General features: G+C 43.0%; 7 protein-coding genes across 9 annotated transcripts; 3 read left to right on the top strand and 4 right to left on the bottom strand.

Annotated features, from left to right (window-relative positions):
- Nucleotides 1–15,876: 15,876 nt before the first annotated feature.
- On the top strand, nt 15,877–17,452 carry LOC133973855 (thyroxine 5-deiodinase-like). The gene has a single exon (XM_062411929.1). The coding sequence runs from the start codon at nt 16,022–16,024 to the stop codon at nt 16,823–16,825; it is 804 nt and encodes a 267-aa protein (XP_062267913.1). The 5' UTR covers nt 15,877–16,021; the 3' UTR covers nt 16,826–17,452.
- Nucleotides 17,453–33,335: 15,883 nt separating this feature from the next.
- On the bottom strand, nt 33,336–60,828 carry ppp2r5cb (protein phosphatase 2, regulatory subunit B', gamma b). 2 transcript variants are annotated; one of them, XM_062411051.1, is made up of 16 exons: nt 60,731–60,828; nt 60,155–60,214; nt 57,919–58,081; nt 43,470–43,669; nt 40,488–40,598; nt 40,267–40,359; nt 40,034–40,164; nt 39,882–39,941; nt 39,628–39,736; nt 39,481–39,534; nt 38,837–39,007; nt 38,604–38,731; nt 38,383–38,484; nt 38,106–38,178; nt 37,642–37,758; nt 33,336–36,911 (listed from the first exon to the last, which is right to left on the bottom strand). In XM_062411051.1, the coding sequence occupies exons 1-16, from the start codon at nt 60,755–60,757 to the stop codon at nt 36,777–36,779; spliced, it is 1,734 nt and encodes a 577-aa protein (XP_062267035.1). In that variant the 5' UTR covers nt 60,758–60,828; the 3' UTR covers nt 33,336–36,776. The 2 variants fall into 2 exon arrangements, with proteins under 2 accessions (XP_062267035.1, XP_062267036.1); XM_062411052.1 differs by lacking the exons at nt 57,919–58,081; nt 60,155–60,214; nt 60,731–60,828 and adding an exon at nt 50,505–50,712.
- Nucleotides 60,829–61,904: 1,076 nt separating this feature from the next.
- hsp90aa1.2 (heat shock protein 90, alpha (cytosolic), class A member 1, tandem duplicate 2) lies at nt 61,905–67,616 on the bottom strand. Its single transcript, XM_062411099.1, has 11 exons — nt 67,512–67,616; nt 65,841–65,990; nt 65,255–65,621; nt 65,000–65,133; nt 64,463–64,804; nt 64,197–64,362; nt 63,850–64,040; nt 63,274–63,421; nt 62,913–63,181; nt 62,480–62,813; nt 61,905–62,369 (listed from the first exon to the last, which is right to left on the bottom strand). The coding sequence occupies exons 2-11, from the start codon at nt 65,988–65,990 to the stop codon at nt 62,257–62,259; spliced, it is 2,214 nt and encodes a 737-aa protein (XP_062267083.1). The 5' UTR covers nt 67,512–67,616; the 3' UTR covers nt 61,905–62,256.
- A 321-nt stretch (nt 67,617–67,937) lies between these two features.
- hsp90aa1.1 (heat shock protein 90, alpha (cytosolic), class A member 1, tandem duplicate 1) lies at nt 67,938–72,390 on the bottom strand. The gene is made up of 11 exons (XM_062411764.1): nt 72,202–72,390; nt 71,199–71,348; nt 70,742–71,108; nt 70,488–70,621; nt 70,069–70,374; nt 69,799–69,964; nt 69,506–69,696; nt 69,243–69,390; nt 68,876–69,144; nt 68,439–68,772; nt 67,938–68,358 (listed from the first exon to the last, which is right to left on the bottom strand). The coding sequence occupies exons 2-11, from the start codon at nt 71,346–71,348 to the stop codon at nt 68,249–68,251; spliced, it is 2,175 nt and encodes a 724-aa protein (XP_062267748.1). The 5' UTR covers nt 72,202–72,390; the 3' UTR covers nt 67,938–68,248.
- Nucleotides 72,391–76,141: 3,751 nt separating this feature from the next.
- Nucleotides 76,142–83,501, top strand: wdr20b (WD repeat domain 20b). The gene is made up of 4 exons (XM_062411401.1): nt 76,142–76,412; nt 79,686–79,868; nt 80,022–81,479; nt 81,762–83,501. The coding sequence occupies exons 1-4, from the start codon at nt 76,164–76,166 to the stop codon at nt 81,816–81,818; spliced, it is 1,947 nt and encodes a 648-aa protein (XP_062267385.1). The 5' UTR covers nt 76,142–76,163; the 3' UTR covers nt 81,819–83,501.
- A 4,560-nt stretch (nt 83,502–88,061) lies between these two features.
- On the bottom strand, nt 88,062–92,682 carry mgat2 (alpha-1,6-mannosyl-glycoprotein 2-beta-N-acetylglucosaminyltransferase). Of its 2 annotated transcripts, XM_062411769.1 has the most exons (3): nt 92,505–92,682; nt 90,952–91,049; nt 88,062–89,876 (listed from the first exon to the last, which is right to left on the bottom strand). In XM_062411769.1, the coding sequence occupies exon 3, from the start codon at nt 89,630–89,632 to the stop codon at nt 88,223–88,225; it is 1,410 nt and encodes a 469-aa protein (XP_062267753.1). In that variant the 5' UTR covers nt 89,633–89,876; nt 90,952–91,049; nt 92,505–92,682; the 3' UTR covers nt 88,062–88,222. The 2 variants fall into 2 exon arrangements, with proteins under 2 accessions (XP_062267753.1, XP_062267752.1); XM_062411768.1 differs by lacking the exon at nt 90,952–91,049.
- A 2,235-nt stretch (nt 92,683–94,917) lies between these two features.
- On the top strand, nt 94,918–96,175 carry rps29 (ribosomal protein S29). The gene is made up of 3 exons (XM_062411962.1): nt 94,918–95,075; nt 95,587–95,686; nt 96,059–96,175. The coding sequence occupies exons 1-3, from the start codon at nt 95,014–95,016 to the stop codon at nt 96,065–96,067; spliced, it is 171 nt and encodes a 56-aa protein (XP_062267946.1). The 5' UTR covers nt 94,918–95,013; the 3' UTR covers nt 96,068–96,175.
- Nucleotides 96,176–144,179: the final 48,004 nt, after the last annotated feature.

The raw sequence follows: 144,179 nt of genomic DNA, 5'->3' as shown, positions 1-144,179 counted from the left end.
TTCTCATCAGTTTCTGATTTTGTTTGCCTTCATTTTTTGTTTTATTTGCACTTTTAGTACAAGTTTCCCCCGAAGAACTTTCCCTTCTGGTGAGACGTGTTCAAAGGTGCTGAAACAAGTCCAAAGATCAATCTGCATTCATGACGTTTGAACCCTGAAACTCGGACAGATGTTATAGTTCAAGCATGTAAACAGTATGTACAGAATATCTGTTGCATGATAAAAAGAAGAGCCCTGCCCTGTAATTATACAGGAAACCACCCTCAGTCAGGTAGAGGCTTGGTCCCAGCAGAGAATCTCCTTGTCCACCACTTCTCTGTGAATATTTACCAGTGGCGGTGTTGTTGCTCCAGGAACGCACAGAAATGTGTTCTAAAAATTTGTATCTGCAGAGCTGTTCTCTCATTGCCATAAGCTACTGTAATACCAGTGTTATGTAAAACCATTCAATAGGCTGAATAAAGTCATCTGTGCTCGGAAATTTTCCTGTGGTTTTATTTGTATCAACGCTCAGTGAGTGTGTGTGTGTGTGTGTGTGTGTGTGTGTGTGTGTTTGTGTGTGTGTGTGTTTGTACTTATACATCTCTGTGAGGCCCATTTTCATTCACTTCACATTACAGTTTTGAATATGTTACACTTTTTCTATCATATTTCTCTTATATGATGTTGGCACAAATTGTGGGGTTCAGTATCTTGCCCAATTACACGTTGGTGTAGTTGGGCCTCATGGTTAATGGACAAGCCACTCAAACTCCTGAGCCACAGCTGCCCAAACCTATTAACGCGTTATGTCATTGTGTGTCCTCACAGTCCTAGATGTGTGTGTGCGTGTGTGTGTGTGTGTGTGTGTGTGTGTGTGTGTGTGTTTGCAGCCCTCGTGCTCCTGAGCTCAACACACACCGGATACGGATGAACTACGTCACAGTAGCTGGCAGCGTGTTTGGAACTTTTTGGATAGTGTGACTCATGTCGTTCCACCTACGCGCCTCCTTTCATTTCATCCTACCCACATCCTCGTCACCTTTTTTTTTTACGTCACCCATCCAATTACCCCCCCCCCCCCCCCCCACCCCGGAGATTTGCCTTGTACCCTGTCATTGTTGCTCTGAGACACCCTGGCCTCATAACACCCTGGTGCTGCTGTGCCTGTCTCCTTGCCCCCTCCCTCTTTCCTGCAGCTTCTCCCGAGCGTAAGAGCCAGTGCCTGCTGCTAGATTAAAAAAAAGGCTCCCTTCCGAGTGACTCCTCCTGTTTAACACATTCTCACCAATGTTTAACAAAGCCCAAACCCAGAGCGATAGTTAAAAGGAAACAACGATGGAGAATAAGGGAGTGGGAATACTTTTTTGGGGTCTTCCATCATTTTGTCAGAGAACACATATCAGTAATTTATTCCTTAAAGCACTGATGAGTAATTCTTTAACCCTTCCCGCTTCTAAATCTTTGAAATGTGATAATTTGTGTTGTATCGTGTGTGAAAACACACAGCCATCTGCTTTCACACAAGCACCCTGAACATATCTGCACATCCCCCCCGGAGGAGCTTATGTGAGAGAACAAATGTCTGAATCATTTGGAACGGACATTCAGCCGACCTCCATTGAAGTCTGATAGTCCGATTGAGCAGAGGTGTAAATAATTGTCCGTGGAAATGGACAATGTGGACCAAGACTGAGACGTTGGTATCCAGCCTCCTTTACACTCTAGCCAGGTTTCACCAAATGCACCAAAACAAGTATTTCCAGTCTGCAAGGATGCGTGAGGCACGGACAATCTTATATTGTCTGCTACAGGTGCGGGAGGGCAACTCTGGACATCGTCAGCTCATACTGATATATATGTATATTTCTCTGTCAATGTGTAAAAGTCCACAACATTATGGAGACATTATCATTTCCAAAAGATCACATATTTTTGTATGAAAGCCTTCATCTTTAATGTCAGCAAGCTTTTTGTGAGGTTTATAACAAAGCAAACTGCTAGAAAATCGTATGAGAATTCAGTGAGTTAACATTTTAATTGTGGATAGACCTCTTGTCTCACCTGTGCATTAGAAGAAGCAGCTGCAGCTTCATACTTTTCCATTTGTCTTGCTGTTAGTTTCCAGAGCAGAGGGTATTAACCATATAAACAAAAACAAATGAATTCATACATCCTCCTCATTGAAAGTGAATCGATAACAGGTGAATGTGTTGCAATAATGAACTGGAGAGCAAGTTTAGATCGTAAACAACCTTGATGGATTAGAGAGCACTTTCTGTAACACTCCCCATCTGAGGGGGTTCGACACTCGATGTTCTTTCATCCTCAGAAAGATGAATTTTAAAACTTTATTACATAACACAGAGCGGAGAGCATATCTCCATAGGAACAGCAGTACAAACAGCCTCCGGCTCGGTGTTCTGCTAAGTGAGGCTGCTCAGCATTCTGCACTCATCCTCTGGTTTCATAAAGGCAGTGAACATCTGAAGACACTGCAGCCTGTCAGGGATGCCCTCTCGAGGCTCAGAAACAGAGTGATCATAAGAAAAGCAGGCGAAAGTTCAGCTAAAGATTTTATGATGAAAAGTATTGTCATAAGCGACGCACCGTTTGCTTTAGCACAATATATGTGTCAACGTAGGTACGATTCCTTGAAGCACAGCCGTTGGAGAAAATACAGCCAAGATAACTATGTGGAGATTTTGGATTCTCTCTCTCTCTCTCTCTCTCTCTCTCTCTCTCTCTCTCTCTCTCTCTCTCTTTATATATATATAATATGTATATACTTTTTGTCTGCACAGAAGAAAGTGAGCCCAGGAATAGGAAAGGAAAAGGTCAGACTATAACAGATTATTACAGTAAATTATGTATTAAAGTATGTGTATGAACTTTGACACATATACTCAATCAGTCCAAAGATTATACATGGTATGAATAGATAGAAGATAAATGCTGTTTAGGAAAACTGTGCTCATATGGTAATTTTGTCACTTTAAGCAGCTGCAACTTAGGGCACTCTCTACCTTGTTTGGTCCACTGACTTTTCAGTTTGATATCAGGTGTGAGTGGTGGCTCGGAAATGTTTATGGATAATCTGAGCCAGGGCATGATTAATCCAAAGGGTGTGCATTTTTCTGGTAGCTAAAAAGTAATGACATTACAGTGGCAGTGGAAACAACAAAGTCAACTAAATGGTTCATTCAAGGGAAAAGTTAGCAAATACAACTGCTGATGTCAGACACACGCCCGACGACATATGTGTGTCATACAAATGTCTACAGGGTGTTTCGCTACGTTAAAATGTAGACCAAAACTAACCAGATCAAATGTAAACAATGTAACAAAGACATGAATCTTGGTTCTCATCATGGCTTGATCTATCAGTTGTGAAAACGCTTTTCATCATCACAGTTTCATATCTCATCATGTCAGTGACATAATGTTACTTTTTTCACCTTACTGGTGTGACTCATGTGCAATTTACATTCTTATACCCTGGGAAAAGTTTCACAGCCTATCTATCCCCCAGGCCAACATATACTCCAGCACAGCAGTGTTCATACAGCATGCAGTGACATTTGCCCTTGACAGTTCATGCATGTGAGGAAATACCTGGAGGCAGGAACTTGTTCTGATAGCTCAGGGGAAAATGTTGTTTGTGAAGCAAGTTAGTCTGACCTGTGGTACTTACCTCAGAGAAAGAGCTGGAGGAGGTTATCTGAGGAGTCGGAGATCTCATGTACTTTAGGAACAGAAGCTGTCTTTTTATTGTTCCAGTTTACGATGACTATAAAAAAAGAGATTTACATTTGCACGAACAAGAAAAGGGCTTTTTAGTAGCATCACACCTGGAATCACCGTGGAGTTCCTTCCAGATGCCTTTGTAAAGACATGAACAAATAGAAAATGGATACTGACCCTTGTAAGTGTTACCTGTTACCAACCACTTCACATCATAAAATTTAGTAAATTCAATTCAGCTTTATCAGTGTAGCTGACTGAGGCGCTGCATGCTTTTCTCACGGTGAATATCAGGTATCAAGTAGGCGAACACGAGACATAGAACTGTGCTCTTTGAAATGTGTAAATTGTGTAAGTCAGTCAGCTATGTCAATGTTTGTTTCGTATTGCTGAGTTTAAGAGAGGGTGCTTTTCAGCCATATCTATTTTCATCAGGACACATTTCCCTAATTTCTTCCATTCGGATTTGTTGCATTTTTTTCCCACAAAGTGTGATTCATTCCAGAGCCACTTTGTTTCAGCCCATCCTCTTGGAGTGTCCACACACGAACTCCCTGAGGCGGAGCGAGAACCAGATCCCGGGCTGGAGGGTGAGGTGGAGCAGTAAACTCATCTCCCTCAAAGCCACTGAGGGATATTTTGCGTCTTCCTGTTGAGGGGAGAGAGGCAGGATATTTGTGGAATTTATAAATAAAAGTGATGGCGACTTGATGGTTTTTTTGACATAACAGTAACGCACAAATCCGACAGCTGTATAATGGTAAATCCAGGTGACAACTTGAAATCAAGGCAAATTGTTTTCTCCAAACTAGAATTCAATCCTCATTTTCAAACCTAAAAAGCTGTTCTCCATCTTTCTCTACTTTACAAAAATGATAGAAGACATACGCTCCTCATTTTCAAATCCACCTTCTGTAATTACATTTTCATTTCAAACCATCTTCATCTTCATCTTCATCCCCTTTGCTTTCCTCTTTCACCCCCCTGCCTCCCAATCAAGTTCTTACCTTGGTAACCTCCCTCCAGGACCTGGGCATCTCGGGCTCTGCTCTCTCTCTGCTCTCATCGTACTTCAACAACCGCACTTACCGGATAACTTGGAGAGAATCTGTGTCTGATCTTGTCATCTAACTACTGGATCCCTTCCTCTTCTCTCTGTACACGAACTCTCTCGGCTCCGTCTTTCACTCACATGGCTTTTCCTGCCACATCTATGCTGATAACACCCAACTAATCCTCTTTTTTTACCAATCTGAAACACAGGTAGTAGCACAAATCTCTGTCTGTCTGACTGACATCTCTAATGGGATGTCTGTAAATCACCTGGTAATTTACCTCGACAAGACTGAACTACTTTTGCTTCCAGGAAAATGCTCTCCCATCCATGACCTGACTATTGACTTTGACAACTCCGTGTTAGCCCCCTGTCAGACTGCTAGGAACCTTGGTGTGACACTCGACAGTCAAGTGTCCTTTACTGCCAACTTTACTGAAACAACATGTTCCTGTAGATTCATGCTGCACAACATCAGGAAAATACGTCCCCTTCTCACTCAGAAGGCGGTGCAGGTTCTGGTCCAGGCTCTGGTCATCTCATGCCTTACTATTGTAACTCCCTCCTGGCAGGTCTACCTGCTAGTGCCATCCAACCTCTGCAAACGGATCCGGCCCATCTTACATCCAGGACATGGTCACACCTCACACTCCAGCCCGTCCTACCCCGCTCTGCATCAGCTTGTTGCTCCCTCATTATCCACTAAACACAACAAAATCAAGACTGTTGGCTGTACTGGCTCCTAAATAGTGGAATGAGCTCCCCAATGAAATAAGGTAGCTCTTTAATAGCAAATATATGGTACTTACATATAGCACTTTTTAGTTTGGCTTTCTTGAAGAAAATTGTTCTTTCTTGATTCTTGTTGTTCTGGGTTTGTACCCTCATGGGTGAATGCACTTATTGTAAGTAAAACAAGGGATTTCTCTTTTTCAACAAGGTGGAACGGTCACTATCTTCTGCCATCATCCCTGGTCGTCAGGTCTTGACCAATATGAACCAATCGGGAAGCAAAGATGGGTGACCACACCATCATCTCACATCATCTCCATTTCCGTCCATCATCCATACCCTAACACAGCTCCAGAGTTTTTGGACTGAAACAGGGCCAGCAGTGTTTTCCAATTCCCCTGCTTTTGGCAAGTCTTATTAGCGTGAACAGCGGCTGTAAACCTAGCATTCTAAAACTAAAGCATACAGGAGAAGTGTGAATGTAAAGGTTTAACCGCAGCAGTTTCAAAACTAGTAGGGACGATGTCAGACCCATGTGATAATGAACAATATATTTGAAGGTTTCAAAAAACTGCCGGGATCTTTGGAAGGTTTAGCTTGTAGTTGGTCAAGGAGGCAGGTATCGGCTTTCAAATCCAACAAGAAGTTTGAGGATGATTCCAGAGGTAAAGTTTCAAAAAAAATTAAAACAGGGAAAATGTGGGAAAGATTCCCTTTTGAGTTGTTCTGCAGAAAAAGCTGAAGATGAGACCACATAAAGAGCAAAGTGTAGGTACTGTGTGGGGACAGGGAAGGTACACATTTTAATTGAAGCCAATCCTTCAGTTAAGCAGATGACTGTGCAGATAAAATGATCCGTCACTCTGCCACTTCACTTCTCCTTCTCACATGGCGGCATATCAAGTTGCATTCCTCAGCTGAGACAAATGGCTCCACGTGCCTGCACTTGCTCGACCGTGTAATAGAAATATAAATTGAAATTCAAGACCTTGATAGATCAGAATAAAAGGGAACATCCTACAATCCTGACACCTTGCAATATGACTTGGGTTATTACAGGTTTATATGTCCTCGTTTAAAAAAAATTGTAAATACACATTTTATTCAATTATTGTATAATTATCTTGTTATCATTATTATCGTTCTGTCTTTTATGAATAGAGCCAATTGCTTTATAACCTACTCAATTTGACTGAAACTTTTTTTTCAAGATTGTTTTTGTAAAACTAATGTGATCGTGCAGCTTGAGCTCAATGTTATTTATCACCTAGAGAAGTATAATTTATTTGATAATTTTTTTACTGATGTTGTGTACATGTCTGACCCGGACAATCTCCTGCTACGTTTACTAATATATGTGCATTCTTCATAAGGCGATGATGTGATCAAACTTCCTGGATTTTTTTCTGGAGTTCACGTCTGATAAGGATTTTGAATGTCCACCCACCCGGAGCCTGTTCGGTTTGAGGATTCTCTCAATTTCCAAGCCTCCATTACTGGGGGATTGTTGGGTCGCTGTAAAAAATATACGATCAAGACCTGCTCTACAACAAAAGTGCCCTGAGATCACTTTGTTAGGATTGAGGGCTGTATAAATACATTTAAAAGAAAGAAAGACAAATGTAAACAAAAGCTGCACTGCTGCTTGTGTTCTCCTTGTACTATTCCGTGTTGCTGTTAACATTTAACAAACCAAGACATGTCGACGTTGAAATTGCTTCCGCTGAAGAAAAAGCTTCCATACTGGAGCGAGTTTAGCAGCTCAGCTCCGGCTCTGTGTGAGACTGTGATCCCTCAGCCACGTAAACTGGAGCTCGGGTCATTTGAGGTGAAAACAGTTCATGAGGGAGCAGAGAAGTGGTCCCTGAATTATGCAAAGCTTTGCTCAACACCGCTCCTGAAGGAAATTCTGCTCTTAAAGTACAAAGCACTGTTTACCATATGTTGCATGTTGTTAATTGACAGTTCAGGGTCAACTCATCATGTCAGGACCAATAGTTAAACTGATTCTAAAAAACATTCAATTGTACAGCTGGAATTTACACATACGACAGGCAGAGGATCAAATTGAAAAATTTTAAATAAAATTGTCATAGATAAAAGAAATCTCTTTAATTTCTTTCCTTCCAAATTCAAAGGAATGTGGAGCCTTGTCAAATACTCACACAATACCAGAAAATGCACAAGATTAAAGGCTGTTTTATCAATGACACATTCGAATATTTCATGTTTCATCCATCATTAAAAGTACAGACTTTATTTTGAGAGGTGAAATGGATTGAAACAGCCAAATAAGCCCAAATAAAACATAGTTCCAGCTGTTTTAACAAGTGCTGGGAAAACAACAAGCAATTCAGCTTTCTCCTTAACTTATCTTTAGCTGTTTATCAAAACACAAATTGGTACATTTAACATTAACTTTAAATTTTAGGAAAAAGAATATACATTTAGTAGCAAAGAAATTAGTTATAAGGCAAATGATATTTCGTAAATCATATTTCAGTAGAGTCAATAAACATTTTTATGTTTGAGTGCCCCACTATATTTCAAGGTAAAATATATTGAATATTTCCCACTTTGTTAATTATATCAAATGTATTTAAATGTTTTTATCAGATAGAAAACTATATAGCGTATATTATATACATATGTATGTAGTATACATATAACTATAGCATATGAAAGGAGTTTTGTTTTAAAGAACACTTTTCAAGCTGAGGAGAACATTCAAATACTCACTATTCATTATAGTGATGTATAACACAGATCTATATTATCCCATTCTAAATATACTGTGTTTAGATAAGTGCATCTCCTACATCACTAAAACATATGGCTGTGATAAAACGTCAGATTTGAATGATGTGGTCTTAACGCTGTCTGCGGCTCTGGAGGAGCGGAGACAGTAAAGACAGGCCTATAAATCGGTTTACATTTCAAGGACACACACACACACACACACACACACACACACACACACACACACACACACACACACACACTCATTAATATGTTAACTTAAAGGAATTCACAGTCTGGGTTGGATGAGAACACTGATATCACTCACATGTACAATAAACATGCAGCAGCTTAGCTTAGTTAAGCTAGCCTGATCCTTCCCCCATAAAACATAACGTCCTTTTCACAATAAACTTATAGTATAAATTAAAAAACAATATGTTACGTGTGCATTAGTAAACTCTATAGGTGCTGCATCATGGCTTGATACCTCATTGACACCACTCTCATGAGTGAAGTATATTTAACAGAAATGTGCTTTTACCGTATCCACTGTGTGTGTGTGTAGAATTTGTAAACACATGTACAAGGCAAATCCGAACAATGTATTTTCTACGATTGGTATTTCACCATTCATTTAATTTAAATAGTGACTGAACATTCATGACACATGGAGGGTTTGCTTTAATCAAAACCTGCTGACCACATGAAAAGAACAACATGTGAATTTGGTTTTGTTCTCATTCATAGTTTTGTTTTCCAGGTGGGTCACGTAAACACTCAATCCGCTTGGTTTTGGTTGTGTTTTTGGTAGAAAGTAAAGTAACACGGTGTAAAACAGGCCTACCTTCCCGGCGCCGACTCTTTATCAATACGACAGATTGGTTATTTTGCAGGGGCTTGATGGCCGAGCCGCCTGGAGCCATGCCTCTTTAAGGACGTGCCGTTTGGTGTATCAGCTCTACTCTTGCGGACAAAGGACGCTGGTGATCCGAGGTGATGTATCAGTGTGCATCGAAGGCTCCAAGCAGCCACAGCAGCCTGCAAGGATTAGCCTGAGAGGGACTACATGTCGGTTGCTTAGTAACTACAAACCTACTAGAATGCTTGACAAGCATAAGAGACAAGGCTGTCTTTTCACCATGAATAGTCAAAAGTGCATTTTGTTGTAACTTCACCTCCTTGTGTAACTCATATCATCGCGTTGGCATCACAGAAAGTTAAAAGTATAGTTGCTATAACAGGTGCGTGTCGTACCTGGGACTGGAGTGTGTACTCAGTGACTCTCCAGCGACCAGTGTAGTGTAACGGTTTCGTCTGGATTCCTGCCACTCTTAGTGCTTAGCTGCAGGCTCTGTCCAGGCTGTTTTTCCTATTCTGGGATGTCCTTGTATGACCCGCGCTCCCATGCCAAGATCCAGGCTGTGTCTAATGAAAGCAGGGTTCCAGCAGTTTTATTTCAGCAAAAAAAAAAAAAAGAAAAAATAAAGAGAAGAAAAATCTCAGAAAACAACAGAATGGAGGATCAGACCACCAGTGTTTCATCGAGCTAGACCTGTGAAGCTGGCGGTTGACAGCGTGAAAAGTAGCAGGAGCTGTGGGACTGTGGTGACAGAGTAGGATATTTAAAAAGAAAGGAGAATTTACACCAATTAAATGCTGCCTAAATTAGTTTTTTAAGCAAACATATTGTGGTAACATTGATCAGAGAAACTCGAATGAACTATGAAACAATCGCTGTTTTATTCCTGTTTCTTTCTAGCATCTTGTATGATTTATTTATTTTACTTTTTAAAACAGGCCGTTTAAACCTGCCTGTTTGGGATGGGCTGTTCTCTTGTCCTGTGTTAAGCTCCGGAGCTACTTCATTATTATTCCTTGTCGTTAGTGAGTTCTTCTCAAACAGATCAAGAGTAAACTGTCACTTTTTACTGTTTGTGTGCTGGACGTTCTGTGCAGAGCTAGTGATAAACAGTCTATGGTGCAGAGGGAAGTTAGAAAAAACTTTGTGTTCATCCTACCTGGTTTATCTGCAGGGAAGATTGCCTTGTCAAAGTTTGCCATTACTGTTCACGTGTGTGGTTTTATATGAGTTTGAAGTATTTACTTCAAACTCAAGAATCAGAGAAGTGATTTTGGCCTGTAGTTTATCCGAGGACGTAGAGGAGGACATGTTCAACTCCCACTGAATAGTACAGAGAGTTGTATTTATTTTATATTATTGTCTAAATGCACAACCACACTATAATGACACAAATTCATTCTAATTTAGAAAAAAAGATTGTGAGACTTGCTGACTAAAGCTGAGTAAGGGTTCCTGGGGGATAATGGTGATTGAGCGTCTGGATTGAAGCACCCAAGGGGGCTTGTGTAATCACTTGTGAATCAGAGTCCCAGTCCTTCTGTTGCTTTCGTAATCATGCGCTTAAAAGGTATTCAGCGGTCAAGTGTGCGCATGTGTGTGCACGTGTGTGCACATGTGCGCACGTGTGTTTGTATGCGTGGACAGGCCCGGTGATTTAAGGGATCCATGACTTCTTGAGTGTCTGTGTGTTGACAATCCTCGCTAGGGTTAATGAGCTTAAGCTTAAACTTTCTGCGACGGCCTCTGGAGCCGTTTTGTTCACACTGGGCTGAACTCACGCTGATCTTAGAAGACCTAGCAGTTCCAAGAAAATCTGATTCGGCCCAGAGAATCCAACGCTGACCAGGAGTTGTCGGCAAGCCAGCACACATGGTCTTTTCTTCGATTTAGCCTGGGTGTAAACAACCAAACGACGCCAGCGGTCCAATCCAGATCACAGCAGCAGTTTAACAGAGCGCTGTGTGGAGAGAACTCCTGATTGCAGAGGACTGGCTGTTAAAATGTTGCTCTATTAAAGACTCAGATCAGACACTTTGGGCTTGGGCGGGTGACTCGCGTTTAAGGTAAACGCTTTGTTTGGCGGCACTTCAATGTCCTGCAGTCCAAATGACATCACTAGTGTTATATTACATGAGAGAAGAAACTCCTCTGGGTTAGTCCATGTTCAGTAGAGCGATTAGATCATCGCCCAGCCTCTGCAACAAGTGTCTAAACTAATCAAGTCCCTTTCTTATTGCTGTCATATGCTAAGCCTCTACACAAACAAATGTACGTCATCATATAAATCCAGATCATGTTAAGACCGGGATGAATTGAACGGAGTGGCCATGTTGGAGTTAGAACGACAGGCTTCGTGAGACAGCACAGTGTCTCATTAGTTCAGTTCATTAGTTTGCTGGATTTTAGCTGCTTGAGGGGTCGACCCATTTGCACATCAGCATCTGACTCGCTTCCATTTCAATGGAAAATGTTCTGTCTCTCCTTTTTTTTGTTTTTTTTCTGAACTTTGATCATCTAAACGAAATATAGGCTCTTGTGCTTTTGACCTAAACAATGTGAAATGCACGTGAGCCGTGCACGGAGACGTTTGTGCAACTCCAGGACCAAAGTTTTTTTTTTCAAATGTCAGAGTTGTTTGTGTTCCACGCTATCCCAGGACAACAGTTAAACCACTTCAGCGGCGACTATCTCATGACATTTAAAGATAATATAATGTATTCCATTCAGGATAGTTCCAATTTTCTGAATGAGATCAATACTTAGAATTATATAATCACTTTCACAGAGGAGGTTATGTTTCCATTGCTTTTTATCTGTCTACCTGCTTTTTTATCCATCTGTCTGTTGGTAATTTTTTATTTAAATATTTGTTCAAAGTTGCTGTGTATTATTGTTAAACTTGTTAAACTAGCTTTTCTGCTTGACATATTTTGTGTTGCTATATAATATTGCGTTAATTCTATTTGTCTTGAGCAGGTATTTGTATTGAGTAAATTTTACATTGTTTTTTTATATCCACTGTTTTTTTACTGCTATGAGAGCTACACATTAATATGAAGACTTTGGACTTCTCTCCACTGAGTCCAATCCTAGTTTTCTCATCGTTTAAGCTTTGAGATACATCCAGTGAGCTGATAGTTGCATAGTTTTGATGACAATTAGGCTTTATTTAATAAAATGTTTATCTCCTAAATGCTACTTATTCTGTTTAGTGTTAGATGTGATGCAGTAATTGTAAACATATTCACACTCCAATCCTCGTGGAATGCGCCTGGGTTCACTTTCCACGACGTTGTTTGCTAAACAAACAAACTTCCTACTTGCAGTTGTGCGTGTGAAAGTAGTTGAGACATGTAGTTGTTGCACATCTGGTTTGTTATTAGTTCTGCGAAACCATCATAGGCCTCCAGTCCCACAGCTGCTGAACAGTCCCAGGTGCCTCCAGTCTGCCTGGACGTCTTGCGCTGTGATTGCAGGTGTAGGCTTTAAAGAAGTCTGTGTGTATGTGTGTGTGTGTTGTAAAAAGTTATTGAATTTTGTTAGGTCTTAAATCCTATTTTCCGAGGGTTGGCCAATGGTCCTGTATCCATGTGTTAATTCCTAAAAAGAAGCAAAACAAGACACAACAGCAGTCGTAGCGATCAGACAGTTTGGAAGTAGCCCTCAGGGCGAGCCACGTGGATCTGGAGGAGAAAACAGAAAAGCAGCTCGTCATGGTTCATAGACAAACTTTCTGGTTTAACTTCAACCCACTTCCACGTAAACACTTTCACTGGGCAGTGAGGATTTCTGCCCGGCATATTTATCATGCATTCACTTTCGGCTTCAAATAACGTTGGAGTAAGCAGTAACGCACAATGTGTCTGATCATCATACTGCCTGTGAGTTCTTGGCCTGTTTGACTCTTAAAGTGTGAGAATAAAAAATTAAGATCCAACACTCAACTCTCATTAATACCATGATTACTGAGTGCCGGATCCTTAAAGTGGTAAATGATGAAAAACCAAGCCAAGGACCGAAACTCCAATTTCATTTTTAAAACTGCCTCATGGTCAACTTGCGCAAATATGAAACATCCATGCAACAATTATGGAGTCAGTTTGGAGTTCTGTACAAGTCTCTCTTTTTCAAGTGTCAAGAGGAGAAACCAGTTGGTTAGCTTAGCTTAGCACAACGATTGGAAACATTGGAGGAAGCAGCGTTAGCCTCGCTTTGCCCCTGTGAAGCTCACTAATAAACATGTTATAATGTATCTTGTTTGTTTTATTCGTACAACAACACATAATGGTTTTATAGGCCCATGCGGTGGATTATCGCTTGGCATGATGCAGTTTCCACTGGTTCCCTGTACTAACAGCACGGTATTGTCATGCATTGTGTCAATTAGTGAACATTAGAGGTGCTGGTGGATGGAATTTGTTACTCTCAAATAAAGCCGTGTTTAGTATTACCACCTGTTAAGCTGTTTCTTTATAGTCAAGGCTCATTTGTGCTGCCTTTATGTACGTCATGAGATACGTCAGTTTCAAACGAGGACACGTGATCAGAGATTTTCTGACAACAAGAATTATGGCAACAGTGGAGGAGGATGTGATAATGTGCCTCTTAAGAAATATGTAAAAGCAACCGGTTTGAAAATAGCAATGACACCTCCATATCTAACGTTGGGAATAAATAGCCTTTAGTGTATGGATATGAGAAATGCATCCATCTCATTTTCTAACTTTCAGCAAGAAGGAACATAAGGATACTTCTCATAATGGCAGTGTTTTATTTTAAGCGGTTTGGATAATCTGGTTAACGTGACGTTCATATGATAACAGAGTTACTATAACAACCACATCAACACCTATGGTTGGTTGGTTAATTGGTTGGTTGGTGGGTTGGTTGGCTGGCTATACGGCTGGTTGGGTGGGTGGCTGGTTGGTGGGTTGGCTGTTCAGTCGACTGGTTGGCTGACTGGTTGGTGGCTTGGTTGCATTTTGTCTAGTTTGTGTTTAAATAATTAAGACAGTTAGAATCTCTGTAACGCGTGATGTCAGGAGCACGGGGGGGTGCTGTCCAGGGTTCCCGATGACATGGAGGCTCACAGATAGTAAATCCTAGTGAACTCAGTCTGAGCTATTTGCTTTTCCGATCATCAGACTGTTTGCTTCTTGCCCCAGACGTCTTCAGTGTTAGTGATAATGCCGCATTCTCAAGTCTCAGCAACCGCTTTGGTGGATGCGACGTTATCGTACCTGAGCGATAGTGTGACCCATGACTTAACGAGCTGCCGTGTGTTTCCTGCTGATTTATGTTGGAGACGTTTCTTTTATCCAGGTGAGAGGGTGAGGAAAATCGCTCCCTGGTGATTCAGCTTGCATCATCACACTTTGGGAGTGATTATACGTCTCAAGTACACATTAATCTGTTTATGGTATCTCCGCACATGGCCCAGACATATCATACATCAGAGGACTGCTTCACCTCCTCGAGTACTCTTATTTTTCTCTGCGACGTGATGAAGGAGCTCTTCACACATCTGCCTCCCCCCTTCTCCCCCCCGTCTGCTGCCTCCAGATGCCACTTTCCTCCCTTATATAAATCTTCTCTCCTCTCTCGGTTGTCCTTACATCTCCCTCCACCTCTGCGTGCTACTTTCTCAGTGCCGCCGTCTGCTTTTAGGGTCAGCATCCCCTCCATTTCTCTGATATAAGTTTCTGCCGATTGGGATAAAAACCTGCTTTAAAAACTAAAATATCCATAGTAACAGGACAGTTTGTGTTGACGATAATAGGCTTTATTATAATAGATAGAGAAAGACAGGAGGGGACAAGAAGAATGTGGTTTAAAACACACACACACACACGCACACAAACACACACACACAGTGGCAAGAAGGGGTTTGGGGGTCAGGCTGGAAAGTCAGGGACACGCCTGCACTGACAGGTCAACCGTTACATGTACAGCATGTATGCCCTCCTGTCCACACCTCTGAAAAAGTGGAAAGTTCCAAGGTGAGGTAATATGGCTGACGTTCACACTGCGGTCACGGTTAAGGCCAAACTGTCATCGCTTTGTATCTCAGCAGATTAGAAGAGATTATTAAACACAAGGCAGTAACTCTCTATTGTGTTTTGTTTGACCTTTACTCCAGCGTTTGAGGCTGAAGACGCCTGTTTGCCAGGTCGTCAAGGCGCAATCGCAACAATAAATGCACGGATGAATTACAAGGATTTGTGTCATGGCTTTGTAAAAGGTGGTCAAAAGAAAAAACTCAACTGTAATTTATTGATAACGTGTTATGTTATGAAACTGGTCGTGGCAGGTTCACGCTGCCTCTCTCCCCCTCTCCGGGTGTTGGGTGAGCTCTGAGGCTGATCACCGAATGACTCATCCAGGTCTTTGCGGTGTGTGTGAAACAGTCGCCGTCTAGTGGCCGCATCGGGTCCTGCAGCCCGTTCCACAGGGATCTGAGTTCACAGGCAGAAATGACGTGAAGTCAAAATGTTTTTCCCCTGTTTTTCCCGACTTTCAGGGGCATCCGTGCGTCCGGCTTCGAGTCACGTCAAACTGCTGCGAGCGTGTCCCCGGCTGAACGAGCGCGACCCCCATGCTATCATGTTGCGTCCTGACATGCGGATGGAACACGGTGATCCAGACTGTGTCCCTGGATGTCTGAAGCCCAGAGTTGACGGGAGGTAATCCCCACCATGTGAGTGGGCGGTGCGTGTACCGGAGGCGTGTTTTTTTTTCTTTTTTTCCCCCATTATTCAAATGCTTGCTGTACCTATAAAAAGAGCGCCTGTGTGCGTCAGATAGTTTCTCCAATGGGGAAAGGTGACTAAACACTAGTTGGTCTCTTTCGCCGGCTCAGTCGCATCCCATCGTCTTGGTAGGAGGGGGGTGGGGAGTGAAAGACAGTGATGCACGACTCCGGCGGTGTCCAAATGGCGAGGGCGCTGAAGCATGCGGCGCTGTGCCTGATGCTGCTGCCCCGGTTCCTCCTGGCCGCCGTCATGCTGTGGCTCCTGGATTTCTTGTGCATCAGGAAAAAACTGCTGCTGAAGATGGGGCAGCGGCAGGACGGCCCGGACGACCCGCCGGTGTGCGTCTCCGACTCCAACAAGATGTTCACCTTGGAGTCCCTCAGGGCCGTGTGGTACGGCCAGAGGCTGGACTTTTTCAAATCCGCGCACCTCGGACGCGCGGCGCCCAACACCGAGGTGGTGCTGGCGCAGGGGGGGCGGCCGGTCCGGATCCTGGACTGCATGAAAGGGAAGAGACCGCTCATCCTGAACTTTGGCAGCTGCTCCTGACCGCCGTTCATGACGCGCCTGGCCGCGTTTCAGCGCGTCGTGAGCCAGTACGCGGACATTGCGGACTTTTCAGTGGTGTACATCGAGGAGGCGCATCCGTCGGACGGCTGGGTGAGCTCGGACGCGCCGTTCCAGATCCCCAAGCACCGCTGCCTGGAGGACCGGCTCCGAGCCGCGCAGCTGCTGCTCAGCGAGGTGCCCGGCAGCAGCGTGGTGGTGGACAACATGGACAACTCGTCCAACGCCGCGTACGGAGCCTACTTTGAGAGACTTTACATCGTGCGGGACGAGCGGGTGGTGTACCAGGGGGGCCGGGGTCCGGAAGGATACCAAATATCGGGGCTCAGGGACTGGCTGCAGCAGTACAGGAGTGACCTGGTGAATTCCCAGACGCCGTTGCTCCATGTGTAGCTGAGGATGCTGAAGCGCCCGCTGCTCTGCCCGTTCGGCCCCAGTGTCCAGCCCACCAGTGCAAACTATCAGATGCTGCTATCAAGTGTTCACACTGCAGGACACGTTGTGTCGGTTTATTTCTCACGCGTAAAGACATAAAGACAGAAACCGGACTCATCGCCTGAAGTCAGGTTGAAGCCTCTCCCCAGGCTGTAGGCTGATCTATTGATACATTGATAAATTGACTCATTGTACTTGTCTCGAACCTAATTGATTAATTGCTCATAGCGGGTTTATTTTCTGTTTTGTTTTGTATGCAAAAGTCTTGGATCAGTTGAAACTGGATTCAATAAGCAATCACTCTATTTTTCTACAGTGTGTGTGTGTGTGCTTGTGTTTGTTCGTGCGTGTGTATGTGTGTGTGCGCTCTCTTGTTAATATCTTGCTCCTCTCCCGGTGTTTCTATGAAGGTCGGTTTTTAAAAGGCGCAGCCAGAGAACCGACACTGATCTTTTCCCTGACACCGGGAGCGGGTCCATATTAACGGGGAAGTTCCTCCTCCATGAGCCAGCCCATGTGTGAAACACGTTGACCACAATGTGTAACTGAAATTTTTGTTTCGAATAAATGTCCAGATCACTCATCCATGGCGTGCTGTTGACTGTGGAACCAACACAAGTTCGAGTTCTTCCTTTGTTTTTGTTTTTTTTATTATTGTGAGTAACAATGACACACAAGGAAAAGTGATGGATTTATGAAAGTCATTTGAGTGAATGCCAGTTTTTTGGTTGTTGCACCATGCAGTTTTCAGTCTGTTCAGTCATAATTGTTTAGAGGATATACTGTGTTTTTTCCCTTCTCAGACTCAGGCCTATTCAGGTCCAAGTGACCGGCCATTATATAGGGGCTGCATACTCATTTATAGCAGCAGATTTGAATGCTCCTTGTGATTCATTAGTGAAGCATTCAAGCTAATTAATCCACTTTCAGCCAAGATACACGCTTTATAAGTGAGGCTAGGGATCACCTTTTGTGTCAGTGTGTAATAGAGAAGAAGAGGGCCTCTTCACGTTACGTTCAGGGGGTTCGTGATTCAGACCAGAGAAGGTCAGATTCTGACAGCTGGTGTTTATTCACTGTCGGGTATGAAACATACACATGTTCTTTTGGCAACTCACTGGATAAAGTGAGACACGTCACATTGTTTTCTTCTGAGCGCCGTGAGGTGCGATGCTGCGTCTTTTATCCATCTATCTTTAACTCTTTCTCACTTTGTCATCATTGCCACACACTCCCCTGCGCCTCCTCCTCTACAAAGCCACTGTATATGTGCACCTACACAAGCAGGAATTCACACACACATGCACCCACACACACACACAGACACTCACACACACACAAGACACCTCTGCCATACACAATTAGGATTAGAGAGCAATGTGATTACTGAAGATCCCACGTGGGCCTCGTCTCCATGTGCTTTTCAAATGTGTTCAGGTCCAATCATGCCTCGTCTAAATGTACAAGCGTCATGCCGGAGTTAGAGCATTGACGACTGACTCGCCCGACCCCGGCCTCCTATTCGTCGTCCTCACGACCCCTTCACTGTTTCAAAGAGAGATATGAGAGAGAGAGAAAAAGAAAAGTCTGTCCCCATGTAAACCTCCCCCCTGTCTAAATCAATTACAGGCCTTCAGGAGCAAACACAGTGTTGAAGTGATGAAAAGAAAAAGGCTCAGTCAATCAGTGATGTCTGACCAAAGACCTTTTGAAAGTTGGCACTGATCGATGACGCGGGGATAAAGTCAGAGAAACTTCAAAGCTGTGATTCCCCGCATTAAATCATCTTCCTCGGGCACAAAGGGTATCTTTAAATCAACATCTCTTTGTATCAAAGCACCTTTAAAAAAATGCATAATTTAGACTTTTCACTGGCCTGGTTGCAGGAATTTAACAGAAATCTGTGTCGTGGTCTTCAAACATGCCACCAACAAGACTGGGGAGGTAAAACTTTAGGAAGAAAACTCTCACAAGTGGACGATTTGTGATGGAAATAGGTGAAACCATCTTAACCCATCTGCTCTGAGACATTTCTGAAGTTTATTTTTGTCCACTGTGGTGCGCACTGTGTGTTGGCGTATGCTCACTACACACTTGAATAGAAGACTGTTGGAGATGTACAGAGAGGCGCCCTTGATTAGGTTCTTTTTCTTCGACAGCAATTCTCACGAGTCACAAAACCAGCCGACATGTGTCTGTTCCCCCTCGTCTGTGGTCTGAGCCCTGTCACATTACAGACACAACATCTTGCCTTCGGCTAAATGATCTGCCAACCTCTCCTCCCTACCACTGTCTTTGCTCACTGACTTTGGCTTTTCCTTTATTTCTGTCACTAATGTAAAAAATAAATAAATCGAATACAAATAACATGTTACTTAAGAACAAATAACAACTTGACTTTGATATGCGATTGGGTATTGTTCGTTTTGTGGCTTCTTGTGCATTATAACTTTTTGCTACCATTACCTGCCTGTAATTTTCTTTCAGTTGTGTCTTCATCGTGTTTAAAGTGCTTTGCATTTTGTGTCCATCTTTCTCAATAAATCAAACAATTGAACACATGTTTGCTTCTCTTCTAATTCAGGTTTTTAATTATTTTTGGTCAGTAACAGTGTTTTTAAGTATAATTTTCAAATACATGCTTCTATTGGGTAAATAATTTTTTTCCGTTATAAAACATAATCCATGTTATTGCACTGGAGGCAGCTTGTTGCAATGAAATGAAATAAAAAAAACATAATGAACAGGACACATTTTCTTATCCCATCTTATTTGTCAAAAGATTGGATAACAGCACAATATCTTTTGTGTAGACTTCTATAAAACTATAGTGAGATATGATTTGTATCCGTTTTGTGCATTAAATTGTGCATTTATCTTCCAGGCAAACAGATGCAAGGAGAGCATCTTTAAAGACCTATCATGTATTATGAAAAGTAACTTCAGTCACTACCTGTTGAATAAGATTCAGCTCATAATCCCTCTCATAGAATGCTGGGTAAGTCCAAAATTGTGCAATCTAGGACTGCTAAATGTCAATTACAACAAAATGCCCCAAATAGGATATTTATAATGGCAATATTATAACATGCATTTTTCCAAAATTAAACTTGTTTTTGTGTGTCACAAATGTACTGTTTTCAATCCTGGCTCCAAAAATCTGAGAGAAAATGCCAGGATTGTGCTCAGGTACAGTATTTGTCTACAAGTACTTTACCTACCTCCATTGTCGTCTAGTCCATCTATTTTTACAATGAATCATATTATGTTTGCAAAGAAATAGGCTAGTGTGACATTTATTATTAGCCTGTACTGCTCGTTATGTCATTACACAAAGGGCAACAATGGTCTGTTGGTCATATCCAGATACCTTACATAACATTGGAAGAAAATTTCTCACAGTTGCGTCATTACAATAGGGTGAAGGGAGAGGGGGGGGGGGGGGTCCCGGGCACCACCCGAGCTAGAAGCGCCACTGCTGGTTCGAATGAAATCGCTTCATCTGGCCAATCCCATGACTTTAAATTTAGCTGGGAGCCCTTGAAGTCATATGATGTAGAAAAACAAGGTTCTCAGGACAGTGTGTCCTCGAGGAGAGGCACGATGACACACACTTACAGTTTACTGTTTACTGGGGGGAGAGAGAGAGAGAGAGAGAGGGAGAGAGAGAGAGAGAGAGAGAGAGAGAGAGAGAGAGAGAGAGAGAGAGAGAGAGAGAGAGAGAGAGAGAGAGAGAGAGAGAGAGAGAGAGAGAGAGAGAGAGAGAGAGAGAGAGAGAGAGAGAGAGAGAGAGCGAGGGCGAGGGAGAGGGAGAGGGGTTGGCCTAGTTGTGAAAGAACAATAAGCTTCATACAGGTGCTGAAAGTTGGACGAGGTGGCTTAGGAGACGCTGCAGCTGAAACACTTCTGTGCTGAACAAGAAAGAGATTTAATGATATTCAAGTCTGCACATTGTGGAGCAAGGATATCTGTCCCTCAGAGAGAAGTCGTATGTGATGTACCATATAGAAACGTACATGCAGCATAACAGCATGCAGTAGATTAATAATAAATAGAGCAGGCAATAGATTAACACTAGGGGGTTGACAGTGAGTTTCATAAGCTGTGCACGCAACATACCCACACAAGCAATATAATGAGACTGGGAGAACCATAGGGGCAGTGAGGAGACATTTCCAACAGGGAGACTCACAAGATAAGACACAATGTTGTCTGATTATGATGAACCGTACATTCCCCAAAAGGGACGTATTGTGCTTTACCTTATTTTCTGCCCTTGTTATGTAATGTTAGATGTTCTTTTGAATAACCAAGTAAACAAATGTGAAAGTAATCACTGTGAAGCCGAAGCTCAGGAGACAAACTGCGCTGGAGCTCTGATGTGATTTTCTGCAACGGGCGGACATGTGGCCCAGGATTTCTTTACAATGTAATCTGCTCCAAGCAAAGCACATTCTCTCTGAAGAGTAAGCTTTAATTGTATTCAAGGCATTTCAGGTAGTACAGGATACAAATAACCAATGTAGAGCTGGTTTACATACAGTGGCATCAGCGGAATCAGATGTCAGAGCATTTTAGCCCATTCACCACATATACAACTATTAACGCAACAATATGTAACAGTCTTACCTTTAAATAACAGCTTCCATACACTTTTTCAATTCGGAAAATGGTTCATCTTTTCCTTTCCATGCCACAATGGCCCTTGTGTTGCACTATGGTGAACGGGTACGATTCAGCGTGTGACAGCGACTTGAACTAAAGGAAGGAGGCCAAGCTGAAATTCAAAACTAACGGTGAAATGTAGATCAAAAGAATTAGAGGACATTAGAAGCCTCGTTTGATTTAAACTTTCAAAATATCATGAGCGGAACCGTGGCCAAATGTTACATTATAGGCATTCTCCAACATACCAGAGGTAACAGTATAACATGCTACAGAACTAAATCCCAGATCTCTCCCATAACACAGAGAAACCTTCATCCTTCAGGTCTGGCAATCCGCCGAGTACAAAATACTGCAGGGGGCTAAACTCCTGGATTTGCTGTTTCTGTACTGAGAGTGTAGCAAAACACTGAGTCTTTAGTTCCCCATGCTGCTTCTTAAATAGGAATTGATCAGCTTGAGCTTGAAGAATGAGAACCCTGCCTGGTATGATGAGGTGAAACAGCAACACTCTGCAGACATCATTAAATGTTGCTGCCACTGAGCTGCTGTGGTCCATAATGAACGTCTTGGTCAGATCCATCAGGGGTTTTGCTAGTTTCGATTTTCGAGCAGGCTCTGAATGCAAAGTGGTCGGGAAGCTCGCCCTGCTGCAGCGGCCCATGAGGCACCGTGCGTCATCCTGCTCTGTTCAGGGTGCCGGGATGAATATAACCTAGAACGGGTTGTGAGCGTCACACAAAGAAGCCATCCTCTGGGAGCGATGCCTTGGAATGATGTCACGGCTGGTGATGAGGACATTCATTCTGAAATGGTAATTTCATCGAATCCTTTATTGGGGAATTCCATTATCTCGGCGGCACTCCCTATCTTTCCGCGAGATTTGGTCCGAGATTTCGATTAATGCACTTGACCTGGTCAAAGTCATTTTGGTCTATATATATATATTCACATGGTTCAGCTGGTATATTTTGGACACATCATGGGTGGTGTCCATGATGTGATGTCACACTGCACCAGCTTGGCAGTTAAAAGAATGATATTGATTGGAACAGGAGGACTCAGAATTCTTTCTAAATGCAATTGGAATAGAGAAAGTTACTGTTGGGCCGTCCAAGAATCTCCATATCTCGTGCAGACGCCAGGTTGCAAGTGCAAGTACGTGTCTCTATAGTTAGCTTTAAGTTCCTTGCTTCCCTCTTTCTGTCACCATACATTCTCCCCGTATCTCTACCATTGTTTATACATGACATACCTTCACTTCGCATGAACCTGACACTATGTCAGCAAGTCGAATGTCTCCTCTGTCTCAAACTCTTTTAATCTTTGCATCACTGTGGAAAGCTGCACCAGCAAGGCCACCCATAGGCCAATTCCTAAGGTAGAGGAGTAACTCAGATAGTGGATGTTCAACTGCATCGGAGGTGGTGGTGCAGTACCTGGACAAACAAGCGTCTGGGCCCCAGTGCACTGCACCGCTGGCACCATCAACATGAAGCCTGATCACATTCAGTCATGATTACGTCATGTCACTGTTTTGGCCCATGCTCGCTCACACTTACCTACAGAGTGTGAGCAGGCACGTGTCATTGATAACAAGGGATGTCTTAATACTACATATAGTACAGTTAATAGATGAGGGACACATTTTGCAGTCTTCAGCAGTCGGAGTAAAGGATTTACCTTTTTCTCCAGTCAGCAGTTTCCATGATCATATAGTTAGCTATATTTTAACCAACTTCCCATAATATGTGCACAGGAAAATGTTATTTTTGGTTTGCACTTCGACCTTCTATAGGTTTAGCCATTTTGCTTTTGAGAGCACAAGGACATCTAGTAATAAAGAGCACCAGTCAAAGTGCAAATTAAAGGAGAATTACGTGGAAAACATGATGGAAATGTGGCATTTATGTTTTGTTTCATGTAGTAATTCAAAGAATGTTCCAGTCTCTGCCATGTTCTCGATTCTTCATAGAAACCCAAAGCTTGATTGGAGTTCAAACCACACGCTTAATGGATGGACGTCCGTTTCCATTGCACTCAGTGGATTTTTCTTTTTATCTATACATACATTTTTCCACCTCAACCAACATGAATTTACATAAGGGTGTTTCTACAGCATGTTTGAACTCGCAACATGCACATAAAAACTCGCCTGGTGTTTTCCTTGCTGAGCTGCTGCAGAGTGATAGTGACTGAAAAAAGTTCTGAAGCTGAGCACACAACAAGGAGAGGATTGCTTTTTCATCCCTTTGTAACCAGCATGGAGCCGAGGAATGTTTACACACACAACTAACTCCTTCCATGTATATATGGGCATGTGTGTTGCTCGAAGACACACAAGAAAAATGTGTCTTTTATGTTTATTGTCCTCATGACAATTTATGCAAAGAAATATATTACTGGGCTAGTTTGCATAATGTTTTATTATTATTATGATTATTATTATTATAGATGGTTTTATTGTTGTTGTTGTTGTAACAGGGAAGTATCCATAATATTAAAATTGATAAAGATCAATACGGACAAGATGAAATCATTAACTGTATACAAAGCTGGACATCATAACAGCTCGTCAGAGCGTCTCGATCGCCCCCTAGTGGCTGGCTGCAGAACAGGTCATAAACCCGGCCTCCTCCATATTAGTGGATGGGACAATCACCAAACTAATGAGTCAAAATATGTACACTTCAAACACATTTTTCAATTTTAATAGTCTATGTTTGAAACGAATAAAAACTACTGATATGCAAAACTCTTTAAACTGGGGATATTACCTGAAGATGAAATACTGTACTGAGAGGAAAATGTTAATTATGTGACAGATCTGTAATTTCTTTTGAAGCTATGGTAACTACCTCAATATTGCTGCAAAGCTCAGCAACTTTCACCATCATCACTGATCCACAGCGAAGAGGAGGCTGCTGGAGAAAATGCTAAAATCTGATTGAAGTACAAAGACCAGGCGGGAGAGGGTGGGAGGAAAGTGATGCGGACAATAATTTAGGGATGGAAACTAGATGAATCATTCAGTTATGTCTCCTGTGTATCCTGGTTGCCATGGGGACGTGGTTGCTATGAGATCAATTTATCTGGCCGATCTGGCCGTTGCAGAGGTCACATGGGGCACTGCTCTCATAAACAGAGCTTTGGTCAAACGGCAGACAGTTAGGACTCGCACTTTTCATCCTGATCCCAAAACGAGAGAAGAGGTTTTTAATGGCTTCATGTAGCGGTGGCATCCTCCCTCCACTGCTCCCCCTGCTCAGAGGTGAAGTATTCAGTCAGATGAATACCATAGGATGATATAGGCGAGATCAAAGAGCAGCCTGACGTTCACCGCCCCCCTCCACCTTCTCTTATCTCCCATCCCCCTCCACCTCAGAGCCTCAGCACTGCGCTGCACACTGCGGGGCCCTACGTGACGCACGCCTCCGCACTTCTGACGTGGGGATCTGCTCGGCGGGGGGAATACCACCTACTTGCTTTGCAGACGCTCATACCGCTGAGCTGCGAATGCAAATCTTTTTACTGCACATCTGTCTTCTGCAGTCAACGCAACGTTGGACGATTACAATCGTCCATGGGGGGGGGGGGCACTCCCATCGAGGGACAAATATTTAGTCTGTATTGAATCCTTACTACATTAATACTTTGTTTAAGGGAAATGAGACCAATCAGCATGCACATGTTTATGAGCTCTCATATGGGGGGTTCCAATCCCCCGAATACGTCTGACACGCATCCTTCCTGAAAATGGTTGGACCAATCCCAGCTGTTTAACCCAATGGTCCAATGGGAGTGCTACTGAAGGTAACAAGCAAGATGGCGTCCACTGGTTAGGATAAGTCTTTTGAGGACAGAATTTAAAATACTGGATGGCATAATTTCTCTAAATGAAGAAAAAAAAAACAACGCAGCATCTGTTGCACTTCTCTTTCCCCTGTTAAAAGGGTTTTCTGGGTAGTTTTTCCTTACTCTTGTTGAGGGTTAAGAACAGATGATGTTGCACCTTGTTAAGCCCTATGAGACAAATTGTTATTTTCACAATAGTCTGTTACCCATTGATCACAAACTCTGGAAACTGAAAATGAACCAAAGGTCTCGGACCTATCTGCAAAATGGATTTGGTCAGGTGATGATAAAACACTGTTTGAGTATGTCCTTCATCCTCAGTCCAACGATCAGTTCGAGCACACCAATCAGGGGCCAGAGTCCAGCTTTACATTGCTTAGTCAGCTCAAAACTTCAGACCTGCAACCAGCAGTTATGCTGGATTATGTATTATTAGTTAGCTGTTCCAGGCCTCCCCCCTCTGCTCCCAACTCAACCACCAGTTGTTCCCAAGAGAGTTTGTTTTTCTAAATGCAGTATCCCTTTAAAAACCGAATCTGAGATTACATCTCCCTGTTGTATTGATCACTCCCCCGTTGAGAAAAAAACATTAAATCATTACTGAAGTTGGGAAAGTCACTTTGCTCATGACCATGCACATCCATCCGACTCTCCACGTGTCACAGATAAAGCCTGTCTCCTCCAGCACTTGTTTTAATGGGAAATATCTGATTTCCACACAACCCTCTGAACCTGAAGAAGCAGAGAAACAACAAGTAATGGATCAGAAATAGTTGAAAAAATACAATGAACGTTCAGAAACTTGCTAACAACAAGCTAAAGGATAGGGCAACTCCTCATCTAATGTCATGATAGCAGCACTGGACCCGAGTGCAGACACACAGGGAGGCAGGTGATGTGAGGGAACTCTAATACGACTGCTACTACTCCCATGTGAATAAGAGACAAGTGAGGAAGAGGATGTGGCAGTGAGGTGCATTGACCGGCGAGGAAGGTCTGATGACCTCTGGTGGGCGGATGGAGGGCAGGAGCCAGAGGCCAAACCATGGATGGATGGATGGATGGATGGATTGGAGAGTAAACTGTGTCCTGTTGCAACCACTTCAGCCTTATTCCACTGTGGGTAAACCCCCCAAACAGAAGCTGCAGCTCTACAACAGACTCATTCACACAGAGCTTTAACTTCACTCCCACATCGTGAGAAACGTGAGAGTCGCAACAGCTGATGAGCATGTGAGTTCAAAGGAACTGGGGAGAACTGTCTGAGCTTCCCTGGCTGTGCATGACTGACAGATGAATCATAAGTACGACAGATAAGTTCAGTTTTATAGGCCGCTTGCCTAATTTCCTCGGGGCTCATGTTCGAACATGATTCTGGTCGGAGGACAACAGGATTTGTTTCTTATTGAGGGAGTTGAACACTTCCTGCTTCCACGATTATGATTGTCACGCTGGTCAGGGAACAACAAACTTCATTCACAACACATTCCTATTTCGAAGTCAATCTAACACCCATCACCACACAGATGGACCTGTGCTGCACAGTGTTTTCTACACACAGGCCTCATCCTCAATTCATAACTCCAGCTAATGTTTCAGCTCATGCAGGTGATCCCACTTTTCTCCGTTGAGATTTTCACCAGAGGGAAATGGGCGTTTCATTTAAAAAGCAAATTGACATTTTACTTAATCATCTCGCCTTGGTGGAGCCAGTGTGTGGAAAGTCCACCCGACCATCAGGAGGGGATTTCCCCGGATCAATGGAACGCACTGTTGTGGTGCCGTGCATGCCCACTGTCAAAGAATCTGATGATCAAATACTGATCCTTTCTCCTCCTTAACTGGTAATCTGGCATTTCAGTCCCCTTCATGGCTTCACAGAAAATCAAGGAAAAATCATACTCCATATTTAGACCCGGACAACACAAGCAGATTTATTCACTGACCCTGTCGAGGCCACTCCTGTTGCACAAAATAAGACGTCAGTGTCAATGTGCTGTCAACAAAAACATGTGATTTCCTCTGTGGAGTTTATAAATCACGTCCTGCTGCTCTACCCAGAAACCACCTCTGTTGCCTCTGCCAAGTGGCTTATCGGGAAGATAATAAAGATTGTTTATGTGTATGTGCTTGTGCGTGTGTGTTCCAGACAGGCACAGTGGAGAAGCGTATGGTTCCATTATACCCAGACTGACAGGCAGCAGGATCACCGCAGGAGAGGTTACCACAGTTCCATATCCCAAATGCATGCACACACACAAAAGCATGAGCGTGCACGTGGAGCACTCACACAAACACATGTTCTTTGGGTAAAGGACCATGTCAACTCTCCACAGGTTTCTCTCATATAATAAACTTGTTATCAGGCAATAGAAGTGACACTTAGGTTTGGAAGAGAACTAAGGTTTTCGTCTTTATCCGACACCACAGCTTGTGGCCTGATTACACCTGAGCCGCCTCCATCCTGATCACAGCGTGACCCATGTGCAAGAAGTCTGTGATGGTGGACTTTCATTAAGCTTCTTACTTATCTAGAAACTGCTCTAAAGGCATATAAATAAAGGTCCAGTGTGTAAGATTTAGGTGAAAGGGATCTATTGGTAGAAAATGAATGTAAATTATCCTGGTGATGTTTTCACTAGTGTGTTTCAACTAACTTGTATGAATTTTTGTTTTCTTTAAACTGGAATGGGCCCTTTATATTCATATACTGTATATTTACATCTGGAGATGGTCTTCTCTTCGGAGGCTGCCGTTTGTTATACAGCACCTGGTTCAACTGGGGTTGGGTTAAATGTTTAAATCCTTATGTACAAACTTGAATTCTGTTTTTATAAAATAAGGAATAATGTTTGTTTCTACCAAAAATCCGTAAAAGCTTTAAACAAAACTTTGTCTCCAGATTGACTCAATGAAATACCCCAAGATCAGATTGTACTTTGATATCTGTTTAAAAGAACCGAGTGAGTCAGGGATGTTTCAGAAATTACTTTGAGCTTATTCTTCAAATTGACTGCAGCAGGAAACTCTGGAAAACCTATTAACGTTTCAATATTAATATAAAATGCTTCCACGGTCATGAAAATCTAAATATTAACCTACGACGTTTCTTGGGTTTCCAGCTGTCCTTTCAAAATAAGAGTATGCAAGCTCCTGCAACCACAGATGTACTGTAGATGCCACAGACCCACTGCACTGTTTCACTCATTACTATCATGTTTCAATCAGCACAAGGTGCAGGAGTCACTACGCTTTTGCTTGGAATCAGAGTCAGCAAGGAAGAACCCAAGGGTTTACGTTGTTTCTTTTTAAGTTTTGACCTAAACTCTGAGAGAGAATGAACGTGAATATCTTTTTGTATAACGATGTGACAGCGAGAAAGGTTTCAGCTGCACATTGTGCCTGCAGTGACACCTTTCCTGTATTTTAACTTCAGAAACTATTTAAAGAGGCAGAAACTTCCCTTCCTTGAATGAATTTGTAGGTATCACAGGTTATATGGACGTGAAGAGGTCGATCTCCAGGTGGACAGAGATGGTTGAGCCAAACACACTGTGCACATGTCTTCAGCATATGGGATACATGCATTCCCTCGCATTTCTAATGAGAAATCATCAGTGAAGCTTCAGGATCAACTTGCGTCGTATAGCACTGAATGAGTGTGTCATTCAATGAGCTTTGTTTTCCTCAAAACCTCATTACTTAAAACACAATGTATTCTCTTAAAAGTCAGAGTTTAGAATTTAGTGGCAACTAACAATGAAGTCGTATATGCTCACATACGGACAGGCTTTTTAAGTGCAGAAGAACATATGGTGGTCTTTGGGTTGCTCTGAAGGAAATGACTGTGGAAAATAACTAAAACACAAAATCATTCAGAGTTACTCGAGCAAAACAAAGTCATACATGAAAAGACATATGATGTAAAATGAATGAAATGCATTTTAAAATTGTTTGGAAACACATACCATTGCATTTACATTAAATCTACTGTCGCGTTTCATATTCTCATTGTTTTATCTGCAGCTTAGTTTTGTTCTTCTTCCCCTCTTGTTATTCCCCTGAGAGAACAACCACTGTCAGCATGTTTTGAGCCTTGGATGTTTGGCATTAAAGAGTAGATGTATTAACTTTGTCTTGTCGAGCTCCCTGTAAGGACGTTGGCTTTGTTAAAGCCAGATGAAGCTCGGGGGGGTGGGCTCCATGCGGCACCTCTCTCTCTCTGTCTCTCGCCCTCTCTTGTGTGCACAGGGCAGGATGCCGAGCTGCTGGGCCCGATCCCAAATTTCCTGCTTTGATGAGAGGGACTTTGAAGCCGAGTGTCAAGCATCAAAAGAAAACCAGGACTTGGGCCGCGCCCCAAATAAACCCTGTATCTCGGAGATGGTGGGGTGGGGGGGTGTCGGGAGGACGCTGAGGGGAGGAAGGGGTGCGAGGGGTGGCTTGACAGTTTCTCTGGGAGGAGCTCAGGTGCCGACTGAGGAGGCAGAAGAGGACAGATGAGGAGGTGGATGCGAGACCAGGGAGCCAGGGCCCAGATCTCAGACCCCTGGGGTGGTGTGATGAGTCACCTTCCTCCCACTTGGCTCCCATCCTCGTAAATACACCCCCTCCCCACACAAACACACACACACACACACACACACACACACACACACACACACACACACACACACACACACACACACACACACACACACACACACACACACACACACACACACACACACACACACACACACACACACACACACACACACACACACACACACACACACACAAGCAGACAAGCAGACAAGCACGCATGCACGCTACACACACACACAGTAAAGTAATGGAGCACTGAAAGCTTTTCTTCTAAAATCTGATTGGCTGCAGTCACAATGGGGGTCGACACTCACAAACTTTTGAGCACTGTTTCCATAGCGATGGATTCTGACTTCTCCTGTCGTGACAAGAGGTGTTTTGGTTGCAAGGGCCGGCGGGGAGAGGAGGAGAGAGGAGGAGAGGAGAGGATGAGGAGAAGAGAGGTGAAGAGAGGTGAGGAGAGGAGAGAGGAGGAGAGGCGAGGATGAGGAGAAGAGAGGTGAAGAGAGGTGAGGAGAGGAGGAGAGGAGAGGAAGAGAGGAGAGGAGAGGAGAGGAGAGGAAGAGACGTGAGGAGAAGAGAAGAAGAGTGGATAGGAAGAGATGAGAGGAGAGGACGAGAGGAGAGGACGAGGAGAAAAGAGGTGAAGAGAGGAGAGAGGAAGAGAGGAGAAGAGAAGAAGAGAAGAAGAGAGGAGGAGAGGAGAGGACGAGGAGAAGAGAGGTGAAGAGAGATGAAGAGAATAGAAGAGAGGTGAAGAGAGGAGAGGAGAGGAGAGGAGAAGAGATGTGAAGAGAGGTGAAGAGAGGAGAGGAAAACAGAGGAGAGGAGGAGAAGAAGAGGAGAGGAAAAGAGAAGAAAAGAGAAGACAGGTGAAGAGAGGAGAGAAGAAGAGAGGCGAATAGAGGAGAAGAGAGGAGAGGTAAAGAGAAGAGAGGAGAGGAAGAGAAGAAGAAGAGGAGATGAGGAGAGGAGAGGAGAGGAGAGGAAAAGAGAAGAAAAGAGAAGAGAAGGGAAAAGAAGAGAGGTGATGAGGAGAAGAGAAGAGAGGGGAAGAGAGGACAGGAAAAGAGAGGAGGAGAAGAAGAGGAGAGAGACAAGAAGAGAGGAGAGGAGGAGGGTGGGTTTGAACAGCAAGATGTTGACAGTCGAAGAAGGCTGTCAGACCAGCCTGATCAAAACACAGGAATAATATTCCAAAAAGCAACAAGACGGTTCAAGACGACAGAGCACAGCACTCCAACTGTCACCGCAGAGACAATGAACCCAAGTGACCTCATCTGAAAGCAGAGGACCCACAAATAAAAAAACACTGACGTATTTTGATATTCAGTGACGCATCCAGCCCAGAGGAATACTTACTCTTATAATTGGGGTACAATGTCCCTATAAGGAAGCAAATCGTGAAGCAATGGAGTTGGTGGGAGACCATTTGCATCCTCATTAGGGCAGTCGCGCAGAGACCGGGGCTTTTAGTCTGGGACATTTTGCTCGTTTACAGTAAATACAGAAATTTAAGTTGGACCCTGAAAAATAGATTCTGCAGAATGTGACCGGGGCGAATCCAGCAAATCGAATAAACAGAGATGAAAGTATTCCTATAATCTAATTGTGTCCAATATCAATTTGTGGAATCAATGATACAATATTGAATTTTCCACTGCGTCAGAAACGGCAGCCCAATAGTTGTGCTGCAGAGGTGCAATAAGTGCGGTTGTGTTTGTTTTCTGAAGCCCTGCAGGTTCATCTGGGTTCAGCTCGGATCCCAGCAGGGGTGCTAGACACAAGGGGGTGGGCGGGTGCCAGACCTCCCCCGTTGTCTTTGCATGAATAGAGGGAACTTAAGTGACCTCAGACCAGCCAATTTAGAGCGTTAGGGCGACTGGTGAATGGCCGACGGCAGCACCTAGCAACATGTCCTCCAGAGAGAGCCGGCAGCGTCCTGCAGATTTGATCAAAGTATGAATGAATGAATCACGGTGTGAAAACGGCTCGTGTGTCCTCGTCCAAGAGCTGTGAGGCAACACATGACCACAGCTGATTATACAAGAAGCAACAGGTTAAATGGAATCAGGTCTGATTGTGTGTGTGTGTGTGTGTGTGTGTGTGTGTGTGTGTGTGTGTGTGTGTGTGTGTGTGTGTGTGTGTGTGTGTGTGTTTGTGTAACATTACATAACAGCTGGGCGACAGACACATTATGTGTTAGTACATTCGGATTAAGACATTAATTACAAGTAAAGAAAATAAGCCTCCAGCTTCATGAGACGATTCTCTCTATTGACATTTATTAGGGCCCGAGCACTGACAGGCACTGACAGACTGTGAGGCCCTATTGAAATTGTAAGGATTTTTTTTCTTCCAGGCAAATGAATTGGCTTTTTTTTATACCTTTTTAATTTTCTAATAAAAAAACATTTACCTCCTGCGCAGAAGTGGACTGCGCATCTCCTCGGCAGAAGTGGACTGCGCAGGATTAATTCAATTTGATTTAATTAAATTTTTATTTTATGATGCTTTTTCTTTTCTTGGGAAGTTTTTTCATTTTATTTTTATAGATCATGTTTTTATTGTTTTCTTCTGTTGCCTGGAAACGTCTCTGATAATATGAGGACAGTAAACTGATAAAAACTAGTATTCAACTCCACACTACAGTTGTAATTCGGATAAATGTTTAATAAATGAGAGGGATCATCTGAGGTGCTCCTCATTTTAAATGTTCTATACTATATTTGTCCAGCAGGTGGCAGCAGACGACCGCATTATCATTTTAGTTTCTCAAATTTAAAGGATTAAAATCTTCACAGGGAAGATTTTACAATCTTGAAATTTAGGAGTTTAAAAAATGTACTATAAACTGAATTCCTAAATAAACCATAAAGTCAAAACCTGCCAATTTAAACCTGCATTTTTCTCTAAAATCTAAACACAAGCTTCAACTATTCACATTTCTGATTATTAAGTTATTTAAATTTGCTGTAAAAAGGTGAAACAGACTTATCATCTGTGGCTATTTTCTCGTTTTACACTTCAGAGTAAACATCACTGGCACAACCTTGACTTGCTGTTCGTTTGACTTTCACAGTGATTGGTTGACTACAAGCTGTAAGAACACATGTATATTAAGTACATTTTTGTTTAAAGTCTAAATGAATGGTTAACATTCTTTCTGCAGCCTCGCGGTTATCCTAACAGGATGTTCCTTCATGATGTCTCTAACAGAGCGTTGGTCCATTTCCTTTAACATAATACAGACTTTTATTATGTTAAAGGAAACGTTGGGCTGATGTCCATCAAGGGAGCTGCAAGGAAAAATGGCAGACATCTTGAATCAAACTAATAACGACTCACACAACAGTTTTTTTTTAGGATGAAAATATAAAACTCACATTTTCTCTTTATTTGCTGTATATAGATAGATGTACACCACTGGAGATTTGGATAAAAGCACACACAAAGAGCTCATGTATGTAGGATCTCAACACATGTCTGAAGGTGGAAAACTAAAAACGGAAAAAGATGTTGATTACAGTAGATAAAAAACTATCCAAATTCTATATGGTTTTCTAAATGTAAATTGTCACATGTGTTGAAGTCTGTGCCACATACCAACCGTCTGCAGTTGCTAACAACCTCTGTATTCTGTACACGTGACATTTTGTACAAAATATGAAATCTACCATTGAATAATAGTTATAACATAAAATGAAAGTACATTATATGTACAATATTAAATGAAGCCATTTAGTATGAGATATATACTAAAGGACACTTGAAATACTCATTCTTCTCTGAGAAAAAGAAAACAAAGCTTATGTAAAATGAAGAGAGCTCCAAAGAAGCCAATATTAAAGCCATTGCAAGAAGAACAACAGTCACCAATGAGACGCTGAAGTTTGAACTTCAGCAGAGAATAGACACATAGTCTTCATCAGTGGTTGACACTGAACATGAGGTCACTATGTGTGTGTACTACAGGCTGTATAAAAGATGGATGACATGACAGCTCCCTAAAAGTGAAGCCAAATCAGCGTGATCGCCCCCTGGTGTCAAAGGACGTGATAAGGATGGTTTCTGTCAATATAGGTAGTCCTTATCACATTGATTCAAGAGCTCATGTGTCTGGTAAGTTTGCTTTGAATTACTTATTTGGTGCTATAAAAATGGCAAAACCGACTTGATTGACAAAAGCAATGGTGGGGCCTAGATACCGCGGCTCCGTAGCACAGTCTACTGCGCAGACACTGGCTCCAAATGGCTTTAAAGCACAAGATGGCCGCACCCGTATCCAGGATATTTTGGCTTCATGTGCGGATCATCTTTATAGACAGTCTATGGTGCACGCTCAAAAAAGATTTACTCAGCTTCTGTCGCCATTTGTTGGACATGGAGGAAATAGATGTTGAACGACAGACGAGAGAAGACTTCTGAGGCAGAAGAAGCGGGAGTTGAGTCTCGCCACTGAGAGACGTGGACGAGTTGGCTCCCGAGTGGACCAATCCCAAGTTGTGTCCATCTGCATCGTTATGATCCAAATAGTTATATTTCTTCCTAGACTATGTCTTAGGCTATGAAGCCACAGTGTACTCATGGAGTTGAGCCAAGGCTGAAGTATAAACTGGCCTTAACACCAACAATCAGAGGACGCAGATTTCCACAGGGATGGAATCCATTTCCTTCCAGCAAATCTACAGTAGTACTCAGGGAACAAGATAATGAAGTTTCTTTCTTTAAGAAAGCCCTTTGGTGAATGTTGTTCTTCAAGACAAACATGGAGAGAACTGAACAACCTGACTGCAGTAATATTTACAATTTGCACATTCAGTTGAAACACTGACAAAGAGGTTCTGCGGGCGAAAAGAGGAATCAAACCCACAACAAAAACAAGAAGTTGCAAGCATCCAGGAGCAGAACAACCAGGTGCCCTACAGGGTAGCACTCAGCTTTTAACAGGGAGGGGAGAGGAAGGGCCGGTGAGGGGGGAGACAGTGTTACGATGGGAGGTGATAGGCTCTCCCGTGGAGGCTAGCTCTTATCCAGAGGCAACCAGGGGAGGCAACCCCTAACACACACCAGCACAGACAGCATCACAGAATTCAGTTCTTTAGGAACTTGTTTGTTTGTTTGTTTTTTTCATCTGCGTTTCTATTTTCTTTTCAAGTTTCATCAGGAAGTGCTTCATTGCTGAAGTGGTTTGGGGGCGACCACTCTGCTTCTCAGCTCGAGCGTTAAACCACAAAAAAGGACTTTGCAGCTTGAACGAGGCATGGGCTGGAGTCCAAGGGCCCCAAGGTGTGCAGAGTGCGGATTTAAACATGCCTCCTTGTTTTTGAATGTCATATTATTTTTGAATGATCTGGCATTTTTTTCCGTCAATGCTACCACTCGATTCTCAGTTGAGCAAAAGTCCCCTTAGACTATAAAAGGCACTGTGAAAAGAAAGGCTCATGTTTGACCTCTTCAAACCAAACACACCTCACCCATGACACGGTCTAATCTCTGAAGTGTTTTATAAATAAAAGGGTCTTGCTTGAGAAGAGTACAAAAAGACAGGGCTATCAGCACATTGTCTGCCCCAGTCGGCCATATCTCGACACACGGCGACTCCGTGTGACTGCCAGGCGAGCGACTCCGTCTCTGACCTCTCGTAAGCCTCAGATGAATGACAGTGACTTGTACTGAATGCTAATGGCCGTGTAACACGCACTCCTGCAATAGCTGAACGTGAACAGCTGAACAAAATAAATCCCCCCCCCCCCTCATGTAACTGTTGCAGGAAAGCGGTGCCCGAGCCGGACTCCTCCCGACGACTGATCGAACACGTAACAACTCCCGGACACGCGCCACACCCCACGCTGACTTATTGCCTACACAATTAAAAGGATTTTTTTTAAATACAGGAGCTGAATTATTGAGAGAAGTTGGCACCGAGTGACGCTTCTGCGCAGGAACATACATGTGGTGGAAGAAAAAAAACCTGGACCTCTGTCACGCACACGCACGGCTCAGCGAACGAAAACCAGCTGCAGTGCTTTTAATTCAGACCAATCCACCGCCGTTCCTGATTAACAGACCAATCAATGAATCCTCACAGCAAACAGGAAAAACAAGAGCCGAGAAAAAAAACTGAAGAGCTGTACAGATGGGAAGTGTGTTTTAATGTGAGACAAGCTCCTAATATACTATGTTGGAAAAAATATATATCAAGAGCGTTATGTTATGGGAGGAATAGCTAATATTTAGTTTATAGAAACAACCGGCATTTTTTCATCAGATGATTCAGTTTTTTTCTTTTAAATAAACCAAAGGGGTACGTTTTAATTTGTACAAGCACCTGACAGCTATAAAGAAGAGGCAAGAAGAGGAGACAGCTCACGCTCACGCGCACACAGAGAACAAAACACCTGAGAGAAATGACCAGAAGGGGGCAGAACAGCACCCCCGAAAAAAAACCACAACAGGTTGAGAGGACAGGAAAAAAAAAAGAGAGAATGACGCAGTGTCTTGGGGGGAAAGTTCACGGTGCGTGTCGTGGTCGTGCGGGAGCTGGACAACAACCACGTGGGGTGGGTGGGGCAGGGATCAGTAAGGACAGGGCGCTGCTTGTCCGAAAGCTGAATCAGGCCCTCGATGTGCAGCTTTACACATTTTCTGTGTCAGTGGGGGAGCAGGGACTGTTTCACTTCGGTGTTGTGCTGGGCTGGACTGAGATACCAGATGTCTTGTCATTGTGCGGGCCCACCTTGGGCCTGGGGTTCCTCTGTGGATGCTGCTGCTGGTTTATGGTGGATCCCAGGGTGGTCTCTTAGTGGCCGTCATGCGTCGTCATGATTTCATCGGCTCTCCGGTGCAGCTCCAAGGCTGTGACCGTGCAGATGTCCCTGGGGAGCTCGGATTTCCTTCGCATCAATGGGCGCTCTCTCCTCTGGTCTTTCTGGATCTGGACACATGGAGACAGAGTGGGTTTAGAAGCTTTCTCTCCAGCCCTGCTTCACACACATCTAACTCCTGCCTGCCATGAGAAACAGAGATGTGCCACATTAATCTCTCCCAAGACAAACAAAAAACCCAACTGCCTTCGCACGGACACTGTTCTCACACTTTCAACACACAAAAAAAGAAAACATGTCTGATCCACGTGTCGCACTGATGCTGACAGACCAAAGTAAAGATCCTTACATAAACAAACCTCACACTGCAAGATAAAGATTGAAAAAGGAAAAGAAAAAAAAAGAGCATGATTACATTCACAGGCAAATATTATTTATCCCAAACAATCTAAAATTCTTGGACACGGTTTGTCCCTGTTTTACTAAGCAGCAGGAAGACGCCTGGTGTGAATCATGCGACCCATGTATCTTAGTCCTCTAGACAAATGAAATTATTCATGGGATAGAGGAGACTGTTTTTCCTCCGGCTATGCAACATAACCTGAAATAGACTCAAATGTGTGAGCGGTGGTCAAACCACATCTGAATATCTGTGAGCATGAGGAGATCGTCTCCTAGATAACCGTTCTTTCGGACTGATAACATCTTTTATTATTATTATCAAATACATTACGATGGACGTTCAAAATGTAGTTAAGGTTCTGAACTCTACTTCAGCAAAAGACACATATGCATATTCACTTATTCATAGTCACTACACACTGACACACCATTCCTCACCTGTGTCGCTTCCTCCACGACTGCTTTCTTTAGCATATTGACATCGTCCAGCAGGGGCCCGTCTGTCTCCATGTCCATTGGACTGCCTGAGCCCACAGAGTCAATGTACGTCACAAACTGAACGGGGAGAAGAGACGGAAAGGAAATGTCAGGGAGCATCTCAACCACTCATGTAACATCTTTTGTGTGTTCAGTCAATGCAGGATTTGATTCCAAGTCTTTGGTCAATCAAGAGAGCTTTCTTCTCATGCTAACATGCACCCAAAAGACGTCCATAGGACTCAGCATATTTTGGTTATCTTGATTTACATGCAGACTCAAGATCTGAAGCGGTTGCTCATTGTAATCACAGAAACATAAAATGTGGCGTGCAAGATTACTGTTAATGAGGGAATTCTTGAATAAATCAGTCAGTCAGTAAGATGTCTGCCGCAGATCTGCTGGGTCACAATCTCTTCACTCACCTGTGGGTTCGACTTTGCGAGATTCTCAATCTTCAGCCACCCTTCTTCTCGCTCCTTCCATTTAGCTTTCTCTCTGAGATGCCAAACAAAACAAACATCGTTAAAGGAAACTTCCGAAAAATTCACCCATCATAGACAGAATCTGCCTTTCAGGAGGTTTTGGTCCATTTCTAATGATGTTTATATGAGGCTTTTAATCGTGTGTAACAGTGTAATAAGACGCAGAGAGCTGAGGTTGCTCTGGGAATCCATACATGATACCTCACTTGTGACTTACTTGCTCTTCTCTGCCCTGAACTGCTGGGTGCAGTCATCAAACAGCTTCTGGTTCATCTCCATGAAGAGTTTCAGAGCGTTGTAGATCAGCCCGTGGATGGTCCTACAGACGGACAAACACAACCACTCGTCTCTGGATTCATGTCCTTAACTATCATCACAACCCATCATCAGACAGACACACACAGGCCCACACAGGGCCAATCCAGTGGAGGGACTCACTTGTTCCAGTGGGTCTTGGAGTTGCGGTAAAGGGCCGGGAACATGATTGGCAGGATCTTGGCGGCATTGTCACTGATCAGACTCATAATGTACTCATTGTTCCAGTAGTAGAGAGCTCGCTCCGCTACCTAATGACACATCAGACCACATCAAGTTGCAGATTTATGTAGACTTTTTTTTTTTTTGTATCTTGCAACAAATACACTAAAAAGTTTCTGGAATAGAGGTCAGACCTGAAAGTGGGGGCTGGACACACACTTGGCCAGCTGTCTGAAGAGGGGCTCCATGACCTTAACAAACTCTGATGGCTCGATGACGTCCAGGATCTCCTCCAGCTCGTTGAGGAACATGACCTCTTTCGGACTGTGGGTCTTTGGCCAGTACTTCAACAAAGCCATCACTGTCTGCACGCACACACACAGACAGACAGACATGCACCCAGTTACAGGCTTATTAACGGCAAATGTTTGGACAGCTGACTACTGTTAAGTAAATAGGACACCACAGATACAATAAGCAACACATTTAGAAAACCAGAGACTGCTATATGTGTGTGTTTGTACATGTATATATAAATACAAATTAGGTACTTGATCTGACTTGAATGGTTTCAAAGTTAGTTAGTTGTTCTGCTTTTGAAGACAACGAAAATACTGCTTGATGTATTTTTCGTGACTAGCTAAATAATAGAGTGAGTAACTGGTAAGTCAAATTACAACTTGAAACACAAATGGAATTATTGAATGCAAACACGGATTGGCTGACGGAATCCTCAGGTCAGTACAGTTCTAAGTGGTTTCTTGAACAGCACGGCCACTGAGGGGTAATTCAATAAACAATATTAACAACGTAACAACTTTAATAAATCAAGTCTCACCGGTTCTGTGAGGGTGCTGTCCTTTTCTAGGAACTGTACTACACAGTAGGCCAGCTGCGGGAGAAAGTATACATGCAGTAAGGGTTCCACTTCTAACAAAACGGCAGTATTATAAAAAGTATGATGCAACATCGACAAGATATGTACCTGTGGGTGATATACACTAAGTGACTTGACTTTGTGTAAAGGCAGCAGCACTTTCAGGAGGAATATCTTGTGCTCTTCTTTCAATGGTAATGCAAATCCATTGATTATGCTGTAAGGAGAGAGATGGTCATAAAGGAAATAAGTCCTGTAGTAGAGCTCCACTCCAATTGACTTGGGAAACATAAGGGTACCTACTGCATGGGCAACATAATGACAGTTACTGGAAATGAAGTATGCAAGGAACTGCTTCTTACCTGCCTAATATTTCCAGTAATTCTGCTATTCCATTATGATGTTCAGTCTCATAAATGAAACTGAAAAACCGCAACCAGAAACAATGAGTTCACCAAGTTCAACAGCAACACACGTAACAATAATATGTCCAAGTCAACTTCTCAGCACTCACCTATAAAATATGTTATTTATCTGTTTCCTAATGTACGCTCGCAGGCCCAGGAATTTGCCATAGATGCGATGTAGAGTGGTCTTTAAAAAATCTCTTTCCCTGGGGTCTTCACTGTCAAACAGGTCCAAGAGCTAAGCACAAGAAAAAGCTGCTTATACACCAATAGAAAATTATACTTAGAACCAAACACACAAAGGTTTACAATGAAAAAACACAAATCATTGTGCACTTACCTGCATTACAAACTTCTGGTCAATATACTTTTTGGCTATGTTTGGTTGAAAGTCAGGTGACTCTAAGAAACGTAGGATGAATTCATAGACGAGCTGTGGAGGAGAAGCAAGACGTTCAAAGATTTGAAAGAAAGCTCAACGGATTTATTCTTGTCAGACATCAGTGAATGAATAAAACATTCTCCTGGAGTCCACATCTGTGTGTCAACGTGTGCGTGTACCTGTAGATGAGGCCATGCGGCCTCTAACGTCGGCTCATCCTCCTCTGGGTCAAACTCAGCACCCGTGGGGTTGGATGACGGTGGCAGCGTTCTGAACATGTTCACAGAAAACTGGGGAACAGACAAAGAGAGATTAGTTAATTCACAATTAAGACAAAGGACTCATGATGCCATGTTTCAACTAAGGACCTAAAATGAAACTATATTAAACTACATCCAAAGGCTTATAAAGCAAAATAAATAAGACCATTAAAAACAAGTTAACATGCAGACCATGACATGTCTTTTAATCCACTGATATCAAATCAAGTAAATGAAAGATATTAAAGGTACATAAATAAAAAAAATATTTGATTATTTGAAATACAATTCAATCCTGTTGATGCCTCGGAAATAACAAATGAATAACAAATGAAGAAGAGAGAAAAACATCTTAAAGTGAAATCAGACAACTGCTGCTCTCTATGAATGTTGGTGGAGGGACAGACAGTGAAGGGAAACATAGGAAGCAAAGGGCATTATCTTGTTTTTCAACAGTTACACATAAACAAGTGACGAAAGCATCATTAGTTTAATTTATTAGCCCCCCCCCCCCCCGTGCACTGACCTATTATCACATGTCATACTGTGTTTAGCCTCCTATTGAGCCATAGTGAAAGGTAACAGCTGCTATTATTAAACCCTAGTAAACATGACCCCCCGCTGCTCAGTTTGGTCTGGTCGAGTCGAGTGTTTGCTTCTAAAACACACCTGACAGCGGAAACAATGATACTATATGAGGAATTCTGAAATCCGTCACTCAGTATTTGACAAGCAAATAAGACAAATAATCGATGGGCTGTGGTACAACAGACAACAAAAACTCCATGCGGCTCTGTCAAGAACCATTTCCATTGACAAAGGACTTAGAGTTTTAGATATCCAGGTTATTTTACTGCACAGAACCAGTAAGAACACAAAGTTTTAGGACATACTTGTAAAATGTTCTATATGTAAACTGGTTTATTTTTATACTCCGCATATTGTATGCATTTTAAGAGGAAGATAAACAAATCTTCTCTCTTGTGCTGGGTAGTGATAAGAGCTTCTTTCCTTTACAATTCCCAAAACTAGGAAGCATCTGTCCATTTTCCCTCTGAGTCCATTATCACTTTCCAGACAGCACGCTTGGACGCTCCCTCCCGAGAGCAGTCATCAAGAGGTCAGAACAGTCACTCACCATTGTGTTTATATTCTAAGCAGAAACCATTTCTTACATCCCCCCTGGGAATAGAACTAATGGAGCAACCAGTGTTGTGTCAACCTAAGGTCGGCCAAAATATTGTTCTAGAGCCTTGACGCAGAAGCATCAAACATGCTCTGACAGGGCAAGGGTTCGTTGGAGAAAATAATGCACACGGCATTAACATAAGAATACACTCTTAATGGCTATAAAAGTGTCTGTCGTGTCAATCTCCATACTTTGATGATGAAAGCGGACAGTTGGCTTCAAAGCGCCCTCGTCTTTAAGGGGACAGTGGAAAGGGGCTGCCGGGAATAAGAGTATATTTTAATGCTGATTTGGCAGCTCTGTTGCATTTTCTGCTGCTCAGATCAAATGAAGCCACAGTGACGACGATGGGGCGAAATTTGCACCCTGATCGTCTGCAGTTTTCCGTGGGGCATTGAGGCCGGTCTTTGATTAACATCAAAGCTCTTTTAATTATTTGGCTTGGGAAAGCAAACCTGGCCCCATTGAACGCAGCTAGGCCACAACCTCAGAGGGGACAGGTCTCTAAAAAATATACAGTGGCAGCTCAGTGACCGCCATACTGACAACAGCTCACATCTACAGACCTCAAATTACATGAGGTCAGGGATGCTCATATGAGTTTCCTATGACTTAGTGAGAGAGGAACTAATAAAGACGTGGGAACCTTTGTGCGTCTAAAACCTGTAGCTCAAGAATATACCCCACAGGAAACAGAATGCAGGAGCTTCTTAACCATTTCTGGATTATTAAGGACATTGGTGCATTATTAAAGCAATAAGTACAGTTTATAGAGTGAGATGACTCGTTAAGGTTAGATGTATTACATGTATAATAAAGCAGAGCTTTAGACACAGTCTTAGACCTTCATTGACAAGAAGAGAAACTCCCTGTCACCTCAGATACACATGTTAACTCTCATCAACATATAACTGAGCAATTAACCTGCTGTAACTAATAATGTAAGATAATATTTTATGGATGCCAATCTAAATTAAGAGGGGCACTCAGTTGTGGGGGATCTGTGGCGATAAAATAAATGCTAAAATTGAATAACAGTTTCATACTACTTGAGATGCAGTGTTAAGATAAATCCTATAGAAATGGTAATCTCTGCTATGAGACATTTCTTGATTAAAGCTGTTTGTAATCTGATTGTAAAGTCACAACATGGGTTCTGAAAATCTGGTGCACTGTAACAATCTGGTGCACCAGTCTTGACCACAAGACATTAATGAGGTAGAACAGGAAAGAATGCAACTCACAGCCGTATCCGCTCAAAAGACTCGCAGAAACAAGTGTGAAGTTATGTTTGTTCCTTTGTCAAGATGCACTACCTATCGTATTTAAGGTTTTGGTAGGATTTTAACATTAGTGAAAGTAGTAACTTTAAATCTATTTTAAAACAGAAGTAGATACAAACGTATTGTTGCTTCTACCCACTAATCTGAATCCACACGAACCTGCAGCAGCAACCGAAACATAACTAACACACAGTCCATTCTGGAGCCTCACAGACAGAAGTCTGAGTTCACATTGTGAAGGAAATTGGCTTAGCTTTGCTCAACACAATTCATTGACTGATGGAGAGCATACAGACGGCTCAGCTGATGTTTCTGTAATGAAACATTTAATAGTTCAAAAACAAAATACCATCATTGATTGTCAACTTTGTTCAACGTGATTGCCAATCACAAATCCAAGTCCCTAATTCACGCTGTTTGGATACTGACCACATGAACCACCTCCGGGTAGATGGGTTCAGTGATTACGTTCCTGTTGTGGGTGATGTACTCCACCATCTCGCTCAGCGCTGCCCGTTTCACCTCCTTCCATTTCAAGTCGCTCAGTGGGTCTGAGACAAAATCGAAGAGGACGCAGCACTGCCGCAACTTCTGGATGAAGAGCTTCTCCTGCTCTGCAGGTGGAACGTCTACGGGAGAGAAAAGGAAAAGGACGGAAATTAAAAGATGTCGGTTTGTGTTCAGATTTCACTTTCAACACAGTGCAGAACGTTTATTTGACTGAAAATTTAACAGAAGTGAAATGAAATTGTAAATTCAAGTTATTTACACTGTCAAAGAAATTATCCCTCACACTATTGGAGCAATGGTTTGCCAATTGATGAGAAGTGTCAGTCAAACTGAATCAAACCATCATGTTTTATCCCACTGTGATAACCATGGATTCAAGTGTATAAACCTGTGTGTCCGTCTTTGTTATGAAACATTTAACTAAAGCTTGACTAAATGCTGGACATTAAATTAGACAGAACAGAATGGATCACACTGCACTCACACGTGTGTTTGTCATAACGACCCACAGCATAGCCAGCTTTTGTGCTAATGTGCCATGCTAGCTATCAGAGGTGTGGACTCGAGTCACATGACTTGGACTCGAGTCAGACTCGAGTCATGAATTTGATGACTTTAGACTCGACTTGACAAAATGTAAAGAGACTTGCAACTCGACTTGGACTTCAAAATCAATGACTCGTGACTTCACTTGGACTTGAGCCGTTTGACTTGATAAGACTTGCTCCTTTCCCCAAAACACAAAGATTAAAAAGTATGTTATTAAGGAGCGCTCTGTATCTGTCATCGTGTTTGTGTGCGTCTGTGTGTGTGTGCAGCGCCGCCGCTCCAAAACGCGCACTACGCGCTGAGCGTCGGGCACCAAGTCCTGAGGGGGCACCAAAAAAAAGCAACTGAAAAATTAGCATTGTTATTATAATTATGTAGCCGAGCGTTTGGTTGTATCATAAGTCCGGCTTCAGCCGACAAAGGACACGAGAGCAGGTCCTGCGCTCGGGACAGCACACCCGTTTATTCTCCGTTCATTTTACAACTTCACTCATCACAGCACCCACTTCCTTTAAAACCCCCTTTCAAAATAAGAGTCACTACCAACAACCCACTTAAAACCGGAAATACAAATCAACCCTCAACCATAACGTCATTAAATAAATTAGCTTACAATTATAATGCCGATATTATTTCAGTATAGAAATATTAGGTACCTTTTAGCCATGTATATCACAAAAAAGGCAGAACAAGAGATATATTAAATTGCTCAAAAAAAGTTAAAGAAGATTGACTATTCTTGTTTGTACTTATTGATGATTATTTAATGTAATCATAGAGGAGTTATGCTTAGGGCACCAAAATGGCTCGCAGCAGCACTGGGTGGAATCATACTACGTCCACATCGTGCACGAATGACTGACAGACTTTTGGCCAATTTGGTCTTTTGCAAATGCAATTCAGCATAGGGCCCTGACATATAAAAAGCACAACCCTGTTCATTGTTATGTTCAAGTATTTGTTATGTTTCTCACATGTACACACACACACAGACAATATGAGGTAAGATAAATGAGATGAGATAAACACAGGACAGGACAGAAATGTTCATGTTCATGTATTTGTTATGTTTCTCACATGTACACACACACACAGACAATATGAGGTGAGGTAAATGAGATGAGATAAACACAGGACAGGACAGAAACTGCTGTGGAACTAGTTAAAATGCAAAATACAATGTTAGCACTTTTGTACAAATAATAACAGTTGCACTTGTTTTTTCAAATGTGTTCATTCTGTAGGAGTGGTTTAAAATGTAGAATATTCTTGCAAAATATGAGTTAAATGTTAAAAATGACTGGTTAATAGTGCAATAGGGAAGTGCAATGTTGGCACAATTTTTTTCTGTAATTTCAATTGCACTTGTTTTAATAAATAAATAAATACTGATTTTAAAAGCATACATGATCTGTGTAAATATATTATTACTCAGTGATCAAAAGGACTCGAAAAGACTCGAAACTCAAACTGCAGGACTTGGACTTGACTTGAGACTTGTCAGTCTTGACTTTGGACTTGACTCGGGACTTGCCTGTCTTGACTTGGGACTTGACTCGGGACTTGAGGGCAAAGACTTGAGACTTACTTGGGACTTGCAAAAAAATGACTTGGTCCCACCTCTGCTAGCTATCAATGCAATGCTACAGATAAGTACACAGGAAATAAAATCCACAACCGGATGAATACACAGCAGGTTAGAAAGCATTCTATATAAAAGGAAACCACTTAAATGATGCCGTTGCTCCTGAACAATCTTTTATAGATGTTGCAGGAAAATGCTGTACTCATAGAAGGTAATGGCTTCTATACTTTGCAGCCTTTTTTGATTGATCATCAATCACTGTACAAAGCTTTTTCTATGATTTTTTTCTTTTCAAGCACTCACAGATAACCAGGGTTTAAGAGTTATTCGTGTTGAGTTCACCCGTGTTCTGCTACTGTGGCGCTCATGTAGTGAGACTTCATTCAAAGACTTTATCAATCAATAATTTAGCCCTTAAAACGACAGTGTCACCACCACGTCAATGAGGAATTAGGCTCAGAGTAACGCCTGGAGCAATACGGGGCCACACCTGTCTGTGTTCAATCACTAACCTGCAATTTAAAAATCATTACAAGTTTTTGTCACTACCACACACACAACCGTCAATGAGACAACCTCCAGTCTAAAGACTGCAGTCTCCGGCCGCTTGCATCATCACCGCACAACAGCTAATAAATCAATGAACAGCGTAAATCCCTCACTCAACACAAATATATAATCAATTGCATTAATTATTAAACAAAAAAATGAGAAAATGATATAAAAAGGCTAAAGAGGTAAGTTTGGAGTGTATGTCAAAATGTATAAAGATGTTCATCAAACATCGCACACTGATGCAGAGCAGGAAGCTCGGCACACAGAAGCTAAATACAGAAGCACAAGGACGTTTTCCTGCACTTTGAAACTGGTACAAGTCTCAGAGGACCCAGAGGGCTTTCCCTACTCCAACACCCAGAAGGTTTCAGACCCACAAGCTGTACAGCTACAGTGTATATACTGCTGTCCCAGCAAGAATATCAAAACAATGCTAAACCCTAACTGGTAACCACTGCAAGGACTGACACAAGCTGCACCCTCCTTCTGGTTCTTGACAGTTTTTTTGGTATTGTTGAGAAAGGGCAGGGTAATTACCGCTGTTAAAACATAAACAGTCTAGAAGCGCATAAGAAGTAGTTGGTGTCCTCTGAAAGGGTGATCACATCTTGAATTACTGCATGCCCTCTCGACCCATCAGTAAACTAAGTCAGTAGTGTTATTGATATTGCTTTGAAGACGGAGGACTCTAGCAGGCAAAGACATCCTGAGAGGACAATCACGAAACGAGAGCATCTGAGAAGCAAAGTATTTTGGGTTTTACATCGGATATGGCAAAATAACGATCAAAGGTGAAGCTGTTTGCAATCTGTGTATCATGGAAGGAAGTTAAGACAGATCTGAGGCGGCACCGGACGAGCAGAGCAACGTGTCCAGCCTCGTCTGAATGTTTGAATATTATTGAACAAACTGTGTGTTAAGGCCAATTTGCTCAAAATGTTAATGTACACAAACAACCCAGGAACTAATCAATTTGCCTCAGATGATCAAACTGCTAATGAACATCGTCATGTGTACTGTGCGTTGCCATGGTGACCACAGACAGAGACAGGACTTTGGACGAGGGGTTGAACACTGCTGCTATACAGTGATGAAAGCAGACTGCTGCTGCTGCACTGGAATCATATGCTGGCGATTTGCTGAGCTGCGACCACGAGACGCGTCTGCCCGACGGACCTTGTTAAACATGGAAGATACCAACAGGGAGTAAAGAGAAGGAACTCCACTCCAAATTAGTCAGTACTTCCTACATCATTATACAAAATGCAGATGTGCTGGGGCTGTGCCGAGAAAGTATTATCAATTACTGTCATTATGAATCATGACTATTAAGTATTATAGAACAAATTCTGGGTTAATCCATCAATCGTTTTTTCTATAAAATATTTAAAAGTGACAGTCTCTTACTGCCCAAGGTGATGCAGTGTGCCCCATTAATTACTAAGACTGTGGTGTTGTCAGGTTGTTGTTGCACCATTAGACTAGAACTGTCCCAAAAGGCACAGAAAAACACAACCTAACGTCTGACCACAAAAGCACAAGAAAATGTAATAGGGCTACTGGCCTTATTAAAATGAAAAAAAAAAAGTCATTGAGGATTTGGAATTCTTACAGAAACCTGTATTAGCAAATATCAGCCTGTCTGCATGAAGGAGAGAGGCTATGGGTCTGTCTGGTTCCAACAACAGGATGTAGAATGATACTGGGACACGGGAAATTGTCTAGTCGATGTTGTTTTAAAGAGTGGGTTGACTATGAATAGAATATGTACTTTTGAAATATAAATAAATAAGCAGGGATCAGCCTGTGCATGCCACAAGTCAAATTATTGTAGCATAACTCCATATATAAAACACAAACAAATCAAATTCAGTCAGTGAACCCTGGTGTCAGATTGTAGAAAACATTTAGCACTTCGGGCAGAGACATTAGGCAAATATGATATTCAGTTTTTCCGACTCTACATGACGGTAAGGCCAAAATAATTGATTATGTTAAATTATGTAACTGCAACTGACGCCATGTTATTCACACAAGTTAACCACAAACAACATAAGAGTTAACAAAACCCCCTATATTAACTCTATAGCCCTAAAAGGCAGCTTCCAGTTTTCTTTAGGTGCTTTCCTATGAACATAAAACAGATACATAATAGATGCATAGATAAATCTCTACATAAACTGACTCATATGACTTGCATGTGCATGCACACTGACTCCTCTATACACAGAACAACCTCATTTTCCCTGGAAACCTCAGTTTATGCAACATTTTGTATTCATCATTTGTATAATCTGCCTTTAGCTCACAAAACATTTAACATATCTGCAAAAACTATACCACATAATTTCAGTTATCAAACCTTATCGATGGCAATAAAGAAACAATGACCACAATTATTATTTTTTTAATTTAATAATTTGTTACTAAAATCAGAGATGAGACCAGTTAAAAATGTATTTACTGTACACTGATGAAATTAATCACTTCTCAGAGGTGCAGAAATGTAGGTTGTGCAAACACCCACACAGACGAGCGCCTGATCCTGGATGAACGGCATCATCAGACAGACTTCCCTACACCTCCACGTTTGTGAGTCACAGCAGCACTGCTGATATTCAACATCCAGCTGCCTGTGTGCTACCTGGAAATGTCAGAGTTTTACCCATTTAATAACGTTTTCTTTATAATTGCACTGAAACCAGGTCACCTCAGCTTTTAAAGCTTCCGTTTCCAGAGGTGATGGATACTACCAGATGGAATTGAGTTCACCGCTGAGTTTTGAAAGTCACATCCACAGAGAACAGTGATGGGGATGTTTTTCATATTTCCGCTTGCCAATATACTAGTAGTCTTAACTTCGAAGAACTTATTACTAAGGAAAAAGCACATAACTTTGTGTCCAGAGGTGTACTGCTCAACTCTAGCACAAACAGGAAGCAGGAAAACATTTCAATGTCAAAAGCTCTTCAAATGTATGCAAATTAAAAACACATGAAGACACACAAAATGAACACAGAATAATTCACTGCTTTTATCCGTAAGGCCCCTAAACCCTCAGTAGGGAAACTTTAGGTCAAGCACAACTGTATATGGAAGTGGTGTGTACCTGTTACTCTGATGCAGAAATATGGGTTAGACCGTGAACACCTCATCTCATCAGCCCCCGAGTGCTGAGAGGTCGGGCCGCTCCTGTTACACAACAGCACTAGGGTTTCTGAGAAGGCCTGAAATATTAAAAGTCATGCTGTGCAACTGCAGACTTCACACAGACCTCTCTGCAGGGATGGGCAAATAACCTTTACACATCTAAGGGCTCCAGCTTGCACACAGGAAACCAGTCACGGAAACAAATTGCTCTGAAGAACAAATATCCAATCTCACGACATCTACTGCTGCATATATTGTCAACTAATGTAACTGTAGCACCAGTGACCAAAAAAAAGCTTAGTGCAAACTCTGGGTGAATGTAGACTCAGTCCAGCCAAAGAAAATTGGGACAGGTAGCTATTTGCAATTTCTTGAATTTAAGTATCCCTTTGCTTTTTAACATTATAAAACCGACATTGCAAGTCACAACATGAAACTCACATCTCATGGGAGTGGTATGTGTGTGCTATCACAGCCTTTATGTTAAATGAACACTGCCAGATTGGTTTCTAGAGGAAGACTGATGTAAATAAAACAAAACACAAATATTAGCTTTTCATTTCTGACAGTGTATCATTCATTCAGAGTCAGTTTCTGTTTTCCACACTCAACCCAGCACACTTGCTGTAGCTCCCAGGTTCAAGCTTTGTCTGATTAGTTAGTAACTAAAAAACTACTGCAATTTCAGCGACAGCAAACTTGCACCGTTACAGACCCACACAAACTGACAACAAGCTTTGACCTCACTTCCTATGACATCTGCAGTCATGATGGGGGATGGGGAGACTCCAAACTAGCCCTCTCCCACCCTTCCTCCCGTCTGAAGCCAAGCTATGCAATGTCTTGGCAGAAACCCTTCCTCACTGACACACAAACACAATCCCCTGCTTCCTCTTCCGAAAACTGTCATGCCACAAACCCCAGATAAATGTGCCCAGACTCTTGCTGTAAGTTTTACAAAAGTCACCTGGCACAGACATGTTCCCCTGTGACATCCAAATTAGCAACTGCAGTTACTAAATGAAAACAACATTCTTGCCCATCACCCCTTGAAAAAAAAAGAAGAAAGAAGCAGGAGCACAGAGCAGCAGAGGAGGCAGATTTCCTATTCTCACCTCTGAAATGCATGAGGGCCACAGGCTGGAAAGGCCCATTAGAGCTTGGTGCATCCAGAACCATCCCGCTGGCAGCTCTAGCACATGCCAGCATCAGTGAGCTGAGGCAGGAGGCAGGGGGGAACAAGGCAGCCCAGGCTAAGGCGAGGAGCCAGCCTCCATTTTAGCACCAACACTCGGAGCAGAAAATGAAGCTCCCCTGCTGCTGGAGGGAACCAGCTAGTTAGTGATGTCATCCTCCACTGCAGCCGCCCGGTTGGCTGGACGCAGTCACATGGGCTGGCTGTCAGAATAAATAAACATGAGGGAAGGGATTGGCTGGTGGGCTGAGTGGGGAGAAGGGGAGGGACAGTGACTGTGATTGGAGCGAGAGTAGCTACATTTGTCAGGAGTTTTAAAAACACAAACCACAGATCCGATTTCCCCACAGCCTCTTATGAAATGTATATAAATAGAGAATATTAAGAATAGGACCAGGAAATACACATTCCCACCCAATACATGAGCAGCTTATAAGAATCAGATCAGAAGAGGGGTAAGGTGATGTCTCATTGGCAGCCTATAACAACAAACTCTAATACCACAAATGATCTTACAGATAAAAACTCTACAATCCCATGAAACAAACTTATATACACAAAGCTCACATTTAACCACAAGCTTCAAGAACATTGGCTAAAGGCAAGTTTAGAGATGTTTTTCTTTAAAATAAAACACCTCAAAATAGGAAAACTATACGCCTAGGTTATGAGACAAGAGAGTGTCCAATGCAGCTAGTCAGATAAAAGCCCTTTGTACCTGTTTGACCGCCTGTATGTGTGAGCTCCCTTTGTGTGAATGTGTGTCTGTTTTTGCATGACAGATGGCTCTCCAGGAGTACAGCCCGGGCCCAGGTGTATGTGACAGAGAAACAGGAAGGCAGGAAGTCCCAATGTGAGCAACACAGGATGTGCATGTGCGGTCAGCAGCACACTGTCTGCCTCAGCAGCGCCGGAGACAAAACACAGCGCTGCTAAGGCTGTGCAAGAAAAGGCCATTATTTGACAGTACAAGAAAAGATATGTCTAAACATAATTTACTAAATGAGTTTGAGCAATACGGTGAGTGTAAGAGTTTGTCAACATTATATAAAAGGTAACATACAAAACTATTTTTTCCCATTTCTTTACTATGCCTGTGTAATATGCCAGGACTGACGAAGTTCAGTTATATAGTGCTGCTTGTACAAAGTCTATAAGGCATATAATGTTTCCTTTGTCCAGCAGATGTAGCTTTCAATAGAGCTTTGGACAAGATAAATAAAAACACTTTTGTATCGCACAGTTGGACGACTTGTACAGTTTTCCAAACAAACCCATATGTTTTTAGGTCAAACATTCACTTTGACTTAGGGCAGTAATTTAATGCTATCTTCTCATTGGGGACATCAGTTGCATCAAAACAATCGCCCTAACTGTCCTATCAACCAATGACAGCGCGATGTTCCACCACGTCGTAGAAACCGGCACTGGGTAAAATAAAGAAGTGGGAGTGGAAGACATCGGCACTGGAGACAAATAGTGGGAGGAGAAATTTGGAAATAAACTCAAAATGTGCAGAGGGAAATCCCACTGATACTGTTGAGAAGATGTATTCATATATTCTGCTATAAATCAAGTTTTACGTTATTGTACCTACCATGACTCTTTTTATCCACAATTGTGCAGCTCATCTACTGTATTGTAGTTGTCTACAGTCACTTCATAGAAAGCGTTTCCAGAAATGCATTATTTGCAGGACGTGTTGAGGTGGTACGAGTCGGGAGGTCACATCTACATTAAACTCTCCTTAGTTTCAGGCTTGCGTTTGTTTGCTTTCGCTACAGTGGCAGGACCCTGTAAACCAGCCATTTATATTTGTCAGCCAGCAACAAAAACATCTTAAACTAGGCTACACTGTACGAATACGAATGAGTACATCCCCAACATAATGATCTAATCCCCAAACACTATTTATCAGCGCAAATGAACTCAAACACCCAGTCTGTCTGGTCCTCTTATATACAATAATGGGGCATTTCAGCAGCAGGGACTAATCTGAGCATATAAAGGGCTCTTTCTTGCATTTCTATTCCAGAGTCATGAGGCAACCTCCCATCTAAAGACCTGTTGTTCTGACCGAGACAAGATAACTCTAAATACAGACGCTTCTTACAAATAGGATCCAAATGCTCCCTTGCCACATGCATTCATCGGGCTTGTGCATTTGACAGTGTCTTTGATATTCTGGCAGCCGGAAAAAGAAAAAACCTGTGAGGCATCATGAGTCTGTACGGGATGTTTGCTCATAGTCAAACTTTCTCTAAATTCATCAGAGATAGGAGTTGGCCAGCGTAAAGTACACAGTGGTGTGGCTCATTTCATTGAGGTCTGCTGATTTTCAATGTCATGGCCTCCAGGAATAAATGCCTGAGGCTTGAATCTTTTTGGAGAAAAAGACCAATCCATGCAGCATGAGGACACACGTGCTTTTAAAAAGGCGCTGAACCTAATTTCCCCATTAAGCAGCTTCCAATGACAGAAACACAGCTCTGACGTTATCCTGAATTAATCTTCATTCATCTGCTGACACTAACAGTAGATGATCAAATCAAATGAGGGACATCATGTTTATTATTAAGGCATTACTGAACTACTTTCACATAAAAAGATTCCTGGCGCCATATCCGCAGTATTATTCTGGGACACAAACCTTCCTCTTCAAGTCAACCAGATGAGGTCATTCACTATTTGTTCTACATATAATTTCTCTTTTGACTCTTTTATTACTTACAAAAAGGGAGCACCTCACACACTGTACACCCTTACAGAGTAGGGCCGGTGTTAGGCTGAGGACTGCCTGTCTGCTGAAGCTGACGACTGCTTGTTGCATGAGCCAGACATAGAGATAGTCCTGCATCAGCTGTATCAAACAAGGGCTCCTAACTTTCCCCTCAACCAATAACAACTGGATGTTAGTGGCATCTGCTGAGTTGATGGCATATTCTGCCGCCTGTCAAGGATTGTAAAATATATTTTATATTTTAATTGTCCATATGCACAGAGGTGATTCCTCCTGCTGCTCCCTTCGGTCAGTCTGATTTTCACACACGGGTTAGTGTGTTTGCGTGTGTTTGACAGAGAGCTACAGCGGATAGGAGAGTTCTCCACATCCCTTTTTAAAAATCCGCATTAAGTCAATACCCACAAATTAAAGAGTTGCTTTACAAGCTAGATTTCACCTCTCACTCTGCTTTTTAGTACAGAGATAATAAAAGGGTTCAATTGTGATGTATTTAGAAATTATTCATAAATCTTATTCCACGGTGGCAATTTTTCTCATTCACTAAACCACCAGATGGCGACAAACCCTTTGAGGCCAAGGGTTCGTGCTGAACAGCTCCTACTGTAAAAGAGAACACATACAGATAACAACTGTCGTCCTGTGCTTTTTGGCAAGTAATATACTAGACTGAGACCAGAAGGAAATAAACAGGCACCTGTAGAAGACTTATCTTCTCTTTACTTTCTACGGGGAGAATATCTCCAGCAAACATTTAACCAGTAAACAAATTCCAGAATTGTGTACTTTTCCTAAGCCTTAGAAAACCCAGAGTTTGAAACAGGCTCTCGCCATATGAAGCGTTCGACAGAAAGCAATTAAACTTCAACCCGAACCGCTGCAAGAGTTTAAATGTACTCTGGAGTCACAACAAGCCCATTTGGTGAACACATGGGAGAAGCCTGCCTTCTGGTCAGGGTTTCTCATCCTCACCTCAACCTTGTGGCTCTGCGGGAGAGGCTCGCAGACATGTGTTTCCATCAGGAGGAGGTGAACATGCCTGGAATGAAAACAGGCCAAGCACGGAGCCTGTTTGGACAGGACTGAGTGATAATATCTACCGGGCCTCTGTGGGATAATGTTTTGCAGAATGTTATCAAAGTTCTCACTTGGGTGTGGGAAGTGAGCAGCCTTTATCAGAAACTAAGTTATGCCTGACGCAGCCCGGTGGTAATGGCTAACCAGGACCAAGGCAAAGGTATAGTTCTTCTTGTGTCCATTATTTACAAACCAAAAGACCAAAAGTAAAAACTAAATGGTTCACGATAAAACCACAGCTGCTACAGTTCCTACATTTTGCTTCATTAGCCATGTCTCCAAAAAAACGATTGAATATTTGAACATTAACAATGCTCCATAAAGAGGGTCGCATCCTTTACTCGCAGAAGGCTCACTGGAAGTAGAGTAAGCACACTTAAAGAGCTGCAAAGAAAACTAAATAAAGAAAAAAGGAGGGCATGTGTGAAGATGGAAAACTGCATTTTGCAGACTTCTGCGTGCCAGCCGAGGACGGTTAAAAGGGAACTTTTGGGTGATGCAACGGGCCACAGATGCAGCAGGATCTGCAGTCAACTTGTGCAGCACCTGTTTTAAACTTGCCTGTTTGGAATGGGCCATTTGCTTGGCCTGTGGTAATGCTGGTTACGGCTTTCTTTTTGGAACTGTAAAAGTGTTCACCTGTTTATTCAAAGTCCAGTGAAGCTCGACTCAGCATGCAGAAACCCCGCGCTGGAGAATCATTTGTCAGTTGTTGCTGCTGCTATTGTTGTGAACGCGCGGTCGTCATGATCGACTACGTCACTCGCATTGATGAGCCCCGGCCCCTGCTGCTACAGAGCGCTGGTTTCCTGTTTACTCAGTTCATTCTCATTATTGCGCCTTATTAGGTTGTGAAGCCAAATCCCACAGAATTCAACACTGCTTCAACAACACACATCAAAGTGTGAAGCCGATGAGATGAACGATTCTCGATATTTGCATTCCACGTATGTGAGACGGAGATTTCCGGAGTTACAAGATAGATAGATGTGTTTGTGAGAGAGTGAGAGAGTCCCCACAGTCAGCTGATCCTGAGGCTTCAGGCTTCAGAAGAGACGAATATTATTACATTAACTATTCAACATGTACCACAGTGCAGTTATCTTACCCCTTCTAGTCTCAACCACGTAAAGCACTTTACCCTATGAGTCATATTCACCTATTCACACACACATTCGCACAGCACCTCTATATATAGTGCCTCTATATATAGCATTTCTCTGTCGCTCATCCATTCACACATCAGGCAGTTTGGGTGTAGACATGCAGTTCCACATGCTGACTGGGGGAGCTGCGGATCGAATTATTGACTTTCCGGTTTGTTCCACAGCCGCCCACAGTGCAATTTGGCTCTAAACAGAAAGGGCACGGTAGTAGATTGTCCAACCACCGTCACTGATCAGAAACTGTACAGACTCGGGGATCAAAGCCTGAACAAAGAGACTGTCCGTTACACACAGACTTGGCTGCCTCCAGGAGATACAGCAGCATGTTAAAACTAAGGTTTCTTATCAATTTCAAATGTTAGGTCTTATAGTTTAACATTAATGAGACTAAAATTCTAAACCTGCTTGGAGAAAATGAGGTCAATGCTATAGCGGCAGCAAATTATGTTACTGCCTGTCACAGCCCAAGGCTACATACACACGTATATGCGATCCTTATAAACCGCTTTTAAAATGAGATCCTTCACTGTCCAGACAAGCATTTTAGCTCCACATCACGAGTCATCTCTATCCATACTAACACACGTGAAAATGCATTTCACATGACAACTTGTGTACAATGGTCATGTGTCTGCTGGTGTAAAGAGAAGGCAGATTTTCTATTTGCAGTTGGTTGCTTGGTTGCAGAAAATACAGCAAACAAGTAACGGCAGTCGTGAAAAGTTAGAGCTCGGATTTCTTTTCTCGGTCTGAGGGTGAGAAGTACAGGACACACGCACAGAGACACACTCACTCACAACACGCTATTTTAAATTTCCTTTTTTCCTTATTAATCGCTTATTTTTCTGTGATATTGTTCACATTCATTTAATTAGAGAGAAGAAGAGCGGGGGGCGAGAGCGGGGGGCGAGAGCGGGGGGCGAGAGAGACTGAGCCGATAAATATATTGTGCAAGGTTCAGCAATAAAGCGACAGTGCTGAACACTATGTGAGAGATCTTTATGTTATTAGGACAAGTATAAAATAAAATGAATTAGTGGGACAAATTAGACTGTGGCAGGCTGCATTGGTCTTACTAGTCAATGGCAAACCGTAGGCTAACACAGACAAGTTTCTCATCTCTTTGTGAGATGGGGGAATATGTGTAACTTGTGCTTTTCAAATTATTCGTCAGTGAGATGAAATTCCCAAGCATCACTGACACTCTGCTTCGCTTACTGAAATGCTAAGGCAGGAGGGGAGTTGAAACTGAAAGATTTTTTATCCTTTGTTCGATTAGAAAAGTGCTGCTGGTTGTTTTTTCTTCATTTCCTTTGAGTTTTCATAATTTATTCTAGACATAGAACTAATATAACTATATATTGCACTGATAAATATATGTTATGCCACAAAGCAGTTGACTCTATCAAGTAGCCACTATCATCTAGAAAAACTGCTTTTGTATTTGTACATTTGGGGCAGGCGGCTGTGGCTGAGTGGGGGTAGAAGAAGGTCGGCGGTTCGATCCCAATCTGTATGCCAAAGTGTCCTCGGGCAAGACACTGAACCTGTAATTGCCCCTGATACAGAAAAAAGTGCTGCACATTTTTTTTCAGTTCACTGCCAAGTTAGCTGGGAAAGGGCAGTGGCCGGCATCGCCGTGTGTATTCATGCATGGATACACAGACACATGCATAGACAATATGGCCAGAGGCAGAACAGCAGTGACCAGTCCCTGCTTTTCCATCTGGGGCTCTGCTGAAACCGAGCTCACAGTAAAGTAAATGATACATTAACAATATGCATTTGCAAAGACCCACCCAATTTTTCTACAAAAGGGAAGGAGAGGGAAGGACAGACACTAGTTGTCTGGTCACTGGTAACATCCTGAAACACAAGGACCATGGAATTAAAGCTTTATCTCATGGATTACAACTAAATATAGACACTTGGGCTAAATCCAGCGCAAAGTCCATCCCATGTACATCCTCTGTTTGTTTCCATGGATTGTGTAATGTCATGCTCAGCTTAGTATTAAAATGAGGGTGATGCAGACAGGGACATTCATAGATGTTGCAGTATTCATTTCAGCTGAGTGTGTTGTTGTATGTGAACATTGCACTTTGTGGAGAGAACAGCATTCTCTTACCTATTCACGCACCCAAGCCATCTATTTTATAAACCTAACTAAAGGAAGCCCTCCAACAGGCTTCTAAACCCAAAAAAGGCATTTCGTCTAAAACCCCTCAACCAAATGCAAAATGCTCCAGCGGCATAATACGTGCAGACGACAGCTCCAAATCCTAGGGCACTGGGTTATTAGTTTATAAGGTGATTAGGTGACGGGACCAAGGAATTGTACAGGTAAATACCTTTGAAAGCTGGCAGTTTCTGCAGCTCTCTGTTGTTGCTCAAGCTGAAGCGAGAGGAGCTCTGCCTTTTGTCCTTTTTGACAGGCGTCTGGGAACCTGGCTGTTTCCCCTTTAGCAGCTGAGTGGTGGGAGGAACGCTATTGCTAGCCTTCCTGTTCGAGCTCTGTTGAAACCGGGGGGAAAAAGGCACATTAGTGACAGTGAGGTAAGAGCAGGCGCATGCTGAACTGTGGCGCACACAGTGTGAAAGAGTATCTCTTTATGGATCTGATGAAACTGTGTGCACGGAGCCACCGGCTAAGCAGTTTGGCTGCTGTTTGCTTTATCGGCATTTTAATTATATACAATGTGTCACCATTTATTCAATAAGACAGTACCATGCATTATGTAACTAGGGTCATAAACTTCCATTTGCCCAATGTACAGACACTATACAGTGTAAATTATCATGATTCCATTGACAGCAGATGAAGCCCGCCTGTTTCCCCTCAGTTTCATACAACACTGTACATGAGACAATAGGAATGGTGGGAGGTGGTGTCAACAGCTCAGTGCCCACTGATTTCCATTTGACACAAGGCTGCTGCATTAGTGGATCTGCGACACGGCTGCTCGGCATAAAAAATGCAGGATTATTGCCATGCATGAACCGGGCAGGGAGCTGATAACAAAGCTTCAGAGATAAAACAAAGGAACAAGGAAACAAGGAAACAAAACCTCATCATTCTTTATAACTTTTATAGCTTTTAGGCAAAGCGTTTAAATAAGATAAATGTTTAGGGAAATAAAGTGATTTGAAGCCTATTATTTCTCTTCTGGCAATACAAATAGCGGTGAGCCACCTGTGAATTTGGCACCAGGTTAACAAGAAAGGGCAGGAGAAGAAAAACAATGGTGCGGGTACAACTCAGTCCCATCAATGAATCCTGTACAGTCCACCAGAGGCCTGATAACAAACAGGATATTACATATGAAATTCGGATTAAGAGGAAACCAACCTTGTACATGTTATAATCCTTCCTCACTACATTGAATTAAAGCTACAAGACATCATGGGCATCTCACCACGGTCAGATCGGACTCATATTCATACGGGGGCAACATTGCCCATTCTCTGCTGGAACCCGCTCCACTAGATGACAGGTGGAACAGTTCATCACTGGCTACCAGGAGCAGGACAACAGAAATGAGGCTCCACCACACTGCACAGGAGCTAAACACTGCCATAAGGGCAAAGACTACAGTCTAAAGAACATGAGTCCTGTTTCAATGAAAATTAATTCATTTTAGCCCTGGCTCCGCACGACAAGGGGGTCTTTGGCCAAGGGGCCTTTTAGCAGGGCGTTTGAATGATCTTCCCTTGTCTTTATGGGTTTTCTCCAGGTACTCCAGCTTCCTCCTAAAGTCCAGAGGTTGATTCGGTTAATTGGAGGCTCTGAATTGACCATCTCTGTAAATGATTAAGTGAACGGTTGTATGTCTCTTTATGTTGCCCCTGCGATACACTTGCAACCAGTCCAGGGTCTCGCCCCAATTTTAGCTACTACTACTGTGGGATATTGCAAGTTCATTTCTATTAAGATAAGATAAGATACATTTATTTATCCCAAACACATGCACAGACATGCACAGGCACACTCATGCAATTGTAGGGAAATTTAACCTCTGCTTTTATCCCATCTGGTGCAGGACACACAGAGCGGTGAGCAGCCATGTACGGTGCCCGGGGAGCAGATATTGGGGGAGTGAGGTGCCTTGCTCAGGGGCACTAGACAGGGTAGGGGGATTTTTGGACAGATCAATCCAGGTTCGTCTTTTTGTTTTTTTCTCCGTGGAGACGAACCAGAGACCTTTTCTGCCCATAGCCCAAGTTTCTGCCACCACCTCTCCTTATAACAATGATATAGAACTCATATTAGCTATGAAATAGAACTGTATAGGGTATTTCTACCATATCACCAAGACGTTAAATCATGGGTAGAATACATTAAGGCTAGGAGGGCTGGGTTTTATCCCATTTGAACATCCCCATGTTTGAACAGAATCACATCAGAGCTCTGCAGTGGTTAGTGATAACGCAGGGATTTGGCGTGTTGATTCTGACAATGCACTCCTTCCTCAAACAGCCACGATGCACTACACACACTGGGCTGTCTATGGTGCAGCAGCGATGGCATTTGAACTTGACCCACTGTTCCAAGTTTAGTGCCTCATGAGGTGTCCTGCATCAGCCTACCTCATGCTCGGAATTCTCCTGTCCTCCACTCTTGCCCACTTTGGTAGATTTAGGGGTCTCCTGAAAGAAAGAGAAAGAGAAAGAGAGGAAGAGTGAAAAAGAAAAGTGTAAGTGCTGAGGTCATCTTGGCATAAGCAGATTGACAACATCAGCCAGCAGAGTGTGCCGCCGCCGCCACTGTGCACAAATCCCCGGCTAAATATAGCGCCTGCCCACCCAGTCGCTCACTCTTCAATGAGCAATTCTCCAGTAAGCTAGCTCACGTTACCCCGGAGTTCAGCTCCGAACCCCCGGCTGACAACACGGGAGACAACCCAAAGCGACACCAACTCACACGGGCTGTCACATTCATTCAAAGTGAACTCACTCCGGCATAACGGTTTTTCAATTGAGCTAGCGCACCAAGTGCTAACATGTTAGTAAGATTGCGGCTAGCTGCTGCTGCTGACCGCTCCTCGGCTAATGTGATGCTGCAGCTAAAATGTCTCCTACTGACACCGGCCCATGGATAAATACGGTGGAATATACCGCACGCAGACTTTCTCCTGCGGCGCTTCAGGCTCCGGGGACGCTCACCTTGTCCTTCTTCGTTTTGTTCGGCATCGTAGAAGCGTCTCCGCCCTCGCTCCTCTCGCGGATCCGCCACAACCAGAAACCTTGACAACTCTCCGGGCACCGAACCGCAGGGCGGCTCAGCCCGTCCTCGCTCCGTGATTGGCTTGCGACCTGTCAGCTGACCCAGCTCGACGTCATACATTTTACACGCTGCGCTGCGGGGGACCCCTGCTGGCGGCAGCTTCTACTACAACACGTGACAGCAGGCCTTCAAGCTGTGTTTTAGGGATTGGGCGATACCCTTGTGAAAAAAGGAAAAGTGAAAGCTCTGGAGATGACACGAGTCTGTGTGGGGGGGGGATCATGCCAAATGAGGGTTTGTAGGTGGGTGCAGCCTTTATATATAAGATCATCTCTACCTCTGTATAGAATACAAGCAGCCCCACCCCCTGCAGGGCACCACCAAAGCACTGGGCAGCTCTTTCAGCCACAGACAGATTCACCATCTCAATCACCCCACTTTAAACATTCGTCAGTATCAGTGCAACTAAAGGGTTGGTTCACCTAAAAATGAAAATTCAACCATTTCACAACTATGCCGATGGATATGGAGGAGTGGGTGATGTGTTTGAGTCCACAAAACACTTTTGCTGTTTCAAGGGTAAACAGCGGGACAGCCAAATCAATTACAATTGAATAAAATGGCAACCACTGTAGCTGTAGACTTAAAGAATATACCCCTCCACTCCATCAGCATAGTGGTGAGAAGATACCAAGTGAATTACAAATTTTCGTAGAACTATCCCTTAAATTTATTTTTGCTGGAAATGCAGGATTATTTTATTTGTACACATTTATGTGCAGTGTATTACCTTCACCAAGGAGGTAACGTCTTCATCAGTGTTTGTTGATTTGTCACGTTACCAAAAAAATTGTTGACAGGGTGTGGTATGAGTCAGGGAAGAACCAATTCATTTGTGTTTTGATCCGGACCAGGGGGAAGGTCTAGGATTTTATTCTCATTTTTTGAACATTGTGATAGGGAATTCTTTTGACATTTTCACCGATAGCAATAATACACAAGTCTAGCTGAAAGAATCAAAGTATATTTAAGGACCTGATTTTCATCAGTGTGTTTATGTTATTGTTAAAAGTACCTTTTATTTATTAGTTCACTAAGTACGACAAAACATGGTTTGTTATCATGATAAACTTTTATTTATGGGTCCCACCATTGCAAAGAACCGTATCAATTTGCATTATTTACAGTTAACGAAAGAACACACAAAGAACATTGGAATTTCAATAAATACAAAAAAGAAAAGAAACGCATCGATAAAACTTAAGATACAAAAACTGACTACTTACAAAATTAAGTTCTTAAGGGAATGACTCTCGACTGCATCTGGTCAATTTGAGGGGAAATGAAGTGAACTTGGTCAAAAAGAGGTTGAAGAGGGGGACTTTCCAAGCTCATTTACAACATTAAACTTGTAATTTATTTTAAGTACACTACTTCTAAACGCTAGCGGGCAATAGAAGCAGACTTAGTCCACCTCCTCCATTCTGGATGTGTCATCATCGTCACCTTCCAGAGGCGGCATGTCCTCGCTGGGAGCAACAGTGGGCTCATCTGATATCAGGTCATCTTCATCAATACCTAGAAGAAAAAGATGATGATGAGTCAGTGGAGCCAGGTAATATTAAATAAGAATGTCAAACACATTGAATGATAGTTTAGCAGCAGTAAATTGTAACACAGACACTAACCGAGTCCCAGCTTGATCATTCTGTAGATGCGATTGGAGTGAGTCTGCGGGTCGTCCAAAGTGAATCCCGAGGAGAGCAGGGCGGTCTCAAAGAGCAGGATGACCAAATCCTTCACTGACTTATCGTTCTTATCAGCCTCTGCCTTCTGCCTCAGGGTCTCCACAATGGGGTGGTCAGGGTTGATCTCAAGGTGCTTTTTGGCAGCCATGTAGCCCATGGTGGAGTTATCTCTCAAGGCCTGGGCCTTCATGATCCTCTCCATGTTGGCTGTCCAGCCATAAGTGCTTGTGACAATGCAGCACGGGGAGGAGACCAGTCGGTTGGAGACTGTGACCTGTGTGAACCATAAAACAAATTAATGCCATCATCTTATTTTACTGCACAACAATATGGGTTGGATGATTTTTTTTTTTTTATGTTTTCATCTGCTCACCTTCTCCACTTTCTTCTCTAAGATGTCCTTCATGATCTTGCACAGGTTCTCGAACTTCGACTTCTTCTCCTCCTGGTTCTTCTTCTCGTCATCATCCTCAGGCAGCTCCAGGCCTTCTTTTGTCACTGACACGAGGTTCTTGCCCTCAAACTCCTTCAGCTGCTGGACACAGTACTCATCTATGGGCTCGATCATGTAGATGACTTCCAGGCCGGCTTTACGCAGCCGCTCCACAAAGGCAGAGTTGGCCACCTGGTCTTTGGTCTCACCTGAAATACAGATATGGATATGCTGTAATATAATGTAATACGACTAGAACTCAGTTCACTTGATTTTAAACTAAATTAGAGTTCATCCTCACCTGTGATGTAATAGATGTGTTTCTGAGAATCTTTCATGCGTGTGACGTAGTCCTTAAGAGAAACCATCTCGTCCCCAGAGACGGAGGTGTAGTAGCGCAGCAGCTCAGACAGCCTCTTTCTGTTCTGTGAATCCTCGTGGATGCCAAGCTAAAAATAAAGAAAACTCTTAACTGTTAGCACCCTTCAGTTAGAAGCAAATAACTATTGTAGGCCTATTAGGTGTAATCATTGACTTCCACAGTGCCTACATTTAAACAGAGGATAGCAGTGAGGGGCTGCATTCAAGTCTTTTGTGACTGTGACAATATAGCTTAAGGATCAGACAGATGGCTAATGAGTAATAGGTCAGAGCGACAAAGGTGACGATTAGCTGAAATTCCAATGGTTCTTTCAAGCTTCGCACTTGAAGCAATAGTACGCACCCTTGGTTTAACTCAAATTATATTTGAATTTGTCTCACATTAACACTATCAAACCATGGAAGTGCAGAGTACACCTTGTTTCTGCTAAATGTTTTAAAGAGAAAAGATTATAAAAAACTTGCAGCTTGCACAGGGCAAGAAGAGGATGCTGACCTTGATGTTCTTGGAGAACTGCTCATAGTACTTTTTGTAGTTGTCCTTGTCCTCGGCCAGTTCAGTGAAAAGTTCCATGCACTTCTTGACGAGGTTCTTGCGGATGACCTTCAGGATCTTGCTCTGCTGCAGCGTCTCTCTTGAGATGTTCAGGGGCAGATCCTCGGAGTCCACCACACCCTTAATGAAATCTGCCGGGATAGATACAAACAACCTCGTCAGCAACACAACAACATTTCTTAGATGATTTATTTATTCATTATAGAAATAAAATCAGCTGATTATTTGATCTATGAACAAAGTGCTCAAGCTATTAGTCATTCCAGCCTTGGGTTAATAATACTCACTGAGGTACTCAGGGATGAGCTCCTCGCAGTTGTCCATGATGAAGACCCTGCGCACGTACAGTTTAATGTTGTTCTTTTTCTTCTTGTTCTCAAAGAGGTCGAAAGGGGCACGGCGAGGCACAAAGAGCAGGGCCCGGAATTCAAGCTGACCCTCTACTGAGAAGTGCTGCATGTGAAATCAGTGGAGATTGCTGTTAGTTTTCACATTTGATAATATTAATATATTAAAACATGAAAAACGTTTGCATTTTCAAGTGATAACCTACCTTGACAGCTAGGTGGTCCTCCCAGTCATTGGTAAGGCTCTTGTAGAACTCTCCATACTCCTCATTAGTGATGTCATCAGGGTTTCGGGTCCAAAGGGGTTTGGTCTTGTTCAGCTCCTCCTGGTCAATATACTTCTCCTTGATCTTCTTCTTCTTCTTTTTCTTGTCGCAAGACTTGTCGTGGTCATGCTCCTCATCTGACCCAACATCCTCAATCTCGGGCTTGTCCTCGTCCTTGTCCTCCTCGTTTTCCTCGTTTTCCTTTTCCTTTTCCTTCTCCTTCTCCTTCTCCTCCTCCTCTGCCTCGTCGTCACTCACCTCCTTGTCTCGCTCTTTCTCCACCTAAAGTAATAATAACACAATCGTAAAAAAAATATTTTTAGCCATCTGTTGTTAAAACAATGTAAAAGAGCAGTTAATTAAGACGTACATTTAAATCCTAAAATCACATATTACTATGTATTTAAAGGCTAATTTCTATTAATGCTCAAGATAGGTAATATCACAATCTGTTTATGAGTTTCGATGAGCACTTACAAAAAGTGTGATGGGGTAGCCAATGAACTGGGAATGCTTCTTCACAATCTCTTTGATTCTTTTCTCCTCAGTGTATTCTAACTGGTCTTCTTTCAGATGCAGGATCACCTTAGTACCACGAGGCATTGGATCAGCTGCACAGGGTACAGACAGGTTAGTGAAAGGTACAGAGATAACCATGGCACCTTTTATTCCTTGGATTGTAAAAACACAACTGTTAATTAACTACAAAACAATGGCAGCTACATTTCTTACCGTTGTCCACCAGCACTGTGAATGAGCCCCCAGCGGATGATTCCCAGACGTACTGCTCGTCATCATTGTGCTTGGTGATGACCGTCACCCTCTCGGCCACCAGGAAGGCCGAGTAAAAACCCACACCGAACTGGCCGATCATGGAGATGTCGGCTCCAGCCTGAAGAGCCTCCATGAAGGCCTTAGTTCCAGATTTTGCGATTGTGCCAAGATTATTAATCAGGTCAGCCTTGGTCATGCCAATGCCTGTGTCAATCAGGGTCAGGGTGCGTTCCTCTTTGTTGGGGATGATTTCGATTTTGAGGTCCTTGCCATTGTCCAGCTTGGTGGGGTCAGTGAGACTCTCATAGCGGATTTTGTCAAGGGCCTGGAGGTTAAAAAAGGAAAAGACATATTGTAACTTAAATGTTAAGTAAGTTTTAAGTTGTTTTTAAGTTTTTATCATCTTTAATTTCTTGTTATCACCATATATCTTTGCTTTACAGTTAGGCCATTTAACTTAACTTTCTTAAAACAAGCTCAATCAATATGTTTTTCACATTAGATTAAGATAGTAGGCTTTGGACTACTACTATGACAAACTCACATCTGAGGAGTTGGAGATGAGCTCCCTAAGGAAGATTTCTTTATTGGAATAGAAAGTGTTGATGATCAGGGACATCAACTGAGCAATCTCAGCCTGGAATGCAAAGGTCTCAGCCTCCTCCTCCATTGTTTGGTCGTGTGATTCGGGCATCTGAGAAAAAGAGACAAATAAATATAGCTTTTTATAATGTGCATAAATCCTAGAACACACATGAAAATGCAAATACCAGCAACACAGTAGTACTTCCTATCAGCTCTCTGCCTGTAGGGCAATTTCATCCTTTCTCAGTTCTTGGACTAAGATTAGACAGCTAACAGCATTGCCATAACCAATACCTCTGCATGCTTTCATGAGACTAAAATGGAACCACCTACTTCTGTCTGGTCTCATCTCATTTTTGCAATTAACCAGACGTTTTAAGGTCCTGTGTGCATGACCGTGTTCATTAGTTGCTGCAGCACAGTGAGTCACCACACTGGCAGACCAATAAAGGAGCCCTGCCAATCCCCCTCAGGTTATGTTCAAGCCCTAAAGAGTTGCACCCCACAATATTATATAATGGACTCAATGTCACCGTGAACCACAGATCTCACTTATCGCCTTAGTGTTAAAACAATGCCTCTTGTCCTTAGTATATGGTTCGGATGTTACAGAACGTGCATCCATTTAACAAGGTCTAATATCTGCATCAGTTACATGAAGTTGCAGTAGGATGTCAGGTTAAGTGTGAGCACGTATTGCTCGTGCAGACAGGTGGTGTGACAGACGGTCCAGGTCACCGCTCCACCTCGCTGTAATCCATCGCTGACTAAATCCGCCTGTGTCTGCCTTCAAGGAAATTATATAACGCGATTTTATTGATTTTTTTCTGACTAGCAGCAAATGCAATAAAAAACAAATAATAATCTTGATGGCAGTGTGTTAAATAGAAGGTCTGAAACACTATTAGGAGTTTGACAGCTGAGACCTCAGTCGTGAATAGAGGTTATTGACACGATTATTTATCGTCTGATCAGGGATCAGCACGGGGCTTGAATTGCATATTGTCATCAGCAGGAAAGGAATTACTCCACCTGTCGGTTTCCGAGGCGAAATGCAAGTTTCTAGAAGGTACCATAACCAAAAACAGCTCTCTAGACGCTTCCACAGGAATCACAAGCTCCTCCTCTTGACCATCCGAGGAGAATTGACTGACCTACACTATACCGGATGGATGGACGGATGGATGAACAGATCTTCAGACATAAATCTGCTCAGGAAATCTGATTAGGATTCATTAGGCTGAGGAGCTCCTGCCTGAAAAGTGCAGCATATGGTCCATGTGGCCGCTGCCGGGGGAGGCTGAGGATGATGAGGGTGAAAACTGTTTCCAGGATGAAGCTGGAAGAAGTTTGTCTAACGTGCCAATAAAGCTGACACGTCAAATAAGAATCTCTGACATTCACATGACATGTCAAAATGTGGAAAAACAAAAAAATGTCAGACCTGAGTTTATGGCATCGTCTTAATCTGAACCTCTTCACTATTTAATTTCATGCACGCCATCGTCATGTTGCAATGTACAAGCTTCGATGAGAACAGCTACAAAACAACTATTCTAGCAAGTATGTCAGAGTAAATCATATTTAGCATCTCTGTTATTGAGCCGGCATTAGAAAATGTATCATTTACCTTGTGCCTGGAGTAGTGATAAAGCTGCGGAGGTCGGTTCTAGTGGCGAGACGGAGGAAGAGGATTAATATACTCTTCTCCCCGAGCTGTCGAGAAATCCTGAGCTTTCCAGAACCATCTGGAATCTTCCGCCGACAGCCCATAGGCCCGCTGAGATGTCGATCACGACTGAGAGAACGCCCTCCCCGTTGCTTATTGGCTTGAGGAGGCGGCATTAAAGGATAGAGAAGCCCGTTTGTTCCGAGTTTGGAAACTGAAACCGGCATGAGCGTGTTCGATGGAAATTCAAGAAACTTCCAGATCAAGAGGACGAGTTGAGATTACATTCACTACTTCTGAATATGTAATAATATTTAAATTATTAGTTTGCAGGAACCGAACAAAACCACGACATCATTCACAACAAACTCAGTCAGATCACAAATCTTGTTTCTGAAATAGATTTTATTACAAATTTGAATGCATTTCATTAGAAAAAATTTGCCTGTAACAAAAAGAGACAAGTCAAATCAGTAGTGACTTTTTATGACTCTTAATGGCTGTCAGTAGTTCCATATGTAAGCAGCTGAAAAAATGACTGAACCACACTGTGGCCTCCATAATTCCACTGATTAACTCCTATTGACTCGTTAATACTCCTCGAGTTGTGTGAGGATGCAATGTCAGTTTGAAGACGCAACATATCTTACAAAAATACAAATTAACAAAGCAGGAAAGAGCAACGAGTGTCATTTTTTTTAGTCGACTTCCTCCATTCTTGATGTGTCCTCGTCGCCTTCCAAGACTGGCATATCTTCATCGGCAGGCTGGATGATGTCCTCCACTGCGGAGTCATCGTCGTCAATGCCTGAGAGGGAAATTCATTCGTTAGCAAACACAAACACTCGGATTATTGTACAATAAGACGAGTAAAAGCAAATATCTTACCAAGACCAAGCTTGATCATTCTGTAGATGCGGTTGGCGTGTGTCTGCGGGTCGTCCAGTGTGAATCCTGAAGATAGCAGGGCTGTCTCGAACAAGAGGATGACCAGGTCCTTAACAGCCTTGTCGTTCTTGTCAACATCTGCCTTCACCCTCAAGGTCTCGACGATCGGGTGCATGGGGTTGATCTCAAGGTGCTTCTTGGCTGTCATGTAGCCCATGGTGGAGTTATCCCTCAGGGCCTGAGACTTCATGATCCTCTCCATGTTGGCCGTCCAACCATAGGTGCTGGTAACGATGCAGCAGGGGGAGGAGACCAGGCGGTTGGAGACTGTGACCTGTCAGTAATGAAATCTGGTATTATTGTCACGATCATACAAAATTAGCCTTAGAATATTTTTTACTGGAATTTATATACAATTAATCTGCAGTGTCCGTTACCTTTTCAATCTTCTTGTCGAGGATGTCCTTCATGGTCTTGCAGAGGTTCTCAAACTTGTTCTTGAGCTCTTCCTGCTTCTTCTTCTCGTCATCATCCTCAGGCAGCTCCAGGCCTTCCTTGGTCACTGAAATCAGGCTCTTGCCGTCATACTCCTTCAGTTGCTGGACACAGTACTCATCAATGGGCTCGATCATGTAGATGACCTCCAGGCCGGCCTTGCGAAGGCGCTCAACGAAAGAGGAGTTGGCCACCTGGTCTTTGGTCTCGCCTGTGAACGGTGATTTGAAATCATTGCATCCATATGTTATTATAATTATAATACCACGTGTGTGAGAAACCTAAAGCAATTGATTTTGAATAGCTAACCTGTGATGTAGTAAATGTGTTTCTGGTTCTCCTTCATGCGAGAAACGTAGTCCTTTAGGGAAACCACCTCATCTCCAGAGGTGGAGGTGTAGTAGCGCAGCATCTCAGACAGCTTCTTCCTGTTCTGTGAATCCTCGTGGATGCCAAGCTAAAAACACAAAATTTTGTTACTTAATTTGCAAATCAACTTAAACGTGACCTTCAAATATTTAATCTGAAGGGTTAAGGTAAAATAAATGAATGAAGAAGATGGATCAAATAACCTTGATGTTCTTGGAGAACTGCTCGTAGTATTTTTTGTAGTTGTCCTTGTCCTCGGAGAGTTCGGTGAAAAGGTCCAGGCACTTCTTGACCAGGTTCTTGCGGATGACCTTCAGGATCTTGCTCTGCTGCAGCATCTCTCTGGAGATGTTCAGGGGCAGATCCTCGGAGTCCACCACACCCTTAATGAAATCTGAATGAAGATAATATCTGTTTAGCCACTGAAAGCCGTGAAGAGGATGCTTTGTTTTCATATCGGGAAGTCAGTCCAATGTAGTGCTAATACATGACTTACTGAGGTACTCTGGAATCAGCTCTTCACAGTTGTCCATGATGAAGACCCTGCGCACATACAGCTTGATGTTGTTCCTCTTTTTCTTGTTCTCAAAGAGGTCAAATGAAGCTCTTCTGGGCACAAAGAGCAAGGCGCGGAACTCGAGCTGACCCTCCACTGAGAAATGCTGCAGAGTGAAGATAAAAAAAGAGGTATGAATTTATTATGAATATATGTGATTATAATAATAAAATACACTTCACTGTTTTGTCGTGAGTAAATTAAGCTCACCTTGACAGCCAGGTGGTCCTCCCAGTCGTTGGTGAGACTCTTGTAGAATTCTCCATACTCTTCATTGGTGATGTCATCAGCGTTTCGGGTCCAGATTGGCTTGGTCTTGTTCAGCTCCTGAGCGTCCATGTACTTTTCCTTGACCTTCTTCTTCCTCTTGTTCTGGCCGTCCTTGGAGTCCTCGTCCTCGTCAGAGCCGACATCCTCGATCTTTGGAGTGTCCTTGTTCTCAGCGGCCTCTTTCTCGACTTCTTCTTCCTTCTCTCCTTCTTCAAGGTCCACTTCTTTTTCCCTAGTCTTCTCCACCTTAAGCACATAAGAAGAACGGGAGTTTTTAGATTTTTTTTCACTATTAACATTTGTAATAGCAGGTCTTAAATTTGATTGTTTTTACATTCAGGGCCGTTAGAAGAACTTACATAAAGTGTGATAGGGTAGCCAATGAACTGCGAGTGCTTCTTCACAACTTCTTTGACGCGCTTCTCCTCACAGTACTCTGTCTGATCCTCCTTGAGGTGAAGGATCACTTTTGTGCCTCTGCCAATGGACTCTCCTAAAATACAAAATATATAAAAATCAATGATGAGAGCAGTGCCAAGAAATTAGTCTAATTAAATTAAATCATGTAAATTGTTAAATGCAGAAATATATCAGTAAGGGAAATAAAACTCACCAGGATCAATTTTGACTGTGAATGAGCCTCCAGCAGAAGACTCCCAAAGGTACTGCTCGTCATCATTGTGCTTGGTGATGACCGTCACCCTCTCGGCCACCAGGTAGGCAGAGTAGAAACCCACGCCGAACTGGCCGATCATGGAGATGTCGGCCCCAGCCTGCAGAGCCTCCATGAAGGCCTTGGTGCCAGACTTAGCGATTGTGCCCAGGTTGTTGATCAAGTCGGCCTTGGTCATGCCGATACCTGTGTCAATGAGGGTGAGGGTGCGATTGAGCAGGTCAGGTCGGATTTCAATCTTCAGGTCCTTGCAGGACTCCATTCTGCTGGGGTCTGTCAAGCTTTCATATCGGATTTTGTCCAAGGCCTAACAAGAAAGGACAAGTGAGTTAAAAATTGGCCGTTCAAACCATATAAACATATTTTTTCCAGTGGTGATAAAATGCTGTGTACTTACATCTGAGGAGTTGGAGATGAGCTCTCTGAGGAAGATCTCTTTGTTTGAGTAGAAAGTGTTGATAATAAGGGACATAAGCTGAGCAATCTCAGCCTGGAAGGCGAAGGTCTCTGCTTCCTCCTCCATCACTTGCCCAGCTTTCTCAGGCATCTAACAGAACACACAAGTTAAATAAAGTCTTAAATATACCTCTCCTCTCATTCTGCTACGTTGCTCTGAAATCAAGTTTTTATTTATTTACTAAGTATCTTGGAAATAATATCCTAGTGCGATATTTGAAAAGTCTTCCCCCTTCTGTCGCAGACAGCCTCATGGCGTTGGGGGGGGGGGTGCTAGATGAACACATGGTTCTTCTGTCAATCAAGGACTTACCATTTGGGAAAATGGGTGGAGCTCCGATGCCCCCCCCCCCCCCCAAAAGGGCTACATGCAACATGTGTCATTTTACACCTCTGTGTGAAAGGAATGAGTATTGGCTTGCAGTTAAAAGTATAAGTCTAATTAAGTTTGGTTTTACATACAGTCCATTCATGATTAAAGGTTGTGATCCATTTGGTTCGACTGTATTCAAATGAATTGTGTGTTTTTTTATAAAAAAAAAATATATGCTCTGAGATGGAAATGTGCTGCATCTACTCTTTGTGCCAACTGGTTGTCTGCCCATTCGCCATTACTCTCACACTCAGGGTCACCCTTCCTGCCATGTGCTCCTTACGCGTCACAGACTCACAAAGACACTGCTGGTAAAGATGCTATACTTCAAAATGAATAACTTGCATTAAACATCTGAATTAAGTTAAATGTAATTAGTTTTTGCACTTTTTAATCATTTCATTGTGGTATTTCCTATGTAACCTAATTGAGTAGAAAATGTGTATGCCTCTCTGCCTCTCTGTGTTCCCACCAATTAAACAACCAATATACCGGATATTACATTGGTGCAATTTTCATTTAAAGCACATGTGTCATGTCAAAGAAAATATCTTCAGTCGATTGCAATTACCTTGAGGGTGATCTTGTCTTCTTTGATTTCTGGCAGTCAAATGGATCCCTGAGCCGTTCTTCTCTTCTTGAAAATCCCCCAATGTGCACGTTGCTGCTCCTTAGGGCAATAAGTTTCTCTTGGTGTGTTATCTAGCGAGTAACTTTTGACTCTGTGAGGAGAACACAACTTGCCGGTGTCTTTTTATACTTCTGGGGGGGGGGGGTTCTCGAAGCTCCCATTCAGAAGCTTCTAGAAGATACATTTGCTACAGTGAGGGGGGGTTTCAGGGAAAGGCCTGGAAGGGGCCGGGGGTGGTTGGTGAGTGAGACAGCAGAGTCCTAAAGTTTATGTGTCCTTTTAGGGACGCAGAGTCACAAGGAGTGCCTGTCAATCACAATGAGAGCTTCCCTGATAGCTTGTCTGGCTGGTAGGCCCCGCACCCCCGCTCGTAAGCGTCACAGCTGTGCATTGCCTTTGCTATCAGCTGCTGTCGTTGTGCCCCACAGGACACACACATATAAAGACCATTAGGCACGCTAGGGTCTTTTTTTGGTGTGCAAAATTGGGTTGAAAATTGTTTTCACATGTTTTGGGGCAGAGAACAGCTAATGTGCCGCAAATCGTAAAGAGGCTGAGATTCACATAGAATGAAACTAAACCCTGAGAAGAGTAAGAAACTTTATTATCCCGGTTTGACAATCTATTGGTACCAGGTGGTTCTGATAATCTCATGGTCTGCATCAGTGACTGGAGATTATACAAAACAAACATAGCCATCACAACATGTTAAACAGTAAATGGGCCACGGTAACCAAAGCATGTTCTCTCTTTAAATGTATGCTTAGTTTATCTGATATTCTGTTTGCAGCCGTCCAATGACAACTGACACCGTGAGATAGGACATTTTAAAAGTTCCAAGAAAGATACCATGTAATTATTAAAATAATGTAAAGATTAATTCTATTGACCATTACAATAAAGCTACACATGTATGGCACATGGTTTTACAGTGATGGGATCTGGGGACAACATGAGGACATGAACCCTGTATCAGTATAACGAAATATAGGATGGATCTTATCTGGATATTTCTTCGTTAAAAGAAACATGACTGAGCTTTCTGCACTTTTGTACGGGACGGCTAAGGGAATCTGGGGAATTCTATCATACAGGGAATAAAAATGGCACGTCTCTAAATTTTGATGAAACTTGCACTTTGCATGTACTCAACAGAACTCACCACGCAGTAAATTCAGCCTTCTGTAAGACACAAGACTAGAACTCTCTGGTCCACTGTGGATGTTGGTGACCTCATCTGACCAGAGGATGGCAGTGTGTGACACTTGCTACAACTATTACGTAATCCAAATAATTCCAGTTCGAGAGCAAACCCTGCTAGAAGCTTGACTGTCCGTGTGAGAAACATGGAGAACTTTCGCAATCACTGCAAGGCGATATACTCTGACACAGAGAGCCACATTCCCCATAGTTTACATAGTTTGCTAGATTAAACTGGGGACTGTGCATGTGTCAGCTGTGTGTTCATAAACAAATGGATATTTCTGGATTTTAGGATGGATGGTGCATTTATTGGTTGTATCTCAGGACTACTCTTCAGTAATCTGATTACAGCAAAGGCCTCTGAGGATCAATTACAATTCTTTACAACATTATGTCTCCTGTTAATTATTTTATTAGCTATTATTGAACTAGCTTTGGTCTTTAGGGGGCTTAACTTTAGACTGAAGGTACATAAATAATGGCCTAACAGTCTATTATAATAAAAATTTAAATAATAGTCATCTAAAATGTATTCATTTTAATTTAGGGTGAATTGTCTGCTTAAATTCACATATAACTCTTGTTTTTCATTAATATTTAAGTTCTCCACCATAATATGTTGTGAATTAAATGGATTAAATCCATAATATTTGCTTGTCTTTTCTTTTTAGGGCCCGAGCACTGACGGGCACAATTGAAATTGTAAGGATTATTATTATTATTTTTCAGGCTAATTAATTGGCTTTTGAGGACTTAAACATGCTCAAAATCTTACCAAAATAAGCAGAAATTTGAATGTGGTGAAAATTTACTTTTCATTTATTTTCCTTTATATATTTATTTTGTTATTTTGTGCTTTTAATTTAATTAAAAACAAAATAAAACATTTTTTTCTACTTTACTACATATATTTGACAACCTTACTCAAAAGTTACTTATATATTTCTGGATTCTAGATACTGATGATGATTTAACATGCTTTAAAATCCTATTGTTGGAAATTAACCCAGTAGTTTCCAACCTTGGCTTCTGACTCCTTACAAGAATCACAGTGTGGGACACATTTGCATGAAGAAGGTTGGCAGTTCAATCCCCACTCTTCCACATCTGCATGCAAGATACTGAACCCCTAAACTTGGCCGGACATCAACCACCTATTAATTGCAAAATATCTTACACTATGTAAATAGAAAAATATAAATAATCAATAAAATTCAATAAATAAAATGAAATGAATTTTGTGCAGGATGTAAATAAATCTAATTAATTAAATTAAACAAAAAAATAACTAAATTATAATTAAATAAAAAAATTATTAAATAACAGAAAATAACTTAAAAGTACATTTTCACCACTTTCTCTTGGGGATTGTGTGGCGGAGCGCAGGGGCTGTGTGTGTGTGTAGCTCAGTTGACCAATCCTGCTCGAGACTGAGGTTAGGCCCGCCTTTCTCATTAGCATAAGGACACTGAAATCGAAAAATAAAAGTTGGAATAAATGTGGAAATAAATGTGGAAATAAATGCAGAATTAAATAAATCAATGTCTTAAACTTATTTCCACATTTATTTATTTATTTCCACTTTTATTCCAACTTTTATTTATTTCCACATTTATTTATTTCCACATTTCAGTGTCCTTATGCTAATGAGAAAGGCGGGCCTAACCTCAGTCTCAAGCAGGATTGGTCAACTGAGCTACACACACACACACACACAGCCCCTGCGCTCCGTCACACACTCGCTCAGAGACACGGGCAGTGACTGAGACTTGAGCTCTTCATCGTCAAACAGCCAGTTAGTGAATCTGTGGAACAGTGGAAACAGTGAAAACACAGAGTTTCTCTGGTCACATCTGCTCAGAGATCAGCGGCTTCATGATCAGAGCAGAGGCTGCAGGTGGTTTGTACCGAGCTGGAGTTTCTGTTTCCTCCTCCTCTCGGCTCGCTCCTTGTGCTCAGTACAACACGAGACGTGACGCTCACAGTCAGGACTACTGACACCTAAATCATCCCAATAAAAAATAACCTTAACCAACCCTCTGATCTTGAACTAGTTCATTTTAAGTGTGAACTGGCTCAACGCTGCAAACAGCTACTGGACACCAGCATTGAGAGGCAGAAGTAGTAGGGCTGGATCATTACACTCCTGTGACCAATCCTGCATGAGACTGCGGTTAGGCCCGCCTTTCTCATTAGCATAAGGACACTGCAAATGAAAAGGAAATGTGTCAGGGAATAAATAAATGTGCAAATATATTTAAGACATTTATTTTGACATTTCTCTTGGTATAAACATATTTATTTATTTCTGTATTTATTTATTTATTTCCATTTTTATTTATTCATTTATTTATTTATGTATTTATTTATACATTTATTTATTTATTTATTTTTACTTATGTCATGTATGGTCCTCCATAACACTCTGGTGGAAATGCACCGACTCCTCCCGTCCTCCTCTTTACAGACATCATGACACGAGAGCTGCACACTCCGCACACGGATCGAGCCCTTTTTTTTTTTAATTTTCTTAAACCAATGCTTTCTATAATAAGATACGCGAGGGACTGAACTCTATCAATAGTTTTGACTCTGACTTTTTATTTCTCTGTACGCATGGCTGGTAGGCTCCGGCGCTCTCACACATGCGCAGTCGCTAACATCCGGGGATCGGACAAGGATGAACGCAAGTTTCCAAGATGGCGGCGGAGGGAGGAGGAAAGGAGATGAACGAAATTAAAACTCAGTTCACCACTCGGGAAGGCGTCTACAAACTCCTCACACACTCCGAGTACAGTCGGCCGAACCGGGTGCCTTTCAACTCGCAGGGCTCCAACCCCGTCAAGGTCTCCTTCGTCAACGTGAACGACCAGTCCGGCAACGGCGACAGGATCTGTTTCAATGTGGGCCGGGAACTCTACTTTTATATCTACAAAGGCGTGAGAAAGGTAAACACCCTCCACCGGGGCCACGGAGCCCGCGCTGCCCGGGAGCAGCCGGCCCGTTCGGGGTCTCCAAACGCGCCGCTCCGCCGCTGTCAACCCCCCGAGCTCCTGTCATTGAAGTGCGCAGGCAAGGCCATGTAGCAGACCTAGCTAAGTTAGGAGCTAATTAGCTTCGTTAGCTAACATCGCCACAGTTGTTGTCTTTGACTCGGTGGGACTCGTGTGCACTTCACGGTCCCTCCGGTTGTTTGGAGTTGTCGGCGGGTGACAATCTGTGACACGAGTGACCCGAGAGACGGGTGAAAAATGTTCGTCGTGTCATGTCGTAGATGATGCGTTTGTTTACCCTCCTTCTTTGCATGGTCCACATCTGCACAAGTTGTCAACAGTGCTCAGCAGCGGTGACAGCTTCAGTGTCCCCCCCCCCCCCTACACACACACAGGACCGAGAGTTCACACTGGAAGACAGTTGTGATGTAACAATGAGTGCAGTCTACTGTCGGGGTATGAATGTAATGCAGTGTGATCCACTTTGTGGCTTGGACACAGCGGTGATGCCATTGCAGTGGCAGCGCATTGACAGCGGTGATGATGTTGTGGTCAATCCCCGAAGGCCGAATCCTGTGAGATACGATCTTGTCCAATCGTAGAAACGATCAGAACAACTGGCAATGATTTGACATTCCTCCCTTTCTAGAGCTGGTGTCAAACGAGCCCGAGACAGTTGTTGGAAATCATTTGATACAGTACAAATTCAGTAAACATCTGCTTTTAAAATAATTTTACAAGCTAGTCCAGTGTTGTTTTGAATGTGGATGAGTAACAGGGTGTGATTTAAATGTCGTTGTACAAGTTTATCTATGTTAATATCATATAGGACAATATGAGTTGACAAAACAGTAAGTCATTGCCTTATTTATCTATATATAAAATATGGTATACACCTTTCAAGCACGATTAGTTTTACGTAGGAAGTATTAATTGCCTGGACATTATACTTTACAATTATTTGTATTCTTATTCTTATTATTCACCCTTTCCCACATGCAACTCTAGGAGCAATATAGTTTTCAATGTCATACTCAAAAACACTTTGATATTTGGATAAGAGGAGCTTGGGGCTGCACTGCCAATGTTGTGTGCTGCCCCTAAGAATCACTGGTTTGAAACTCGAACTTTCCAAAAAGAAAGTGAGTTACAATGAAATACCTGCTTAATAGTTTACAAATTCACTTCTGCCAGGGGGTTGAAGTGTGGACATGCTGAAATAACCACTCAATTGCTTACTGAGGGGAATGGAAATGTAGTGAAATATGGCACAAAAAAGTTTTCAAATAACTTTCCCCCTCTTTGAGGATTTCCATACATTTATCTGTGCTGTGCAGCTTCTTAGAGATATTTCAAAGTACAAAAATCGATGTCTTGAATTATACCTCAGGTCATTTGATGAGTTGGCTGTTCCTGAATTATCTTTCTTCGACAAAAAAGCTTTAATAGCTGTTAAGCAGAATTAACATATTTCATGCACGCCCGTTTGAAATCCGTCCAAGTTCCTTATTTTATTTAGAGCTGTCTCGCTCTGAAAACACTCACAAGCTTTTTCTTTAATGTTCTGAAAATATACCACAAGAGAGTTGCCGCAATAAAAAGCAAGAATCAACTTTGCATTGCATATATTCCAGGTTAACAGTACTGTTCAAATATTGTATTTGATGGCACATGCTTAAAGGATAATATCGTGCTGTACTCCTTTGACAAACTTAAAACACCACATTTTAATTTCTTAAAGCTTCACAGTGTCATGTTTAATTTACATCAACTTAGGACCGGGCGATATAACGATAAAGTTAATTATCGTGATATCACTTTTCCTTGATAGCAATATAAGACATGGTCGATACAACGTCTCTTCAACTCATTCCGTCCATGTTTTGACAGACAACACAAACAGCCAATGATAAAGAGAATAGCAACGCGCCGACCCAATCATGTGGCCGGGATAGAGTTGCAGTCACATCACGTTAGGTTGACGCACACATGCAATGCAGAAGCAGCAGCACACATGCTAATGTTTGGCCCCCGCATAGAGGTGGACGTCTCTGCATCGATGCAGTAACTCAACATAATTGATTCATGTTTTCTGCTATGTTCACTGTTTTACTGCGGGTTTCCACTGCTGAATAATTTCAACCAGTACTGCTTCAGGATCAGGACAGAAGCTCATTAATAGGTCTGGTCGTCCTGTGTCTGTGTCTCCTGTCGCAGTCTACTTCCTCCTCACTCCCCCTCTGACCTCCACTCACTTCACACTTTAACAAAAAACACCAGCACTGATCAGAAGTTACTAGGACACAAACAGCACTGACGCTTACTTTTTGTTTGTTTGATTCACTTTTGATTCTCGTTTTGCTTGAGTTCATGAGAGTTTAGGACACGCATGTTGTTACCTGTACAAGTTTATCTATGTTTATATCATATAGGACAATATGAGTTGACGAAACAGTAAGTTATTGTCTTATTTATCTATATATAAAATATGGTATATACCCTGAAGAACTGCAGGAAAATTGACACCTTTCAAGCACGATTAGTTTTACGTAGGCAGTATTTGCTTGAGTTCATGAGAGTTTAGGACAAGCATGTTGTTACCTGCTACACAACATGAGACATAACGTGACTGTCAGGAAATTATGGTCAAAGTGACCACAACGTTCCAGAGTCATGACCGTCACCATTGATTAATAACTAAATATATGTGATTATCAGTTTGTGTGTGAAGAGGGACAGATGAGCAGACACACACATATACACAAACACATACAAACACTACTGCAGACATAATTGAAGTTCCTCCTGCAGATGATGACACAACAAGGTGTTTAAACTGCAGAAGAAGCAAGGCAACGTTTATACAGGAACATAAATATGAATCCAGCAGGTTTTAAAGAGATCAGTTCTAAATGTGAGTGATTAGAAAACATGAGATGATCAGAGTCACTTGTTGAGCTGCGAGGAGTAATGAGCCTCAGTGCAGGGGCGCTGATTTGATATCACAATATATACTGATATCGACAGATTTAGTTTTTCATATCGCCCGGCCCTACATCAGCTAGATTTAACCTCAGTCCCTTGTTGAGTAAATCACAACCAGGATTAGTTTCAATCTACATAACCTATGGTGTATCTTTGTTAATCTTTTGTTGGTTTTTATCCACTGCAGCAAATCAAAAATTATTTTAAAATGTGCTATTCTGATTGCGTTTGTTATCATTCCAGGCTGCTGATCTTAGTAAGCCCATTGACAAGAGGATATATAAAGGAACGCAGCCCACGTGTCATGATTTCAACCCACTCACAGCGACAGCAGAGAGCGTCTCCCTGCTGGTGGGCTTCTCAGCTGGTCAGGTGCAGCTCATAGACCCAATAAAGAAGGAAACCAGCAAACTCTTCAATGAGGAGGTGGGTTTTAGTCAGCGTTTGCAAAGAAAAAATACCAACGTTACCTTATGTTGTGATTAGTCCAATCAAACTACTATTATTTCAGTGATGGAATAACTGGCTGACCTGTTTGTCTTTTTTCTTTCTGTGTTCGTTTCTCCCTCTTCCCCCCAGAGACTTATAGACAAGTCGAGAGTAACATGTGTAAGATGGGTTCCTGGTTCAGAGAGTCTGTTCCTGGTGGCTCACTCCAGCGGCAGCTTGTACTTGTACAACGTGGAGAACACCTGTGGCACGACGGCGCCTCACTACCAGCTCCTCAAGCAGGGTGAAAACTATGCTGTGCATACCTGCAAGAGCAAGTCGGCTCGTAACCCGTTACTCCGCTGGACAGTGGGTGAAGGTGCGCTCAATGAGTTTGCCTTCTCCCCAGATGGCAAGTTTCTGGCTTGTGCGAGCCAGGACGGCTTCCTGCGGGTATTTGGCTTTGACGCCGCAGAGCTCCACGGGACGATGAAGAGCTACTTCGGTGGCTTACTGTGTGTGTGCTGGAGCCCAGATGGACAATACATTGTGGCGGGAGGGGAGGATGACCTGGTGACGGTGTGGTCGTTTTCAGACTGCAGAGTGATCGCACGGGGGCACGGTCACAAGTCGTGGGTGAGTGTGGTGGCATTTGACCACTGTACCACCAGCGTGGAAGACGGTGACCCCCCCGCTGAGTTCAGCGGTAGTGACGAGGAGTTCCATGAGCAGATTCACTTTGGTGCAGGCAGGGACAGAGCGAACAGCGCTCACTCTCGGCTTTCTAAGAGAAACTCTACAGACAGTAGGCCTGTTAGTGTGACCTACAGGTTTGGCTCAGTGGGGCAGGACACTCAGCTGTGTCTGTGGGACCTTACAGAGGACATTCTCTTCCCTCACCTTCCTTTGTCTCGCACAAGGACTCACACTAATGTTATGAGTGCTACAAGCCCTCCAGCCACTGGACAAACTACTACTACTACTACTACTACTACTGTATCCACCCCCACCACCGCCACCACCACAGCCACCACCATCACCACCACTAATCCCAGTGGTACCAATGGTAAAGACAATGTGAGCAATAGCAGCTCCAGTGGTAACACACCAAACTCCCTCCCCAGCACCCTGCCTCGGTCCAATAGCTTGCCACACTCCTCCAACCCGGCAGGGGGAAGCACCCCCAACAGTCACACAGGCAGCAGCAACAGCAGCACCACCACCACAACATCCACCAAGGGCAACAGCATCATCGACAGTGCTTTCATCGCCACCGGAGTCAGCAAGTTCGCAACACTGTCGCTGCACGACTCGCGCAAGGAGCGCCACGAGAAGGACCACAAACGAAACCACAGCATGGGTCACATCAGCAGCAAGAGCAGCGACAAGCTCAACCAGCTCAGCTCGACGCGGACGGCAAAAGCCGACGCGGCTAAGACTCTGGGCACGACGCTGTGCCCGCGCATGGACGAGGTGCCACTGCTCGAGCCGCTGGTGTGCAAGAAGATCGCTCACGAGAGACTCACTGTGTTAATCTTCCTTGAGGACTGTCTGGTAACAGCCTGTCAGGAGGGTTTCGTTTGCACATGGGCTAGGCCGGGGAAAGTGGTGAGTGACAGGCCTCTCGAGGATACTGTCATGTGACACCTCAACTCACATTGCTTCTAGTACAGGAAGTTTTCTCGCGGCAGGCAGAAGCAGTTTATGCCACTGTGTTTCGGTCTCGGTTATTTCAGATTCACACTAAAAAACCCTCAGCTTTGTTGAGATCGCGGTGCGCGCACATCCTCTTCCGACAGTAAACCTCATGGCCTCACAATTCTGCCGCTTGTTTTACATTCACATTACGCTGTTGTTTGTTATCATTGTGTGTTATCTGTCTCTCCGCAGGGATTGCAATCATCTCAAAACAACCCAGCCAACTCCCCCAGTGGAACAGTAGTATAGCCCCAGTGCTGGTGCTGCTAATGACAGCTCCATGCAGCAGAGACGGGGATGACCAAGGCCACGGCCCCTGCAGCGCTTCTTCACACACTGTCACACACCACATGACCTCCAGTGTCACCCTCATTCTCATCCCTAAACTACCCAGATGCCCTCTTTTGTGTTCCTGCTTGTGATCAGATTATCCGACTTTGACCGATCAAGGGTTAGAAACTTGGCCTCCTATTGTGTCGGGGGTGAAAAGGGTGTTATTGGAAGTAGGAGGGCGAGCTCTAAATCATCCAGGAGGTTCATGAAAGGGGCTCACTGTTACATCCACGGTCATCTCTAGTCACATCTAATCCGAAAAAAAACAAACTCTCATACCGAGCCTTTGTGCCAGTATCTTGGTAACGCCTCAACCTTACCGATGGCATTTAATTTGGTCGTACCTGTTTCTTCACATGCATTCACAGATGAAGGGAATGTGAGGAGGGGTAGTTTTTAGAGCAGCAGCATATCCTCAACGCCAAGTCTCTTTCATTCTCTAACCTCTTGGGTGATCCCTCGCTCAGTCACATTCCTTTCAACACCTGCTCAAGAGAAACTTTTTCTTTTACTTCCCTTAGAAATGAAATATTTCAGTCAGAGTTATCACACTTAAAAGTGTATTTTGCACAGATTCTTTTTTTTCTTTTCCCCCATTATTGAAATCATGACAGTGGAGGATGAGCGATATAATTTTTTGGACAGTTTTGGAAGCACTTGAGGAAACGGCGCGTTGACGCCTCCTGTCTCAACGCTGGATGCTGCAATCCTAGTTTTTTACATGGGAAAAAAAATTGTTTGCACTTAATAGTTAGAGGAGAATGGCTTTACATTTTTGGAGTGTGTAAGGACTCCCCTGACAAGGTTGAAATATAAATAGAATTTAAAAAAAAACATTTGTATCTATTGAACATTTATTTTAATATTGTTTCAGATTAAATGGGCCCTGTATTATGTGTAAATATTGTACTTCAATGATTTTTGGGTGAAACCATCATGACATTAGTTGAAAGATCCTCATTTCAGAAAATAGTGATATTTCTAATACAGAAAATCTATACCTAATATTAAAGAATCTTGAATATGCAGGTGAAAATGTTTCTTTTCTGTTGTACATAAAGAGAATTCAGGTGTATTTTTTATTAATGAAACGTTTGGTATAAGAGATCTATGAAATCTTATCTAACAGGTAGTGCTGAATGCTAGCTAGCCTGTCGCTGCAGATTCCTTTTACGACGTAGGCAGGTAGGCGCAGACGCAGCGGTCTAATTCAGCCATCACTCTGAGCTCAGGTAAACCACAGGAAAAACTAACGCTCGCCCGTTAGCACTAGTCCCATCTATCGACGTGCGCGTGAATTCACTTGAACTAACGAATAAGACTGACAACCATGTTCTGCAGACAGGACTGAACTCAGTGACTCCTGTCGTCGAGTAATAATTAACTGAACTGATGCTGAACTTGTGAACAAAGCTCTTTTTGACACTGTGTTGAACAGCGACTGACTGATGTCGGCACCGGATGGTAGATGAGTGCTTGGGGTGTGTGGGGGGGTGGTTTGTTTCAAGCACCCGCAAAAGGAAGAGTGAGGATTTTAAAACTAGTAGGAGCCTTTTCCTCCATGTGACGCCTATTAAAACCGCTTTGACAGACTTAAAAGTTCTGACTGTGTTTATTATTTCAGAGTGATGATACAGTAATCACCACATGAAGCCCATGTTTGAGTGTAAAACTGGTTGTGCTACTTCACTGTGAATATACCTCCATGTTTCCCTTCGATTGAGAACGGAGGTCAAATTCAACACATAAGATTATGACTACGTTAAATAGACACCAATGTTCAAACTATTTACCATATTCTGAATAACCATTGAAATGCTATTACCATGAGATGCTGATATTTTAAAACGTAGTCTGATTATGAAGTCATTATGCGTCATTGTCGCAAAATTTGGGGACAATTCCATTAAGCTGTTCTACTGAGCTAAAGACAAAGGCTACATAATGCAACTAAGATTGAAAGACTTCATTTGATTACTGCCTTTGCCGAGTATGACCTTTTCAAAGCAATCAGATAGTGCTGTTTTACATAGGTTCTTATTCAGACCATTGACGGTGTCCATGTAAACATAGTCACCGAATTAGATTAAACAAAAAGACACAGGCTTAGTTTGTGCAAAGGTTAAGGGGGGGAAAAAATGGCAACACTTCTAGTGGTTTACCAGTGACAAGCTATTAAAGCAGACTATATTCTATGTACAGCTGAATACAACATTCACTTTTCATTTGTTAAACTATTGCAAATAAATTGGGTTTACTCAATATGCAACCAAGGCCAATAACAAGTAATGGAAGGAATATTCATTAGTGTTAAAATCGAATATCTATTATTCACTTGACACTCAACTAAGTAAGAATTGCTTCGGACCGTTTTATGCCCCTTCCATAATAAATTATATTTTTATATTATTATTATTGATGTGAAAAGATTTAAATGGTGGTAATAATTGATTAGATGTTTCTTTGATAGCCTTAAAGCCAAGTTCACTGTCTATTGTTGTGTGAAGTCTGCTACAAGATGTTGTTTCAAATAATACATATAAGTGGATTTTGTTGCAGCTCTGCATATATCATGATGTCATACCATCAACTTTCTCTCAGCACCCAAAACTGACTGACTTCTAGCATCCCTGCATGTTAGTGCTCCAGTTGGCCAGATGGGGGCAGTATTGCTTGGACAAATGCAAGCACTTAACTTACATTTGATCAGCTTTCACTGGATCAAACAGGGAAAACCTGCATATGTCTATATGTACATCCTGCCCCCCCACCCTACCCCTTTATAAATGTTTTCCCACCGCTTCATCCTGCTCCTTATATACCTTATGCTCCAAGCGGGAAGTAAAACTGCTCCTCCATTATTTATGAGTCACTTTTGGAAGAAACACTAGCACTCACGGCCATTAGCAGCCTGCGGCCTCAGCGTGACGGGTGGGAGGTGTGATCAGCAGGCCGGAGAGAGAGAGAGAGAGGCTCATCCTGTCAGGGTGTCTTCCAACACTGTACAGGCTCCGACTGACTCTCTGCTCTCCCCTGGGCCACTCGCATCAGTGTGGAGTGGCCATCAATCAGGATCAGAGTCCGATCGGGCTTCATTGCCAACCACACAAGGAACTTGGAATATAAAAAAGGAAAACAGAATACAAATATAGTATATCGAAAAAAGATTGTGCAATAAGAATGACGGATGTTTACAAATTTGAAGTATGTACATTCTGGCCCCTTTTGGCCAAGGAAAGTCTGGGGCGTGGGTTTAAATGCAGAGGAGTGGTGGGGTCCCGGGCCTCGTTGATGAGGTCAGCAGCATTTGGGGGGGAAATGGTTGTGGTCCTGATGGCTCACAGCCGCCTGCCAGAGGGGAGGGGCCTGCGGTGTAATCCGTCCAGGGTCGGAGGGGTCGGCTACAATCTAATCAGCCTGCCTCAGAGTCCCGGAGGCGTTTAGGAAAACGAGAACCAGTGTGCACCAAGGCGGCCGTCTGTGGCGCCATCTTGGTATTCGATCAGGGTTTTGAGAGATGTCTTCTAAAGCACCATCATACTGATTATAGTCCTGCTGCTCTGGTCTTGTTTCCTCTAATCTGCACTTTGTTAACCACATCTATCGTTTTTACCGGCCCGGCCGACCCCCCTCTCATCCCAGTGGCCGTTTGAATGACTGCCATGCCGTACACAGTCACGGCTGCATTAGTCTGGCATCCTCGGGGTTAACGGGTCCCACTCGACAGGAATTCAATAGACGCAGAGAGAGAGAATCCCGTCCCGTGTGTGAGGCCCCGCTTTAATCATCTTCTCGATGCAATTCCCTCGTCTGCATGCCTCCACATATTGACCCCGAGATATGTTTATGTAGCAAAAAGTCTGCTACGATGATGAATGATGGCTATAACAGCCCAAAGCCTGGAGAATGAGCTGCAGTCGATGTGTTGCACACCACGTTTAAGATAGTGGAGGGAGAATAAATGTGTGCATGGAATTAAGCATAAGTCAGTGATCGTTTCGGTGGAAGGAACGAGTAGGCATTAGTCAGATTATGAAATTGTGAGACTAATAGTGAGATCAGACACACACAAATGACTTGTGTTAGGGGAGCTTGTACTTTAGTCTAATTTCCTTGTTCAACTTCTTGTGCTTAAAAAAATTGAAATAATTTGATATAGGGCATAAAGGTGCACAGACGTCTGGAACCTACAGGAGGCGCTAAATCAACTTCAAACTGGCCATTCACTCTAGAAACTGATTTATTGGAGTATGACACTAATTATTACATTAATACCTCCTAAGCAAACCAACCAGTGATTGGAGTCATGATTTTGCAACCAGGTCCGGTATTCCTTCGACTTTTAGCTCGAGTTTTGGTCTTCACCCACAAATTGCATTCTCATCAGCTACTAGACGCACTGCTGTTGTTACGATAGACCTGTGTAATGTTTGAAGTTAAAGTCACGTCCAAGTTAGAACATAATTGTGTAAGCAGCCAACGTCTTTGTGTGTGTGTTTTAAAATCTGGAATCAAGCCAAGTTTGTAACTCCACTCACGGTCTGAAAAGTTTTAATCTACCAAAGTCGCTGCCAAGTCATGGTTCAACTTACCCCTAATGAAAAATCCGGTAGCTTGTTCCCGACTACTGGAGATAATTAATTCAGAGAAATAATTAAAACTGTGGCGTATCACTAGTCAATGATTAAGTAGATATTATCACAGAGGATACCGTGTGCTTTTATACAGTTTTGTACAATTCAAATAGTTAATATATCTTATAATGAAATGATTGCTTTATTTATCTCGTGTGTTCAATATGTTCTGCTTGTCTCACTCACAAATGAGCTCTATAGCTTGAGGTGTACTGATGAATGGACAGCGCAGAAACTGACCCAGTAAAACATTTCACACACACGTCTTTGTGTTTTTTTCCCCTTTTCGTTCTTGCCCTCAAACAATCTAAGAAGAACGTGGTCTCACTGGCAACAGCAGGCTACAGTTTCAAGGGCTCCGGCATCAGTTAACCATTCGTCACCAAGAACCGGGAGCGCTGTGCCACTTCCTCCTATTCTCAATTCCATTCTGGGCCGTGTCCCCCGAGGTGCAGGCCCAATTACTGAGCCTCCATCTAGAGAGCAGCTGCACCATTTGACTTGTCACATGACCTCAGCTTGAGCGGTCCCAGCATCGCATCCTCACACCGCATTAGGAATTAAAAGTTCACGAGATGGAGAATAAAACGGGATTTCTTGCCCTGCAGAGATTCAGAGCTTTGTTGGGCTGTCATTGTGAGGCTCTGTGTGGAAACAGCTCAGTTAAGTGCTCGGGATATACTGTATGCCTTACATTAAGAAAGGCCCTGCCGCAGAGTGTGCCAGAGGAGATATTTAATATGTAGTGTACGGAGAGGCCAGTCAGCGATAACTTTGCAGTTGCTCCAGACTGTGAACATTGCGCAGAACCGATTGTTAAACGTTGGGCGGAGCGGGGGGGAGATTGGGAATCAATGCATCTTCAGAGCAGCCACTGAGCTCGGGCCTCAGCAGAAGGCTTAGATACTGCGCTGCGGTCCAAACACTTAAAATGAAAATGTGTCTGCAGTGGCAACAACAGCAAAGATGAAGTTGTATTGGTGTCCTGGGAGCTCTCCAGGGTCTGTGAAATAAATACCTCTGCACCAAAGACCCATTAGCATGGACAGTGCGATAAAATAAAACCAATAATGATGTTCCCTACAACACTACTCCTGTGTTTGCCGTGTCATTGAAGTATCACTGGTGTGTATAAATGCTATGTACTACTACAGTCAGAGGAGTAATGAGACCCTTGTGATGGCGAAACCTGTTGAAAGATCGGCTAAGTGGGAGATTATTTAAATGGGGCAAGGTGTCTCCGGGGATCTCTTTTGATCACAGCAAATTTGGGCAATATGAATAACTTCAAATGAATTATGCACGCACAGTCGGAATGCTAAGTCCACAGAATCCCCCAAATGTATGACTGCCCTGATGAGCACTTGTCTGCTCGTTCTGATTTACCATGTTCGACATTGTTGTCAACTAAAAGTAACTGATATTGTAATCTGAAAGCCTTCTTTAATATATATTTGTCGATTACAATTTGTAAACCAAAGTGGATTTTCCCAGAATCACATAAATAATTCACTGTAAAGTCATATTTCTGTTCAAGAAGCCAAAAATCCAACATTCGTCTTTATTTAGAACAGTCCAGCAAAACAGGCAATATGAAGAATATTCCATAAAGATTTACTTTAAAAGGCTTTTTTCTTTGTAGAGGATGCAAAAGAGACAATAATATATAATTAGTAGCAATTAAGGTCACTGTAATCGAACGTAACTCTTGCAGAGTTCATGGTCCCTGATATCTCCCCAGCCACCGTTTTTCACGTGTGGGGCCACCCCCCCGACCCCGTTGGATGGCAGTCTCTTAGCGATCAGGAGGCTCTTTGGGAACAGCTGGTTCGCGCTGCTCTGTAGGATGTTTTCTATCTTGGTTTTCTGGCTGAGGGGCATGCACGAAGCCTTCTTGTGATGCATGCCGCAGTCGCCGGCGTGGAAAATCCGTGGCGCCTCGCTCACCATGACCTTCCAGTAAGAGGGCAGGCAGGACACAGTCAAGTGCTGCAAGGACCAGTCCCAGTTGTAGTCGTCGTATGTGCAGAACGTGTCGGTGCACTTGATGAGCTTCTGGTAGGTCTCTCTGCACAGGGCCATCCCCATGTTGTGCTCAGTGGACTTCCACGCCTTCACCTCCACCTTGTTTGCTTTGCTGGAGTAGCCAATGTGGCTGTAGCTTCCAAGTGTGAGGATGTCACAGTCTGTGCACTGCTCCCGCTTGAGAGCGGACATCAGCTTCAAGAGGTGGATAAAGTCCGGAGACACGTAGTGGTCCTCTTCGATCAGCAAGACCAGACCCTTGTGGTCCTTGAGGACCCGGACCCTGTCCCATACAAAGTGCAGCTTCCACCACCAGTGGTGCTTGGTCTGGGAGAACTTGGCTTCGCGGTAGTGACCGAATGAGTCGGGGTACTCTGCGTTGATGCATCCCAGGCTTAAGGCGTCGTCTTTGGAAATGTCTCTGGGACAGTCCTTGGGGTCATGTCCTGGGAACTCCTGTGGGTACAGCTGGATGCTGAAGGGGAAGAAAATCTGAAGGACTTGACAGAAGTCGACAGAAGCCACCACTTTATTTATCTCCGGGGACCAGAAGTCATGGCTGAATATCAGCAGTATGCTGTCCACACCTCTAGCTTTCCGCAAACTGTCCACTAAAAGCTTAAGGTAGTCTGGTCGATTGTGGACCTGAACCACCACAACAAGACTGTCTTTTTGTCGCGAGGTCTTAAACTTCTCCTCATTTCTTATTGTCTGGTCAAAGTTTAGCTGGAAGACGATGCCACGGTAGACTAAAGTGGTGTTATCTACCTCTGGCTTGGGGACCTTCTCTTTTTCCTTTACTTTTTCCAGATGTGTGTCATTTACTTGTACAATAGGAGGTGGAGCAGGTGCCCGGCTCACTGCGGGCGTGACTTGCACCTGGATATTGTTTTTGATGCTGCTGCTGCTGCTGCTGCTAATGCTGCTGCCTTTCTTCGCCGTCTCCACCTCTTTGGGGACTGATGCATCGTCGTTCTTTTTCTGCCTTCCACTGCTCCAGAAAGCTAGGCCACAGACGACAACCACCAGAGTCAGTATCACCACCTTCTTCTTGTAGATTCGGAATCTCATGATAGGGGCTCAGCCTCTTGCGAAGGGAGAGAACTTGATTGTGGAGGGTTGCGGTGGAGGTGTTGGTGCTGTGCACGGTGATCAGGCTTGATTAAACAGAAGCTGAGAGGAGGCTAATTGTTGGCAAAATGAACAGTTGCTGTAAACATGGATTTCCCACTGGAATGTCATTGGTGGTGAATGAATCTTTCATAAGGCATGACCGGTGCTGGGAGGCAGCAGGGTTGCAGTGTGCATGAACCACCTGGATGAAAAATAAAGTAAGGGTTTAAATCTTTAGCATTGTTTTCTAATTACACATCATATTATAACATGTAACATTTACAACATGTAAAATAAAAAACATTCTGAATATATTAACAAATATATTAAACCCGGGTCAAATGACTCAGAAGTAGACACAGGATTTCAATCGGCAGTGATGGAAACGCTACACATGGAGGAGCGTCTTTCTCGTTTTATTCTCCATAACCAATGAACCGGAAGAATAGAAAAGAAAAGACAGGCAGAATCGTCTTCTAACAATAGAAAAGTCAACTACCTTTTTCAGTGATTAATCCATATATATTTAAAAAACTGCATATACTCTCTTATTTTGGTGTCAAAGATGTATTATATATTAAATGAGTCCGAACATTTCATGGCGGAAAAGGGTGTTGCATTTTTTTTCAACAGATAATCGGTGAATAATAATAATATTGAATTTACACCCCCGACTAAGTCAATGGCCGACCCAATACCATGATCACTGAAACACTAACTTAATGCAGAGAGGAAAACCATGAGATGTCAGGGAATTTATTGGCCATTAAGCTACGGTTATTTTCATTTCATGCATGCAAATAGTATCATTTGATGTACAACATTGTGCAACAATAAATATTTTTTATTTTATTTTCTTTGAGTCATAATATTGAAAAACTGATATTTTGTATCATGACAACATGTGTACAATATATAGAGGTTTATATAATTTCATTAAAAATAAACCAAGTATAATTGTCCATCCTTGCTGTAAGTGCATAAGCTAAAATAGTTCTAACTTCATTTTGCATGAAAATCCAATCGTAAAACACGATAAATTATTCAACGCCAGCATTACGCTGGACTTTCACTTACTGCTAAGCCCCCCCCCCGTCACAATACTCTCACTCTTTATTCTTATTGTCAATGTTGATAGTAGCTCAATACATGCTTATTTCCTTGGGCGTAAATCTCTGTTAACTGCTGTGTAAATATTGATTCGTCCTTTCTGCTCAGATCAGCTGAACAAGCCTCCACATCTCATTTGTTATTAAGTTAGTGGTCTCCTCACTGACCGTGTTCATCGGCCTCCTCTCTGCCGGCACCCTCCTCAGCTGACTGCTCTGAGTGTGGATCCAACACTGCCTGGTACCGGCGTTACACACTAAAGAGACTGTGATATCATGAATAAATACTGGGGCTGGGCCACAAAATATCAATAAGTACCGCAGTATTATTTTCATCAATTGCATTGAGGTTTAAGAGATATCAGTTTATTGCTTGTGCATCATGCAAGCACAGTGAGGAGATAGAACACAAAACTCCCATGTTTTATATTTGGCTGTTGATCAAGTTTGTAATTTTCTTCCCATTAGGAAGAGTTTAAAACCACAACCTTCACACAGGAGCGAAAATCCATCTTAAACTAGGGCTCGTGGTGGATATCCAATAACTATCCCATTATTATTTATTTTAAGAGTAAACAGCAATTGTTAGCAGAGAATGACAAACACTTGATAAGTAGCTAAACACTTAACAAGTTAGAGTTTGATTAACGATGTGTATTATACTCCTATGTATGAGCATTCGCTCGATATATAGTGAACCTATGTTACATTGCCATCAATGAAAACTATTGCTGATCATTTGGGATATTGCTTCATTGCCCAGCCCCACTTTAAACTCAACAAAACAATAATGTGAGAATTACTATCACTGACATTTTTTTTTCTGTTTTTTACTTTCTGTATATTCGTTTCTATTCCATTCATATTCTTTTTGTTTCTTTAAACTTCAGTATCATTACCTTCACACTTAAGTTACGTAGTATTACTTACTGATGCCTATGTATGGCTCTTGCTGCTGTATGACTGCACATTTCCCCATTGAGGGACTAATAGTAGATTATCTCATTTTATCATGATAATTATCGATATCGACTTGATATCCTGATGCCATTTTTGAATTAATGGTTCAGCCCCAATAAAAACCTTCCCGATGGCTGTTATTTAACTCAAAGCCAATCGAATGCTACAAGCTCTTTAACATAGAAATACTTGATTTAGACTATATAAATATATATATATTGGAGAATTGAAGATTAGATTACAGATCTGCCTAATCAGACCTTTACAGCTTGTATATTTAAAGCTCGATGGATCAATTGGAACGTGCATCATGCAGCAGGGATGTCTTCTGTCGTCTCACTCCATTTAATGTGACCATCATCCCAGGGGTTTTATTCTATCTCTGTCCGCATCATTCGTGTTTCCTCTGCTCGTTTACATGATCTGTCATGTTTCACTCGAAGCCCCCGCAGCGCTGACTTCTACTGTCCTGGATGTGCCGCTGTCAGTACCGACACACACATCACGGACACAGCCTCCGTCCATTTGAACGTGACAGCCCGCTACCGTCACCAAGTCACCGACACGAAGCCGGAGAACCTGCCGTGTCGGTCCATCGCTTTAAAAAAAAGACCCCACGACGAGCATCCACGGACATGCTAGCTGTGAGTTAGCTTCTTGCCTTGGCAGCCTCCGTCCACCGCGCAGAGAGCCTCGTCAACAACTCCCCTCCTCCCCACACAACCAGACCCCAGCTGCGGGCACAGAAACGCCATATTTACCTAGAACTGGAGAAGCCGCGAGGTCTTTTCACCGAGAAACGTCGACGCTGGACTCCCGCTCTCCTCCATTCCGTCCGGCGGGCTGCACGGGGAACGCGACTCGAAGCTAGCCGCTGTCCAAACCCCCAAATACGGAACCACTGCCTTCTCCTGCCGCTGTCCCACAATGCACCGGTCCATGGGGGGGCACCCGAGACACCCAAATATGATTCAGGATTTTCCTCCATCACGTCGTGTGTTTCCTGTCTGATCACTAAACACACACACAACAAGGGTTAGTGTATATCTAAATAAGAAACCAGCCATGAAACAGAGTCAAGACTCATTTAGAGATCACTTAGTTACTGTATATAGGAAACTGGATTAAGTATAAAATAATTATTTGTTCATGAGTTTAAATAAGTTTGATTTCTTCTCACTAAGTTTGATTTCTTCTCACTCCTTTTCGAATAGGTTGATTAAACCACTAAGCCCTTGATTTTTTTCCCTCGTCAGTTTATAAATAATGCTTTTTTTCACTTTCACTTGTTTGGATAAGTCCCTTTTTTTATTAACATGTTCGAAATAAATGTTTAATAATGAATTAGGCTTCAGGTGGCATACACTAATAATTATAATGATATGTAATAATGTTCTTTGCATTTTGCTTCAGCTTCCAAGCGCAAGCCCTGATGCACACAACAAGGGGATTTCCTACACATCCCACTTTTAATAATAATAATGCTAATGATAATAATAAACTCTTTGTCTACAGCACTTTCAAAAAAAAATGTCAAAACTCAAACAAGATCAGTTTAGACAAGACAGATACAATCAGTCAATGAAACAATGATATAAAAGATGTCCCTAAATCTGCAAGCCTCAAATCCTCAGGCAGGGAGTTCCAGAGCTCTTTAAAACTCATCATACAACAGCTCAAATCCAAGTCAAATCTCTCTGACTAGAAATGTCTCCACCTTTCATGCTTTGTTGGGGAACTTTATGTACAAATGTATGTGTTGGTCATAAGGGCCATAACAGAGACAACATGTGATACAAAGGACACTTTTTTAACTACTGGAAGAGTTGGGTGGATGTGTTTTAATCCCTGTGGATTTGTGGTAAAGTGTGATGATTGTACTCCTAAATGTATATTCTAGATTTCTTTCTGTATTTAATATATATTTTCAGTCCCTTATGAGCCTGGGCGTTCACTAAGTTCTGAATCTCTTTCTTTTAATATTTTATCACAAAGCTTTGATGAATGTTTGATGTATACTGTCTTTTATGTTGTGTGCTGTGCTGTTCTTTAGTAGTAGTGGGTGTAGTTGTAGTAATCTGAAAAACAGTATTTTAAATGGTGGAATATTTCTAGTTATATTTAACATTTAAATCTTATTGGGTTCACGGCTGTGAATGAGAAATTACATACTATTTAAATCTCCACGGGTGCTGTCACAGTGACCTGGGGGTGGTTCTATTATTCACTGTTGATGGAGTTGTTCCAGGTGTTGCCTTGTTCTCTCCCAATGTGCTACTTCTGATACTCGTCAAGTTTGTTTAGGTGAATTTGTAATAGAAGAACTCTTTCAAAAAACCAATGTAAATTAGTTAATTTATCCATCGTCTTTCATGAAACTAGAATGTTTTAGTTTTTAGTTGTTGTTGTTTTTTTATTTAAAAGGGACAGTGTTGATTAATTCATGGTTCATATAAATGTTCCAGAGTTAGTCTCTTAGACTAATTTTCATCTGAAGTACCGGGCAGGTTGTTGTTAAAACGGGAACAGACAAATCCAATACAATGAAGTATTCAAATTCAAACCGCCTCATTTACATCATGTATGTAACCTAAATGTCCTTTGAGAGCTACGCAGGATCGTGGCTCCAGAGGATATCAGAGGACATTTAGGCCACAAACATGGTGTAAATGATGCGTTTTGAGTCAAATATGACTGTCAGGGTTTTGAACTCTTGGATGACACCACATGAGCTATGGTGGCATTTTACGTTTGAAGAATGGGTCACCGTTAACTTCAATTGTATTGGATTTGGCTGCAACGCTGTTTACCCCTGAAGCTCCAAAAGTATTTTGTAGACTCAAACACTTCACCCACCCCTCCATCTGCCTAGTTGTAGATAATGAGTTCCTTTTCATTTTGGGGTAAAACTATCCCTTTAACTTGGTTTAAAAGTGAGTTGTGAATCTATTATTATAGATAAATGTTAATTAACTACTTCTAATCTTCTCTCACAGTCATACAAATAACCAGTTTAACCCGCATATGACAGCAGCAGCTACAGTTTAATTCCTGGATGAACTAAAATCCTCCTCTCATCACTGACCATCAATGTCAATGACTGTGTGTTTACAGAGGTATGTAGCGCCCCTTACAGGCTGTCCCCGTCCTCTCCACCAGCAGAGGGCGGCATACTCAGTCTCCACAGCCGGAAACAGCTCGCGTGGACGCTTCATTTGCGCATGCGCGGCCTTCATTCTTCCTTTCCGAAATCCGAGCGAAAGAGACAAGATGGGCCACCAGCAGCTGTACTGGAGTCACCCCAGAAAGTTCGGTCAGGGATCCCGTTCCTGGTCAGTTCTGAGCGTAAATCGGTTAAACATCCTCATATGAACAGGAATTGAATGAGTTGAATGTGTTTGTTGACTCCGGTACTTGGTAATTTAGCCCCGGACTCCCACCGCATGGGAGCGGATACACAGCCAACATGGCGGCGGAGGCTACGCTAGCGCCGAGTTAGCTTAGCGGTGCTACAGTGGTGTGGAGGCCGCCGCGCATTGTAGTTCGAAATGAAGCTTCCCCCGTTGAAAGCCGGTGTGCGTTGTCAAAACCATGAGACGCAGGTGTTCAATGTGCATCCTGTCTCCTCACACCGCGCTGCTTAACTTCTTAAGCTCCAAATTCTGTGTTGAGCTAAGCTAGGCTGACGTTAGCCGTGATGATCGGACTGGAGCACAGCGATGCTACCCGGTGTCGACCTGTTGTCCACATCCCTCTGTGTAGCTGGATGAATGGAAGCTGAAGTCCTAACTCAAGTGTAAATGTGAATAAATAACCGATCCCTTGTTTCCCTTTCTCTTCCAGCCGGGTTTGCTCGAACAGACACGGTCTCATCCGTAAATACGGGCTGAACATGTGCCGCCAGTGCTTCAGGCAGTACGCGAAAGACATCGGCTTCGTCAAGGTAACAACTATCGACCATTTAAAAACGTGTGATCTGTGTCCGAGTTACATTTGACAGCATCTGGCATCATTGGTGTTGGTGAAGGCTGCCGCCAAGCTTTGAGGAAGTCGTAGAGACTCACTGTCAACAGTGACACCCCGAGTTCAAGTGTAATGTTGATTTGGAAAATCTTTGCATGCAAACTTTTGAATAGTACAATTTATTTAGTGTTGGAAATGCTCTTGAGAACTTTGTACATTTGCAAGAACCCAGCCTCCTAGTTAAGAGTTGAGTGGGTCATCAGTCTTAAGTAGATTGTCTGATCCTATGAATTACTATGAACATCGTCTGTATTTGTTATTATTGATGCCTTGATTTCTTCTGTTCACGCAGATGGACTAGATCGCTTGTGCCGACGCGTCCTCAGATGGGTCACCGGATCTCTGGAGCACCGGCCGAGATGATGCGGATAATTCAGCACTGCAAATAAATGTGTTTTTTTGTCCAAAGCTTAATGGTTTCGTGTGTTGTATATGCATCGTTCAGATACGGGGGTACTGGTTGGTGACATGCAGGAAAGATGGGAACTGAGTAGAAAGTTAAGTGTCACTGTATAAATGTAGTGACTTATCTAAAACACTGAAATCTAAATCGCTGATATAGATCTACACATCTAAGACTTAAAATTCCTAAAGGATGCTATGAGTCTGCTGTGAACAACAATTTGAGAAGTTCTACGTTACTTTATTTTAGTTAAATTTGGCGGTGAGGCTGGTCACACTTTGATGGGTCTATTTTTTAATAAGGTTTAGAGCATAGAAATAAGTTAGAAGAGACACTGTACATGAAAGTCATAACATTGGTGCTGCTTCAATAGTTAGTCTATGGTTCCATTTCTACCTACCTGCCTGGACCACATTTGCTACTAAGCTATTTGTTAATGGTGTTGCTTTAGATGCTGCGATTGGTCTTGACGCATATAAATAGTAATGACAGCAGCGTCGGGTTTGTTGCCACAACGCTTTACTCTAAGGAAGGGGCGTTTTGGTAAGCCTGTAGCATCACATCTTAAAAGGTTTGCTTGTGTCTATTACTCAGCAGCGACACTATTTAAGGTCTGAACACTGTTGAGATTCTCTGTAGGCACTCAAGTAAGAGACAATACAGAAGGGGTATTGCACACAGAAGAAAAAATAAGGGAAGGATAGTTTCTTCCAATCCATACCAATATATAAACGTCAATCTCAAATTTGTGATCAACTACTCAAATTTCATACACGATTCTTAAAGACATGTCTGCTTTGACGCTGTACAAGAAATGAAGTTGTGTTACTGTTCACGGAGACTGCATCATAATAAACTGCACTGCACGAAAGAACAACTGATTAACTTTTATCAGATAAAGAGATTAACATCAAAATCAGCGTGGATCCACATGAAACAACATGGCCCCCTTTACGTCCCAGAAATTGGCGACACGCTGAGATATTGGTCTCTTTCAAAATTAATGAAATCAGAGGTCCCCTGTAGTGTGGCTAATTGCATCGTGCCAGTGACTTGGTTTACCAAACTTTAAATAATGAATCAGCTCAGCAGAAGCAGCATGGCAGGTGGGATTCTGCAGTTGATCCATATATAGACATGGTTGAGGATTTACTGAAGTCAACTTATTTTTCCTCTGGCGCAAGAACAGAAGGTTGAAGCACTAGATGGCAGCATGACTTCACGTTCATGATTCAGGGCTGGTGACAATGGAAAGGGTTGCACAACAGCACTTAAAAATGGCATTACTGCACTCATCATATGCAGCTACCTATTTCCTGTTATCCACTGTCATGAAATGTTTATGGTAGTTTAATTAAAAGGCTTGTTGGCCACATGGTGAACAGTTAAGAAATGAATTCACAGGTTGATGGAGATGACCTCTGAAAATGAAAATATTTGACTCATGTCATCTATATAAGCTGTTAATAGGATTTTCCTTTTAAAAATAATTGGACACATTTATTTTGATTCTTACGTTTAGATCATGTTATATCTAAATCAACAAAGGCCACACAAAGAAACCATAAGTACATTGTATGGAAATGACAAATTGGAAGTAAAAGAAAGGAATTACAGAGGCAGTGGCTTTTATGATGATGCACAGAGTGTATCCAAAAATAACAAGTGTGGAGGAAATGACATGTATGATGAAACAACAGGAAACTGATACATATGACAGGCAGAGGAGGATGTACTTTTCATTTTAAATCCAGCAAGTTATTCATAATGTGAGGAGTCAAATTTCATTATCCCATGAAAAGCTCTAGATGGATGCACAGTCTGTGAGGCTGGGTGCTTTGCTGGACGCACGATGTCTGTGTGCATCAAATATGTATGTATGGTGTTGTGTAAGCACTAACTCATGTGCATAAAAAGGAGTTGGTGTGAGCACAGGCTGGCTGATGCTGCAGCTGTTTGGACAGAGGGAATTGAACACACTGTGTGTTGCATCAGTCCGCTCTGCAGGCGGGTGGAAGGTGTTGTCTTTGATGTTTCGCCTCAGTCTCAGTCCCAGCTGTGTATTAATGCTCTTGTTATTCTGCCTCCTCGGAGCGACACCATCAAGACAACTGACTGATAGGATAGGATGAGACGTGTGTTTCATCCAAACTCAGCCCTTTTAGGAACGTTCTCTATACAAACACTGCTGTATTCAAGTATCGGAGGAAAAGCTAGTCTGTATGTTGGTAGAAAAGAATATATGAAACAGTCTCCCAAGTCCTGATTGCATATGTTACTTCAGTTTGCTGCAGTTGACTTACGCCACTTATGTAAAAATGAAAAAGATTAACAAAACAAGGAACCGGCAAAATCAAATTTAAAGTTTGAACGTGAAATTAACTCTGAGTATCTTTCTCCTTCTCATTAGTTTTGTCCAAAATCGTCCTCCAAAATCATCTTGGGGGACGACTTGCCATGACAGTCGTTCCTTCCTGAAACGTTTAAACTTTCATTAAAAGCTACAGTTCCACCTCTGAGACGCAATCAAGGCTGGATCCAACTTTGAGATAATGGCAACACATCAGTCTCTCAACAGGCACATACTGTTTCTAACCACATTTTTGCATGACCGTATTACTTTTGTTTGCCACATGAGGGCAGGAGAACTCCTCAACTGGCATATGCATACATATTATCACCTTCATAAGCTGGAGACACCTATCTGTTTGAAAACACATGCTATACATCTGCCTGACATGTGGTTATATTGCCATTTATTTAAAGTTATGTTTTTCATGGCTGTAAGGAGAGATGGATGGATGGATGGATGGATGGATTGATAGATAAATAGACAATTTATCCGAGGGAAATTTAGCCCCCTGTAGTAGTCCCCTGATATTCATTCAAACCACACCCCATCACACCCACTTATAGATATTAGTCCCCTAAACCTGCCTGACTTTTTCAATCTGATTGTATGAATCATTCCTTGGGAAATTAGTGAAAATGTTCAAAGCCGTAATGTTAAGTAGCGCGAAAAACCACCTGGATCTTTCCCCCTGATCTGGATCCAAACCACCATTTAATGGGTTTTCCCAAAGTTTCATGATAATTTATCCAGTAGTTTTTGTGTGATTCTGTTAAATAACAGACAAACGTAACCTGACTGACGGTGGAAAGTAGTTTTCTAAGCCATGATTTCAATCGAATGGAAAAACCATATGTTACTTTTGTAAAACATAAACAAAATTTTAACACTTTTTTGTATAAACATGTCTGTGTTTTGGCCACATGCGGGCAGAATAACTCCTCAGCCTACTAACACATGGTTCACATACAATCACTGCATATTTATATATCAACCTTACATGTAGTTACATGAGCTTTAATAGCCGTTATGTTTCTTATCATTTCTTCCTAAACTCAGCCATTTTGCTTATGACTTGATCAAATATTCGTGTCTTGAGTTTTTTTTCACCATTTTCACTTACTTGATCTGTTTTCCGTTCAGTTTATCAGAGTTTTTTTGTTGAAAATAGCTTTTACCTGTTCAAAAGGAAAAGGGCTTGAAAGGTTTTTCAGTGATTTAGCACAGCCGCCTCGTAAGGTGGTTGTGTGTGTGTGTGTGGGGGGGGGGGGGCAGCAGATGCAGAGGTCACTTTAGTCTATGATAGGGTTTAAGTGCCAAAAGCTGGATCCCACAGTTCCCATAATGCAACTTGATTGCACTAAAACTCACAACCTAAACTTAAACTTTTGAAATGTCATGCTCAAGCAGGGATACACTAATGACCTCATCAGTAAGTGTGAAGGCCATTAGTCTAAAACAACAGGCTGAAAGAAGCTAAAATACTCAGTAAAGCTGCATGCTAACAAAATCATTACAAGTAAGCAACCCAGGTCACATGGTAAATCATCTTTTGAGATGTTCTCAACACAAATAATATGGCTTTGTTAATATTCAAATACAGATAATACAGTTTGGTTGATGTTGGTGAGACAGGAGCCCTCCCATGTTTTTGGCCCTGAGTGAATAACATGCTCCATGGGGGACGTTCATGTTGGGACCATCAGTTGCTCATGCTGAGCTTTAACAAGCTTCCTTATATGATAACATTATTGTGCGTTCACTTTGTGGTTATAAGCGTATCGAAAGCGAACCTGAATGAGAAGCTTCTGTCCGAGCAATCGAGAGGTGAGCGCCCGTGTGAAGGCCTGGGACCCAAAGGCTCAGCGCTGCTCAGGCTGAGCGCTCACATCTATCTCCAAGATCATAGGGAAAATAAGTGGGCCGCTAATGCTGTGGTGCACGGTTGGCATGGAAACTTCCCCACGGAATTGCCTGTTTTCAATTGTTGGAGCAAAAGGGCCACTTCTTACTACTAGGTTCCTTAAAAAGTGCTGTGAACAAACACACGGCTCATCCAATGCGCTCCATTAGTTTTGATTGAGTGGGGTCAGCGTCGACTGAGTTGCAGCGAAAAGAAAGAAAGAAAATCGGATAAAACAAATTCTGCAGCCGGCGGAAGAACGAATAAAGAAAAGAGAGTTTCATTAAACAAAATGAGCATCAGTAAATGAGGGAGCATTTTATTCTCATTGTGAAATTATACAGTGACTATAGTGTAAGCAGCTCTTTGTAATTACCCGATGTTTTCTTCACGATGCCCTAAATTTCGTCGGACATTAGTGAGTATGATGGCTTAGAAAATCTGAAAATACATCCATTTGTTCTATTTATAGTAATATGTCGTTAGCCACAAAAATCCCTCTGTTTCTGTGCACCCCCTGGCTGACTCAGTTGTTCCAGTCAAGTAGCGGCTAACTCTCAAACCACCGTGGAATAAGCCTCCTGAATTTAGGTTTAGATGACTTTAGCAAACATTCATTTCTCTGAAGATTTCAAGGGGGAGAACAGGGAAACAGAGGCTCGCTCCAGCTGCTGGGCACGGTCCGGACTTTATTCATTCCCAGTCGACTGAGGGGTACGTATCGCCCCACAGAGGAATGTGTAGTCCATCTATCTTCGGACTAATGACACGTGAAATGATGAAGAGTCAGTATTGCCAGCCGCTCGTGAAAGACTCGCCAAAGTAAAAGCATATGACTGGTTCATGGTTGATGTGTCGCGGCACAAGCACACGTGTGATTAATAACACTCATGGTGGCCGTTCTTCGTCACAGGTGAGCTAGTTCCGTGGTCCTGCTGCAGTTTGGCTCAATGAAGCTTACTAGGACATGTACATGGAACAGAGCAACTATTAGTGTTGTTAGTTACACTCGTGCTTTACCTGCAGTGACAGGTCAAAATGGCTGCCGTGACAGAGAATCTACAAGGATGTGTTTTCTAGTCCAGAAGAGGTTGAAATCCGTTCAGTGAGTGTTTGTTGGGACTTTTTGGACCAAATACTTAAAGGGTCAGTGTGCAGAATATAGTTCCCCCTCATAGAACAACAAAGTGCTGCTAAAATATGCACTGTATGAATGTGTTTGTGTGAAAGGCTGAATGTAAAACGGTACTGTAAAGAGCTTTGTGTGGTCATCATCAGACTAGAAAGTGCCATAAAAATACAAAACCATTTACCATTTACCATCAGTGGTGAAGAGTTGCAGGTTGCAGCTGAATACCCCTTAACCTGACCCTCCCCTTCCAAACCTCTGGTAACCTTCAGTTGTCCAGTGTGAGTTCTGTAAAAACCTTGCCTCCGTAGAGAGGACTGACTCCTAAAGTAAATATACATTTCAATAAATAAAGGGCCCATTCTAGGGTAAACCAAGAGTTCCACTGGATCATAGCAAAACTGCTTGTGATGATATGGCAAGAAGACGTCAGACAGGAACACTTTGTCAAAACTCCTTCATTGTTCCGTCGGTATTTGCCTGTAAAAGAACAAGATGAAACCAGCCTTGTCTTGCGTCTCAGATTTGTGACCGAACCTTTTAATGAATGTAATGAATGTGAAACATTTCAGGAAGGTACAACTGTGATAACATGGAGTTCCTGGAGATGACATTCAAAGATGTCACGAAAAATATAGAGAATGAGAAAGAAACCCATGGAATATTACTAAAATTGCCAAAAAGAGCTAACTGGTTGGAGACTGGACCTAATTCCCTTCCCCTTTATGTTGATCACACCCTCGGAGTTAACAGACCTGAGAGCAGTGTATCGAACCCTGAAGCTCAAACAGCTGTACTGTATAAACATAGAAATGACATAATGAATATTAATAGCTGGGATCTGCTTGAGGACTGAAGACTGTGTAACCTCACTGCAGAGTTAGGTGGAGCATCTGCACTCAAATACCTCTCAGCAACTGGGTTATTCTCACATGTGAAGTAATGATAGAAAACTTTATCTTTAAAAGCGACTTTTAAACACAGTTAAAAGGTGATTTGCAAGTTAAATAGGAAACAGTCGATAAGGAGACAATGAAAACCATTTAAATGCAATTGGAAGATCAGAAATCTGAAACCATCTTTTTTTTACAGATGAGTAAAAGAGTAAATACAATATAAGATAAAGGTTATAAAATTATTGAAATAGATGGTCAGATCAGAACTATATTATAGCACACCTATAAAAATGTTTCTTCAAGAGGGACACTTCATTTAAGAGGATATGGAGTCTAACGGACAGATCTCCTCAGGGAGATTGAGCCAAAGAGTGGGAGCCTCTGTGGAATCAGGTCAAAAGATTCAAGTCCAGAATGGGCCTTCATAGTCACCGATAAAATATTTAACTCAATTCTAAAATCGAGTGGAAGATGATGAAGAGAAGCCATAGTCAATACAGGGATATGCTCTCTTTTAGCAGATTCGGGCAAGAGTCTGGGTGCCGTGTTTCGGACGAGCTGCAATGTATGTCGACTCTTTTATCTCAAAAAGATGAAAAGAGATCAGAAATTATCCAAATGAGAGGATACGAAGGCCCGCCTGACGATCTCTAGGTTTCATCTTGATAAAAACATGCTGATCCTTGAGGGTTTGAGAGTTGTGATCCAGAGATGAGCGTTGCTCACCAAATCTGACAGATAGATCAAAGGATCGTGCATGCTCTCAGTTAATTTCACGGATCACGCCGTGCATGCAACTGAATCCATCAAACACAGCTGATGCACCATTAAAATGACAGGTGGATGTTTCCGGGTATTGTTTTTTTAACATGAACCGATGAAAGCTGCAACCTGAACATCACCTATTACTTCAGTCATCTCAGCAGACGCCTGATAGTTCTCCTTACTGTAGCTGGTGGGATTCAACATCTCACATATGGCCCCATCACTCTCCAGTCGAATAGCGCAGTCGATAAATCACTGTCTGCTTTTGCCCACACCCCGGTGAGGAGACGCTGCCAAACCGATTCACGCCTGCAGGGGCAGCGTTGCACCGTCTTGGCAGAGAGCGCGAGGAGGCAGGAGCAGTGGAAGGTGATGAGACGTGAGGCCTCTCTGGGGAAGAGCTCCTCAGTCCCAGTGGGGAGAGAAATGAGAGAGATGCAGAATGGTAAGAAGCAACCTTGATCAGGCTGTCAGCTCCAGGCAGATCTAATTAAATAGGCCACGCCGGCATAGGGCAGACACAGTGGGAGAGCAGCCTTCGCCAAACACACACACATACACACACACACATGCACACGGAAGAAAGAAATCAAACACAAAGATGTTCAAACCGATAGCGCTGATCTTTGCTCCTGTGTTCAACATCTCCCCACCGTCGCCGATGTGCCTTCGGCTGGATGAATACATGGAGGAGGAGTCTGTCTAGTCAAGTTGGCTGAGGCAATAAATGACAGGTGAAGGAGAACGAGGGAAAACGGTGGCCTTTTGGCAGATCAAACCATTATCAGTCTTCATTTCCAGTCTGTTTTCATCACCGAATGATGAAAAAAGATAGGCATTAGTCACACGTTTGAGTCAAAGCAGGTTAAACCACCGCAAACTCGGCCCGGGTGACTCACTGCCAGGCACGAAAACGACGGTGGAGGTCTGCTGTCTGACTGCTGTACCATACCTAGCCTAGCACACTGCACACCGCTTAGGGGGGAAAGCGGGGGCGGGAGGGGGAAGAAATTATAACTCCTAAATGGAAAAGATCAAATAGTGGCATTTAACAATCCGCAGAGAAATGGTGTCACGGAGGGACCTCGTCTCGCGGCTCCCCCCGGGCTAGGAGGATGTGATGTTCTGTCAGCATCGTAATTTATTTCTCGCACAGGTCATAGCCGGGGAAATCACGCCGTATACTTTTACCTTGCCGTTCTGCTGTTTTGTCGTAATCCCCCATTACGGTCGTGCACCTACAGTATATACGGCGTATTTCCACCGGAGAGGAGGGGGGGAATATACGTGTGTTCAGACTTTATGCCTTCGAGAGACCACACATAACCATAACCCTTAATGCCGTGTGGAGATATCCTGCCGTATCCACGTCTGCCAATCTCGTTCGTACACTGGTTTGGGTGTTAACCTTTTAGAATCACAATGCGCGGCCTGCACATGACCCTCGCTAACACTATCACAGGAACCCATTTATGAAATATCGGAGACAGCCTGAGTGGAATATGAATATTTAACACGATTTGCATGCGCATTGTACTGAGGCGCATATCATTAAGAAGCGGGGGTTCGCGTCAGCCGCGGAGGAAGGAGAAGCAGAGATGAAGGATTGATGTGTGATTTCCATTTCTGGTTACAGGAGCTCGATAAGAATTCAACCCTCCTCTGGGTTCCTGCGTCGTTTGATCAGATAAACAGATGTTTGAGATAGCGAGTGAACAGCTGCCACCTACTGATCTTATTAGCAGTCACTAATTCTTTCTGCTGTGCCTCCAGTTCTGAGGCGTCTCTGGCCTTGCTCTCTCTCCGCTCACGCCGCAACGGGACGAGTGAGCTGTCACACTTGTTTGGTCGCTGGTTTCCGTGACAACTACGTCTACTGGTGGAGCTGGACGCCCCCCCCCCCCCCCCCCCCCCCGGTTTGAACGTTTGACGAAGGTAATTCAGACGCAGGACAATTTGCCGCGATGACAATGTGACGGATGCGGCTCTGTTTTCCGGGGAACGTGTGGGCGAGCCAGAGCTGATCACAGCGACTGATACGAGCCACAGAGAGCGGCAGATTTTGTTCCAGCTCTGGCCCTCCTCACTCACTTTTTTTATTAACTGCACTCCTACCACCACCATTACGCCTCTGGCTATTACGCACAACATCACGGCGGACCGACCAACATGTCAGAAAATGACTGGCATTAAATCTGACACACAGTCCTTGTGCACCGCTGCAGTGAGGGCCATTTTCCTCTTGGGTGAATTAGAGGGGTGTGCAGAATGGATTTCTTTGTACAGGTCTAATGCAGACTGAGTCTCAAAGTTTCACAGTTGCCTCCTCTCCCCTGCTCTCATTTTAGAAATCCCGAACCAAACCGCGCCCTTCACGACGCAGACGCACAGGAAGTTGAGCGTCATTATCAGATTTCTCACCTTTGTCCTTTGCTCGAGCGTTTTTTTACAGCTAGTCGCCACTCAGAGCCACATTTGAAATGCAGATCCACAAGTGCTTTTCACTGCATGACCTGCCCACTTCGACCTCACAGCACTCACTGCTGATTATGTTTGGGTTTTTTAAATGAAAGCCTCCCTTTATGGATGTGTTCAGAGGACGTCTTTCCACAGACTGCCTGTCAGAGAGGATTTATAAGCATTTTCAAAGCTGTAATAACATGTTCTCGTGGAGAACAGTGCTTTAGATGAAGGGTTACGTAAACTATTTATTACTCAACACCGTGATATATGCTCTCCGGGCATTTTTTATTCACAGACACTGCTCATAACTTTAGATACTTTCCGTGACTTCAGGGATCTGGAGAGGTTAAATCACTCGGTTACAGCAAAGTGGTTTCTTGCCCACAGCGATGCGGAGTACAGGATTAAGAAGCCACGCAGAAAAAGGATTTGAAAGCACATTGTTGTTTGGTGCGGAGACGCGTCATTCCCAGTAGATTCCCCCCGTCTGTTCGCCCGCGGCGGCCTGACCTGCCCACTCTCTGCTGCGTGCTTCTGCTGCTCTGGGATCCTCTCTGCTTTTATTGATTCCAGCCTGTCCACCGGAGGATCCGATACCAGTTCACACGATGCAGAGTCCACAGATTTAGAGGCTGCAGGGTATCAGCACACCACAGTCTGATTGGTAATTGAGAGCGATAGGGATCAGTTGGATCCAGGTACAAAATTGATTCGGTGTATGTGTAAAAGCAGATAGAGGCATCAGTGGGGACCGGCCAATGGAAATTATAAGCATTTTAACGAGGACCAGTTAGCAACACCAAGAGTTAAGAGGTGGTATAGATTCATGCTTAAGTCTGTTTAAACTTTAACGACCAGATAAATGATGGTGCTACTGGTTTTGCACCAGTTCCAGTTAATACAGTTAACCAGATAAATTTTGAACTTTTTAAAACATTTTTGAGCAAGAAACCGACTCCTTTTATTCAATCAAGCTGCACCAGATTCTACACACTCAAAGATATTAATTCCCTGAATATTACTTAACTTATTTCGTCCCGATCCATGAATTATTCCCTGGGAAATTGTCTTAACATCTCAATGTTGAAGATATAACATGAATTATTTCTTCATTAAAATGTCTAAAAACAACTTGCGCACATTACGTACATTATTCACAACGTTTCCAACAATGTTCAAACGTAGAGAGAATCTACTGTTTCATTCAAGGTAGCAAAACCTTTTGTTTGGTTCGCCATTGTTTTTGTGGTTCCTGCAACTTGCTCATTACACAAGGCAACAGTGAGGACACACAAAGTGAGATCTCCATTTTACTTGTACACACAGAAAGCCCTTTGGTCAAATCCGTGTGATTTCTTGTTCTGCAATTTTTGCACAATCCTTCTGACAAACAAACATACTAATGAACAAGAGTGAAAAAAGTATCTCTTTGGCAGAGGTAAGAATAAAGACAAGGACTGTAAATAAAATCGATTCTGAATAACCGTGGAGCAGACCTGGTCTCTGTGGTCCAACACTGGATTAACCCTGGCAGTGTGTACAGCAGGTGGATGTCAAGTCTGCACAAGCATAAAAACACACTTTTATTAAATAACCTTCGGTTCTGAGTTGCATCAGGAACTTGGTCCTCTGTAAAATGGACCCACTGACAGGTTGGGTTACTATTGCATGTACTACCTGAGGTGTTTCTTCAGTTTTCTGCACAGGTAGTAGGAGTAACACTGCCTCTCTACTAAATATTTCACAGAGACAAGCTGATCCGACCTGAGTATTTATCAACCTATACATCATTTTATACAGATATCTTTACTAGCCAATTTCCATACACCCGGTGTAATGGTGGCATCTTATCATTCAACGTCTTCTCTGTCTACGATCGCCTCCTACGTCGTTACTCTCGGCTTCGGAGCGGTGCTCAATCAAGCCGCAGGATGTTAATAAAACACGCTGGTTACCAAGATAAAATGAATAGTCGCGGGAGTCAAGTGTGGTTTCCAGGCCCCCACTGGGATCAAGTGCACGTGGCCCGCGTCATGCTACAGGAGGGGGGAGGGGGGGGGGGGGGGTCGCACCGCGGCGCCTGCCTGCCGGGGTGGCCGAGCGGTGTCTGCGGCGGTTGCGGTGTCAGGGGGGGGAGAGGAAGGGCTGGCAGGGTGCACGGCGTGATAAGGTTTCTGCACCACTGTGGACAGCGCTGGGGGATTGTGGGAGAGAGTGCTTATCAGTCGGTGTCAGGGTCTATCAGCATCCGTCATGTTTACTCCTCAGGTGTGCTGGCTGCTGGCTGACTGCTCTGCCAAGGCTTCTTCATATCAGGCAAACCGAGAGCCAACCGGGAGTGTAAACAGAAACCCACCCATCGCCTGTCGTTACAGACAATTCCCCCCCATTGCCCACCGCTCTCTCCTCAAAGTTTACTTGTTGCATTCTCCGCTTCTCGCCGCCTCATCCCTCCACATCTTGCTTTCCACCGTGAAACCCCTCCACCTCTGTCTATTCACCAGTCTGGGATGAGGAGTGAATCATCCCTCAACAGACCTAAACAGGGCCTAGATTCACCCAAAAGCCTTTTTGTCCCTTCAAGTGTCAGCATGTTATCGATTCCATTTCCTCTAGACTCAGTTCACAGTTGCTCCCCTGTTCTGACAGGAGCTGATAATTTAGTTTGCAAAAAAGGAAAGGTGACGGCAGCCGAGGTGAATGTAAATTATTGCTGTGGTACTTCATTATTGCATAAAAGATATATGTCTCTGTGTGTGTGTGTGAGTGTGTAATAGAGAGAAAGCGGGAGACACGCAAACACAGAGAGACGAGAGAAAAAGTTCAAGCAATAGAGAACGAGAGATTTGAGAGAGATTGTCAAAATGTCGCAGGTGGAAATGTCAGCGGCGAGGTGGAGAGGAGTCAAACTGAGAGAGAGCAGGAGGTGGAAACCGTAATTAGTGTCTCTGAGTAAACGCGAGTGGCCCAGCGTGATGTCACCGCGTCCTCCGTCCCCCCCCGTCCCTCTGTAGCCGCGGCCGAGGACGAGCGTGGTGCCGACGAGCACGTCCCGACCTCTGGCCTTTCCAAAGAACACGCTGTACTCTCTTCGGTTTTCACCGCCGCACAGTCTCCTGGCTCCGGGCCCCGGCTGTGTCAGCTGTAATGACCTCATCACCATTTGTGAGGTCAGTCTCACGCCTGCCGTGACTGTCAATGTGCGTGTGTGTGTGCGCGAGTGTGTGTGTGCGCGAGTGTGTGTGTGAGAAAACCCTGTCCTCTTCCTCCCTTATCTGCACGAGCAGCCGCCGCATGACTTACAACGGATCCAAGCCGCCGCAGCAAAAACCCTCTGCCTGACCATCTCGACATCGAATCTATGTTGTTGGCTCAAAACGGAGCAACACACGAGAAGCGGCCCTCTGTGCGTTCCCTCTTTCCTCTCGGCAGACGGCCGCGGCCTGTGTCATGCTGCTCGGTCTTCGCCGTGGTATCAGAGGGAGACAGGCAGCCAACCACTGTGAAGGAGTGTGCTCGCGAATGACAAACACCCACTTGATCTGGGTGAACCTGCATAACAAATGGCTGTGGGAGCCGCGGACACGGTCGGTGCCATGAGAGATAGAAAGGTTGAAGAATTCAGACACACTGGCACAAACAACGCCCGAGCAGCCAGGGGAATTGTATTTATAGAGAGGCATTCAAACATGAAGGCAATTTAAAGGGCTTTATACGAGGCAGGCTGAGATTTGAGAAACAAGAGGCGGGAAAAGTAAATAGAAATTTAGCGAACATTTGCAGCCGGGTGTAACTGCCTTGTAGCTCACATAATGCTTATCACAGATTTCCCACCCATCTTCAGACTAATTCCACAAACGTCTGTCTGTTTGTATGTGGAACTTATATCTCATGAACCATTCATCTTATCCGATTCGCACGTCTGTTGGAGATTGCCCGGGGAATTACTGTGCTGATTTTGGTCTGATTAATGCACGGTATACACTCAATATAATAAAAAATAACGTGATCAAACAGACGAGCACTGCTCTGTAAATATCAGGGGGGGCGGAGCAACGTACCTTTTGTCGTTGGACTGAGTTGATATCATTGGCAGCCTGCAACCAATGATAGCTGACCCACTTAATCACTTGGATTATTTTGATTTCACCAAATCGGCGAACGCAGACATTCATCTCCTGGCTTCCAAAGAGTTTCTCCCTCTTTAGCTAACTTGCCTTTGAAGTAAAAACACAACACTTGTTTTGCTGTAAAGCTTTATATCGAGCTTGATTACTGAGCTTTGATTTTGATAACTTATTAACTTGGGTCTGAAGATTGTGATGGTTGCTTAACAGACCTCAGAAATAACATAATGTAATGTATGAAAATAATTACTCCAAATCAGTGCATCGATCAAAAGCCACACACGTGAACATTTACAAGGCAAATTCAGTTTGATTTGATACAAAACACAGACAAAGACTTCATTGCAGATAAACCAGGAATGATGAACACAACGTTTCTTTATAAAAAGTTCTGTACACAACGTCCAACACACAAACCATAACAAGGGACAGTGTATTGTAGGATTGTTTGAGGAGGACTCACTAATGACAAGGAATAACTCTAGAGTAGCTCTGGAACATTAACACAGGTCAAGAGAACAAACCCTTCCAAACAGGCAGACTATGAATTAAACAAAGAAAACAACACTTGTAAACTCAAATAAATATTAAACATTAATTTAACTAACAACCAGGTGTCATGTAGCTCACAAAATGCAAGATTTCTAATTTTTGTGTTTGCTAACCACCTCCATATTTCTCCAGTTGTTTGCATACCTTAATGAATCAAAGGTTTATATATATTGTTCAGCCCCAACAGGAGTACTAACACCTTTAAATGGATCTGTGGACAAATGAGAGAAGATCGCAGTGTAAATACATAGGTTTCTGTGGCACTATAGTTCCACCGGTGCCTGGAACACACTGTGCCAGGATATGCTGATGGTGTAAGTAATGTTCAAGGTTTAACAGATGGGCACAAAATGGAGAGAATAACACAGCTCTCGTGTTGTCTGACCCTGAAAAAGCAGTCAGACAGTGATGCCTGGGCGAGCGAAACCCCACCTGACTGGTGCTGAAAATAAGCAGGCGCTCCCGTCTGTCGGGTGTAATTCTCACAGTGTTCAGCCTCTCATGAAATGATTAAGTCCAAGATCCCGAGCTACAGGGATTTCTCCTTCTCGCTCCCACTCAGACTCCTCATCAGTCGGGCAAAACATGATATGTAGATGGTCTCTGAGCTCATCTGTCATTTAAAAGAAGACACTGTCCACCTGGCTGGGACGTTAATCTTGTACCCCGCCCTGCACACACCCACACACACACCCACACTCATCCACCCACCCACACCCACACCAACAGAAACACATGGTAAAAGCGACTTCGTGCCTTAAATGAAGGTTGCACTCAGGCCCGGCTGTCACAGCAGATCACAGTTACGCTCAGCATGCTCCTGCGCCCCTGCTCAAAGAACAGTGAGAGCTCCCTCCATTCATCCAAACTCTGTCTGCAGCTCCACAGTGCACAAAACAAAATAGGGCATTTTTTGTTATGCAGGGCAAAGAGGAACAGGCTACGTGTTGTGCTCCCCCTTCTGTGGAAGTGTGTATGTCTGTGTATGCTGCAAATGCATGTGTGTTTACGTGCAGACAACGGGTGAGTATAGTGTACACAAATGCTCTCTGGGCAAATCTACAAATAGATAGTCTGACATTCTGCAGTCTTCTCATAATTTCATAAATGTCAGGGAGGATCACCGTGGGCCAGAGATAAAAGGTTCAGGGGAATGTCCTATAGTCTCATTTCCGTAAGTGATTTAAAGAACAGCATCACATGTACAGCCTGTTCCCCGCTCTCCGCTTTGATAATCCAGGTTTGTACTCGCCACTCTCTTGCTCTACCTCACTACTTGGGTCTTTCCATATCAATCACCGGTTTATGTACACTTCCTCAAAGCTGCTTCGGGGCAAAACAGAAGCACAAACCCTCCGCTGAGGCCGCAGTTTGATTTCTGACAAAGATCCGAGCCAGATGGGCGAGTCTTGTTTTCCTGCCTGAAACAATCCGCAGTAATCCTGCTCCCATGGAGAGAAATAGCTGAGGTGAATAGTTTTGTTCCACTCCCTGACCAAATGGTGCTGTGTAGGACCGAAACATGACAGCCGCAGACTTTGAGATAGAAACAAGTTAGATTTGCATAATTGTCTTATATAAATTCAGCTAGATAGCACAAGATGTTAGATAACGGTTGAATCATCGCATACCGTCATACTCTCTCTGCTACAACCTGAATATAAAAATGGACGACGTATCTGTAATTCCTGTTAGTGTCCAGAAATGAAGCAAAAATCTTCTCCATAAAAACACTGCCATCTTGCGCCAATGTGTGCAGGAGCTATCTGGGGATGGAAACAAGGTATCGAGGTCGTGTTGATACGTACCCTCGTCCAATCGCAAGTCAGTCTCAACTGGCAAGCATTATGTTTCACCAGTTTTTATAGCATCACACAAATTATTAAAGCTAAACCAGGAAAAAATTCAAAATATGCATAGATCAGTGGGATAGAAACGTTATTTGACATGTAAATACGTTTTGGGGACTGCCACTTGCATGCAGAAGGTGGGATCAATATTTTAATGTTAAAACCAAACTTGCTAACCATCTTTGAGAAGAATTATTCAACGTGTACTTCAACTTTTTAGTTTGACTAATGTTTCAACTACTAACATGGAGGAGATTGTTTATGAATGATACTGCAGCTCGCCACCAGGGGGAAATCAAGGGTCTTCTGCTTCACTTTTGTGAAGGTTCCATCTCTATATGTGGTATTTGCTTATGGTGTATAATACTGTATATAAATAAGCCAATTAAATATATGTTTCAAATGTTGAATTAATCAAAAAAAGTAAGGCTGGGTTCTCAGGCATCAGGGCAGTTTTATCTGTTTTGCCCTCAAGGTATTTCCATCCTCGTGTTCCACTCTCATCAACCCTCATGTTGCTGATTCTGTTTCAGTTTAGAGCTTCATATTTGTGCTCTGTTTCCTACGATGATTTTATCTGGAGCCCAACAGTACATTGGGTTTGTGTAAAATTTGAAATTCAAGGCAGCTTAACTGGCTGCACCTGGTACTAACTACTCTTGTTCACAGCTTTGGGTAAGTGTTGTTTATCTCATGCTGTTTGTGTCCATACAGAGTTTGCTCTCTTACAGGAGTGAGTAGAAAAGTTGGGAAGCTTAATCAATAAATAATCTATCCCTAAAAACTGATTTTGATCGGGGGGTTCCCCCCCCCTTCTCACCCCGTAACTCGCTGTCCGCAGTGAGTGGGGTTTCTCCAACTCCCCCTCGTGCGTTCGCGCACAGTGAGTGGAGGTGAGTTTTAAGCCAACCTTTTCACGTTTATTTGCCTTTCAAAAATGAATAAATAAACCGTGTTTGAGGCCAGGTAGTTTCCCCTTTTCCCCTCTGTGCGCAGCAGGTGGGATTGTTTACCTGTGTTCCCTGTATAAAATACACCCTTTGTAGGTGCTATTTTTTGTTTCCCTTAAAGCCCTGTTCGCAGTGGCTGGGATTTTGTTCTCTCTCCACCCCCCCACCCCCTTGTTTTCTGCCATTGCAGGCATACAGTGGGCATTTTCAGGTGAATTATTTATTTCACCCCTTCCTTCGTTTTATGTGATTTACTGTGATTAGCCTGTTTATTAGATCCCCTTTATCAGCTATCCGTAGCTGCTGGGCGCTATTGTTTATCTATTTATTCTTAAAACACAAAAGTGACACAGAAATGTCCTCACATTTGTGCCGTTATTGCCGGGGTATCATGGATCCCCGAGATGGCCACCGTTAATGCCCGACTTGTTTGGGCATGGCACATTTAGTGGATGATATTGAGAACCCCTGTGTGGCAGCAGTGGAACTGCCTGTGGAGGAGCGTGTTAAAAGAGCCAGATGGGTGGAGCAGTCTGTTCGTGCTGGGGCCGTGCAGCCTCTACCAGCCAAATTAAATGAAAGGGGACAAACCTCAAGGAAAGCCCCCCGAAAACGGAGACGCATGAGCACACCCCTGTTCGCAGGCGGGACTCAGGAAAGAAATAGGCTCCAAAACCTTTACAGAACCCAGCTGGTCAGCATGATGACACTCAGCTGCAAATCCTAGCGGCCATAAGTGGCCTGTCAGAGAGGTTGGTAGAGTTGAGGCCCAGTACCCGGCCACAACAGCTAGGGCATCGAGGCATGGGCAGTCCTCCCCGGACAGGTTACCCTCCTGTCAGGAAGAGAATGTGGTTCACCCTGACATTCTCTCTCTCTATGCTCAAAGTTCCCTTTTTGAAAGTGATGGGCAGTCTGAGGGTGCTGCTGGGCTAAAACAGCCTAAATCCACACAATGTGAGGGGGCGTCCAACCTCAGCAACATGGGTGACAGTGAGCCTTCACCCATGGACGTCATCTCAAAAGTTTCAAGTGCGGCAAAAATTGTGGGGCTCAATGTTCCAACTGAGGCCCCTGCTCCAGTGGATGGGATTTGGCCCGGCATCACTCAGACCCAGCAATCAGTTACTGTACCTGTGGCTGGTGACTATTTGCACATGCTCAGGAAAGCATGGAACATTCCAAGTGGGGCACCTCAGTTCAATGCAGGTTGCCGGAGACTGACTAAGAATCAGTATGCTCCTGAAACAGGTAAGGGGGATATGCCTCCAGTTGAGCGGGAGATGGCAGCCTTAACATCTCTGGGTCCATAGCGGGTAACCACCAATCCACGCTGTCCCCTGAAAGAGTGTGATAAGTCAGACCGACTGGTGTCTCAGACTTATAATGCAGCCACACGAGCAGCCCGCTCGGGCAATGCACTCACAATTTTATTGGCAGCTCTTAGGAGAACAGCCAACCCAGAGGACCAGGACACCATGAGCCTGATAGACTCTGCCCTTGTCGCTCATTCCCAGCTAACAAGGGACATTGGTGCAGCTATGTCATCTGCCATGATATCTCGGAGGCAGATCTGGTTGGCACAGACAACTCTTCCCGAGAATATCAGGAAAGAACTGACCAATATGCCAGTCGTGCCAGCACATGTTTTTCATCCTGACTCCCAGGGTGTGTTAGATAAGGCTGAACAGTCTCGGCATACCAGAGAGTCACTACAGCGCACGTTCAGAGGGGCTGCGACTACCAGGTATAAACTTAGGGGCTCCCAGCCTCCCCACCAATCATCATCCTGGGCCCGTAAAGAGCCATGGGTGAATGACAGGCGACAGGCTACAGGATTCACAGCCTCTGGTGACTCCAAACAGCCTTCACAAAGTCGACGTGGGTCCCATCCCCGTTTTTCGACTAGAGATGCTCCCCAGAGGAGGCGCCCCACCAGAGGTTCAGGACCTCGGGGCGGTAAAGCCTAGGGGTGGGGGGACCCCCGCCGAATTTCATTCTCAGCTATACCTGGACAGCTGGGAAGAAACTGTGTCAGACCCATGGGTGCTTGCTACAATATCAAAGGGGTACAGAATTCAGTTTCGGCGGCGGCCCCCCCCTTACTCCAGGATCCACATGACGATTGTCACGGACCCAGTCCAGGCTCAAATCCTGACACAGGACATTTTAACCCTTCTGCAGAAGGATGCAATTATGAAAGTAGATCCAGACGAACAGCTCACTGGCTTCTACTCCACGTATTTCCTCGTGCCGAAAAAAGATGGCGGAATACGTCCCATCTTGGACCTAAGGCGATTAAACACCTTCATAAAGTTACTTCCTTTCAAGATGCTGACCACGGGTCAGATCTTAGAATCTATCGAAAGAGGAGAGTGGTTCACCTCGATAGGACTGGAAGACGCGTACTTCCATGTGCCCATCTGTCCAAACCACAGACCTTTTCTTCGGTTTGCACTCCAGGGGTAAGCCTCATCAGTTCAAGGTCCTGCCATTTGGCCTTTCCCTCTCACCAAGGGTGTTCACCAGAGTGGTTGGGACTGCCTTGTCTCCTCTCCAGTTGTCAGGAATAAAAATCCTTCCCTACCTGGACGACTGGCTGATTTGTGCTCCATCTCTTGGCCAAGTTGTAGAGGATACCCAGAGGGTGATGTCGCATGTACGGTCCTTGGGTTTCAAGGTAAATGTGACGAAAGGCCACCTCGAGCCAAGGCAGCAGGGGATTTTTCTGGGACTTTGCTTGAATTACCTTACAATGTCTGCATCCCTCACATCTCAGAGGTTGAGGAAGATTCTAGCCTTCCAGGAACGATTCCGTCTCGGCAGGCAGCTACAATTTATCAACTTTCAGAGGATGCTGGGGATGATTTCAGCCGCAGAAGCTGTTGTTCCTCTGGGCCTCCTCCGGGCCAGGCCAATTCAGAGGTGGCTGAATGCCTTCAAGCTCGACCTGAAGCTGGACAGACACGTGAAACTTCGTGTGACACGCACATGTCTCCAAGCCTTACGCCCATGGGTAGACCGGGTGCTCCTGCTCCAAGGAGTCCCCCTTGGGAACATTCCATCGAGGAGGACAGTGGTGACGACAGATGCTTCCCTCACAGGTTGGGGAGCAGTCTGGGAAGGCAGAATGGTGCGTGGCCCGTGGATACCCCCTTGGGGTGGCGAACACATCAATGTTCTGGAGTTGAGAGCGGTTCACCTTGCTCTGAAGGCTCTCCTTTCCTCCATCCATGGCAGGCATGTCTTGATAAGAACAGACAGCACTTCAACTGTGTATCATATAAATCACCAAGGAGGCACAAGGTCCCTGCGTTGCCTCCAGGTGGCACGGAAACTCCTGCAGACCTCCTGTCCAGGACTGGTCCTCTCCCAGGAGAATGGAGGCTTCATCCAGAGGTTGTATCCCTCCTATGGAGTCGGTTTTGCACAGCTCAGGCCGATCTATTCGCATCAGCAGAGACAACCCACTGCAGGATGTGGTTCTCTCTGAAAAGCCAGGGAGGTCCCCTAGGCCTAGATGCACTATCTCAAGAATGGCCGGAAGAGTTGTTGCACGCTTTTCCTCCATTCCCTCTGATTCCCCAGGTACTCAACCGGGTTGCCTCGGGCCTATACGAGGTGCTGTTAATAGCCCCCAGGTGTCAGGGAAGCATTGGTTCCCAACGCTCCTTCGCCTGGTTCACGGTCAACCATGGGCCCTGCCAGTCAGGGCAGACCTCCTCTCACAAGCAGAAGGTCAGATATGGCATCCCAGAGCAGGTACTGAGAAGGTTAGCCCCTTCTCAGTACCTCTCTCAAAGGTTAGATGAGGCTGTCCTGAGGACCATAAACAATGCCCGGGCTCCCTCCACTCGGGCTAACTCTGGCCATAAATGGAGTGTGTTTTCTAAATGGTGTCGCAACAGACAGGAAAATCCAGCCACTTGTCCTATTGAGCTGATTCTCCGTTTCCTTCTGTCACTTTTGGACTCTAACAGGGCGCCTAGCACCATTAAGGTATACACTGCCGCAATCTCTTTCTTCCATGAGACAGTGGGAGATGTTACAGTTGGTAGACATCCTCTAGTGTCTCAGTTCATTAAAGGAGCACACCGCCTGCGACCAAGCAGGGCTCCCAGGGCTCCATCGTGGCAACTCCCCTTGATATTACGGTCCCTGATGCAGTCTCCCTTTGAACCCATAGGGCAATCCAGCCTTGAGTCTCTATCTCACAAAACAGCTTTCCTCCTGGCTATATGCTCTGCCAAAAGGGTGAGTGAATTGCATGATCTGTCTATAAGTGACGATTGTCTAAGATGGAGGGCAGGTCCCAGGGCACTGAAGGCTTATATTGCACGCACAAAGTCTCTGAGGGGCTCATACTCTCAGTTATTTGTCTGGTGTCTAAACAGTGTTTGTCCCGTTGGATCGTTAATACTATCGCTGAGGCCTATTCTGGACAGAACATACCAGTCCCAGATTCCTTGGTAGCTCATTCCATCAGGAGTATGGCCACTTCCTGGGCTGCTTTAAAGGGGGTCCCTCTTTCAGAAATATGTGCAGCAGCAACATGGAGTGCTCCCTGCACATTCTCTAGATTCTACAGGGTCAACGTGGCTTCCCCCACACCATTGGCTTCCGCAGTGCTGCTCTCAGCTGCTGGGCGAGGATGTGAGGCAGTAGAGTCCTCTGTTCTTCGCGACCCTGCTGATACTAGTCATCCGTGTTAAGACCGTGGTGACGGTCTGAGGGAGGTCGAAATAGATCGTAAGTTATGACCATAACTATGGATCTATGAGACCGACCGATGACCGTCACCCTCTTTTGTCACTCAGAACGGGCTGAGTCGTTCAGACAAGGAGGAGGCGGCCGCGCTCACCGGGGAGCTTTGTGGGCGGTGAGCCCAGCCCCCTTAAGGTCACTCACGTCACATTGTTGATATTTGGTCTCGAGGATAGGGAGATGAGGACATCATTCGTGTTAAGACCGTGGTGACGGTCATCGGTCGGTCTCATAGATCCATAGTTTATGGTCATAACTTACGTTTTTCTTCACATAAAGGCAATTCCCCCCCCCCTATTTCGTTCCCCCTAGATATTCCCTGCAGGAGGTCAGATATATGTTTCCTGCATGAAATGTATCAAGCAGCTCTTTCTCTTGCTACACCAGACAAAGAGGAGAAATATGGTGAAGGGGTGTTTTGATTAGAGAAGAAATGTTATAGACAAAACCATGTGAATTATAAAATCTGTTTTTTTATTAGAATTTTAAGAATAAATTTGTCATAAGTATTGTGAGAATAAAGCCGTAAATTAGTGACAAAAAAAAATCATAACATAACAAATATAATGTGATAATTTTATTTGAAAAAAGTCAGATTCTGTCTTAATGGCACAGTAATGAATAAACTTCACATAGAATTTGTTCTGTAAAACAGAAAGCATCACGTCATGTTCTCCCCTGATGGCAGCTCTGGCCTACATCTCTATTACTGTTTCCTATCTGAGAGCATTTTGTTATCCTCTGTTAAGTCTTGTCTGCATTCATCCCCGGAGTTCTTTTCCAAACGTTTCATACATGGTAAGTGTGAACATTATACATGTGAGGCAGCACACACTATCTTTAAATACTCCCATTAGTAAAACATGAATAATTCATCCTCTGTGGACCCCAGCGTGTTATTTATAATCGAGATTAGGGAGACAATATGGAGTTCATGATTTATGAGGGCGAGGATCAGGCGTTACCCCGTACACATCTCTCCTCACCTTGGATGTGACCACTTAACTGTGCCCGTGACACATGCTACTCATGAACTGCCGCAACTGTCCTGTCTCGTGTTAGAGATGTGGGGGGGGAATTCCGGAACTTCATTACGCCACCTGAGATCAGCGTGAGAGTCCTTCTAAAACAACCGATAATTTAGATTAATTCGATACACCCTCCCCAAACCTCATTCAGCTCGGAGCTTCTGCTGTGGCTCAAGGAAATGATGATGTACGAGGCATAATTTAGCCTGGAGAGGGAGAGGAATCGCTGTGGCTGATCGTGGCCAAATTGAATTCAGAGGAACGGAGCTTATTAAGAGGTGAGGGGTACACGAATGTGGAGGTAAGAGGTTTATCACCACCAATAAATGCTACGACCATTTCGTCCGCGAGCTCTATCAGGAGGGAGCCCGCCTTCACTCGTCCAAATGGACTCCACAGCGTGGGCGCAGGCGAACAACTGGAGATATTAAATCTGCTCATTTGTGGGAGTTGGCGTTGCTTTTCTTACGAGTGCAATTGCTCAGCCCTCGATGAGGAACATACAGAATTGGTGTCCTCTCGTGTTATGCAGAATTAACGCTGATGTTTGCGAATCAGGCTGCAGCGAAGCATCAGTGTCACGTCTTCGCCGCAGATGTCTGGGGGGGGGGGGGGGGGGAGGCCCAAAAGTGTAGCGACAGTGGTCCAAATGTCATTATTACTTATGAGTTACACCAGAGCTCATTTCAGCAGCAATGAAATCTTAAATGGGGTTATGAGAACATCATCACCGCTGTGTGTCGCTGAGGTTCATAAAGTAATGGATTTAAATGGAAACTCACTGTTAGTGTTAATGAAGCATGAAAAGCATTCCCAGTATACACAGGGACAGGGAGAGTGGGAGGGAGGGCTGAGGTGATGAAAGAGGAAGCCACGTCTATTGTCATATGTGTGTGAAATGGCCAGTGACGCAAAAATGTTGTTTTTCTATTTTATCTGAATGAATATCAATGAGATCATTGGGGTTTTAGAAAAAAACAAAATTAAATCTATAACACACGTCACAGTAAGAGATAGTAAAGCACAAAAACCAATATGAAAAAACTGGATGAGAAATAGGAAAACATGATGCAAATTAAATAAATAATAAAAATAAATATAAGAAAATACAAGCGTGAAAAAGAAAATTGTTTGTTTCTTTGTTATTCAGCAACATGATGTAAAATGGTGCAAAGATGCAACATGGGCGAAGAGAAGAGACATTCAAAATTGCTGTGGATCTGGACAAGAGGGCGAACCCAGGCTTTTCCCCCATATTTGCTTTCAGGTAATGATTCATGGATCATGAAAATAATCAGTTGCATTAAGGGGACTGATATCTATGAGTTTGTGCAGCTTGATTGAATTTAAACAAGCTGTTGGGCCTTGGCGGAGGTATGAGCTCTACAGAGTATCATTGATGTTTATCATAAAGACCTCATAGTGGCTCCTGATGTCTTTCATATCCTGAGAGTTTTGTCAGTGCTGACAACCAGCTGTGTCAACTGATTATCATCCATATAAGACACTGTACATATGAGTCTACCTTGCTTTGTTCTACACATAGGGGGGTTATTTGCAAGCGATAGAGAACAATCAAATATATGTGACCCTGTAGAGCACAAGAATAATTTATCTCTAACCCTGTGAATAAATGCCGGTTCGTTCACATTCCCGGGGAGATTCAGGGTGTTTTACAAAAACTTTAAAAGTAGCACTGGAGGAATCCTTCAAATCCCTTTATGATTAAGTTCGATTAGATCTTCACTCAGCTAAAGTTAGATTGAGGTGGGTAAACATGCCGCAGTGCAGCAGGACAAATACTCCTTTTAAAACCTTTATTCAAATAAGAGCCTGTGTTTGTGCCTACTTTTCCGCGAGGCGTTTATCCATTTATGCTGGACTCCACTTTCAGGTATAGATTCATGCCTTTGTGAGCGCCAGGATGCAGCCGTGTGTTGTGCTTGCTAATGAAGCCGAGGGATGAGAAGAAAGAAAGCTTGTTTACTCAATGGAGATAACAACAGCTCAATCAGCCACCTGACCTGAATCCCTAATTGCTCTCATTATTAAAGTTGGGACAACCCAAAAGAGAGATAAGTTTCCCATTTGCTTAAAGCTGACCGAAGATGATAACTGATGCTGCACGTCACCTGCAGGCGAGCAGCTTCAATCATGGCACAGGCTACATTTAGAGTTTGGTTGACAGTGAGTTGAAGGCATATACTAGGATCAAGTAGCAGAGAAGGTTCTTTAAATAGCAGAACCTTACATGCATACATTATACCTATTTAAAATCATATTAATTACCATGTGGTAAAACCTGAACAAGAATGACACAGCCAGTAGCGACAAGTAAAACAAAGGGTTAAAATACAGACCTGACTCTAAATAAATAATAATAATAAAAGAGATAAAGACCAAAATAGCCTGACAGCCCAAGTAAATTCAGGAATATGCCTTTCCTTTTTAGCTGAGACTTAATAGACGTCACCGTCTCAGACAGCCTTATATCTTCCAGAAAACCATTCCAGAGGGGCAGGTAGGCCCAGGTAGCAAACGCTCTGTCACACTCATAAATATCAGTCTGCTAAATCAGGCAGATGATTTCATAGAGCTTTCAAAAATGAAGAAAACCTGGTTAAAGAAATTTTGAAAAAAAATCCTGGGTCTGCCCCCTAACCCGCACCTAAAGTTAAATTTATTATCTTCCTTGGTGGAGGCAACAATCCAGTAGCACATCCCCGGAACTCCTCCCTGAGGCTCGATACATGTGACGCCGGCGTGGTGGACAGCAGCTAATCTGAGCTAATCCATTTATCAGAGCACAGATGAAGTAGTGATATTGCCCCCCCCCCCCCCCCATCGAGCGCGCTGACAGGTGCTATCTGATGTGCTCCTACGTGTCAGCCGGCCGTGCGGCAGGGAGCTTAGGTGAAATGTCACTCTTTTACAGTGTGTTTGATTGCATATGCCTCCCTGAACGACACCGACCCAGCCATAACCCACCGGAGGCTTCGCCGGCTAGATATTAATTTCACTCAGATGTGCCCACAGTGGGCCTGAGTGCATGAGCGGATGAATGCACACAGTCACACACATATACAGCTGCAAAACCTCAGTTTGAGCCCCTGCTTGAGATTTCATTATCGCCGTGACTTTATTGCCACCGCCGCTCCGTTGGCAGCCCATTCAGGAATGAAATGTCACTTTCCCTCATTATTTGCATGGCGACGACAAAATGTGTGTACAGGGCTCTCTGTCTGTGCGTCATGTCTCACACACGCACACACACACACACACAAGCACACACACGCACACACATTAACATGCTTGATCGTGATTGCTCTTTCCCGCTGCCTCGTGAATGTCTGGGATGTTCCAGGCTACAAATTTTACATCCTACTCTGTTATCAAACAAATCTATTTCATGGTCATTATGTGTCCGTGTGGATGCAACACTTTTCCGGCTCCACACGGTATAAATTGGCCGAGGAACAAAAGTCTGCAGGGAGGCTTCGATTCATCAGGAGGGTGGGACAGGAGGGCTGAGGGAGCAGATTTTAGGTTTCTTATTGATGTGCTCATTACTGTCAGCTCTACTGTAGATGGCTCCAACCAAACAAGCCCACTCCAGCAACTCCAAATTGGCATGTACGAAACAAGGAAATAGATTTGATCCATTGCCTTGGCCTGGCGGTGTAAATTGTATATTGTACATCCACTTTTCTCTCCTCACTGCATTATTTTTTTTTTACTCTTTATTTAACTTTTTATATTTTGTATATATTTTTGTTTAGTTTCATATATAGTTATTATTCTTTTTTCTTATGTGACGTACTTATTGTGTTTTATGTTCATTGTATGCACCTATATGCCAAAGAAAATTCCAGGTAGATGTAAACCTACTTGGCAATAAATACTTTCTGTTTCTGATTCTGATTCTGATTCTGATTACCCGGCTCCAATGCATAAGCCACCAGAAGCCATTAGAACAGGGAGTGGGAGGAGAACTACTCTCTCTAGCTCTACCCTTCTATAAAGACATTTGTTGCAAAGGAGTGAGGCCTGCATGATGGTTTGGTATATTGAAGAGTATGTGTCATTCTTATGTGCCGGGTTTTGTACGTGTGTTTGTTTGGCTGTGTGTGTGTGTGTCTGTGTGTACTTATACTGCCTGAACGCAGTTGGTCTATTATGAATATAGAGTGCACTGACAGCACTTATTTTTCCTGAAGCTCAACAAAGGAACATATACTGACACATCGACTTAAAAAACATGGCTGCATGTGAACAAAAGGCCTTTTCCTGGCAGTTATGAAAAGGTTTGTCAGGACAAAGGCGGAAAAAAAGATCACAGTAATACATGAATGGAGGCGATGTCGTAACTTACATCTCAGAACACCACTTGGCCTCATGAAGGATCTGATATCACCTGTTGCATGCCGGCCAATAGATGGCGATCAACAATCTGTCAAATACTAGAGAAGAGTTCTGTGGTCAAAGTAACATTGGGTGTGGCGTAATGGTGTGGTGAGGTAATGCGACATGTATCTGACAATTTGCAATTAGACCAAGCATTGGAAATCAGACGTAGAGAAGCCAGTATGCAGCAGCCATTGTTGCTGGAGGGTGCCCATCACACAAAGCAAAGGTGCTTTGTGGACGACAGGCACAAACGCAGAGGGAATTCATTTGTTTTGCAAAATATTCACATAATTGTAGACAGGGCGTTCAGTTTCGTGCATCATCTGACGTTTGCGGCAATGTGACAATGTGACAGGCGGACAAGTTACAACAATGCCTGCGAAGGGCCCTGAATTTAAAGGAGATTTGCTACTGTCATGGAGAGATATGCTCCATTCTGCCCCATTTTTCTTTTCGCTGCGGCAAACAGCCGAATCACTCATTGAGATACTAGCCCATCTGTAAACCACTGGTATCCAGTCTGCTGCTAGTTTTGCAAACTGGAGTTCCGTGCGTCCCAAGGACATAGATTGAACGATGGTTTCACCCAGAGCGTCTGTGCTTAAAGTCCTTGCATAATGACTAATTGGCCGGCAAATCATTTGAATGCAAACAGTGCCAGTCGCTATCGAGTCTGTTCACCAGGGTGGGTAATTATTCATCAGCATTAACTTAAATACACTGCCGTTGTCCGCTTCAAAAAGGGAACTCTTCAATCACGCCACAAGCACTCTTATTAGTGTTGAGTCTGATTTGTTGGCCGTTTGTTCGAGTAAGAAAGTGTAGTTCGGGGGACTGTAAATGAACTGTCTAATATACTGAATTCAGTGTGTGTATTAGTCCGTGTCAAGGTTTGAAATTCACCGGGCCTACGGGGCAAAGCACCCTTGAAAGTTCATAAAATGCCACAGAGCTCGTAAAATGCATCTAAAATTAGTCCAGCGGTGCGAGAATCTATCTTGTTATATATTTTAGTAACATTTACGACTAAAACAATATGGTCAAAGATTATGGGACCATTAAAACATTAAGACACCGGGACCCTCTCGTTCCCCGGGAGCATTATATTACTTCTGTCACATTCAAACTCCCAGTTTCAACCGCAGGAGCCGAGGTTATTTATTACCCGCTGCAGCAGCACTGTAGTCAAATGAGCAGGTGGTGTGATGTATGAGCTCCTCTAGGCTGGATTATGAACAGGGAAAAGTTGTTACCTGCCCCCCCTGGCTCGATTGTGGGGCTGATTTTGATATTAAACTAACTGCCGACCTTTTTCGCACCACCAAAAACGATTACTAAGTGAAACAGCCAAGGTTTCTCCTGCATTTTCATCCAATGTTGTCGCCCTGTGGGCTAATTCTGGGACACTTATACCATGGCAACTTCCCCCATTAATGTTTATATGGACACCATTATTCTGACAATAACTAGGGGTGTGAAATGATTAAAATTTTGAATCAAATTAATAACAAGTTTCTATGGATTAATCATGATTAATCACATAACCGATTTTCTCGGTATATTTTTTTGAAAACAAATTTGTTATGACAAAAGATGTATATATACATTTAACATGTTTTCTTTTTATATTCATAAATAAACAAAACAATGGTTCTGTAACTCAGCAGTTCTTTAGCAGTTCTCTTTGCTATTACATATGGAACATTAATATAATCTTCATCCTAAACAGAATTCAGGCTCCCTAGCCATTGTATGAATTAATAAAACTTTTTTATTTTCTTTTTAAATCAAACGTTCTTTAGCCAGTTGGTGAGGCAAATTAACTTGTCCACATTCTCTGACAGTAAAGCTGATCGCTTTTTTTGCCCAATGTGTCCTGCGAGTGAAGCTGGTTTGGCGCATTGCACTTGAACGCCCCTCGCCGACCAACACATGCTTCGCATTGCGGTGGTAATTTAGGCTGGTATTACTACTGTGAAACGATAACGTCTTCCCACAGAGTGTACATATCACCTTGGTTTTATTGAATGTTCGATCTTTATTTTTTTGGAACACGATCTTCCCGTCCAGAAGGTTCTCAGGTTCATCAGAATTATCCATGTTGTTTGTTTGTTTGAATGGCAGCTGCCGTCTGATTGCATTAGAGCAGCGACTAGTGCAGAGTGGGCGGAATTGTGGGTATATTGGAAGGTCCTTGTGCGCATGCGTTAAATGCGTTAAAAAACAACAACGAATTAATCCTGTAATTTAATCATAACGCGTTAATGCGTTATTTTTCACAGCTCTAATAATAACCTGATAAAAACAATAGTCTCAATAAGACCATGACTTACAAACTGCAGCTTCCGAACCAATAATCGAACTAAGACCTGTGAAGTATAACGATCTTAGGTGCATTATGTATTCATCTTAATAGTAGCATAAAATCCCATAGTTTTCACAGCCTTTTGTGACATCTGCACCCAGTGGATATCAGCTGATTGCAAAATCATTTGATATGCAAAAATTAGACAGAAACACCCAAAATGGTTTAAATTATGCATATTAATACATGCAGTGTTTTAGATGTTGTTTGACCATCACAAAAACTCTGGCTTAGTATACAGCCTTTGTGTCTAAGTTCAGGGGCCACATCCTTTGCAGGCTCTAATCGAAGAATTGCATCACAGCTTTATATTGTCCTAGTTTGAAGACTCCTTAAAATGTGTCTTTTCGTCCAGGAGCAATGAAGGCCCCAACAGGTGGATCCTCTGCCCGTCCTATCTCAGCAAGTCATGGTGTCTCCAGGTGACGAGGTGTCCAATTTGGTACGGCTAAAACTTTCTTGTTGTGTCCAACTTTCGCTGTGTTGCCAAGCAACATCAATAAAGGTGGGACATGCTGATGATGCCGATCACAGAAGGCGTCTGCAGATCAGAGCGATGCAGCCCACAAAGAAGGCTTCCTTCATGAAGACCGCTTCCGAATAGGTATTTCAGCTTGTTTATTTTTGGAGATAATTTCACTATCAACAGACAGAATTTCCATTATTTCTTCAGCAATTCTATGATTTTTATCACAAGCACGTCTCAAAGGGCTTTACCTGTAAGCACAGTTAATACTAGAATCCTAACCCTGCCCATGATTAACATTGTTTTTTCACATCTATTCGGTCTAAATTAAACCATACAGCATCGGAGCCAATAAAGTGAGCACAGAGAGAATAATTATGTTTGATTCTGGATTTGAGGGTTTCCACAATTATTTTACTGCAACAGAAATTGAAGTCAGAGATGAGGAACTGGGGAGGAAAATGCTCTGTTGCTTGCAGCAAGCTAACAACATCCTGCAACTGGAGTAGGCAGACTAGGATGAAGAGGTTGAATGATGGGGTGTGGGGAAAGCCAATGTAATGATCTCCAGCGCTGCATATGTCAACAGAAGCACTTTAAGATCCATTCAAGATTCAAATGAAACCATGAAAGGATGCCAGACCATAATAATAATGATAATAGTAAAAGTATAATTTGTAATTGATAACCAAAGCATTTAGGTTTGAAATTGATAATAGAATAATAAAAAAATACATTTAACAAGCTGGAGATATGATTTATATATTGAAATACGCCTTAGACGAGTCGTACTGGGAATTTACAAAGGTTGACTTTATCAGTCCCCTGAGACTCTCAGTCTGACATCATATTTGGAGAAAATTCCTGCAGGAAACATGATGGGACCAGTTTAATGATGTGACAGTTAAAACCCAAACCGGAGTAATTGAAGGCTTAAACCATTTAATTGCAGAAATTAAAGACGGTCATGGAGAATCAATAGACTGTTATGGTATATTAGGATTAAAAGGTACAAATGTGTATCATCTGCACAAAATGAAAAACTGTGAAACCAAATCCTTGAGATGTTGTGATGAACTGTTGATGTAACCCAAGTGTAACATAGCCTATATATAGAAAAAAATATTGGCCCACGGATGGTTCCTTAGGGGACTCCCAGGAGTAGGAGTTGACAGAGAAGCATTTGATCCGATATTATCGTTTCCCATTAGAGAGGAACTGGATGAGCTGAGAGCGGTATCAGAAACTCCGACCCACAACCTCACTCTTTGATGGAGTAATCAGGTCTTTGAGAAACGTTGGCATTAAAGCAGATTATGTATGAGAGTTTCCGAAAATCAAGCAGAAAACCGATTTCACGCCGCCACATTTTTTTATTTTTTATTTAAACCCCCAACTGCAGAAACCGTCCACTTTATCGATGTCAATGTTGTGGATAGAATTGACAACTGTGTTATTCTGACTAGAGGTCACTCATGGGAAGTAACAAGCTTTTCATGGGACTTTGTTAGTATTAAGAGTTGTTGAAACTGTCTCCCAGTTGCTCGGTAGTCATCAATCCTCAGGAGCTGTATCCTGGGCCCATAGTTAATCTCTCCACTATCCTGCTCTGTCAGGATAAGTAACAGTACTAAGTCTTCATTTGCCTCCTCTTGCCGCTCGCCTCATAAATAAACCAATTAACTTGGTCTGGGAAAGTGCTGGGTGTGTAGAGGTGGAGTAAACTAACCCACACATGCGAAGAGATATTCACAAGGATGTGCACAGCTGGACATGCACATATATATATATATATATATATATATATATACATACATATAAATATATATATATATATCCCAAACACACAGACACTCAAGTATTATTTCCCATTCACTCCTCTTTCCTTCCACACCTGTCACGTTTGTGGAGGTTCAGATGAATACAAATCAGTCCTGTCCTGCCTTTCTGGGTTTAGGGGATTGGAGCTTGGTAAATAAGCAGAAACAATATCCGAGCAAATGGAAGAAGAGAAATCACAAAAGACCGACAGATGCAGGGAATAAACAGTTGGGGGACTCTAGTGTGGTTCTGTGTGTCATCAGTGGGCAGAGGTCATCATTGTAGCTCCTACTTTAACCACAGTGATGAAGTATTATTTCAGGGATGATGATATTCTGCTACTAAATATTTGTGCTCTTTACTGTAGACTATGTCTTCATATGAAGGACCCTGAAAGTCCAGAGTTACTTTACACAGTTCCAGAGGGATGGCTAGACAGGGCAATGTTTTCTGTTGGAAAAGAGCTGCAGAGCATCTGAATCAAATAACAGCAGCTCATTCAACTTCTTTAAAACTAGAATCACAGCCCTGCTGTTGTATTCCTCTGCCAACTGCTGCATTATTTGTTTACATATGTATATGAGGTCACTGGGACCATTGACCTTTAACCGCTGAAATGTAATCCATTAATCTTTGACACCAACTGAGAGCTGGTAAAAATTTGAATGATTTCCCATAAGTAGACTTGAGATATCATGTTCAACAGCACAAAACCATGTGTTCTGAGGTCACTGTGACATTTGACACCAAATCTAATCCTTTACTGTTATCTGAAAGTATAAGTGAACATCTGTGCCAAATCTAAAATGATTCTCTCCAGGCACTCTTGAGATAACATGTAGGCAATATAATGGTTTTGTGTGGTCACAGTGACCTTGACCTTTGCTCACTAAACTCAGGTAACCTTTGAGTCCCAGTGAATGTTTGTGCAAGATAGGATGGACAACCCAAAAACATAATGCCCCAGGCCACAGTCTGTCCCCAGAGCAGAGGCGATAAACAGCAGCCAGAGTTTTTCCTCATTATAAGCTCATAAACAATTGAAAGAACTTCATTACAGATTAATCAAGGAATTATGGGTTGGGAATAGTAATGGATTTACTACAAAATTGTACCAACTACTGTTTAAACTTAAAAATCAATGAGGAAGCGTCTCAAATGGTAACACAGTATGTAATTAATTGGGCATTAACACTGAGTATCCCATGTCAGAGTGCTGCAGCAGGAAGAAGCCACTGATTGAGTCTGTTATATGAGCAGCAAATAATGAATGCAATACTGTATATTCCCATATGATACAGTTTTTACTGCCTCAGCAAATTGCTACCTTCAAATCGTCCAAATGGTTCAAAATAACCTCACATACTCCTCAGAGAACCAGTATTATATATATTAAAAAAACAATCTATTGCAAAAGCTTGGGCAGAAAATCTTATACATTATTTTTTGTGGGTGCAGAGGATGAGTGAGAGTGGACTGGGGTGTGTGTATGTGTGTGTGTGTGTGTGTGTGTGTGTGGGGGGGGGGGTAATCCATTTCAATAGAGCTGTCTCTATATTATTGGCAACTTTCCCCCTCCTTGCACCTCTTTTCCCTCTCATACATGCAGTAAGAGTGTGTGTGTCAGCACAAGACTGTAAATAATAAAAGAGCCACAGTGGCGATGGGACACTGCAAGTCTTGAAATAGCTTTGAGGGAAGAGAATATTTATTCTCTAATGATCAAGCCCTTTATTGACTTTTGGGAAAATCCAATATTCTGCCTGCGAGCCAGTGAGAATCTTTCTCATCGCAGTGCAATTTCACCCTGGGCTCTGGGACAATATGCATTTATAAGTCCTTTCGAAGAGACATCAAATGCGAGCACATACACAGAGATCACCACGGACACAAATGTAGATACTGATGTACTGTATTATCATTTGCATAAACTTGCTGCAGCTTTAAAATGAATCATACGTTACCAAAAACAGTCTCACTTCTTTGATTTAAAACTGGTCACTTTCCATCGACAATGTTATCATACAGACGAATGCGTGACGTTCACACACACACACACACGCTTATATGTTGCATACACGTGTGCGTGGGAAACATCGGCCTCCTGTCTCCGGTCACACCTGGTTTTCTCTCTCTTGTTCCCAATGTCATACGCCGCTGGCCTCCATCACGCTGCTGGAGCCAAGGATGAGACAAAACATGATTTTGTCTGGCAGCCAGTTTCTGGCACTGCATTGATACATGGTAATCCAGCTGTCAGCAGGGAGCTGGGGGGAAGAGCTACAATGGGGAAGAAAGGAAGAGCACAAAGAGAGAAACAAAGACAGTAAAAAGGGATAGAAGAATAAAATGGAGGACAGAACAAGCAGCACCTGTACTCTTTAGCAGCGATAATTTGCAGATAACACGAAAACCTAATTGTAAAAAAAAGACCCCTTTGAATGATTGATTTTGTGAGGGTAAATCAATTAAATTGATGGTAAGGTGGTGATAATGCAGCAGGGAATCATTATTTGCTCTGCGGTTCATCTCAGCTCTGCAGAGTGTTTCTTTAACCTATTGTTTTTGGTTTAATGGCCTGAAATTTACAGGTTAATTCATTGTTGGTTTTGAATACAACAGGCAAAAGTTATCAAAACCTCTTGCAACATTTGTTTATATATAATATAAAATATATAATATGTTAACAACAAGATAAGTCATTGTTGTGTTTAGTGTGGCAGAATATTTCTATTAATGTATTACAGTACTATATATATATATATATATATATATATATATATATATACTGTTATAATATATATCCACATGCTTATTCATTGAGCTTGCTAACTGGTCAACAGTCTATTGTTGGCATGGAAATGTAAAACACTGGTACAGTTGATCATTTATTATAATTATTGAATGTGCAAGTCCTTTAGCTAACTATTCATATCTGGTGAGACCTTAGCTGTGTCTCAATTCATTGGCTGCATCCTTCAAAGGCTGCAATCGACGACTGGTTGCGTTTGTTTTGTCCGTCCCATTTGGCAGGCCCCTTCAAATAACCCAACAAATGTGTCCTTCTATCCTCAGGAAACATTGCCTCTGTGATCCTTCTCGGGCATACCTATCCGAGGATTCATTGTGCAGTAACAATCTTTTAAGGGTTAATTGGGCCGGCAAGCGATTAGACGTTGAATGGTTCAGTATCACACTTCAACTCACCTGAACAGCTAACAGTTCACATGTTAAAAATAAGGGTTGGATGAGCTGGTGAAATCCTCTGTAGACCACATGGTCTCATTTTGGTTCGGCCTTCACTGTCTACGCTGCTCATGTAGGACATGGTCTTTTTGGACAAGGTAGACTGTGTCCTCCGAAAGATTCAGCCCCTGAATTGAGACTAGTGAACTTGGAGATTTAGCATAGTGAGCGGTTCATTGATGATCCTCGTCCCTCGCTATCCAACCATGGCGATGGTAACATCTTGTTCACAACACGTTGGTAGAACACAATTCTCGGCTTGATAATCAGCTTAGCCAGCAAGACAAATTCATCAAAGTCCCACGGCCATCAGGAGCACTGATCGATTGTCGCTAACGAATTTGAGTGTAGATAAATTTGTGATACCTCATTAATGTCAGTTGGAATATGTGTGTTCACCAGCCCAAGTTTTACAATACCAATCACGCTGCGGTGCATAAATGCATTAAATTATCCTGCTATGATAGTGAGAGGATCTATCAGGAGACAAGCTGTCTGCATTCATGAAATGTCTTCTGTCCCGGTATTGATGATGTGTAACGATTTACAGTTAGATGTTGAGGTTGATTTAATGGCAAATGTGCAGTGACAGCTTTTCGAGGAAGAATCTTTGGCAAATATGTTTTCTATGAACGGTTTGTTCCAAAGCTCCAATCTTAACTTCAATAATGGTTAACCGAACATCTTAATTAGCTGTACCATGGGACTTCCCTTTTCTTTAGCACTGTATTCTTTTATGCTTGAAAATGCAGCCGTGTTCATTTATGTTCTTTTCCTTTCGATCTGTGTACAAATGGATAAACCACACGTCTTAATGTCTTCTTTGTACTGAGCAGGCCTCTATAATACACGCCAACTTATGTGAATAAATTGTCCCTGAAATAGCTGTTTGGTGACCTAGTTAGACCCAAATCTGGTTCTTCTGGTTTAGCATCTTTTCAGACAATGTATTCATTTCATACAATGCTGTCTTTCGATACCAATTTCCCTAATTTAACCAGCCCTGTTTTTAGCTTTTGGACAGTCTACTTTCTGCACAATCCAGTTGGGTTTCAAAGGTTTTATTCAGCCTAGGAAATTCAAATTGATGGAAACTTGTATATTGCCTGCTATGTTACTTTTTATTAAACAATTTAGCATTTTGATGACCACAAAGTGTGTAGTCGAGCAAGAACTGGACCTGATGGGAAATTTGTCCGGTCAGATGTGCAACTACAGGCTCAGTGCAACAAGACCTCCGACCTGAAAACACCATACAGGTTATAGGTCCCCACCATAGACTGTATCTAAAGATGGATGACGCATCTCCAAAATTACCATAGATATGAATGGTGCCATCTGACGGATGGAAAAAATGAACACTTAGAAATATATCAGTGAGGTTGAAATGTATTTGGGATCTAGATGTTTTGGTTCCACTTTTAAGGAGTAGTCATGTCTTCTATATTGCCATACAATCTATGATCTTCACCCTCTCATTCAACTCGATAGATATGTGTACCTGACCTTCAGCATGGTTATGTACCTTATGTAGTCAAGATTATGAAACAATCACAATACGGTTAAAGGTTTAAGCACAGAAATACCTTTGTTAACGTCAGAAGACCTATGTCATCGTGGTTAAGACAAAGCAGGGTTAGGTTGTTGTATAGTCATAATTAAAATAAATTATAACCTATAAAAAAAACACTTTCATTCAGGTTTATTATTCATGTGTTCATTGCAAGATTATTGTAAAGCCTGAGCAAATCAAAGTTCAGCACATGTGTGCATCTGTGTGACTGAAGCTTAGAAGTCAAATCCTGTCAATGTATTTCACATATGTACAATGTTCCATCAAGCTCCATTTGCCTCGTTTACACCGAGGATGAAACTCAGTATGCATAGCGTGGCCGTACAGATTTGAAAGTTTTCTGTTTACTCTGTGTTTCTTGCTGTAGCGGTGCAGCACCATTGGCATACACAAACACTTAGCCGCACTGAAGTCCCCGTGGATACATACTGAGCAGCACCAAAACAAGTGGTGGTGGTGTCGATCGAAATCCTGAGGCAGTGCCAAACAAACAAAAGCAGGCTGACAGTATGTGTACTCTGCTTTAATTAGACCCTGCCATTTCGAAGCAGTAATGACAGCTCGTATTTTTTAAGCGCCGTCTGCACTGTAGAACATCATTCTATGTACGACACATCTCCAAATCCAGAATTAGTGGGACAGCTTGCACTGTTAACAGCAGTGTGGTGGAGCCCTGCGGAGGGCACTGTGGAGACATGGACAGAAACAGACAAGTCTGGGCTTAATGTGGGACACAGTTTGATCAGACTGATGCTCGGAGCTAATAGGAGAGAGAGAATGAGAGGAGAGTGACTCTCGCTGTGCACCTGGATAATCTCCTTTAGCTCACAGGGAAAACAACATGAACGTTGTACATGAGCAAAAGGTGTGCACAAAGGATAAATATTACTTTTACAGTCAGTGTTTGTGAAAATTATACGGATCGCCCACATGCAAATTTCTGCCATGTATACTTGCTTCCCATAATTAATTTTTTAAGTCGTAGTGGAAAAGAGGATTTGTAGAGCATAAAGCATAAGGGATCTCAACTCAAGCCGCTTAAAAACCCATTTATTTTTTCTTTTTGCAATGAAATTCTGAGCTGTCTTCATCCTTATATATATATAAAATGTATGTGTGTGTTTGTGTGTGTGTATGTGTGTGTGCGTGATCCGGAAAAGTTGATTGCATTATGTAACACGTCATATATAATACTGTGTTAGTTAAGTTGAGTTATAGTGAAGTTGCTCTTTAATAAGTGAGAAAATACAGTTGTTCAAGTGGATAATGGAAATCCATGAAATCCAATGCATATAATCCACAGGGAAACAAGAGGGAACTAACACAGACAAATTTATATTTCTTCTTCTTCTTCTTCTTCTTCTTCATATATTATAGGTAAAGATTGGATTACAAGTCGCCACTTCCACCCACTCTCCAGGAATAAAGTCAAGCTATCCTGGATCCATCGCTGCCATCTTGCACCGAAGACGTGATTTGGAGCCAGATTCTGCACAGTAATCATTCTGGAGTGTATTATTTTTTTGTTAAAATAACAAATTAAAACCAAACTCATCAGGAAAAATATTAACATGTTTACAGACCTAAAATGACAGAACCATCCTTGTGAAAAATGTATTTAACATGTATTTGGACTGTTTAGTTCTACGTCCCATCCACTAACATGGAGGAAGCAGGCGGAGATCAAGTCACTATTCGTTCACTTTTGGGGTGTCGTCCCTCTTCATATACAAACTGCGTCCCTGTTCAAAGTTTCCTTCAAATCACACCAACAAATGGATCCTTCCATCCCAGTGCGAAGAAGGGGCCTTTGCGCAGATCCTACTCATGCCGTCCTATCCCAGGATTCATTGCGCTTTGGTGACGAACCATTTTTCAAATAGGTCATGCTGCTCTCAAGCAACAAGACGTCCGATGCTCGAACAACTTAAAAACCAAGTTGCAATTAAGCGTTCTCTGCATCTTTGTTGCTTGGCAACAGCGATTCTGGTGGCACAAGCTAGCGATGCCGATCAGGGAATTCCTCTGAAGACCAAACCATCTTCGAAATTGTTTTTCTTCTGCAGTTCTGTGGCACATTGCTCCCTCCCTTAGGTTGGGATTAAATTGCAGAAACTGATAAGGAGTAAAGGGAACACAAACTTTAATACAGAAGGATGGCAAGAGTAACTGGGAAAGGGTGAAACACATCAGGGCGGGGCACAGGCGCAGGGAGACAAACAAAGACAGATTCAAGATTCAAGATTCAAGATTCAAGATTTTATTGTCAAATGCACAACAATAAAATTTAAGCAGTCGTTGGCAGTGAAATGCCTCAGGCTCTCTTCTAACAATGCTCAAGTAATTACAACCTATACAATAAAATGAAATAGAAATAGTATAAAATAGAATATCAAAATTTAAAATAGAAAATAAAGTATATATATCCAATATATATATAAACTGCTGAGGAGAAAATAAAACAACAATAGTGCAACTATGCAAATATGTCACGGAGAGGAGTTTAAAAGTCTTATGGCCTGGGGGATGAAACTGTCTCTGAGCCTTGTGGTGCGGACCCGGATGCTGCGGAACCGTCGGCCAGATGGAAGGGATCTTTAATAATCCGGCTGCTCTTCTTCCTGCACCGCTGGGTGTAGAGGTCCTCTATGGATGGTAGCGCCGTCCTGGTGATGTGCTGGGCGGACTTCACCACCCTCTGTAAAGACTTACGGTTCAGGGCGGTGCAGCTGCCATACCAGGCGGTGATGCAGCCAGTCAGGATGCTCTCTATGGTGCATCTGTAGAAGTTGCAGAGAATCCTGGAGTCCATTTGGAGCTTCTGCAGCCTGCGGAGGAAGAAGAGCCGCTGTCTAGCCGTCTTCCTGATGGGGTCTGTGTGATGGGTTCAGGTCAGGTCATCAGTGATGTGGACCCCGAGGAACTTGAAGCTGGTGACTCGCTCCACCGTCGTCCTGTTGATAGAGAGGGGGGCGTGTTCTTCTCTTCTCTGCCCGTCAGGAAGTTCAGTATCCACTCACGGAGGGCGATGTTGAGCCCAAGATCTCTGAGCTTGGCGACGAGCTTCAGGGGCACGATGGTGTTGAATGCTGAACTGTAGTCGATGAACAGTATTCTCACATATGTGTCCCTCTGGTCCAGGTGGGAGAGGGCAGTGTGGAAGGTGAGGGAGATGGCATCTGCAGTCGACTTATTTGACCTGTAGGCAAACTGAAGAGGGTCCAGAGAGTCAGGGATGGAATGGTTGGACCAGCCGCTCAAAGCACTTCATGATGATGGAAGTGAGTGCTACTGGGCGGTAGTCGTTCAGGCAGAGGATTTTAGTTTTTTTGGGAACAGGGACAATTATGTTCTTCTTAAAACATGCGGGGACTACAGACTGGAGCAGTGGCAGGTTGAAGATGTCTGTGATAACATTAACCAGCTGATCTGCACACACCTTGAGAGCTCGGCCGGGGATCCCATCAGGTCCAGGTGCCTTGCGTGTGTTGATCCGGTTGAGAGATTTCCACACGTTTGCCCTGGATATGACTGGGGGGCATCGTTCCTCCTGGGCCTCTTCGATCTCCGCAGCCAGGGAGTTACTCTCAAAGCGTGCATAAAAAGTGTTCAGATCCTCTGGGAGAGATGCAGACACTACATCAGCACTGCTGGTCTTGGCTTTGTAGTCTGTGATGGTTCTCAGTCCGGCCCACATGTTCCTAGTATTGGAGCCCTTGTAATGGGACTCCACTTTGTCCCTGTAAAGTCTCTTAGCACTGCTGATAGCACTCCGGAGCGCATACCTGGATTTCTTGTATTCCCCCAGATCCCCCGAGATGAAGGCAGCAGTCCTTGCTTTGAGTTTAGCATGGACGTCACCATCTATCCAGGGCTTCTGGTTTGGAAATGTTTTTACTGTAATCCTTGGTATGACGTCATCGATGCATTTGCTGATGTAGCAGATGACCGCGTCCGTGTACGTGTTGATGTCATCATCCTGGAACACGCACCACTCCGTTGTGGAGAAAGTAAGTAAAACGAAGAGATACACTATGTAGTAACTTTAAAGTAAAATAATATGATTTTAAACGCTCACTCAGATTGGTCTTTCATTAAAAGGGAAGGGAGGCAGTGTGTGTTAATGACAAATAAAAATCCAGGACTGTCTGTGTGAGAAAGAGAGAAAGATGCTGACAACCGATCAATAGATGGAGTGCAGAGCAGATGAAGAGAGCAGATACTCATTTCTGAAGTAAATAGCCCTATGCTTAATATGACCAATTGAGTGTGTCATTGATTAATTATACAGCACAGGAGCCTCTCACCAACATGGAGTCACAGCCAGTCAGCCTATATACTTTTAGTGTCCTTGGTCCAAAGGCAGCTGTGTTTCTCACTAGAAAAATAAACTTCTTTTTTACTGTATGAAGCTCACAGTTGTTAAAGCCTTGTTAAAACCTACTACCATGTGTTTTATATATATATATACACATGCGCTTTCAAGGTGGTTAAAGTAAATGGTCTAATGTTCTGTACCAATATAATGCTCTGCAAGTCCTAAAGACCACTAAAAGCTCAGTTTTTTTCCATTTATCCATTCACACACGCTTTCATACAGTACATCTATGTGCTGTATTTTCTCTGTCGCACTTCAATCACGCACTAGCCGTCAGGGGTAATTTGCTGTTCTGTATCTTGCCCAAGGACACTCCAGCACACAGAGTGGAGGAGTAAGGGATTGAACCAGCGACCTTGTAGTTAGTGGAAGACTCGCTGTACCTCCTGAGTCACAACCGCCTTTAAAATCCCCCTCAAGTTAAAATCAACTTTTGAAACATGTCAACATGTCCCCCCCGTCCCCCCCCCCGTGCCAACAGTTAACACTATTTCCACCATAACACTGTAGTAAACAAATGTTCATCTGTCTCAGGACACGTTCACACATCACAAAATGAGGAACCTTCCGATCTGTGCAAGTGAGGGGGTAAGGAAGACATTTGTTCCTGTGGCAAATCCACAGTGTGGCTTCTCGAGGAGAGAGAACTCTGGTGAACTTTGACCTGCTGTATTCGCGTATGTTTGACCGTGCCTTCAGACGTGAAGAACCAATGGGTGACATCACGGGGGTTATACACCCGTTCCCGTCTGAACACCATGAGATCTGATTTGGATTGTTCTTATTTAAAGTGATGGTTGTTACAATTTAGCTAAAAGATCAACAGTAAAGTTATGTTCACATTTAAAAAGAAAATTCTGATTGTTTTACCTCTAACTTAAAAACTAGATATCATAAATAATCAGGCCCAAATTTGTTTTTTTTTGTTAATAAAATGCAACAGTAATTTTAAGTTATTCCTCTGATTTTTATTTTACTTTATTTCATTAACCTTGTCTCTAAGTTTCTTTAATATGTTGTTCTGGAATCCCTACTGTCAAAGTCTATATTGATATGCTTGTAACGTTCCTTATCTGTTTGGGTCTGTGGGTCTCAGTTTTTTTTCAGCCTGAGAGGCTTGGATCGTTTTGTGTGAAGAGCACGTAAACAAAGACGTTTTCATTGAGTGCACACTGGTACCCCCCCCCCCCCCCACACACACACACACACACAAACATTTATATTACATGTGTGCTGCTCACTGGACTCCAAGATTATAAAATTGAGGGAATTGTAGGTGAAAACAAATAAACATGGTAGAAATGAAAGAAAAGCTTGTTGTGGACCTTCACCCTGTGTTCCTCCTGCAACAGGGCCTGCTGTGTGTGTGTGTCTGTCTGTGTGTGTATTTGTGTGTCTTTGTGTGAGTTTGGATTTGCAGCATGTTTCATAGATTGAACGTGACACACACACACACACACACACACACACACACACACACACGCTGTATTTACCTCTGTGACCTACCAGAGGTAAAGCACAAATATTAACCTTATATACTGTCTATATTGCTTGGTTTTGAGAAGACAACACGTTTGAATTCTTTTTACGTGCGCCCACATTTGGATCTGCAGTTTATCACTTCCACCGAGGAGGTTACGTCCGTGTTTGCATCTGCTTGATAGTTTGGTGCAAATCTGGAATAAGGATTTTTATTTCTCCTCAGGGTGTGTTTTTACATTTGCCTTGATTTGTCAGGGAATAATTCATTGATTTTGAGTTTGAGCAATGTGGTTCAGAGCCAATATATGGACCTAGTGGATTCAGATGTGCGTATCTCAGGAACCTGTCGGGACTTGGCGGAGATGTTCAACTCTTCCGATGTCTAGTCCACTTACAATTGATATCTGTCCCTCAGTACATTGACCTATTGCATTGCTCTGTGGGATATCTAGCCAAGCTTTCACTGTTTACCATCCTCCATGTTGAGGGCTGAAGGATGACACTGGCCTTCTGTGCAAAACACAAGCTATGTCTTCTGTGAAAGTAGCTCATAATGACCCTTGGTTACCTTTTTTAATGTCAGGGGTCTTATGGTGGCCATTTTATAATAACCGGAAAGGAGAAGGTCAGGGGAAGTGGTAAATAAAGATGCATAGTGGGGGAGTCTGAAGTGGTCTGAGTGAAGAGCAGGAGCATGAAACACAAAGCTAATGTTGTTTCAGCCTTAACCGTGTGCTTTTTATTGCAACCATGACAACGCAGCTCAGCTCTTACTTTAGGAGGTTTCCCTAAGTTTAAACAAACCGTCACTGATCTGCAACCTCAACCACGTTTCTTATCGTCATCATGAAGTCAAACCTCACATATTTCATGTGACTTGTTTTGTTCTTCAACTCGCGAAGACGACACCCTCCTGCCGAAACATCAGCTGGAGGAAATAAGTCTGTGCTGCACAACCGTCAAAAGTGATGCTGCCGCTTTGCAACGAGGTTTCAATGTTGGCTGCCCGCAGTCATTTTGCATAATGAGGCCGCTTTAATACAGGGTGAGCTGCGACTGTCACCAGAGAATGACTGATAATTAAATTGAATAAAACAGAAACCGACCGTTCACAGTCACAGATATAAAGCTTAAAAAAAAACAGCAAACACATGTGAAGATATTCAAATAAATCATGTATGGAAGAGGATCCTCTATTAAAGCTGAACATTTGAAACACTGCAGATTGTATATGGTTGCAGGGGATACACGGATGTCAGAAATGTGAGGTAACATATTTTTTTTGAAGTCTCCGTTTAAAAATCCACTCACAGACATCCACTCTTATTTCTCATGAAGTGCCTGATGCTGTCCGCCCATTTCTAAGTGCACAGAAGAAAAATAATGCTCTTCATAGAGTGGACCCGAGCACTGCTGCTGCTTTATCAGCCCAGCTGCTTTTGAGGAAATCAATTTCATAGATTTCATACTGAAAGACAACCTCAAATTGGTGTTTAACTTGACCTTCGGGGCATTAAAATGGGTCAGTGTATATACCTCCACTGTCATTTCTCAAAGCATTCCTCTTCTTTTTTTGAAAGTCTTGCTGGAACCTGCAGGACATGAAAGCAACTCATTAAGGAAACATATTTTTCACCGGATTCCAGGTATATCAAGATTCTCTTTCAGGTTGGGCATCCAATTAGACTGCTTTCAAGGGAAGTTCCGTACCACAGAAATCACTGCATTAAAGACAGATCTACTGTAGGGCGCTATAGGAATACTTCATGATTAAAAAGAAGGTTGTGGGCTATGTAGGGATGAATGTCAGACCTGGGAGAGGAGAAGACAAGAACATATCGGCGGATGCTGATGGACAGATTCTGTCCTGCACGGTCGGCCGCATTATTCAGCTTTAATGTTAGAACAAACCAAACACTTTTTTCTTTTGATCTGAGAAATCCTCAAAGGTAACCTGTCATGTTTCATCCAAATGTGAATCCCACTTGATAACTGGATTATTCCTGCAGCTTACAACAGGGGAGTGTTCAAAATAATATAAAAAGGTACGACTAAATAGAGATGGTAGGATGGATCGTGCTCATACAGGAACATTTACACACGCATGGTCAGCAGCCGTGTGCACAGACCAGATATTTTAGGGCAGTGGTGAAAATGGGGGTCCCAGAACTCCTGGGGGTCCATGGCACACTATCATGGGGTCCATGAAAAGACACCAGCTTCATCCATTAAAATGATCATGAAATGGGTATTCTGTGTTGAGACACCAATAATGATAATCATAATAACAATAAGAATAATATTTTAATAGCACTTCAAAATATAATTACAAAGAGCTTCACATAAAAAGGACATATAAGTAGGTATACTTAAAAAAAGTGAGTGCAGTACCTCCAGGAACGGCACAACACAGTAGACCGTGGTAATGCACTTTGACATTGTCTGCCACCTGCCACTAAACCAAACCAAGAAGTCGAAGAATCTGTCCATTTCATTGCTATTTCTCTAGTGTTGATCTCTCACCTTAGTAGAAATGTAAAAAACTATGCAGATAAATGAGAAGTTCCCTGGACTTTCTTCTTTTTTTTGGGTCCTCAGCTAAAAGAAAAAATGCAGAACCTCTGTTTTAGGGCCACATCTTTGTTTTTAGAAGTCAACACAGACATGCTGGCATCATTGCCTGAGGATCTGGAATCAGAGCAGCACCTACAATTGATACTAATGATGGTCTGTCGTCTGCTCCCTCTGCATCTAAATGAGGACAGTAAACAAAATGCAACCAGGATTGTCTCAGTTGGTCCCTCTGGCTACTTAGCTGGATTTTATTAGCTGATATACTTAAGCCTCAATGTAATGGCTATGTGTTAGTGTGCTTACGTGTGTGTGTGTGTGTGTGTGTGTGTGTGTGTGTGTGAGCATCAGTAGTTCCATTTCATTGACGTGATTGGAGTCACACTTAACAGCTGCTTCTGCCGACCTTGTTTTTGGTTCAGTTCAGTCGTCTGCTGGCTCTTGCCTCCTACGTCAGTCTGACCCTGGGTTGACCACTGTGCTGCTGTAAAATACAAATTCACCTCACATGCCCTGTGAAATGAAAAGTGACGCCTTTTTGTTTACTGCCAACTCAAAAGTTCAAGAAAATAAAAAAAAGGGCAAAACTTGACAGAATTAGGAGGTTTGAACTCAAGATGTGGTTCTTTAAAGAGGTTCCCTAACCTTCACACTGGGGTAGGACATTATGATTGACATCCTTTAGATGTGTCTGGCTTTGCGGTTCATTTATTTTCAAAAGTCATGTGAAATTATAACTTTCATTCATCTGTTGTTTGTTTCTGATAAAAAAAAACACTTTTACGGTAAAAAGCAACAGTAAAATACCATAGAATCTAAAATAGAATTTCACTGCAATACATATAAACGTTAAATTACCCTGAGAAACAGTACAGCCCTTTAATTGGATCATTATAATATGTAGAAAAGCAAAATATACTTTTGGCAAAGTCAATGAGAAAATATCATCATATCATCATACTTTCAAATTACATAAATAAATGTTCTGCTGATTGGTACATTTCAAATTACAGTACCAAACCTTTCCTACATTTAGTGAAAACCTTACTCTGTATAGAACAAATAAAGATGTGACACAATGCACCTAACTCACAAAGTGCCTTGAAACCGGGTGATGAATCCCGGACAGCACTTCATTAATTCATAAACTCATTGCCAATAATGAATAGATTAATGGAGTGCTGTTCTTCTCCTTCATAGAACAAATGAAGGACACTTTAACAAAAGAAGTGAAAGGATGACCAAAAGACACAACAGGCTTATCCTGTAGCTCCCCACAATATTGAACATAGACATAGTTTGAAAGAAATGAATGTAAAGTGCATTACAATTCAGAAGACTATGCTTTGTAAATAAAAAAATGTTTTTTCCATGTATTTTATAGGCCCACTGCACATTCTGAGCCCTTGAAATCCTCTTCAAATCTCTTTCTCTGCTACCTGCTTTTCTTGTCGAAGGAGACATCTTGAGCTCCTGGAAGGAAGCATTAGCCCTGTGGTTGTCTGTCCCCTAAGGTGTCCAGCGACCCAAAACCTCAGTTGCCCATGCAGCGAACCAGAGCCTCAGCTGCCCAGTGACCAAGAGCCACAGCTGACCCTCGACCTAGATCTTCAGCTGCCCGGCGCCATCCTCCACGCCAAGCCCTACCCTGAGCTGGACCCTGACTCGAATGTCTCGGCTGGCGTACTGTCTGTACCTGGTCCCCAGTATGAGGCCCATCTGAAACCTTCCCCTGACCTGCCTGAACCCTTAGTCCATTGTTCTTGTTGTCTGCCTGATCTTCAGCTGGCGGCGCTCACCTCAGTCTCTATGTGCACCAGCTCGCCTGTTTGTGGTCTCCAATCAGCCACTCAAAGTCCTGTTTACAGTCTCCAGGCCGATATTTAAAGTTGCTATAGCCATCATCTCCTGGTCGGTTTGTTCCTTCCTAGTCCTGCCTGCCTAAAAACCCATCGGCCTGTGGGTTTATTGTCAAAGTGAGAGACTGCTTCACTTTTTCATTCTGTCTGCGCTCAGCTCCTTCCTGTGCTGTTATCTGCACCTGTGATAATACATTGTTGTAACTATTCTGCTGTTGAACTATTTAAGGAAGGAATGAAACAAGAAAATAAAGACATAATGCAGCAGAGATTGAACATTTCAGAATAGTTGCACAAAACGATAACACACCGCAGCGCTGGAGTTGCAGCTGGGAACATTTTTATTACAGCGGGGGGAAATTGCCAGTGCCAACGGCCCTTTTATTTAAAGACTAAAACCAACGGGGATGTAAGAAATGTCAAAACTTTGACAAGAAACTCTGAGTTGCTCTTAAACATCCCATCATTTGCAATGCAATAAAATAGAACAGATTTGGCTCAGTCCCACTGAGCATTTGAAGTTTTCATCATCGACTCCTTTCATTAAGGTCTTCCTGCTGGGTTGCACAGGATTACTTTACTTTTGCAAAGACACTTTTTGTGCACATGTATCTACATGCCATTATGAGTTCAGGAAACTGATCATGTAATACTTTAATCCTTAATTGTGTTGCTTTATTTCTATCAATACACATTTAATAAAGCAGGTTACTTTTTTAGTTAGAAAATTAACATGTTATTATACGTGAACAGAGCCAATACGAGAAAAGGGCATCATAACCTTGTGATCCTTAAAGGCCTGTTTGGGATAGACGACATTCAAGCCCCCTCAACGTAAAGACAAAGTGTCTTGTTCGCCCTCTGGTGGCTATCTGCAGTATAGGTCATGAACACATGCCTTCTCCATGTTAACGGATGGACCCAACAGAAAAGTCAATGTACGAGTCATATAAATGGTTGACGTCGTCTAAGGTCATATTTATCACACTGATGCAATTTTAACAGGTGATTTTGATTTTATTTTTTTTTATGCTATAAAAACCAGATGAAACTTTGTGATTGCCA

Source organism: Platichthys flesus, chromosome 18, assembly GCF_949316205.1.
Source record: "Platichthys flesus chromosome 18, fPlaFle2.1, whole genome shotgun sequence".
Classification (NCBI taxonomy): Eukaryota; Metazoa; Chordata; class Actinopteri; order Pleuronectiformes; family Pleuronectidae; genus Platichthys; species Platichthys flesus.
The sequence above is the reverse complement of the archived record's forward strand: the minus strand, read 5'-3'. Positions and strand labels throughout refer to the sequence as shown.

Excerpts from the sequence above, each read along its gene's own strand:
- rps29 (XM_062411962.1), top strand. The coding sequence starts at position 95,014 with ATGGGCCACCAGCAGCTGTACTGGAGTCACCCCAGAAAGTTCGGTCAG. Across the intron at positions 95,076-95,586 it reads GGTCAGGGATCCCGTTCCTG|CCGGGTTTGCTCGAACAGAC; the intron begins GTCAGTTCTGAG and ends TTTCTCTTCCAG.
- hsp90aa1.1 (XM_062411764.1), bottom strand. The coding sequence starts at position 71,348 with ATGCCTGAGAAAGCTGGGCAAGTGATGGAGGAGGAAGCAGAGACCTTC. Across the intron at positions 69,697-69,798 it reads GCTGATTCCAGAGTACCTCA|ATTTCATTAAGGGTGTGGTG; the intron begins GTAAGTCATGTA and ends ATCTTCATTCAG. Across the intron at positions 68,359-68,438 it reads AATGATCAAGCTTGGTCTTG|GCATTGACGACGATGACTCC; the intron begins GTAAGATATTTG and ends TTTCCCTCTCAG.
- hsp90aa1.2 (XM_062411099.1), bottom strand. The coding sequence starts at position 65,990 with ATGCCCGAATCACACGACCAAACAATGGAGGAGGAGGCTGAGACCTTT. Across the intron at positions 64,363-64,462 it reads AGGACCACCTAGCTGTCAAG|CACTTCTCAGTAGAGGGTCA; the intron begins GTAGGTTATCAC and ends TTTCACATGCAG. Across the intron at positions 62,370-62,479 it reads AATGATCAAGCTGGGACTCG|GTATTGATGAAGATGACCTG; the intron begins GTTAGTGTCTGT and ends TTTTTCTTCTAG.
- ppp2r5cb (XM_062411051.1), bottom strand. The coding sequence starts at position 60,757 with ATGCCGAACAAAACGAAGAAGGACAAG. Across the intron at positions 40,599-43,469 it reads ACCCGGAGGTGGTTCATGTG|TTTTCTGTGAACATGTTCAG; the intron begins GTCAGTATCCAA and ends TCTGTTCCCCAG. Across the intron at positions 39,535-39,627 it reads TTAGTGTATATCACCCACAG|CTGGCCTACTGTGTAGTACA; the intron begins GTACATATCTTG and ends TTTCTCCCGCAG.
- mgat2 (XM_062411769.1), bottom strand. The coding sequence starts at position 89,632 with ATGAGATTCCGAATCTACAAGAAGAAGGTGGTGATACTGACTCTGGTG.
- wdr20b (XM_062411401.1), top strand. The coding sequence starts at position 76,164 with ATGGCGGCGGAGGGAGGAGGAAAGGAGATGAACGAAATTAAAACTCAG. Across the intron at positions 76,413-79,685 it reads TCTACAAAGGCGTGAGAAAG|GCTGCTGATCTTAGTAAGCC; the intron begins GTAAACACCCTC and ends TTATCATTCCAG. Across the intron at positions 79,869-80,021 it reads GCAAACTCTTCAATGAGGAG|AGACTTATAGACAAGTCGAG; the intron begins GTGGGTTTTAGT and ends TCTTCCCCCCAG.